The sequence below is a fragment of the Schistocerca americana genome, chromosome 2, assembly GCF_021461395.2.
Source record: "Schistocerca americana isolate TAMUIC-IGC-003095 chromosome 2, iqSchAmer2.1, whole genome shotgun sequence".
NCBI classification, from domain to species: Eukaryota; Metazoa; Arthropoda; class Insecta; order Orthoptera; family Acrididae; genus Schistocerca; species Schistocerca americana.
This window is the reverse complement of record NC_060120.1, coordinates 1,058,709,973-1,058,854,151: the sequence shown is the minus strand read 5'-3', so window position 1 is coordinate 1,058,854,151 and position 144,179 is coordinate 1,058,709,973. Positions and strand designations below refer to the sequence as shown.

The window sequence follows — 144,179 nt, the reverse complement described above, 5'->3', positions numbered from 1 at the left end:
CTGTAAAGAATTCGCATTAATATTTTGCAGCTGTGGCTTATTAAACTGATTGTTTGGTAGTTTTCACATCTGTCAACACCTGCTTTCTTTGGGATTGGAATTATTATATTCTACTTGAAGTCTGAAGGTATTTTGCCCGTCTCATACATCTTGCTCACCAGATGGTAGAGTTTTGTCAGGACTGGCTCTCCCAAGGCCATCAGTAGTTCTAATGGAATGGTGTCTACTCCCGGGGCCTTGTCTCGACTCAGGTCTTTCAGTGCTCTGTCAAACTCTTCACGCAGTATTGTATCTCCCATTTTGTCTTCATCTACATTCTCTTTCATTTCCAGAAAATTGTCCTCAAGTATGTCGCCCTTGTATAGACCCTCTATATACTCCTTCCACCTTTCTGCTTTCCCTTCTTTGCTTAGAACTGGATTTCCATCTGAGCTCTTGATATTCATACAAGTGGTTTTCTTTTCTCCAAAGGTCTCTTTAATTTTCCTGTAGGCAGTATCTATCACACCTCTAGTGAGATAAGCCTCTACAACCTTACATTTGTCCTCTAGCCATCCCTGCTTAGCCATTTTGCACTTCCTGTCTATCTCATTTTTGAGACGTTTGTATTCCTTTTTTTCTGCTTCATTTACTGCATTTTTATATTTTCTCCTTTCATCAATTAGTTTCAATATTTCTTCTGTTACCCAAGGGTTTCTACTAGCCCTCGTCTTTTTACCTGTTTGATCGTCTGCTGCCTTCACTATTTCATCCCTCAAAGCTACCCATTCTTCTTCTACTATATTTCTTTCCCCCATTCCTTTCAATTGTTCCCTTATGCTCTCCCTGAAACTTTGTACAACCTCTGGTTTAATCAGTTTGTCCAGGTCCCATCTCCTTAAATTCCCACCTTTCTGCAGTTTCTTCAGTTTTAATCTGCAGTTCATAACTAATAGATTGTGGTCAGAGTCCACATCTGCCCCTGGAAAAGTCTTACAATTTAATACCTGGTTCCTAAATCTCTGTCTTACCATTATATAATCTATCTGATACCTTATAGTATTTCCAGGATTCTTCCATGTGTACAACCTTCTTTTATGATTCTTGAACCAAGTGTTAGCTATGATTAAGTTGTTCTCTGTGCAAAATTCTACCAGACGGCTTCCTCTTTCATTTCTTAGCCCCAATCCATATTCACCTACTATGTTTCCTTCTCTCCCTTTTCCTACTCTCGAATTCCAGTCACCCATGACTATTAAATTTTCGTCTCCCTTCACTACCTGAATAATTTCTGTTATCTCATCATACATTTCATCAGTTTCTTCATCATCTGCAGTGCTAGTTGGCATATAAACTTGTACTACTGTAGTAGGTGTCGGCTTCATGTCTGTCTTGGCCACAATAATGCGTTCACTATGCTGTTTGTAGTAGCTTACCCGCACTCCTATTTTTTTTATTCAGTATTAAACTTACTCCTGCATTACCCCTATTTGATTTTGTATTTATAACCCTGTATTCATCTGACCAAAAGTCTTGTTCCTCCTGCCACCGAACTTCACTAATTCCCACTATATCTAACTTTAACCTATTCATTTCCCTTTTTAAATTTTCTAACCTACCTGCCCGATTAAGGGATCTGACATTCCATCTGATACGTAGAATGCCAGTTTTCTTTCTCCTGATAACAACATCCTTTTGAGTAGTCCCTGCCTGGAGATCCGAATGGGGGACTATTTTACCTCCGGAATATTTTACCCAAGAGGATGCCATCATCATTTAACCATACAGTAAAGCTGCATGCCCTCGGGAAAAATTAAATGTTTGCGGCCTTTGATCCAAAAAGAGGATTTACAGTTACTTTTAGAATTGCAGTGTCCTTTTGCACTCTGCCTTCAGGAAACAAAATTGTGTCCTCATGACTGCTTTGATCTTTCATCTTTCATGGTCTTACCAGTCCATTATGACTCCCCCCCCCTTGAGTACCAGTCCATTTTGACTTCCCTCCGAGGTCAGCATTCCATCTCATGGGGGAGACATGCTGCTCATACCGGATGACTTTCATTGTCAACCGATCTCCCTGAGCACCCGTCTTCAAGCTGTTGCAGTTTTCCTTTTCATTCCGCACTTGACCTTCCCCTTTTTAACATTTATATTCCTCCATCATTCAATGTCACCAGGGTAGACTTCCTCCAGCTTATTCGGCAGCTGCATTACCCCTTTTTGCTGCTCGGTGACTTTAATGTGCACCATCCCCTTTGACATTCTCCAAGAACCTATCAGAGAGGTGCCCTCTTGGCTGACCTTCTTAATCAACTTAACCTCTTCTGCCTTAATACAGGAGCACCCACATTCCTTTCCGACTCCACGCACACCTATTTCCATTTGGACCTATCCTTCTGCACTGCCCAGCTTGCTGATTATTTCGAGTGGTCCGTTCTTTCCAACACCTATTTCAGCAACCATTTCTCATGTGCTATCCATTTGCTGACTCCTACCCCACCTGCATGCACACCCAAATGGCAGCTTACGAAGACCAGCTGGTAGGTTGGTTGGTTGTTGTGGGAGAGGAGACCAGACAGCGAGGTCATCGGTCTTATCAGATTAGTGAAGGATGGGGGAAGGAAGTCGGCCGTGCCTTTTCAAAGGAACCATCCCAGCATTTGTCTGGAGGAATTTAGGGAAATCACGGAAAACCTAAATCAGGATGGCCAGACACAGAATTGAACCGTTGTCCTCCCCAAGACCAACTGGTGACTTTACTCCTCCCTGGTGTCCTTTGATGAACAAGAGTTCCCCAGTTGTGGTGATCAATATCTTACAACCATTATCCTCACCACTTCAGAACATTCTATTTCTTGCAATTTTTCTTTACCACAGCAGGTCCCAGACCCTTGGTGGGCTGAAGCATGCCGTAAAACAATCCAAGCACAGAAATGTGCTCTCTGCATTTTTAACTGTCATCCTACAATGGCAAACTGCATTCAAGGATAGCGAAAAAGCTAGCTGGATTCCATTCACTAGTTCTTTTAGCAGTTCCACCCCTTCCTCTGTCATGTGAGTCAACGTCAAACAGCTTTCTGGGACCAACATCCATTCCTCAGTTTGCAGCCTGACAGTAACCAACAATGTAATTGTGGATCCTATTGCTATCTCCAACACCTTTGGCCACCATTTTGCGGAAATTTCATGATCTTCCCACTATCACCCTGCTTTTCTCCAATGGAAACTATAGGAGGAGGCTCGGGCAATACTCTTCTCTCCTGAGACTCATGAGTGCTACAATGCTGCCTTTACTATGAGGAAGCTAGATCATACTCTCCCTCCATGGCCAGATGCTGTTCCCATTCATATGTTGCCACACCTTTCTCTTGCAGGCAAGCACTTTCTGCTTAATAGGTACAACCACATCTGGGCAGAGGGCAGGTTCCCAGACACTGGTGTGAAGCCACTATCATACTCACACCTAAGCCCGGTAAGGATAAACACATTCCTTCTAGCTATTGACCCATCTCTCTCACCAGTTGTGTTTGCAAGGTGGTGAAGTATATGATTCATGCCCAGATGGTATGGTGGCTCGAGTCCCACAATTTACTAAGCCCTGTACAATGTGGATTTCGAGCGCACCGTTCTGCAGTTGACCATCTCGTCACTTTGTCCATCCATGTCATTAATAGTTTTCTGTGGAAATCCCAGACTGTGGCTGTGTTTTTCAATATGGAGAAAGCCTACAACACTTGCTGGAGGACTGGTATCCTCAGTATTCTCTACACATGGGGTTTCCGTGTCTGCCTGCCCCATTTCCTTGACAAATTTTTAAAAGACCAAGTTTTCAATGTCCATGTGGGTTCTGCCTTGTCTGTCAACTTCATCCAGGGAAACGGTGTGCCTCAGGGTTCCGTCCTGAGAGTTGTCCTCTTTGCTATCGCCATTAACTCTATAATGGCCTGTCTCCTGCCGGGCACCTCTGACACCCTTTTCATTGACGATTTTGTCATATATTGCAGTTCTTTAAGAACTTGCTCATTGAGCAGCGTCTTCAGCGATGTCTCAATCATCTTTACTCATGGAGCATACACAATGGCTCTCGTTTCTCCACTGACAAAACCGTTTCTATGAATTTCTGGTGGTGCAATTGGTTTCTCCCACCATCTTTACATCTTGGGCCTGTTGCTCTTCTGTTCATTGAAACTATGAAATTCCTGGGGCTCATCCTTGACAGGAAACTCTATTGGTCCTCCCACAAGTCTTACCTGGCACACCACTGTATGCGTTCCCTCAATGTCCAACATGTCCTCAATGGTACTTCGTGGGGTGCAGATCGAATCACCATCCTCCGTTTGTATCAGTCCCTTTTCTGTTCAAAACAAGACTATGGGTACTTTGTTTATGCATCTGCATGTCTATCCCTCTTATGTTGCCTCATCATCGTGACATCCGTTTTGCCACTGGCACCTTTTACACTAGCCTGGCTGAGAGTCTGTATGCAGAAGCTGCTGAACTATCGCTGTCCTACCATCATGACTTTCTCCTCAGTAGGCATGCATGGACACCCATCCTATGCTTCCTTCTATGATGACTCCTTTGATCACCAGTATGGGGCATGTTCCTGTTCTCTATTACCTCCTGGAGTTCACTTCAGCTCTTGCTCCGGCAACTTAACTTCATGCTACCTGCAACTTTTCCAGTGGGTGTCAACCCTTCACCACCTTGGCCTCATGCAGAGGCCCATGTTCACCTTGGCCTTCACTTGTTTCCTATGGACACTATTCCAGCCTCCCTCTACCATCCTCAGTTTCACAACCTTTGCATGGAACTTCACAATAGTACCTTTGTGTACATTGATGGCTCTGACTCATCATGGCGTCGGGTGTGCCTTCATAATGGACACTGCTGTTTTTCAGTATTGGCTTCCAGTACACTGCTCAGTATTTACAACAGAGCTCCTAGCCCTGTATCAGGCCACACAGCACATCCAGCAACACAGGCTTTTCAATTGTGTCATCTGCTCAGACAATCTCAGCCCCTTTCAAGTCCTCTGTGTGCTGTACACCATCCATCCCTTAGTGCAACAATTCCAGGAGAACTGTCACTTGCTCAGTCTTGATGGAGCCACAGTGATGTTTATGTGGGTTCCTGGTCATGTCGGAATGGCAGGAAGCATGGCTGCTGATGCTGCTGCCAAGGTTGCATTCCTCGTAGTTCGGCCCACTACTTTTATATTCCCTCTGCTGATCTCTGTGTTGGCGTTTTTTCAATGAATATATGCCCTGAGTAGTAATACTGTCTTAAGCAGAGGTTGGCCTCTGCTTAATACAGTGTTACTACTCAGGGCACATATTTGTTGAAAGCACTGATGATGGCTGTTAATCAGTTAATCGATTTGCAAAAGTAAATAAAGAAAACATGATTTCGCGGCTGGTTGCTGCTTATTTGGTAATTTTATGGTTTACGGTCATTGCACAACTTGGGAACCACATGGAGCCCACCATTCAGATGTGAATAATTACTGACGTTTCTTACTGCTGACACCATTATCCCAAATTTTTGAGAAGGTGATGTAGTCTAGTGTAGTATCTCACCTTAGTAACAACAGTATCCTTAGCAAATCACAATTTGAGTTTCAGAAGGGTTGCTCTACTGAGAATGCCATTTACATGTCCACTAACCAGATTTTACCAGCATTAAATAATAAAATATCTCTGGTTGGTATTTTCTGCAACATCTCTAAGGCAATTAACTGTGTGAATCACAGTATTCAAGACAAATTAACATTTAATAAGAATGATGATATTGCCAACTGATGGACACTACCACATCTAACCAAAACAATGCAGCAAGCTCAAGGGACATAATCCTAAATGTGGAGAAATCATGTGTGTGGTTCCCCAAGGTTCAATTTTAGGTCTACTAGTTTTGTTCATATATGTAAATGATTTAGTATACAATTAGCAGAATTAGTTTTTTGCAGATGATACTAGTACTGTAGTCAATCCAAGCAGACATACAGCAACAGAAGAAATGGTACACAAAGATCTTAAAAGTATCATTGACTGGTTTTCTGTGAATGGTCTCACCCTCAATTTTAGAAAGACCCAGTTCTGCGCATCTAGAGGTACCACACGAACTATAAGTGTAACACATGGTGAGGAAATAATAACTGGGGTGGAAACTTCAAAATTGTTAGGGTCAAAATTGATGAGAATTTAAACTGGAAAAAACTCATTTTGGAACTACCAAAACAACTTAGCGCAACCACATTTGGGCTTAGAATTAATGCAAATCTTGGGAAGAGACAAATCAGTAAGTTGACATATTCATATTTTTATTTAATAATGTCATATGCAATAATGTTCCAGAGTAAATCATCTTTAAGAAAGAAAGTCTTCATTGTGATAAATGTGCTGTGACAATAATACATGGTGCTCATCCACAGTCATCTCACAGACATCTGTTTAAGGAGTTCGGCATTCTGACTACTGCTTTACATTGCATTAATTCCCTCATAAGGTTTATGGCAAATATCTCACTATAATTCAAGAGGAACAGTGAGGTACCTAATTACAATACCAGTTACCTAATTACAATACCAGAAGGAAACCATGGACCTTGCTATTGGTGGGGAGGCTTGCATGCCTCAGCGATACAGATAGCCATACCGTAGATTCAACAACAACGGAAGGGTATCTGTTGAGAGGCCAGACAAACACGTGGCTCCTGAAGAGGGGCAGCAGCCTTTTCAGTAGTTGCAGGAGCAACAGTCTGGATGATTGACTGATCTGGCCTTGTAACACTAACCAAAAAGGCCTTACCGTGCTGGTACTGCGAACGGCTGAAAGCAAGGGGAAACTACAGCCATAATTTTTCCCAAGGGCATGCAGCTTTACTGTATGGTTAAATGATGATGGCGTCCTCTTGGGAAAAATATTCCAGAGGTAAAATAGTCCCCCATTTGAATCTCCGGGTGGGGACTACTCAAGAGGACGTCGTTATCAGGAGAAAGAAAACGCGTTCTATGGATCGGAGCGTGGAATGTCAGATCCCTTAATTGGTCAGGTAGGTTAGAAAATTTAAAAAGGGAAATAGATAGGTTAAATTTAGATATAGTGGGAATTAGTGAAGTTCGGTGGCAGGAGGAACAAGACTTTTGGACAGGCGAATACAGGATTATAAATACAAAATTAAATAGGCGTAATGCAGGAGCAGGTTTAATAATGAATAAAAAAATAGGAGTGCAGGTAAGCTACTACAAACAGCATAGTGAACACATTATTGTGGCCAAGACAGACATGAAGCCGACACCTACTACAGTAGTACAAGTTTATATGCCAACTAGCTCTGCAGATATGAAGAAATTGAAAAAATGTATAATGAAATCAAAGAAATTATTCAGATAGTGAAGGGAGACGAAAATTTAATAGTCATGGGTGACTGGAATTCGAGAGTAGGAAAAGGGAGAGAAGGAAACGTAGTAGGTGAATATGGATCGGGGCTAAGAAATGAATGAGGTAGCCGCCTGGTAGAATTTTGCACAGAGCACAACTTAGTCATAGCTAACACTTGGTTCAAGAATCATACAAGAAGGCTGTATACATGGAAGGAGCCTGGAGATACTGACAGGTTTCAGATAGATTATATAATGGTAAGACAGAAATTTAGGAACCAGGTTTTAAATTGTAAGAAATTTCCAGGGGCAGATGTGGACTCTGACCACAATCTATTGGTTATGAACTGTAGATTAAAACTGAAGAAACTGCATAAAGCTGGGATTTAAGGAGATGGGACCTGGACAAACTGATTAAACCAGAGGTTGTACAAAGTTTCAGGGAGAGCATAAGGGAACACTTGAGAGGAATGGGGGAAAGAAATACAGTAGAAGAAGAATGGGTAGCTTTGAGGGATGAAATAGTGAAGGCAGCAGAGGATCAAATAGGTAAAAAGACGAGGGCTAGTAGAAACCCTTGGGTAACTGATGACATTGTAATTCTGTCAGAGACAGCAAAGGACCTGGAAGAGCAGCTGAACAGGATGGACAGTGTCTTGAAAGGAGGATATAAGATGAACATTAACAAAAGCAAAACGAGGATAATGGAATGTAGTCGAATTAAGTCGGGTGATGCTGAGGGAATTAGATTAGGAAATGAGATACTTAATGAAGTAAAGGAGTTTTGCTACTTGGGGAGCAAAATAACTGATGATGGTCGAAGTGGAGAGGATATAAAGTGTAGACTGGCAATGGCAAGGAAAGCGTTTGTGAAGAAGAGAAATTTGTTAACATCGAGTATAGATTTAAGTGTAAGGAAGTCATTTCTGAAAATGTTCTTATGGAGTGTAGCCATGTATGGAAGTGAAACATGGACGATAAATAGTTTGGACAAGAAGAGAATAGATGCTTTCAAAATGTGGTGCTGCAGAAGATATGCTGAAGATTAGATGGGTAGATCATGTAACTAATGAGGAGGTGTTGAATAGGATTGGGGATAAGAGAAGTTTGTGGCACAACTTGACTAGAAGGAGGGATCGGTTGGTAGGACATGTTCTGAGGCATCAAGGAATCACCAATTTAGTATTGGAGGGCAGTGTGGAGGGTAAAAATTGTAGAGGAAGACCAAGAGATGAATACACTAAGCAGATTCAAATGGATGTAGGTTGCAATAGGTACTGGGAGACAAAGAAGCTTCCACAGGATAGAGTAACATGGAGAGCTGCATCAAACCAGTCTCAGGTCTGAAGACCACAACAACAAGGAATATTATGACATTCATTGCTCCACATTAAGATCATCTTTAGCACAAAGAGGGGAGCACAATGCAAAATTTTTTGAAGTTTTACCCAGTGATGTAAAATGTCTGGCAGAAAGCGAATCAAAAATTTGATAACAAACTGTGAAGTTTCTCCTTGACAACTCCCTCTACTCCACAGAAGTATTTCTATTATTTTAATGTATAAAAGGTGGTGGGTAGGAATTACTAACTCTTACTTTTTGTAAAATAAGAAATATATAAATTTTAAAAAAAGTGAGAATCTATGTACAAAGTAATTTGTGATGTGAATGCATGATGACTCATTCCATATCATTACGATATATGGTGCAAAATAAGCAATAGAACATGTTACTAACCAACTAACAAACTAGCAATATGATATCTCTTCTATGCAGAACTAATTTGGGTTCATGTCCAAGGACTTTATCCTAGTTTTTGTGTATGCAGCTACACTCCTTTCTTTATCTTGGGTATACAATACTATAGGTTAGTGTCGCCATATCTTAAAAGTTCAAAAATCTGGGGAAATCAAACGTGATTTATTTCACTTTTTTTCATTTCCATGGACCTCTTTCCTTTTCCCAAAAGGAAAAAAATGATATGCAGATGTGAGTTAGTTTCTTTTTTTTTCCAGACAGTTCTGTCATGTCATAGCACTAAACATGTTAGATTTTTCTGTACTGTATAGTCAACAACAGCTTAATATTTTCAATAATGAGTTTATTCTGCTCATCCATCCACTGAATATCTGGCAGAAAAGATATGCTCTCTAAGGTGCATTGTGGGCAGGTATGGCAAAATAGTACTGTACCTATTTCAGCAATTCAGTGCAATCAACAGAACTACTCATGTATTGGTATCATTTCTCAGCAACCTTTCTCCCCCGGCAAAGTTGCAGAGTTTATCATGCAGTATCTTCTTAAAGCACATATTTTATCAGAGAGTACAGAGTCATCAATAACAACATTAACACCTCTTAAAAATAAGTTTTTTCCACTGCTTGCTACTGTAGCTCTTTTTCCAGAATTAACCACTTAAATACACAGATGCCTCTATATTGGGTCATCTGCTTGTTAACGTAATTGTAACTAACAGTGTAAGAAGTGTACAGTACACTTTCAAAGACTTTAACTTAATTTCTGACATCACATTTAGAAATAAGTTCCTCTGCGTTCAAAGGAACAAAATGCTTTTCTGTCCTTTCAAGCAAACTAGAGGCAGTGCTCTGTAAAACAGAGTAGACTTCTACAACAGTTTGTCACATTTGCCTGCTTTATTTCTTCATTAATAGTCTTCAGTGCCAACATACTGCATTGTGATACTGGCTGCAACATGGGGAGGATGGAAATTCAACACTGACTACTGTAAATGATGTAGCTGACAGTTCCACAATTACATTTCACAGTTATTTATTTATTTATTTAGCATCCATGTCATCGCACAAATGATATTGGACTTGTAATACATAGAAATTAACAATGTAGAATATACAAAATGAAATTGTCTACAACTGAATTTGTCATACACAGAAATTAAAATATAGAATGTACAAAATGAAATTGTCTATAATAAATGACAGCAAACTTACAGCTTCTTTCCACATAAATGGTTTATAGTAATTTGTTTCTCAATATCTATATATAACTAGTACTAAAGATGGTAAAGTATAATAAAAGCTGAAACAAACGAAGATAGAAAATTTTGGAGGTTAGTTTGTAAAGTCATTTTCTTGGTCTTCAAGATATTCGTTTATTGAGTAGCAACATTTATCAATTAAAAATTTTCTAATTTCCAATTTAAAATTTGTATTGTCCTTTAAACCTTTAATGTACTGAGGCAGTGCCTTATAGAGCTTAACGCCCATGTGGCTTACGTGCTTCTGATTTCATGTTCTTTCTTACTTGTTCTATGTGGAGATCATTCTTCTTCCTTGTGTTATAGTTGTGACAGCCTGCATTTGTGTGGAGATTGCTTAGATTTGCTATGGTTAAGAGTACACCTTTAAGTATATAGACTGATGACAGAGTAAGTATTCCTAACTTTTTGAAAAGAGGTCTGCACTGAGCTTGTGTTGGGCTGTGAGTAATTATTCAAACAGACAGTTTTTGTAAAATAAAAAGTCTTTCACATTAGATTTTGAGCTAGCTCAGAACACTATTCCAAATGAGGCAACAGAATGAAAGTATCCAAAGTATGGCATTCTGATGCCTTCTAGAGCACAAACATTTGCAATAACTCACAGTGCAAAGCAGGCTGAGTAAAGTCTGTGTGTCAGAAATTTTACATGGTGTTTCCAATTCATAGCTTCATCTATATGCATTCCTAACACTTTTGCAAAATGCAATCTGTCTATTAGTCTGTCATTGATTACTATTCCAAAATGTATTATTGTCTAGGTAACTAGTGACTCTCAATTTCATCAGTTTCTGTAGAATTTTGGAGGAAGCAGGAAGAAGTGATATGAGACGGTAGTTTTCTATTTTATGTCTGTCTCCATTTTTAAGTAAAGGCCTCACTTTTGAGATCTTCAGTCACTGAGGAAACACACCTTCACTAAAGGATAAATTTGCAAATGTGCTAAAGGTTTTGCAATCTGCACTGCAGTCCTTATTATGATTGAAACTGGTACTTCATCAACACCTGCTGCCATTTTTGGTTTTAAGCTTCTAATCACTCTAATTACTTCCTGTTCATTTGTTGAAGGAATATTCATGCTGCAGGCAACCCTTGGAGCATGTATTATTTTTAGTTTTGTGAAGTTTAAGGTTAGTGAATGTGGTACATTTAAAAAATAGTTATTAATATAGTTTGCCATTTCCTTCTTTTCTGTATTGCAATTTTCACTGCTTATGAGTATTATTTCTTCCTCTTCTCCCAAGGTAGTAGTTTCATTCCTCACAGTGTCCCATATAGTTTGTGGTTTGTTGTCTGAGTTACTGATTAACTTGTCATTATATAGCAACTTTGCCTTTGCTATTGCCTTTCGGTATATTTTTCTGTGTGTTTTTATATATTCCACAAACTGTGGATCTGAGCAAGTTTTAATTTCTTGGTTCAGTCTTTCCATGTCTTTTCACTGTTCACAATCCTCCAATATCGCACAATTATATGGCCAGTTCACTATTGATAAATGTTGATAAGCCTAATTAATGGGTTGCTGGCAACATCACCATACTACTACAATAGTTTGCTGTTGAACATCTAATGAGCAGTGAAAACCTAACCACACCATCCAGTTCTTGCAGAGTAACATGCTACGTGTGACACTATTTCTCCAATAAGTTGAACAGACATTGTCATTAACTGTTCTAACACATGGCCTACTTGTGTTACATTTATTCCACTGTTAAGTTGATGCATTGTTGTCAATCTAATCAATACATGTTTCACATCTGAATATCGGCTGTGGACAACTGACTGTCTTGGGACCAAAAATTGATTCTTTATGTATCCTCACAATAATAGTCACTGCAACTATACATTGTTTGATGTTTAAGTTACAGAAATTACAATTAAAACATAACTCATTCAATTAACTGAATAACTTGAAAAATTCCTTCTTTTTAATAGTTCCTTTTACCACAAGGACTAGACCGAATTGTTTGTTTAAATAATGAAATTAACAGATATTGTTGTACAAAAAATACTTTTGACAAACCTGGTAATTATTTTGGAATTAATTAAAGGCTGGCTTTGCTAATGTGTTTTTGAATAGAGCCAAATACATACTTTAAGAATCCTAATAGTTCTTCTTCCAAGTGTTCATAATTAGTAAGGAATTTATATTTGTTTATAAGTCAACAATAGAATCTAAGTCACAAATGTGCGTAGTATTTATTTATTGGTCCAAGAATCAGTTTTGTACATTGTTTGTACATGTGATATAGGATAGTAGTAAACCTATTTAGTTCACAATACAGTAGTAATTTTGACTACATTGTTAACATAATAAAAATGCATAATAATGTAGGTTGGTGTACTACATTGCTTCTACGTGTGATAACAGCAGTTATTAAGTGAGATGACATGATAATCACAATGTAAACTATATTATGAATTGACAATTAGTGAAATTTGGTAAATGAGGTTTACTTATTATAATCCTCCTTAAGATCAGACAAAGAATAGAAGCAGTGGCCAAGCAAGAACTGTTTTAACTTTATTTTAAATGCATTTAATGTTGGTATGCATTTTAGGTAAGAAGGCATATGGTTATATAACATAGGGATACACTCCTCTTTTACATAAGTTTGTATTTACTGTGTTCCTGTGTAGGTTCCTCTTCTGCCTAGTTTCGTATGTGTGTATATCATATTTGTGTTTTAAGAGATTTTCCATTTTTAAGATGCTCCCTTTGTGAAAATTAGTATTTCGTATATATAAAAGGAAGGCAGTGGCAATATTTTCAGAGTTTAAAAGGGGGTCTACAGGAATCATTACATTTAGCTTTTTTTATCTTTGGCTTTTTTGTAGTATTTGTGGAATTCCCCCAAAAAATTATTCTGTACATAAGTAGCGACTGTATACTGCACTGATCAACAGCTTGTATTTTGAGTGAGGGTCCTAACAGCATATGCTACTGAATTCAGTCTCTTATTTAAATTGTTTAGGTGTACCTCCCACTTCAGATATGCCTGAACATGTACACCTAGAAATTGTGTATGACTGGCCTTGAACACATTTTTTCCTTTCATAGTGAAAGCAGGGTTTGCAGGATGGAGGTTTTGTGTGGTATGAAAGTTAACTGCCACAGTATCTTCAGAATTTATGATGAGCCTATTGGTCTTGAACCACTGTGTTAAGGTATGCATAACTGATACTGCAGCCTCCTGCAGATTTTCCTCATTCTGTGATTTAATTAGAATATTAGAGCCATCTGCAAACAGTACATTGGTTGCATCATGTATTTTAACAGCCAAGTCATTTACATAAAGCAGAAATAGGACAGATCCTAGAACTGACCCTTGTGTGACTCCATACTTGATTTTCTGCTCATCACTGTAAAAAATAGAATTTTTTTGTGTTTCATTATCTTTGTGTTTTATTCCTGTAATCTGCTGACGATTACTGAGGTATGACTGAATCCACTTTTCAGACTGGCCTCTAATTCCATAATTACTTAATTTACACAAGAGAATGCCATGATCAATCATGGCTTTACTTCTCAAAGGCTTTACTTAGATCCAGAAATATCCCAGATACATATTGTTTATCATTCACTGCTTTTAATACTTCTTTTAAGAAGGCAAAAATTGCGTACTGAGTCGACTTTCCAGCTCTGAACCCACGTTGGGAGTCACTTATCAGCCTCTCTTTATTTAAGAAAACTGTTAATCTTTTAAGGAACATTTTTTCCATAATTTTGCTGAAGCCTGACAAAACTGAAACTGGTCTATAATTAGCAATATCACTTTTTGCACCCTTCTTATGCAAAGGTGTTACTTTTGCAGTTTTTAGATTATTTGGAAATACACCACTCTCAAAAGATGAATTTACTATGTCTGTTAGTGCTACCACAATAAATGTTGCACTAGCTTTGATAATAGCATCTGGTATCTTATCAACACCCACTGAATATTTATTAGGTAATTCTTTTAGGATTCTTGACAGTTCCTCAGGTGTTGCTGGATACAGGAAAAATGTGTTTGGGTGAATTTTTTGATCTGAATGACTGTTTGGCTGTTTGTCATGGTGTGTATTTATTAACTGCTGTGCTATATTTGACAAATAATTGTTGGAAGCACTAGCAACATGTTGTTTGGGGCCAGTTAGTTTATTTTTATTCATAATCAGCTCTATATTACTGTGATTAACTGGCCTGGTACCCATTTCTTTCCTTATAATTTGCCAGGTGCTTTAGTTTTATTCTTAGAATCACACAATATTTTCTAGTTTTTTGCTTTTGAAATAACTCATGTTAGTATTCTTTTGTGTCAGGACTGGTATTATGCTTGTAGTACTCATAAAATCTCCTTTTATTTTGGCCTGATATCCTTATCCCTTTTGTAGTCCACTTGTTTGTTTTTTTAGTAGAGTTCAACATAGTTGTTTTCTTGGGAAAAGCCATTTCAAAAAAATGTTTGAATGTAGCTATAAACTTATCATATTTCTCATTGGTCTCATTACAGTCATATACATCTTTCCAACTTTCACCATCTAGGAGAGAACAAAAATATTCCACATTTTTTATACTGAAATTCCTTACAGTGTGTTGTATTCAACTGAGAATGTGGTTCAGTTACCATCGGACTGATGTTGAATGATTGAAGTAAATTTATAATGTCATCTCTGAATTTATTGGATTCCGAGAAATTAGTATTAAAGTCACCACATATAATCATATTTTTCTTCCAAGAGTTCCTCCATGTGATTGTAAAACACTTTTTTGTCTCCATCTGGTGACCTGTATACACAAATAATAACTGTATTTTGCCTTGGTAGTTCAGCAATAGAGAGTTCTAAGTCTTTTCACAGGACAGTTTATGTTATTTAGTTACACTATTGAATTCAATATTTTCTTTAACATATATACAAGTACCCCTATGACTCGATATTTTCCTACAAAACATGCGTGCAAGTTTGAACTGAGGAAGGTATGTTTGCTCTACCAAATCTTGTTTGAGCCAGTGTTCCGTAAAGTATAGCACAGAAATATCATTTAGATCATTTAATATTATTTCCATTTCATTTAGTTCATTCGGGAGTGACTGAACATTTTGATGCAGTCATTTAAAATTAGGGACAGGGAGGGAATCATTTCTTGCTTGACCACTTACCTCACTATTTGAGCTAGTGTACTTGGCGTTAAAAAATGCTCATGTTTTCCAGGGATGGTATTCACAGTGTTTACCATGTGGCTTGCTGGTTCACTGTTTGTGGGTTCCTGCCTTTCTTCTGTCGAAATGTTCCCAATTTTCACTTTTTTCCGTTCTTTTTCACCCATCTGTCCATTAACAACTGCCTTGTTGCTGCATTTGATGGCTTGAAATTTGACCTAGTGTGTTGTTTTGACTTTCATTGGGCTTATTTATTGTTATAAAATGGTCCATAACTCTGTTTTTTTGAGGGTGCCACTTTCACTTCGAGACTGGCACTTTCTATCTGATTGTCCGTTTGTGTATGCTTTTTTCCTGTACTGGTACTTGGTTTTTCAGTTTTTGCCATGTGTATGAGAGATGCAAGCCTATTACAAATGCGAATCTTTCCTTGTTTGTTTAGATGTGAACCATGAGTTGTATATTCATTTCTTTTCAGGCGTTCGATTTCGAAATTGACAGATAATCTCTTCCTACACATGCCTGTGGCAGTGTTGATTTTTTCTAACATAATGCGGTTTGCAGCTTTGATTTTTCCATTTAAACCTTGTGCGTCATGTCTAAGCGGTACTGGATGAATTATTACATTTGTTTTTTGGATGAGTTTAAGTATGTATTACAAAGAATCTTTCATGTTCCTCTGCAATTCTTCTAGAGGTTTATCAGTGTCATTTGTGCCACCAATAATGATTAAAGTATCATTGGCAGAGAAGTTATCAGCTAATTTGTCTGCATTTTTCACAACTTCCTTACTTGGCACCCCAGGTTATATAATACTTTACACACTGAATTTTTTGCCTAATTCGTCTTGTAGTATACTCCCACAGTTTCTGCCATGATTGTCGCTTAAAACAAGACCTTTATTTCCTTTTGTAGCAGTTGTTTGAGGCCTAACAGATCGCGAGTTTTCACACAAAACATGGTTACGGTTTTTCACTGCATTTTGCTCATTATGAGGTATCCTTGATTGTAATCTTCAAAGCACTGTTTTCTTCTTGCAACACTTTTTATTTATTTATTTATTTATTCATCTGTAGACAACTTGTGTTGTATGGATGTCGTCAACTGTATACATGGAATGAGTATATACATAATAGTACTTCTGGTAGTACATATTTCTATGGTGCAACTTAATCGTTTGTACACAAAACAAATTCACACCAATCTTAGTTACAAATAAATATAAATTTACAAATGTATTCTTGCATGGGTTACACAAAACAAATGCACACCAATCTTAATTACATATAAATATAAATTTACAAAGGTACTCTTGCATGAATTGAGGTGAACACATGTCATTTACAGTATTCTTTGACAGTATAGTAACATTTATCTGCTAAATAACTTTTTGCAGCTTTCCTAAAGGCATGTATTCCAGTTTCAGCTTTGATCTCCTCTGGAAGTCTATTATACATTTTCATTCCATTAAATAATAAACTATTTTGGGTTTTTGTTTTGTTTTTTCGTATGAGATGCAAATGGTGGCAGGATCTAGTCCAGTGTTGGTGTATAGATCTGTTTTGTGTGTACTGGTCAATGTGTTTCTTCATATATATCACAGTCTGAAAGATGTATTCACATGGTACTGTCAAGATTCCCATGGTTTTTTTCAGTCTTGATCACTTGAGACCATTCGTCAGAAAAGGGCGTTGTTCTGGCGGAATTTTCGGCGCACTTTTCTTTATCAGCGGTTCACATTTTGGTGTTTGAAGTTTAGTATTTTCCATTTTTAGTGTACTGATAATAAACTCTAGACTGGATGTTCCTTAATGTAGTTTCGATATTTCGTTCATACAATTTGCACACGATTTCTTTTTATTGGCAATATTTACATTTTTCCGAGGAGATGCACTGGCCGCCATATTGGATGCATTAACAATTTCTGATTTCACCCTATAATGATCTGTAGCAAAAGATATTAACTAGGCATAGTCAAAATAAATTAGGAAATTAATTACATACGGTACACAAAACTAAGCACAAAATTAAACCTGGTGATATATTCCTTAAGACTGAGGGCCAACTTTCTCTTTTATGGAAACGCAGATTATCCTCATGCATGTTAATGGTAATTAGGCAAAAATGAAAATAAAATGAATTCAAGGAGGCAGGTGGCAAAACGAGAGGAAGTAAATAGGTCACAGCTTGCTTTGTTCTCACCTTTGATGTGCAGAATTTATTTTTGCAAAAAACTCATTATATAGTGTGTACAAACCATATGTAGCCAATGGATTTTTTAAGAAGAGCTTGATAGTTACAGGACAGTTTTGTCCCAATAAGAAATGAATTCCTAGGCAATCATACATTTGCAGTATCGTCTCAACTGCAGATGCAATTGATAAACATCTTGTTTTACAGTGGGACAAAACTGCCTTGAGTTCTGTTCCTACAAATTCATAGAATCCCATCAACTTCTGAAGTCTTACAGTGTGGCTTGAAAAATATGAAAATACTTTTTGTATGAATGCTTCCATGTCCAACTTCAGAATGTCACAGGCATCCTTCTGCATTATGAAGAATATGACAAGAACACCCACTTCCCAAAATATGATCATCCAATTAATTTTTCAGTCTTCTGTACACATTACTTGATCCAACCTGATTAAGGTCACCAAAATTTGTACCAGCACTGTCTCCCCCAAAAGCAACTACCTTTCTTAGGAGACTGTGGTTATTATGGATCTCCAAAGTGTACTGTGTAACAGTGTTAGATGTTTCATTAAGGAGAGATTGCAAATCAGTAAACTTAGTCAACACACCACCATCAGATGGAAGAGAAAACTGCAGTACTAGGGAGAAAAGCTTTACACATCCATGATTAGTGGCATGAATGTGAAGAAGTGATTCCAATATCGTTTTTAGTTCATCAAGACAGTCAGGTCACTATTGCCTCATGTTTTATCCTTGCACATGCAGTGCTTGTTATACTTCAAGTTGCATCCTGCTCTGCTTTATTTTCCTTGTGTTTGTTTGCCACATTATGGTTTAAAGGATCAGAACCTCCTCCATGTGAGATTTAAAAATATGAGCTGAAACATGATGAAGTGTAAAGTCCTGACTTAAAACAAAACTACTATGCTTATTTATTTACTGTGCTGTATCACTATAAAATTATTTAGCTACTAGATGGATTGGGTTCTTTGTTTATAATAATTTATATACAGCATGTTCAGAGTAGCAACATACCAAGTTGTCCACCAAGGCGAGAAAAAAATTTGTAACTAACAATAGGAATACAGTATTTATGTGTAGATATCTGTATATGTTGTATTATAATATTAACAATGTAAAGTGTAAAATTGGATAGACAAATAACTAATAATATGATTATAAAAATAAATTACCCTCTTTAATGTAGTGTGCATTCTGCTTCTATGTCTGTTCTATACTGGCACAGAAAAGGCAATTAAGTCTTGTAATAAACTTTAAACTCGAACTTATAATTATCTTTTGGCATCCTCCTTATAATGATACACTGAATATCTCATTACACACTAGTCAGTCCAAATTCCACAATATGAAGGTCCACTGAAAACATTATTGTGAAGCTTCCCTTGTTTACCATTTGTGCACAGAAACAAAGAGAAAACAAAGATCAAGACACAAAGGATTTAATGACATTAGCTGCCAGTGAGCAGTGATTTCCATCAAGGGGAAAGTTGAAAACTGCACCTGACCAAGATTGGAACCCGTGTCTCCTCTTTACTTGGCAGATGCACTTACCACTGCACCATCTAGATGCAGTGGTCATTGCAGCTCCAAGAACTACCCTAGCACACCTCCTGTCTGGCCCAAATTCTCAACTTATCCACACACTTCTGATGCAGAGACCCTTTCCCATTATCCTCATTACTTGCGGTATTTCTCCTACTCCCATAAGATTACAAGCGTCTTGTGCATACGTATTGAAGTGATCATTTGGTAATCTTCCCCTTAATAATATATGTGATGTCTGTTCATTCAGACATGTCTGAAAGAACAGACACAATTTCAATCCCAAAGCCATTTTGAACAGCCACGACACAAAAGAACTGACATGTGCAGCCTGTGGTCACTGATTTAAATCAATGGGAAAAGTTGAAAATTTTTGCTGGACTGGGAGTCAAACTTCTATTTCTTGATGGTGCAGTGGTCAGTGCATCAGCCTAGTAAGAAGAAACCCAGATATGAATACCAGTCTGGCACAAGTTTTCAACTTTCCACATTGATTTAAATCAGTGCCCACTGGCAGCGAATGTCATTAATTGCTTTGTGTCTTGATGGATTCATAATGGCTGTGGGATTGAAACTATGTCTGTTCTTTCAGAGTTCTCCAAAAGAACACATACAACATATTAAGGTGAGACTGACCAATTGGTCAATTCAGTATGCTCAACTTCTTATGGGAATTGGTGAAATGCCATGAGTAATGAGGATAATGGGCAAGGGGCGCTACATTAGTAGTGTGTGGATAAGTTGAGAATTTGGGTCTGACAGGAGTTGTGATAGGGTAATCCACGCAGATGCAATGAGCACTATGTTCAGATGGCATAGCAGTCAGCACGTCTGTCTCAAAAGCCAGAGACTTTGGTTTGAATCCCAGTCTGGCATAAATTTTCAACTTTCCCAATTCATTTAAATCACTGCCTACTGGGAGTTAATGTCATTAATTCCTTTGTGTCTTGATTGATTCACAGTGACTCCAGGATTGTTATTGTGCCTGTTCTTTCAGACGCGCCTGAAAGGACACCACGTATATATAATCGAGGTAATGATGACCAATTGATCACTTCAGTGTAGATGCACACCACACTCGAACTCTCATGGGGATCAGTGAAATGCCATGAGTAGTGACAATAATGGGCAAGAGGTGCTACATTAGTAGTGTGCATATAAGTTGAGAATTTGGGTCTGATGGAAGGCACACTAGAATAATCCATGCAGGTGTGATTACCACTGTGTCTGGATGGTGCAGTGGTTAGTTCATCTGCCTAGTGAAGTGGGAGACCTGGGTTCAATCCTGAGCTGGCACAAATTTTCCATCTTTCCCCATTGATTTAAAACAATGCCCACTGGCAGCCAGTGTCACTAATTTCTTTGTGTCTTCACTGATACATAATGGCTCCAGGATTGAAATTTTGTCTATTCTTTTGAACATGTTGGAAAAAAATATACACCACATACATAATGAGTAAAGAGACGTGGTGTTGTAAACTTTAAGCAGAGTTCAGCAAAGACTCCATAGAGAGCAAGCAAATCATAGCAAAATACATTTACAAAACAACAGTTAAAAATCTGATAAATTTCCTGGATGACTGTTGCCAGAGCCAGCATTCCAAGCAAATTCAAGTGATAAATAAATATTATATTTTTATTGTATACTAAAAAATTCCAGAAGCGAGAGGGAGTTGGGGAAAAGTCTCAGAAATGGGCAGCCTACAGTAAAAACAGGAAATAAGGTAACCCTAATACAGGTGCACCTGATGGATTTTCGTGAGTTCAAAACGTTGTTACGTTATCCAATACACACAAGTAGATATGCTTTTTTTTCATTTCAAATCCCCTCAGTGATGTGAGAAGTTTGATTACTTTGTGTAAAATCTTTTGTTTTGATGAAAAACTTCAAAAGGCTATTGATTCTTACCGTTTCACCGTCCAAGCTATAATTTTTTTCCACTATACTTTCTACTATTACAGGGGCAGCCAAAGCTAAAATAGCTATACGTAATTGATTCACAATTTATACAGTGCAACAGATGTTTAAATACAGGTGTTAAAATTATTGAAATATAAAACTGAATGAAAAGTTCAAAAGTCTATGGTAGCTATATAAATTTAAGTCAATTAGACACCCATACAACCAGTTTCCAAATTTCTGAGTTGACCCAGTGCAACAGATGTTTAAATACAGGTGTTAAAATTATTGAAATATAAAACTGAATGAAAAGTCCAAAAGTCTATGGTAGCTATATAAATTTAAGTCAATTAGACACCCATACAACCAGTTTCCAAATTTCTGCGTTGACCCAGACAGCAGTCACTGCCCACACTTCAACAACACACAGGATGCCTCTTAGCTTGTGTTGTCAGCTGCTACAGTTATTATTATTATTATGTTAGTTACATACACACATAGCATGTTGCCTTTCTGATCCAATACTTTCCTGGATAAGATCTGTGGCAGCATTGTCTGCCACTTGACGTAGTCTGACAAGACCATATTTTAATCAGTAAAGAGAAGAGAGTTTGTGATTTTAGCACAGACTGGCTATTCATCATTGATGATAGTTTTTTATCAGTTGAGGAGGCCTGAGAACTTTGCCTCGTCAAGCCAACTGTTACTCTGCAGCATTCTGTAACTCTTTCTATAAATACTCACCCCTTCACAAAAATCTAAATTCTGGGCTTGGCAATATTAGTTGCAAATAGCATTTATATACACCACAAGATGCAACTCAAAAATTGTGAAACCATGTGTGTGGGTCTCTAATTGACTTAAATAAGAACAGCTACAGTGGGCTATTGGACTTTTCATTCAGTTTTATATTTTAGTAGTTTTAACAACGGTCTTTAAACACCTGTTGTACTGAATGAAATGTCAATCAATTATATTGTGGTGCCGATTTCATCGGCACCAGCATTGATATGCATTCATCTTTGGACTCTAAGCTTTATCTTTGGCTGTTCCGCCATGTTCATTTCAATTCTTTGTGATCCTTGTATGTGTTAAGGTTAATAAATGAGCTACTGCTAAAGGGGTGTGAATCTTGATGCAACCAACCCGAACACTACCTCACTGGTGACCCCGAGTTGTAACGTCTTCCGTTTTCACCGTGTTACTGTTCCCGCGACCTCCACATTGGTTATTTTCGCGTGTATTACATCAACACAGCATTCGAACAATGACTTTGGCCCTGCACCTAACACTGGATTTTGTGATCAGCATGCACCGTGTTGTGGGCTATGTACACTCACCAGGACTGCAACACGATGCTTCTCACTTGATGATTCTGCCGATTTCGCCAGAAGTTTTTGAGCCTGCAACAATAAGTGAGGTTAGGAGTGTGCATGACTCCAGCTATCAAATGCGTTGGTTCCCGCCACATGTGCCCTCCCTCATCGACTGTGCACTTACCTCTTATGGATCTCCGTGCAGTGTGGGACCAATGCTGATTTCTGCAAATGCTTCATCAGACAACCTACTACCACCAGGACAATGATTTGCCATGCCGCAATCCATGCAGTACCACGCGGTTACCTGCCATGTGGCCGGAACTGCTTCGTTCACAGGTCAACCTCCTCAGCATCCAACCACGCCCGTGCCTGCCTCAGTTCAGCATCAGCACATGCCTTCCGACTTCGATACCTCGGCCTGCATCAGGAACAATAACTTGTTATCTGTGCCTGACCTCCACCTTTGTCTCACTGCTACGCCTCAGTGTTTTGTGCCACAACATTCACCTTATCCGCACACCATTTTGAGTGGAGTGACTATGAACAGTGAACATTCACACATTCCATCCCACGTTAGACATCATTTCCCACACTGTGCTTCCAGACAGCCTGCACCTCCGTAGCCTCCCTGCAACACATGTGGCCCCGGCTCTGATCATACATTGAGCTTTCCGTGGACTAACATGCATTCTCAAACTTTGAACTTTTTCTCACCTGTCGCCCCCACGCCAGCTCCAGTCAAGCTTCTGCTACCGTTCTCGGCACATCTCGGTGCCTCATCCATGTCGGTCTTCCGCAACGCGTCAATCCAAACACACCCGCAATGTGCTGAGCTTCCACAACCGCAATTGACACATTACGGTGTCTCACCCGCGTTGGCCTTCTGCATTATAACGGATTGCGCTCAGCCACAAGGTGTCACCTTCAGGCTGCCACACAAACAGCCATCGTTGCCACATCCCCTGGAGGCACACTCTCCTGGAATACTACAGCAACAACAGCTTGATTCAGGCAGTGCCCCGACGAACTCAACTCAACCTGTTCTTCTGAACATTCTACAACACTTACCGACGCTGCCGCTCTTTAATCCCGACAGAGCTACAACGTGGTTCAAAATTGTGGACGTAGTGTTTGACCATTACAAACTCAACGAGTCAACCAGGTTTCTGTGCCTCATCACCCACCTGCACGACCAGGAGGACTTGATTGCTTACCTGGTCGATGCCCCAGACTAGCCAAAAAGACAGTTCTACATTGGCTTGCACGCTCAACTGAGGCAGCAATATGACAAGTGCTCCACGTCAAGCAACTAGGCAGTGACAAACATTCCCAGCTCTGGAGATGGCTACGTGCCCTGGTCAGCACCCATCTACTCTCTGACATCGCTCTCCTCACCATCTGGTCAGATAAACTATCTCCTCACATCCTCTTTGCTCTGGCTCAAAGGTCTCCCAAACCTATCGAGCAAAGAATGACAATTGCTGACAAGCTACACGATGCATCACTGCTCTATTTCGCCTGCCACTGCCTACCTGACAAGTCTCAGGTTCAGGCTCTTTGTCCTGCGGCCGGACGTGGCCGGGGCCGTACTGTGCCAACCATTTCGCTAACCCCGGGAAGCAGTAAACAAGCAACTGGGACGTCACCAGCTCCACCCACAGTCTTGCCCCCTGCTGCAACTGAACCTGCTGCAGCCATCATACCTCAGCCACCACCACTGGCAATGAACGTACCGCAGGAAATGTAACCGCACTACCCGTACTGTTACTTCCACACATAGTTTGGTGAGGCGGCATGGAACTGCAGACCACCCTGCTACTTCCCAAACGCCAATCGCAGGTATGTCTGGGTGCCGCCTCCTGTGCACAACTTGACAGGCACACCCCAGTGCTCCATTCTGTTCGGGAACGACCGGATAATTGTGGACGACTTTACATTAAAGACATTTTGTCAGGATACCTTTCCCTAGTGGGCACAGGTGCTGATGTTTCGCTGCTGCCTATGTCCTTAGCATCATCGAACATCCAGAATTCAACTAAACTACAATGCTCGGGTTCAACTTCCCACATCATCTCACTCTCTGCAAACTGCAAACTCGAGTGGACTTTTTTAGTGTGCGAAATTGACGAACCTATACTAGGCATTGACTTCTTGCGACACCACAAACTTTCACTGGACCTAGTGCGAAACACCATGTTCCATCATCCGTCCAAGACTCACTTCCCCTGAGCTCCGTCGAGCAAACCCCCCTATGACAAATCAGTCAAGGCTCATCTCATCTGTACATGCTCATCTCTGTCGATGACGTTACAAGGAATCACACACAAGTGCCTCGTCAACCTTCAACACATCGCTCGCCTATGCAAAGAAAACTACGAGCTTTCCCTCCGGCTCCACGAAACACAGCTCCAGCTCTCCGATGCAGCAAAGGAATTACGGACACTACAGCAAGGACAAAGCAATGTCAGTAAGTGCACCGAATCTGCTTGCAGTCCCAGCAATCGAGCCTCCGTGTGTTTACCTCTGCGGTGGTCGAACGGTTCTAGGCGCTTCAGTCTGGAACCGTACGACTGCTACGGTTGCAGGTTCAAATCCTGCCTCGGGCATGGATGTGTGTGATGTCCATAGGTTAGTTAGGTTTAAGTAGTTATAAGTTCTAGGGGACTGATGACCTCAGATGTTAAGTCCCGTAGTGCTCAGAGCCATTCGAACCATTTTTTGTTTACCTCCCACTACCCCTCGCAATTGTCCTATCAAGACTGCCATAACATGTACTGACAGTTCCACAGGGCCACACCCTCCTAACACAGCAGCGTTTGACACTTCGCCAGACACAAGTGCGCGACGAGTGTCACGTGGTCCCGAACTGATGGCTCCTACCCCGCCCCTCGCAGACAGCACCTCAAACTATGCAACTTTGGCTCCTGCACGCCGCCGTGCGACTGCCACTGACAACACAAACAGTGCACTCTTCCCAGTGTTTCGCCTGTGACCGTACTGCCACAGGCCGCACCCTCAGACAGTGGACTCACTAACGGCTGACGAGCTCTACTGAGCTCACCCGACACGGCGCCACTGCTTCGGGCCAGCGGCCATCTTGTCGCATTGACTCCTGGGACACTCTGCCACATCGGCTCCCGTCGGATCCGCTGAGTGGCTCCAAACATCACGACCACGCCTCGCCTGCCCCGCCCACCACACATTGTAAACAAACCGCCTCCCGTGCCGCCGGCAACATTTCCGTCGTCACCAACAGCACGGTTCACAACCTTCGCCTCAAGCCAGGTCCCCCGATCTCCAGTAAACCACGTCGACTTTGTCCCGAGTGCCTCTCCGACCTTAAAAATCAGATTTCTGAACTACTAAGCTCCAGTGTCATTGAACCCTTTGCCAGCAGCTGGTCTACGCCCATACATATGACACCCAAGAAAGACGGGTCCTGATGCATGTGCGGAGACTACTGTCGACTAAACGCACAAACAATTATGGACACCTACCCCATACCCAGCATTGCTGACATTACCAGTTCCCTTGCAGGTGCGACCACGTTCTCTCTCATTGATTGCAAATGGCCCTACGACCAGATCCCCATGGCACCTGAAGACATCGAGAAGATAGCAGTCACCACCCTAATCGGGTTATATCGATTTCGATTCATGCCCTTCTGTCTGAAAAACGCAACCCAGACCTGGCAACGCTTCATCAACAAAGTGCTATTCGACCTAAAATTCTGCTTTGCGTATCTTGATGACATTCTTGTGTTCAGCTCCTTCATCGAGGACAACATTCGACATGTGCAACATGTGAACACTCTCGCGGCAGCAGGCATTGAGACCAACCTGGACAAATTGCAGCTACATCAACCTGATGTCACTTTTCTTGGTTTTCGGGTCTCTGCCGACGGCATTTCACCGCCTCCTGAGAAAGTACAAACAATACTAAACCTACTCAGACCTTCGTCATTCAAAGAGGGCCAGCACATTCTGGGGAAGGTTAATTATTATCGCCGACATCAGCCTCGGGCTGCAGAGATGCAGGCTCCACTGACAGGCGCCTTGGCAGGCACCAACACTTCTGGATCTCGGCCCGTTCCATGGACCCCTGCTATGACTGACTCTTTCACTGCCCTCAAAAATCTTCTTGCCGAGGCCTGCACCATCGTGCATCCTCATCCTAATGCTCAGCTTTTCATCACCACAGACGCGAGTGATACTGCCATCGCTGCTGTCCTTAGCCAGACAATCGACGGCCAAACTATGCCTCTGCAGTTCTTCTCGCACAAGCTCACTAACGTGGCCCTCCTTCCTTTCTGGGCTGCATACCTTCCTTTTCTGCATCCTTCCCCATCCCCCATCTTTGTCCCCCCCCCCCCTCTCACCTCCGCCTCTTTCCTTCCCTTTCTCCCCCTCTGGGAGTACGTTTTGTGCCTAAGTCCGGAGACGGACGCTCGAAAGCGTAACACATTCTTTGCTTTCTCTGCTTGCACGTCTTCGTTCTTCCTTTGTCCTTCCTTTGTCCTTCTCTTTTCCTTACCTCTTTTCTTTGCCCTTTTCTCCACTGTGGCGTTCGAGACCTCTCTTCTTTCCTTTCCCTTTGTTTTTTCCTCCCTGTGAGTGTCTGAAGGCCGACCCACGCATTTCCATGCATAGCTGGTGACGGGGTGACGCATAATTCCCCGCCCTGGGTAGACAGGTAGGACACGTACGTACACCCTGGTAATGGCCAGGCCCAGGGAGGGGTGATTACTCGAGCTGATACCTTCCAAAAGTGCCAATTGGTCCCTCCGTCCATTTCTCAAGAGGTGTGACCTGAGGTGTGAACAACCACCTAAGGCGGGAGTGCCCTCAGAGAGGGCCCCCACAAGGAAGGAGCGCACCATTGGAGACGCCGGTAATCATGGGGGATACTTTCGCAATGGTTTCCTCATCCTCTACTATGTCTGCTCACAAGCGTAAGTTCAATGAGTCTCAGCCACAGACAGTCCTTCCATCGTTGCCACAGTTCCTTGTTGTTTCACGGTCTGACAAAGGTCACGACTTCTCCACGGTCAACCCTTTCATTATTCAGAAAGGTGTCGACGCAATCGCAGGTCCTGTAAAGTCTTGTTCCAGATTACAAAATGGCACCTTATTGTTAGAAACAGTCAGTGCCCTCTAGGCACAAAAATTGCTGCGTACTTCACTGCTACACACCTTCCCTGTCTGGGTGGAAGCGCACCGCACTTTAAATTCCTCACGTGGGGTCGTTTATACCCGCTCCCTCGACGGATTGTCCGACGAGGAAATTCAACACTATCTGTCCGACCAGGGCGTAACGGCTGTTCATAGTCTTGAAAAGGGTTGACACGAACATCATTCCAACCCGTACTGTCTTCTTGACATTTGACAAAGTTCAACTCCCATCGAAAATCAAAGCGGGCTATGAGATAATTTCTGTTCGCCCTTACATCCAGAACCCTACGCGTTGCTATCAGTGTCAGCAGTTCAGTCATACCAGCCAGTCCTGTTCCAATCCGGCCAAATGTGTTACGTGTGGCAAGGATGTCCATGAGGGTGCTTGTCCACCTCCATTCCCTCGTTGCATCAACTGTATGGGTGACCACGCTGCTTCCTCTCGCGATTGCCCCATTTTTAAAGACGAAAAGCTCATTCAGGAAATCAGAGTGAAGAAAAAGGTGTTGGCCTTTGCTGCGCGAAAATTATTCGCCAGTCGACAGCCCACTGTGCCTCAGACAGGAAAATACAGCACTGTCCTTGCCTCTCCTCGGCCAACAAAGGAGGCGGCCACACAGACTTGTTATCTCACCTTTAGTGCCACGGTCGTCAAATCGGCCAGCGCAAAGATCGCCCATTCGACCTCCCCACTTTCGCCTGCTCACTCTATGGCTCACCCTTCATCGGGTTCTGCTAAATCTCGAACCCAAAAATCAGACACCAAGACTTCCAAAAAAGGGCGTACTCGTGAAGATTTTTTACCCACCACAACTTCACAACCATTGGTTCCTCCTTCATCTAAACATCATGTTTCCAAGAAGGCTAATAAGAAACCCAGTTCCTCTCCTTCTCCGCCAAGGCGTATCTCATCTACAGCACCACCTGGTGGTAGCCGTCCTCGGCCATCTTCTGTGTCGCCGAGGCGCACTGCTGGCAGCTGATCAACCGGCCGATCGCTGGTGGCAGGAGCTGCTCCTGACCAACCTATGGATCAGGATCTTCTGCCTTCGGCTGAATGCCGTTCCATGCTGTCGGTCGCAAGCTCTGAGCAGTCGTTGAGTTGACGGCAACCTTGGTCCCCTTCCTCCATTTTCTGTTCATCCTATTTCCATTATCCACTGGAATATCCATAGCATTCAAGCCAATAAGGATGAATTGTCGATCATCTTAAGATCGTACTCGCCGGTCATCTTCTGTCTTCAGGAAACAAAGCTGCATCCCCATGACCGCTTTGTTCTCCCCCATTTTCAGTCCATCTGATTTGATCTCCCCTCTGTTGAAGGCACTCCAGCACATGGAGGACTTATGATTCTTCTCCATGATACTCTCCATTATCACCCAATCCCCTTAAACACTTCCTTCCAAGCTGCCGCTGTCCATCTTTCCCTTTCTGGACACACCTTCTCTCTTTGTACTGTATACATTCCATCGTCCACATCAATGGCACGAGCTGATCTCCTTCATCTTCTTGGTCAGCTTACACCCCCCTATTTGCTGGTTGGGGACTTCAGTGCCCACCACCCACTTTGGGGATCTCCACATCCTTGTCCGCATGGCTCACTATTGATAGATGTCTTCCACCAAGCGGATCCTGTTTGCCTCAACACTGGGGACCCTACACTTTTGTCTGCCTCCACGAGAAATTTCTCTCATTTGGACCTTTCGGTCGGTACTGTTCCACTAGCTCGGCGCTTCGAATGGTTTGCCCTTGATGATACACACTCGAGTGAACACTTTCCATGTGTCCTTAGGGTGCAGCCTCAACTGCCATATATGCGCCCTCGACGCTGGAAGTTTGCCCAAGCCGATTGGACACTTTTTTCATCTCTAGCGACATTCGATGACCGTCACTTTCCTAGCGTCGATGATGAGGTCACACATATTACAGACGTTATTCTTACAGCTGCGGAACTTTCAATACCATGCACCTCTGAATTGCCCTGGCACCCCCCAGTTCCTTGGTGGAACGAGGCATGCCGTGACGCAATACGTGAGCGGCGACGTGCTCTTCGCGTTTTCCGCCACCATCCTACTTTGGCCAACTGTATCCGCTATAAGCAGTTCCATGTGCGATGCCGTCGCATCACCCGCAATAGCAAGAAGGCAAGCTGGGAGTTCTTTACTAGCTCATTTAACACCTTCACTCCCTCCTCAGAAGTTTGGAGTCGGATTCGACAGTTATCTGATGCGCCTGGTTTCTCCCCGGTCTCTGGGCTCACTGTTGCGCATGATATGTTAGTGGACCCCGTCGCAATTTGTAACTCATTGGGTCAACACTTTGCAGAGATTTTGAGCTCTTCAAATTACCCGCCAGTGTTTCTCTCAAAGAAACGCGCTGCGAAAGTGCAACCTCTTGCTTTCTCCTCTCAAAATCGCGAAAGCTATAATACTGTTTTCTCCATGCAGGATCTCCAACATGCACTCTCTTCTCGCTCCTCCACCCCACGACTGGATGGTATCCACATCCAAATGTTGCTGCATTTATCAACCCATAGTCTGCGTAACCTCCTCCACCTTTATAATCGAATTTGGACCGACAGTACTTTTCCCAGACGATGGCGGGAAGCTATCGTCGTTCCTGTTCTGAAACCTGGAAAGGACAAACATCCCCCCTTTAGCTATCGCCCCATTTCTCTCATGAGTAGTGTATGTAAGGTTTTGGAGTGTATGGTGAATTGCTGTTTAGCTTGGTGGCTGGAGTCCCGCAGTCTTTTAACACCCGCCCAATGCGGTTTCCGAAAGCATCGTTCTGCAGTTGACCATCTTGTTGCTCTCTCCACTTACATCATGAACAATTTTCTCCAGAAACGCCAAAAGGTAGCAATATTTTTTGATCTGGAGAGAGCATACGATACCTGTTGGAGGACAGACATCCTCCGCACACTGTTCTCTTGGGGCTTTTGAGGTCGGCTGCCCCTTTTTCTTCACAAATGTATGGCAGAGCGCATATTTAGAGTGGGTGAACACTACTCTCTCCCGTACTTTCTCCCAAGAAAACGGGGTACCCCAGGGCTCCGTGCTAAGTGTTGTACTGTTTGCCATTGCCATAAATCCAATTATGGACTGTCTCCTTCCCGATGTCTCGGGCTCCCTCTTTGTGGACGATTTTGCCATCTACTACAGCTCTCAACGGACCAGCCTTCTTGAACGACGTCTTCAAGGATGTCTCGATTGCCTCCACTCTTGGAGCATCGCAACAGGCTTCCGCTTTTCTCCCAGGAAGACTGTTTGTGTTAATTTTTGGCGTCGTATGGAGTTTCTTCCACCTTCCTTACATCTAGGACCTGTCAACCTTCTGTTTTCGGACCTCGCTAAATTCTTGGGTCTTATGTTTGACAGAAAACTGTGCTGGTCCTCCCACGTTTCCTATCTTTCAGCTCGGTGTCTGCGATCCCTCAACACCCTTCGTGTCCTGCATGGTACCTCCTGGGGAGCGGACCGAGTGGTCCTTCTCCGCCTCTATCGCACCTTAGTGCACTCGAAATTGGACTATGGAAGCATAGTTTACTCCTCTGCTCGGCCGTCTATTCTTCGGTGTCTCGACTCTATCCACCACCGTGGATTACATTTAGTGTCTGGAGCTTTTTACACCAGCCCTGTGGAAAGCCTTTATGCTGAGACTGCTGAGCCTCCGCTGTCCAATCAGCGAGCTGTCCTTCTGAGTCATTATGCTAGCCATCTGTCTTCCATGCCTGCTAATCCGGCCCATGACATTTTTTTCGATGCCTCCTTGGATTTAGGCTATGCAGGCCGCCACCAGGAGTCCGCTTCCGTCAACTGCTCCATTCTCTTTCCTTCTGCTTTCCTAAAACGTTTTTGACAACTTGGGATACACCACCACCTTGGCTCCGTCCCCGGACCTGCCTGCTCCGTGACCTTTGTCCTTTGTCAATTTACCAAGGATGGTACCCCTTCACTTGTTTATCATCGGGCATTTGCAACTCTATGTGCACAAATGAAGGATGCCACATTTATTTACACTGATGGCTCGAAAACATCATTAGGTGTAGGGAGTGCCTATATTGTTGGCGACACCCCAAATCGATTTCAGCTTCCCGACCAGTGTTCGGTTTATACTGCGGAGCTTTACGCTGTTCTCCAGGCTGTCCACTACATCCATCGCCATCAGCGTACACAGTATGTTATCCGTTCAGATTCTCTCAGCTCTCTCCTCAGTCTCCAAGCTCTGTACCCTGTCCACCCTCTGGTCCACCGGATTCAGGATTGCCTCCACTTGCTCCACTTGGGGGGCGTCTCTGTGGCGTTCCTCTGGATCCCAGGACACGGTGGTATCTGTGGAAATGAGGCGGCTGATATAGCGGCCAAGGCTGCAGTCTCTCTTCTTCAGCCAGCTATTCGCACAATTCCCTTCGCTGATCTATGGAGTGTTTTATGTCGTTGTGTTACTCTTTTATGGCACGCACATTGGTTGACACTTCCCAATAATAAATTGCGGGACGTGAAAGCTCTTCCCTGTGCTTGGACCTCTTCCTCCCGAACGTATCGTCGGGAGGAGGTAATTTTAACTAGACTCCAGATAGGGCACTGCCTTTTTAGCCATCGACATCTTTTAAGTGGTGATCTTCCCCCACTCTGTCCCCACTGCTCTCAGCTGTGGACGGTAAGAGTGCCCCTATTTTACTCTGTTACACGCCCGTCTACAGCTGTCGCCTGATATATCTTCCATTTTAGCAGATGACACGTGCTCAGCCGATCACGTTCTCGAGTTTATTAGTGCCAGTGAGATGACGTCAGTCATTTGAAGCTCTTTTTGGGGACAACCAACCCCTTTCTATAGTCGTTTTTTAAGCTCTCCTTCTATTTTTAGTTTCTCCAATTTTTTGAGTTTCGTTCCCATTTCTGCAATTTCGTAAGTCACAGACTGGGCGCTAATGACCATAGCAGTTTTGCGCCCTAAAACCATAAAAAAAAAAAAGCACTCACTAATGCACAACGGAAATATTCCATGTTTGACAGGGAGTTGCTCGCGATCTACGAAGAAATCAAGCATTTTAAGACTGAGGTTGAGGGACACCCTTTCTATGTTTTAACGGACCACAAACCTCTGGCTGCGGCCATTACAAACCCACCAGCTGACCCACCTCCTCGCCGCTTCAGATACATGGCCTTCATATCTCAGTTTACCACCGATGTCAGACACATAAAGGGTGCTGACACTATAGTTGCTGACTTTTTTTTTTCACGAGTTGATGCCGTCCATTCGCTGTTATACCTCTCTGAACTGCCTAACCTCCAACCCACCAACGAGGAAACACAAAACGTGATTTCAGACTCTACGTCTTCACTACACTTCATCCGCACCACCTTCCCTGGTATTTCTGGTGAGATCTGGAGTGGCGACAGTACGGGCACATTACGACCCCTCATCCCAACCACGCTCCGTTGAGCTGTCTTCAACACATTGCATAATTTAGCCCACCCCGGTGTTCGTGCATCCACCCGCCTCGTAGCGGAGAGCTTTGTGTGGAGAAATGTTAACAAGAATTGCCAGCAATGGGCACGCTCCTGTGCCGCGTGCCAACGCTGCAAAGTACACAAGCACACTTCACCCCCCCTCAGCGCCATTTCGAACTCTCCTGGGCGTTTCTAGCATATTTATATTGACATTGTCGGCCCTCTCTCCCCCTCTAACAGTTTTCGTTATGTTCTCTTGTTTATCGACCAAACAACTCGCTGGGTCGAGGCTGTTCCCCTCCCTAATATTACGGCAGAAACTGTCGCTTGAGCTTTCATCGAGTCATGGGTATCACGTTTCGGATGTCCAGATATCATCACAACTGACCAGGGCAGACAATTTGAGTCAGCCCTGTTCAATGGGATTTGTAACATTTGCGGCATCCGGCGCATCCATATCACAGCATATCACCCGCAAAGTAACAGGCTAGTCGAGTGTTGGCACCGCACTTTCAAGGCAGCTCTTCAATGCCACGACTATCTATGGACAGAGGCCCTTCCCCATGTGCTACTCGGCATTCATGCGATCTATAAGGAAGACCTCAAAGGCACAATAGCCAAGTTCGTATACAGCCAGAACATTGTTCTCCCTGGCGAACTTGTGAGCCCTTCCACTTCTCTCCCTCAGTCTGACTTCCCTTTTATCATGGACCGCGTCAGACACCACTTCATCAACCTCCATATCCCTCCGCCCGCCAGCTATTCCTGCCCTAAGGTTCATGTCCCGAAATCTCTGGACAGTTGCTAGTACATCATGCTCCGAGACGTACTCCCCTCCAACCTCCACATACCGGTCCATACCGAGCTCTCTGGCACTGAGCCAACACCCTATGACATCCAGATGAAAGATTCTGTTGTTACAGTCTCTCTCAACAGACTTAAGCCTGCTCATGTCGAACCTTCTTCTACCCCCCTCAGGCCACGACCATGTCACTCACTGTTGTGGCTCACAACGCTCTGACCACTCCCTCCACATTGGACTTACACACTCGATCGAATGACTTCCAGCTCCAATCGTCAAGCTCTCCTCCGACCTCGCCCTCTAATCCAGTCTCATGCACTCCGTCGAGTGTCCACATGCTCCGCACATCGAGCTTACCTATGATCACGCCCTCACCACCGGACCCTTCGCTGGTCCCTTCGACCTCTCCACCATCGCCTGCCTCGCCCTGTCGAGGTTTCTCAAGCCCCCCCCATCTTGAACGTGCCCTCGCTTGAGGTGTTTTTGCCTGTCCCGCCGGACATAATCCATGACATCTCAATAATACTGCGCGATTATACACTGTTCGTCATGTGTTTCTCTTCATCCAGTGCTCATGACACAACCTCCGCCATTCACTGCCACCTGGTGAAATGTGTTCCCCTCCCGCCTGACGTCGACCTGGACATGCTTCGTGTGTTCGCCCCACCCACCGGAGACATCGTCACCATTGCTCCGTTCCACCCACAAACTGCTGGCCTACCTGTCGCCGCATGACCAGCACGCCCAGTACGATGCCCGGCTCACTTCAACGACTTCCAGGTTCGGTGGCCGAACCTTCCTTCACGACGTCTACCCACACAGCTCCCCGATGACGTTGTCGAGCTGACCAGGGTCGGGCTCCCGCGGACCACCCCTGCCGACGCCATAGTCACTGCCCCCCTTCCCCCCAGCCTGTCAATAGTACTCCATATTGCGGGAGGGGGAGGAGGGGGGCTACGTGGCACCAATGAAATTGACACCAACATCGATATGCATTCATCTTTGGACTCTAAGCATTATCTTTGGCTGTTATGCTATGTTCATTTCAGTTCTTTGTGACCCTTGTATGTGTTAAGGTTAATAAATGAACTACTGCTAAAGGGGTGTGATTTTTGGTGCAACCAACCCGAAGACCACCTCAATATGGTTCTACTGTGTCTACAATTATCTAGAATCTGTCTTTCAGAATCATTTATGCTTGCTTGCTTTCATGAACGGATGCTCACTAAGCAAGCTGCTGTGTTCTGTTCACTGTTTACCAGTCGTAGAAGCAACTGTTTGCAATATTGACATGGAACTTTTTTAGCAACACCTGCAGCAAGGGGTATGGAATTTTGAAGTTTACATAGATATTGTAATGACACAAAATATACCATACTGGTGCATTTTATGATCTCTGTGTTGATTTGAAAACATGTAGTTGTCAGTTTGCTTATAGGGGTGGCCATTATTTCATAGGTTGTTTTTACAGTTACTTCTCTTACATATAATTTTAATTTTTCATTATCGAACCTACCTTTATTTAATGAACTGTCAAAGACATTGTTTTGTTATAACTTATGAATGAAATAAACTGCTACTGTATGCTGAAATGAAAGTACTGTGGAAATTAAACATAGCAGGCTAGAGCATCTCCATCTGTTGTTGTTTTACTCCTATCAGCAACTTTTTTTCCTTTCATATTTCAGCTATATCTGCCTACAAATACTGTGTGTGTGTGTGTGTGTGTGTGTGTGTGTGTGTATTACACATATTGAAATGGCCACAATACTAGGCCTGCAATATTTGACTGATTTAACATTCAAGTGGTAATTTTCAACCTGATGATTATAGTGGTATGGTTAGTTTTGTTTGAAACCATTTTCATTAAAAGTAATGTGTATTTGAAATTACTATAACAGCATCTAATGGAGATATTCAAATGAGCTATTCATTAGTTTTGGGAGTTTGGCACCACTCAGTATAAAGTCCCCAATCCATTTTTTCCAGTAACTATTTTGTGTGTCTGAAAATTAATTAACTTAGCTGATAATTGTAATTAAAGTTTGGATGTACCCAAATTTATTTTTGCTGTTTCAGCCATTATTCCTGTCTCATTCTCAAAGTCCACATTATATTCTTTTGCCTTAATTTTTTGAACCAAATAATACTCTCCAGCATTCAATTAACTCATTAATTAAGAATTTGTAGAAATTAACATAACTGAAAAAGTGGCAACTGTACTTGCAAATAGATATTTCAAAGTGGAGGCATACTAAATTATTCTGTAATCTTTTTTAATTAGTTAACTAATCAGATATTATGTACACCAAGTTATTGCTGGAACATACAGCTCAACTGCAATGGTAAATTCATACCTTACAGATTTAGAAATAATATTTATCTACTTAAATCATAAAATATCATTTTACCTGTCAGTAAATACTACCCCTCCACAAAAATCTTAAGTCTGGGCACAGCAATTTTTGGTGGCAACATCATGTACTACCTTGCGTTTAATTTTTTAATCCCATTGTGTATGGATCTGCACAAGTAACCACCCAGGTAACATCTTGGAGAAACTTTGTAGTTCGTATTATGGAAAGAAATTTAATTGGATAGACAAAAAAAATCTACTCACCAAGTAGTGGCTGAACACATACATTAAAGAAGGTCATAATTAGGCAAACTTTTGGAGCCAGTAGCTCCTTCTTCAGGCAGATGGGTTGAAGGAGAAGGAAGAGGGTGAAGGAAAAGGACTGGAGTGGTCTAGGAAAAGGGGTAGATTTTGGGAAAGTCACCCAGAACCATGGGTCACGGGAGACTTACCGCACAGGATGAGAAGGAAAGACTGATTGTTGGGGACCACCCTTCTCACCCCGTGTGGTAAGTCTCCCCTGACCCGCAGTTCTGGACGACTTTCCTGAAATCTACCCCTTTACTTAGACCTCTCCAGATCCTTTTCCTTCACCCCTCATCCTTCCCCTTCAACCCATCTGCCTGAAGAAGGGGCCACTGGCTCTGAAATCTTGCCTAATTACAACGTTCTTTTATGTGTGTGTTCTGCCGCTGCTTGGTGAGTAGATTTTTTATCCATCCAGTTAAATTATTTTGTCAAAAAGTGATTTTTTCGTTGTTGTATTATGGAAAGTGTATGAAAATCCACAATTAGCAATCACCATGCTTATATACCTGCAAGTGTTTGTGGCTGCTCAGTTCTCATTATGTAGTGAAATGTATAAACATCAGTCTGCTATCAGAAACGTTTCAGTTAACTTGTATGTATCGTTCAGTATCTTGGTGAACTTCTTTGGTTAATATGAAAAACAACTTTGTTTATTATGTTTATTAGTTTGCAATTCACAGATAGATAATTGATTTGTGCCACACTAAATTTTTATACATATATATGCGGTGTCTGTTCTTTCAGATATGTGTGAAAGATCAGATGCCATTTTGATCCAGCGGCCACTATGAATTAAGACACAAAGGAATTACAGACATTGGCTGTTAGTGGGCATTGATTTAAATCAGTGGGGGAAGTTGAAAATTTGTGCCAGACCTGATTTTTGATGAGGATAACGGGCAAAGGGCACTACATTTGTGGCGTCAAATCGAAAGACTTGCACCCGGCGAACAGTCTACCTGACGGGAGGCCCTAGTCACACTACATTTACATGTTTATAATTCATTACAGAGCTGAAAATCTTGTATTAATGATCTCAGTAAATGTTGGAAAATTTTGCATTTTTTTATGTAGTTTGTTCATTTAAATTTACTGGTAACTAAGATTATTGTTTGGTATAACTATTTCTAGGATCTGAAATTGGAAATTGAATTGTTATTAATTTGATTCATACAGATACTGTATCTTTTGGTTACAATATACAGGCTGTAACAAGGGTAGGTGCAGATCAGTGGGTAGGTTGTTGTTTCTCTCCGTCGAATAGTCTTCACACAAATACGTCATAAACTTTACGACCTGATTTTTCTGCATGGCCCTAACTGCATCATTAAGTGGATTGCATCTGTCAGTATACACTAAATGTTTTGCAACCACATGTCCACATTTCAACACCTGACCTGCTGCTCAGGGGAAAATATGCATTAATAGCTTGCTCTTGACAGATGTACTTGGAGATACTAACCAGCCTACAAATGTACTACTCATAATAGCTATAATTATTAGTCTGCAATGATGTAAATACTGATGTAATGTTTTCTAGTACACCATCCTCAGTCATCAATAGAAATATCTACACTTATGCCTGTTGCGCCCTGTATACTGGTAAATTTTTTTCACAAGTATGACAATGAATCAATGTAACTTTGAAAATAAGTGTTGTTGTTGTTGTTGTGGTCTTCAGTCCTGAGACTGGTTTGATGCAGCTCTCCATGCTACTCTATCCTGTGCAAGCTTTTTCATCTCCCAGTACTTACTGCAACCTACATCCTTCTGAATCTGCTTAGTGTATTCATCTCTTGGTCTCCCCCTACGATTTTTACCCTCCACGCTGCCCTCCAATACTAAATTGGTGATCCCTTGATGCCTCAGAACATGTCCTACCAACCGATCCCTTCTTCTGGTCAAGTTGTGCCACAAACTTCTCTTCTCCCCAATCCTATTCAATACTTCCTCATTAGTTATGTGATCTACCCATCTAATCTTCAGCATTCTTCTGTAGCACCACATTTCGAAAGCTTCTATTCTCTTCTTGTCCAAACTATTTATCGTCCATGTTTCACTTCCATACATGGCTACACTCCATACGAATACTTTCAGAAATGACTTCCTGACACTTAAATCAATACTGGATGTTAACAAATTTCTCTTCTTCAGAAACGCTTTCCTCGCCATTGCCAGCCTACATTTTATATCCTCTCTACTTCGACCATCATCAGTTATTTTGCTCCCCAAATAGCAAAACTCCTTTACTACTTTAAGTGCCTCATTTCCTAATCTAATTCCCTCAGCATCACCCGACTTAATTAGACTACATTCCATTATCCTTGTTTTGCTTTTGTTGATGTTCATCTTATATCCTCCTTTCAAGACACTGTCCATTCCATTCAACTGCTCTTCCAAGTCCTTTGCTGTCTCTGACAGAATTACAATGTCATCGGCGAACCTCAAAGTTTTTATTTCTTCTCCATGAATTTTAATACCCACTCCGAATTTTTCTTTTGTTTCCTTTACTGCTTGCTCAATATACAGATTGAACAACATCGGGGACAGGCTACAACCCTGTCTTACTCCCTTCCCAACCACTGCTTCCCTTTCATGTCCCTCGACTCTTATAACTGCCATCTGGTTTCTGTACAAATTGTAAATAGCCTTTCGCTCCCTGTATTTTACCCCTGCCACCTTTAGAATTTGAAAGAGAGTATTCCAGTCAACATTGTCAAAAGCTTTCTCTAAGTCTACAAATGCTAGAAACGTAGGTTTGCCTTTCCTTAATCTTTCTTCTAAGATAAGTCGTAAGGTCAGTATTGCCTCACGTGTTCCAGTATTTCTACGGAATCCAAACTGATCTTCCCCGAGGTTGGCTTCTACTAGTTTTTCCATTCGTCTGTAAAGAATTCGTGTTAGTATTTTGCAGCTGTGACTTATTAAGCTGATAGTTCGGTAATTTTCACATCTGTCAACACCTGCTTTCTTTGGGATTGGAATTATTATATTCTTCTTGAAGTCTGAGGGTATTTCGCCTGTTTCATACATCTCGCTCACCAGATGGTAGAGTTTTGTCAGGACTGGCTCTCCCACGGCCGTCAGTAGTTCCAATGGAATATTGTCTACTCCGGGGGCCTTGTTTCGACTCAGGTCTTTCAGTGCTCTGTCAAACTCTTCACGCAGTATCGTATCTCCCATTTCATCTTCATCTACATCCATTTCCATTTCCATAATATTGTCCTCAAGTACATCGCCCTTGTATAGACCCTCTATATACTCCTTCCACCTTTCTGCTTTCCCTTCTTTGCTTAGAACTGGGTTTCCATCTGAGCTCTTGATATTCATACAAGTCGTTCTCTTATCTCCAAAGGTCTCTTTAATTTTCCTGTAGGCGGTATCTATCTTACCCCTAGTGAGATAGGCCTCTACATCCTTACATTTGTCCTCTAGCCATCCCTGCTTAGCCATTTTGCACTTCCTGTCGATATCATTTTTGAGACGTTTGTATTCCTTTTTGCCTGTTTCACTTACTGCATTTTTATATTTTCTCCTTTCATCAATTAAATTCAATATTTCTTCTGTTACCCAAGGATTTCTACTAGCCCTCGTCTTTTTACCTACTTGATCCTCTGCTGCCTTCACTACTTCATCCCTCAAAGCTACCCATTCTTCTTCTACTGTACTTATTTCCCCCATTCCTGTCAATTGCTCCCTTATGCTCTCCCTGAATCTCTGTACAACCTCTGGTTCTTTTAGTTTATCCAGGTCCCATCTCCTTAAATTCCCACCTTTTTGCAGTTTCTTCAGTTTTAATCTACAGGTCATAACCAATAGATTGTGATCAGAGTCCACATCTGCCCCTGGAAATGTCTTACAATTTAAAACCTGGTTCCTAAATCTCTGTCTTACCATTATATAATCTATCTGAAACCTTTTAGTATCTCCAGGGTTCTTCCATGTATACAACCTTCTTTCATGATTCTTAAACCAAGTGTTAGTTATGATTATGTTGTGCTCTGTGCAAAATTCTACCAGGCGGCTTCCTCTTTCATTTCTGTCCCCCAATCCATATTCACCTACTATGTTTCCTTCTCTCCCTTTTCCTACACTCGAATTCCAGTCACCCATGACTATTAAATTTTCGTCTCCCTTCACTACCTGAATAATTTCTTTTATTTCATCATACATTTCTTCAATTTCTTCGTCATCTGCAGAGCTAGTTGGCATATAAACTTGTACTACTGTAGTAGGTGTGGGCTTCGTATCTATCTTGGCCACAATAATGCGTTCACTATGCTGTTTGTAGTAGCTTACCCGCATTCCTATTTTCCTATTCATTAGAAGAATAAGTGTGTCTTAACAAAATTAATTAAATAAACATGGATCTCAGTACATGAAATCAGGAGGACCACTCATGGTGCTTCCCAACTAAGACATGCACTTTTATTGTCAGATTTTCTCAGTTGTGTTTATTTTAACTGGCCACTCTACTTATGTGCCTTGTGTATATTATCTTCCTCAACAGTATCATTTTTATGGATACTGTGTGAAGAAAAGACATCATGTAAGTCAAAATAGTGAAGGAATTAATAGTATTCCTAGGAATCTTCTAGTTCAATTCAATGAAATATCAGGCAAGCAGAACAGCAGACACAAAGCATAGGTAGTATTAACTATCGTTAAGGGACATTTTTCCATTGTGCAGTTAAATGAATGGCAATACTTTTGGCAATACTTATCATTTGGCTGTCCCCATATAAATCTGTAGTGCTTCCTTTGGTGACTATATTAGATCTGCTGTCATATGTCCGACATGGAATGGCTGGCCATACTTTCATATATTATCTATGGACATATCCCCCTGTACACAGTTATCTAACTAAAATCTTGTAATTCCTACCATAAAATTGTAAAAATTGTGCAGTGGTGCATGTTATGCCTTCCCAAATTAAACCAACTTGCTTTTGTATATTGGTAAAGATTGGCTTTCTATATTGGTAAAGATTGGCTTTTGTACACACATATAAAAGTGAAATATTGTTTTATATCTATCTGAGAAGAAGCATAAAAAACTAATTGTCATATCATTATACAGGTCACCACTGGGTGACAAAACATATTTTTTTTTTTTTAATTTGGAAGCAGTGCTAAACATTTTGTATAACAATTAAGTGAACTTCTTACTATGTGGGGATTTTAACATCAACCTGTTAACTGAAAATGAAGAAAAAAGACAGGTATTGAGTATCCTAAACAGCTTTCATATGAAACCATTCTTCACAGACTCAGCTAGAACAACAGTCACTTCATCCCTATTAGATAATATCTTTACAAATACCGAAAATGATGTTACTTAGGCACAAAACATAAACATAGGTCTTTCAGACCACAACACACTAGTAACATGCATAAATTCTTCTGTACCTGAGGTGGTTAAATACAAGTGGGAATATAAAAGGTTAATATTTTTATTCAGTCATTAGCAAAAGAAACCTGGGAACATTTATACTCAAAATCATCAACTAAAGAATCATTCAATGCATTTTATAATACTTTCATGTCCATATTTGAGATGTGTTTTCCAAGAAAACTGACAAGAATTAATGTCATGCCAAGGAACAGCAGCCAGTGGATAACACCTACTATCAGAGTATCCAGTCAAAAGTTAAAACTTCTCAGTCAACTGAGAAAAGACAGCCAAGATGCACACTTTGCAGAATATGTTAAGACATATAAGAAAATTTATAAGAAAGTAATGAAAACAGCCAAGACAATGCACAATGACAAAGGAACCATAGGGACAGCAAACAAGTCAAAAGCAATATGGAATATAGTAAAAAGGGAACAAACAAAAGTGTAAAAAAGCCAGATGACATTGTATTAAAAGATGATCGTGGTGTGTTACTCAGAAATGGTACTCTAGCAAATTACATAAATGACTATTTCATAAACACTCCAGTCAATCTGAGTAAAAATTTTGCTAGTAATAGTAGTACCACAGTTTAAAGAGAGCAAAGTGGTAATTCAATGTTGCTATGTCAGACAATTAAATTAGAAGTTCTTAAGATAATAAAAGTTCTTAAGATAATAAAAACAACAAAAGGAGAAATACCATTGGTGTTCACTCCCTGTTCTAAAGACTGACTCTAAATGTGCAGTGCCTCAAGAACAAATATTGTGAACTTAAAATAGCAGTAACACCCAACCTGATGTCTTGTGTATTACTGAACACTGGTGTAAGGACCATGAAATTAGCAGAATTCATATTAATCCATTTAAACTGGCAAATCATTATAGTAGGAAAATTGCAAAAGGTGGTGGAGTCAGTATTTACCTTAGACAAGAGTTATAATTTAAACAGAGATGTGAAGCAGAGATCTTAAGTATTGAAAAGTTCTTTGAAGCAGGTGCTGTCCAGCTATATACCCTGATGAAAAAATAATCATAGTCATAACAGTGTATAGGTCACCATGTGGAAACATTAAAATTGTTGCTAAATACTTTTTACAAAAAAAAACTGTGATTATTCTCTGCAGTGATTTCATTATTAATCTTCTAGTTGAAAGTCAACAAAAAAGGCAATTTTTGGACATATTAAAGAGGTTCAACATGTCACCACACATAAACAGTTCAGCTAAAGTAACAAACACCTCCAAAAGCCTCATAGATAACATTTTCTCAAATATGTCAACAACTGACGTAAAGGTAACAGATTTAGGATTGTCTGACCACAATGCTCTCACCATTGAAATCACTTTAAAGTCAAAAGAAGATAAAGGTGTAAATAATATTTACAAAAGAAACTTCTCTGTGGACAGCTATCATCAGTTCATAAGTATCTTAGAAAATGAAAATTGGTTAGATGTTATGAAACAAACAAGTACAGATGAGGCATATAGTGTATTTGCAGTGAATTATATGATGAACTTTGAGATGTGTTTTCCAAAGAAACTGACTAGAATGAAGTCTACTGGACACATAGTCAAGTTCTTGGATGATTCTCAGCATTAAGAAATCATGTGAAAACATGAAAAAGCTCAATTCAGAGTTGAGGGAGTGTGCAGATATTGATTTTATAGAATATGTAAAAAGGTATAGGAAAATATACCACAGAGTAATTGCAAATACAAAGTTACTAAGTAATGACATGGAAATAAAACAGTCCAGAAATAAAACTAAAATAGCATGGGAAATTGTGAGAAAAGAAACTGGGGTACCTATCAAAGATAGGGAAATTATTCTTAAAGATGAGGAGAATAAAATGGTAGATAAATATGCCATGCCTAATTATATAAATAATTACTTTTTAAATATACCCCAGACATTAAGCAGGAATTTTGGGGAGCAGATTAAGAGAGCAGCACCCAAGGCAGCCAGCAGTATGATGGCAGTCCCAACAAATGAAAAGGAAGTTTTAAAAGTGATTAAAAGTCTGAAGTCCAAGATGTCACCTGGAGTAGATGAGATGCCAATAATACTAGTAAAGAAAACAGCTAATCAAATAGTGAAATCATTGGCGCGCATAGCAAACTTGTCAATGGCTGAGGGTGTGTTTCCACAGAAACCGAAAATTCCAAAAGTTGTTCCCCTGTTCAAAATGGGTGATAAGCTGAAAATAGAAAACTACAGACCTATCTCACTTCTCCCAACTTTCTCTAAGGTTTTAGAGATACTTCCAACTCTGCTAAGAGAAATAAAAACATTGTCTACATTCAATGAAGACTACCATAATTACGATACACGGCAATGTAATGATCTCCACTTACAAGCCGTAACAAGGACCCGAAGTCAGAAACATGTATATAATCAAGGCATCAAACTTTTTATTGCACTACCAAAACATATCAAAGAGCTGGAAAATGAGGATAAATTTAAAACTGTTATAAATAATCACATGCTTGACAAATACTATTACAGTGTAAGTGAATTTCTATGCTCAATTGTATTAGAATATAAAGAACCACATGCTTGACAAATGTTATTACACCGTAAGTGAATATCTCTGTGCAACTATATAAGAATATATGTTTAAATTAATGTGGCAAATGAAATTACATCAATGAATATGTCTGTCAAGCACATAAGAAGATTAAGAACCACATGCTTAACAAATGTCACTACAGTATAAGTGAATAGCTCTGCTCAACTGTATAAGAATATATGATATCATAAATGTGACAAATGAAATCACAACATCAAGGAATAGGTCTGTCAAGCACATAAGAAATTATGTTATAAAAACACTTATTAGTTGTATATTGTATTAAACATTCAGCATAGAAAAAAATTCTCTAAAGATATTATATAGTTGTTGAAATGTTTTCTGACAAATCCTATATCACAAATGTGATCATTGGGATGATAATAAATAAATAATACTGAACAGGCTAACCTTAAATATTTCAAAAACTCATTATATACATTACAGGAAAACAAAGTCTCATCATGATGAGAACCTCAAATTTCAAAATAAACAAATTGAAATGGTAGCTTCCACAAAATTCTTAGATGTGCAAACTGATGAAAATTTAGGCTGGAAAGCCCACATTCTCTACCTTACTAACAAGTTAAGGTCTGCTTGCTTTGCATTATACATAATTAGTACTGTGTGTAGCAGAGTGTAGCACAACTGTCTACATTGCTTACATCCATTCTGCTATCACCTATGGCCTAACCCTCTGGAGTCATAATAAGGCAAACATGAAAACCATCTTCACCTTACAAAAACAAGCTGTCAGAATAATACCAAACAGTACAAGGCTAAAACCTTCCAAACAGTTATTTCAATACCTAAATATTCTACCCAAACCATGCCTCTACATAAAAAAGTGTTGTTAATATAAAAATGCACATTGATAATTATAAAACCAACTCAGATCTTCATTCCTACAATAAAGAATGTGCAATGACATCCACATAAAAAGAGTAAACAAGGCTTTAACACAAAAATAAACCAACATTCAGATTTTGTACAACAAACTTCCAACTCAGCTAAGAGAAATAAAAACATTGTCTACATTCAATGGAGCAATATTTTGCAGTAACCTTATAGCAAGTAACTACATTCATTTACTATATAATAATAGTAACATAAATCAAATGCTTTCCACAGCCTCAATGTTAATTTTTCTGAACAAAAGCATTAAATCGATTATTTACTTATAATGTATTTCATGTAAAACGCCATGAACAAAAGTGTTAAATCAATTATTTACCTGTAATGTATTTCATGTAAAAGATCCTTCTCATACTTTTATATTATTACAGAAATCAAAGTTGTATTACCCAAAAATATTGTCATGGATACAATGAACCACTGTATTATGTAGGAAACTGTACACCCTTATCTTATTTTTGTTATACTATGTTCTTTGATGAAATCCATACAGTGTACACTGTCACTGAGTGAATTAACTACTACTACTACTACTACTACTATCTATCTATCTATCTATCTATGTATCTTTATATTGTTTTTTTGTACAGAAAATGTGAAAAATAACCATTTTATTTTTTCTTCTTCTTTCTCCCTTTACGCTTTGAAAGCTTTCTTTGTTTGTATTCTCTCCAGGCATGCTGAATTCTGCGTGCACATCTGTTTGTAATGAAAATGTATATTTTATGGTCCAGTTCGCGTTGTTCATCTTCAGCTTTTTCAGTCATTAACCTCGTGTACTCCATTTCCTGGATGTTAAACAGCTCCTGAAAAGTAATTGTTAGCATATTGAATGTATGTAATCCAAATGGACAAGACAAGTCTACAAAGTATTTATCATTATTAATTTGAGAATAGTGAGCACGTGCTTTGATCAAAAAAACTTTGTGGCTGATGTTTCAGATAATCAAATGGTAGAGGGCCAGCCACCAACCGTTAGTGCTTCTTTATCAAGCACCACATGTTTGCTGTGTTGCAAGCAAGCAAGGTAAGCACTTACAATACAGTTAAGGGATCAGTGACACATCATCAAGACTGAAATCATATTGTTAATATTTGCTGCCATTCTGTGTCAGTTGCTATGCTTTTGAACAATGCCCTTCCTCAGCTAGGGAAATTTTGCTCTTTCTCTCTCTCTCTCTCTCTCTCTCTCTCTCTCTCTCTCTCTCTCTCTCTCTCTCTCTCTGTGTGTGTGTGTGTGTGTGTGTGTGTGTGTGTGTGTGTGGGTGGGTGGGTGGGTGTGCGGTGTGTGTGCACGCACATGTGCGAACATGCTAGTTTCAAAAATACCTTCCAAACTGTAATGTCATTAAATGAAATAATGAGCATGAGTGGACTGACAGAGGCACATGAATTAATTTCAGGCTTTTAAAATTGAGGCTTCCTTTATGTATAAATGAAGTTACTAGGATAGCCATAAAGAAGATATATATGGGACAAAAATCCCTGACACTATGGATTAGCATGTATGTGACAAAAAAATCTGAATATAACTGAAGTGATTTAAAAATGGGAGAGCACTTAGTACAGTGCTGCAACAGGAACTGAACACGATTGTTACTGATACTCTGGGGATACAGTACAAAGAAAGTAGTTTAATACATTGCTCTGTCACACTCCATGGATCCTGAGACAATGGTCTCTTGGTGTATCTAAAGGTCAAGGATGTACATTTTGTTCGACTGTAATACAATGTAGTGATTTATCCATTATGAAATATTATTGTATTAAGGTACTAGTTTGAACTATAAAACAATGTAAAACAATAACTTCAAGGGTTTAAGCCACCCTTCAAAGCAATTGGAAGAATTGCACAATGGAAAGTTATTTAATTCCATCTTAAAAGCTGCCGTATTCCCCAAGACAATTAATATGCTCCAGCAAATTGCTAAATACCTGATTGCCCTTATATATGATTTGTTTTAAGTCCCTGGATTTTTTATGGAGTTTGTTTTTGAACCTAGTATTATATTCATGTTTTCCCATTTTTTTAAACAGAAATACTGATAACAACAAAGGACATTAGTAAATGGATATTTACTGTGAATCAGCTGTCAAAATACCACGTTTTTCAAGAAGCACAAGGCATAAGTCTTGCTAGCAAGAACAGGAGCAGGGAGCTGCGTCAGAGCAACCTTAGGCTTGATGGCCAGAACAAAACATCACTCCAGAACAAATTAGTGTCTTTATACCATTTTTGAGTGATGTGTTGTTCTGGCAATCAACCCTAAGGTTGCTCTGGTGCAGCCCCCCTCTCCTGTTGCTTGCTAGCAAGACTTATGCCTGGTGCTTCTTACATAACATCCTGCAGAGACAACTTAAAAAAACCCCAGAACAAATTAGTACCTTTATACCACTCTTGCTACAGAAGAATGCTGAAGATTAGATGGGTAGATCACATAACTAATGAGGAGGTATTGAATAGGATTGGGGAGAAGAGGAGTTTATGGCACAACTTGACTAGAAGAAGGGATTGGTTGGTAGGAATGTTCTGAGGCATCCAGGGATCACCAATTTAGTACTGGAGGGCAGCGTGGAGGGTAAAAATTGTGGAGGGAGACCAAGAGATGAATACACTAAGCAGATTCAGAAGGATGTAGGTTGCAGTAGGTACTGGGAGATGAAGAAGCTTGCACAGGATAGAGTAGCATGGAGAGCTGCATCAAACCAGTCTCAGGACTGAAGACCACAACAACAACAACATACTATTCTTAGAATTATCATTCTTAGTATTATCCAATCCAAGACAGACACAAAGCTAAGACCCACCGTAGCAGTAGCAGTGTACATGCCTACTAGCTATGAAGATGATTAATAGAGTGAAGAAATATATAACCAAATAATACAAATTATTCATATAATGAAGGGAGATGAAAATTTAATTGTAATGTGAGAATGGGCATTGATAGTAGGTAAAAGTAGAGAAAGAAAACTAGTAGGAGAACATGGACAGGGGGGAGAGGAATGAAAGAAGCTGTCTGATAGAATTTTGCACAGAGCACTTTTTAATTATTCCAGTTATTATTATTATTATTATTATTAAGGATTATGAAAGAAAGTTGTATGCATACAAGAGACTTGGAGAGACTGGAAGGTTTCAGATAGATTTATAACAGTGTTGTTGCGGTCTTCAGTTTGAAGACTGGTTTGTTGCAGATCTCCATGCTACTCTATCCTGTGTGTTATAACCTTTAATCACTAAAGAATTGCGTGGATATACAAAAGTAGAAACACTAGCGGGTTACATGTTACTAACTCCGTATCTGTCATTCGACTGCCGTGCCGTGACATGCGGCCGGCGCCGTTCATAGCCAGGTGGCGCTCCCGCGCTCGGCCGAGCTGCGGAGCGCCTCTATCGCCGTGTTCGCGTACTAACGTAGCGGCACTTTTGAATGTCGTGGCACTGTCACAACACTTTTCCCCCCTTGAAAAAAAAAACACTCACTTCCGTGGAGACATGGACAGTGCGGAGACATCCATGGCCTCTTGGGAGGTCCCGAGAAGATCCCGCGGAGAAACACGAGAGTATGGTCGAAAATGTCCAGGACGGAAGCTTGCGCGTGGAACGTGCCTCCTGGACGAGATGATGGGTGAAAACTCCGGAGCAGCATCCATAGGTGTCGTGGACCTGGGAGTGTGCCCCAGCGAGATGGGTCCCGGAGGAGGCGGCGTCGCGACTGGGGCCGGTTCCGGCGTACTCGGAAGCGGTAGCGACGGCGGCAGCAGCAACACACTCGGAAGATCGGCAGCAACGACAGGACTGGCTTCTCGGGCTGGTGGAGACGAAAGAAGGGGCGGTGGTACCGGAGTGGCCACCACTCGTGGGCGCATCTGGTCGTAATGGCGAACAACCATGCCATCGTCCGTACGTATTTCACAAAGCCGGCGGCCGCGAAGAGCCTGGACCACCCCTGGAATCCATTTAGGGCGAGATCCATAACCCCGTGCCCACACGTCGGCGCCCACCGGGTATTTTCCCGCACTAGGGGACACAGTACAAGGCCTGACAGGGTGAAGCAGGTGCAGTAGGGTGCGCGGTTGGCGGCCATGCAAGAGTTCAGCAGGGCTGCGATCACCCAGAGGCGTGAAGCGATAAGAACTCAGAAATTGCAACAGAGCGTCATCTGTGGAAAAATCACTAAGGAATTTTTTCATTTGGCTTTTGAAAGTGCGGACAAGGCGCTCGACCTCCCCATTCGATTGCGGATGGAAGGGCGGTGCTGTAACATGATGAATCCCTTGTCCAGTACAAAAATCACGGAAGGCCTGCGAAGAGAACTGAGGGCCATTGTCTGTGACAGTCGTGGATGGAAGACCTTCTAGCGCAAAGATTTTGGACAAAGCCAGCGTCGTCGCCGCAGTGGTGGGCAACGGACATCGAACAACAAACGGAAACTTCGAGAAGGTGTCAATCAACAGTAGCCAATAAGTGCCGAGGAAGGAGCCGGCAAAGTCAGCGTGCACCCGTTCCCACGGCTGCGCCGGATCAGGCCACGGAGAGGGCAGAGTACGAGGCGCAGCCAGTTGTTGAACACACTGATCACACGCAGCGACCATGTGGGCAATGTCCGAATCAATACCGGGCCAATAAAAGTGCCTGCGGGCCAGGGACTTAGTCCGAGAAATCCCCCAATGGCCCTCATGCAAGAGTTTGAGAACATCTTTGCGAAGAGAGGCGGGCACCACAACCCATGGAGATGTGCCATCCGTGGCCAGAAGAACAACACCCTCACAAACAGACAGACGAAGGCGCAAGGCATGGTAGTTGCGAAGGGGATCCGACGCCCGGCCCTTGGTCCTGTCCGGCCAACCCCGCTGAACAAAACCGATCACCTGACGCAGGACCGGGTCCCGCGCAGTAGCCGACGCGACCTGCGAACCTGTAAGTGGAAAACCCTCGACCGCATGACATTCTTCCTCATCAATGTGGAAACAGAGGAGTTCATCTCGATCGAAAACCGGGTCGGGGCCCATCGGCAAACGCGACAACGCGTCAGCGTTGGCGTGCTGGGCCGTGGGGCGATAGTGAATCTCATAGTGAAAACGAGACAAGTATAAGGCCCAACGTTGCAGGCGGTGAGCTGCCTTATCCGGAAGTGACGCCGAGGGGCTGAACAGAGAGACCAGCGGCTTGTGGTCGGTGATGAGGTGAAACTTAGAACCATACAAAAAAACGCTGAACTTTTTCAGAGCATAAATGATAGCGAGCGCCTCCTTTTCTATTTGAGAGTAACGCCGTTGGGCATCGTTGAGGGTCTTGGAAGCGTAGGCGATGGGTCGTTCCGACCCATCCTCATACCGATGGGCGAGAACAGCCCCTAGGCCATACTGTGACGTGTCAGTCGCCAGAACCAAGTGCTGACCCGGACGGAATGTGGCAAGACAAGGCGCCGACTGCAAATGAGCCTTCAGGCGGACAAAAGCCTGCTCACACTCGGCGGACCAACAGAAAGGAACGTTTTTGCGTAACAGCTGATGCAGAGGATGAGCCACCGCCGCCGCGGAGGGAATGAATTTGTGATAATAAGCAACCTTGCCTAGAAACGCCTGAAGTTCTTTGACCGTAGACGGCCGGGGTAGAGCGGCAATGGCCGCAATGTGCTGTCGTAGAGGACGTATACCCTCACGGGACAAGTGGAAACCAAGATACACAACGGAGGGTTGGAAGAACTGAGACTTGTCCAGATTGCACTTCAACCCTGCTGAATGCAGAACCCGAAACAGTGAACGCAAATTGCGAAGGTGCTCCTCAGTGGAGGCCCCCGTGACAACAATGTCATCCAGGTAGTTGATGCAGCTGGGAACGGAAGCCGTGAGCTGTTCCAAAAACCGCTGAAAAATGGCCGGAGCGCTAGCGACGCCAAATGGTAACCGCTGGTACTGATACAACCCACAAGGAGTGTTGATGACGAGAAATTCCTTGGAAGATGCATCCAACGGCAACTGATGGTACGCCTCCGATAAGTCAAGTTTGGAAAAGAACTGGCCCCCAGCGAGCTTGGTAAATAACTCCTCAGGACGGGGAAGAGGATAAGTGTCAATGAGGCTTTGAGCGTTGACAGTGGCTTTAAAATCACCACACAATCGCAGACTCCCGTTTGGTTTAGAAACCACCACGATGGGTGATGCCCATTCGCTGGAGGTAACAGGAAGGAGAATCCTCGAAGCTGTTAACCTGTCTATCTCAGCTGAGACAGGCGCACGCAACGCCATAGGAATAGGGCGTGCCCGGAAAAACTTAGGGCGAGCCGTAGGTTTAAGAGTAATGTGGGCTTCAAAAGCCTTGGCACGACCCAGACCAGCAGAGAACATGGACGAGAATTCAGAACACAAGCCATCCAGCTGTTGATACGGAATGTCCTCAGATATGAGGTGCACATCATCATCAATGGAAAACCCGAACAACTGGAAAGGATCTTTATCCAGAACACGAACAGTAACAAACAACTTATTCGTTTGAGAAAGCACACAGTTAACATCCATGTCCGATGCCTCGTCCTCGTCGACAGGAACTTTAGGGGACTGACACACAGAAGCAATGTGGCCTTTTTTCCTACATGAATTACACGTGGCCCAACATTTTGGACACGCGGCTCTGTCATGCTGTACGAAACAACGTGGACAAGAAGGAAGGGCGGAACGAACCTGCTTCTGTGGTTGCTGTTTTCGCTGCGAGCGTGGCGGCCCAACGCAACGTTGTTGACGCGAGTGCACCGCCGCCACATCGTCGTTTCCCTGTGAAACAGGCAAATTGTCTGCGTCGAAAGTGGGTTGTACAGCGCCTACATCACACACGCGTCGATTTGCGCACCAGCAGCGTGAGACACTTCAAACGATTGAGCGATGCTGAGAACTTCCGACAACGACGGGTTTGGCAATTGTAAGGCACGTTGCCGAACTTCTTTATCAGGAGCAAGCCGTAAAATAGCGTCCCTAACCACTGAATCAGCGTAAGACTCATGATGAGTGTCCGTGACAAACTGACATGTCCGACTCATACCGTGTAGTTCTGCCGCCCAAGCCCGGTAAGATTGATGGGGCTGTTTACGACACCGGTAGAACGCCACACGGGCGGCAACGACATGGGTGTTTTTTCGGTAATAGTTAGACAATAAGTCACACATTTCTTGGAAGGACAGAGAGGCAGGTTCCCGCAGAGGGGCTAACTGAGATAGCAGCTGATAGATCCGTGGGGAAATCCAAGATAGAAATAACGACTTACACATAGGAGCATCGACAACGCCGAAAGCCAAGAAGTGTTGCCGCAAACGCTTCTCATAATCCTCCCAGTCTTCAGCGGCCTCGTCATAAGGAGGGAACGGAGGCGGGGAAGAGGAAGACAGACGATGAGTAAGCGACGTCGACAACGCCTGAATAGCAGCCGTCAGCTCTGTTTGTTGTTCAATAAGCGCTTGCATAAGCTGTTCCATGTCTGCCCCGACACGAACACACAATTCCACAACGCAGGAAAAAAAATATCCGACCTTGTCGCCAAAAATTGTTATAACCTTTAATCACTAATAAATTGCGTGGATATACAAAAGTAGAAACACTAGCGGGTTACATGTTACTAACTCCGTATCTGTCATTCGACTGCCGTCCCGTGACATGCGGCCGGCGCCGTTCATAGCCAGGTGGCGCTCCCGTGCTCGGCCGAGCTGCGGAGCACCTCTATCGCCGTGTTCGCGTACTAACGTAGCGGCACTTTTGAATGTCATGGCACTGTCACAACACTGTGCAAACCTCTTCACCTCTGAGTAACTACTGCAACCTACATCCTTCTGAATCAGCTTATTGTAAACGTCTTCTGGTTTCTCTCTATGATTTTACCCCTCCCCCCCTCCCCACCCCACTCTTACCTCAAATATTAAATCTGTGATCCCTTGATATCTCAGACTGTGTCATATTAACTGATTCCTTCTTTTAGTCAAGTAACGTTACATGCCACAAATTTCTTGTCTCCCCAATCTAATCTTCAGTATTCTTCTGTAGTGCTACATTTCAAAAGCCATTTATAATGGTATGGCAAGAGTTTTTAAACCATATTTTAATCTAAAAAAAACATGAGTGATGTAATTACAGCTACCTTGAATGTCATCTTTCTTGCATCCTCAGATGGGCCATTGAGAGATTTGGCAATTTTGTACCAACCATATTTCATTTTGTTTGGAAATTTGTGCTGTTGATCACCTGGATATCACAAGCACCTATAATAACTATATTCTTCTATTAGCAATATTACATTCTCTTCTGACCACTCTGTCACTCACATAACTCACATCAGTAACAAAGTAGCAAACAAAGGAGGTATGTGCAGTGAGCACCAAAGCAGAGAGCACAGGAATTTCCTTCTGAGAAACAACCTTACTACACTGATAGCCTTGGGCCTTTTCAGCTGAAAGTTTCTGTTTGACAATCTTTTTGTTGCAGTTATCTGCGACTCAACTTCCGCACTATATTTTGATTAGCAGTCTGTCTATTTCATAATATTATCATTGTTCCATCCTGGACATTCCAACATTATATTAAAAAATGTGACATTTTCATGACTAAATAAAGACTGTTATTAAATACTGTGCAACAGCCACAAACAACAGAAAAGTAATATTACCTGTAACTCTCTCATCTGTTGCTTCTCTTTGTTGAAACCTTCAATAATCTCTTCAAGTGTAGCCTGTAGCTGTCCCATATCTTTATCGTATTTATTCAGCACAGTGAGCAACTGTAATTCAACATTTTGCCTAGAAGAAGAGAGAGAAAGAGACCAACAAATTCATGTAGGTACTGGTTTGAGCTGGAAGCATAAAATTAGTCTATTTTTGTAAGAATTGTACACACATCAAAAAAAGTTTTGCATCACCGCGGTTCCCAAAACTGAACATAGACATTGACTGCATATATTGCATCACAGACACAGCCCCTTTGACTGTTCACAAATGTCGCTAATCCCACCCAAAGATGTAAACAATCATGCATGGGCAGCACCTATTTGATGGAGGCGGTTCAACAGCCGATCAGTTCCAGTCATTCCAGCAGGAAGGAAGTACACGGCTCGTATTGTCTGTAGTTCAGCCGTGCCTAGACGGTCAATACCTCGGTTTGATCATGTCTGCAATGTTGCTTTGTGCCAGGAAAGGCTCTCAACAAGGGAAGTGTCCAGGCATCTCGGAGTGAACCAAAGCAAAGTTGTTCAGACATGGAGGAGATACAGAGAGACAAGAATGGTTGAGGACATGCCTCGCTCAGGTCGCCCAAGGGCTACTACGGCAGTGGATGACCGCTACCTATGGATTAAGGCTCAGAGGAACTCTGACAGCAATGCCACCATGTTGAATAATGCTTTTTGTGCAGCCACAGGATGTCATGTTATGACTCAAACTATGCGAAATAGGCTGCATGATGCACAACTTCACTACCGACATCTATAGCGAGGTACATTTTTGCAACCATGACACCATGCGGTATGGTACAGATGGGCTCAACAATGTGCCAAATGGACCACTCAGGATTGGCATCACATTCTCTTCTCCGATAAGTGTCTCGTATGCCTTCAACCAGACAATCATTGGAGACGTGTTTGGAGGCAACCCGGTCGGGGTGAATGCCTTAGACACACTGTCCAGCGAGAGCAGCAAGGTGGAGGTTCCCTGCTGTTTTGGGGTGGCATCATGTGCGGTTGACGTATCTCTCTGGTGGTCATGGAAGGCGCCATAACAGCTGTAAGATACGTGAATGCCATACTCCGACCGATAGTGCAACCATGTCGGTGGCATATTGGTCAGGCATTCGTCTTCATGGATGACAATTCGCACCCCCATCATATACATCTTAAGAAAGACTTCCTTCAGGATAACTACATCACTCGACTAGAGTGGTCAGCATGTTCTCCAGACATGAACCCTATCGAACATGCCTGAGATAGATTGAAAAGAGCTATTTATGGACGATGTGACCCATCAACAACTCTGAGGGATCTAAATCGAATTACCATTGAGGAGAGGGACAATCTGGACCAACAGTGACTTGACGAACTTGTGGATAGCATGCCACAATGAATACAGGCATGCATCAATGCAGGAGGATGTGCTACCGGGTATTAGAGGTACTGGTGTGTACAGCAATCTGTGGTGGGACAACATGCAATGTGTGGTTTTCATGAGCAATAAAAAGGGCGGAAATTATGTTTATGTTGATCTCTGTTCCAATTTTCAGTACAGGTTCTGGAACTCTTGGGGAACCGAGGTGATGCAAAACTTTTTTTGATCTGTGTATTGATTGTGTGCAGATGCTGTGAAAAAATATAGAATTTCTTCTTAAAAATAGTCCAGCCTCTTTCATTCTCAGCTTGAAATATAAGTAAAATAAAGGAAATATATTACACTGACTGAAGTTCCATTTAGCAAAGAGGATGCCTTAATTATTTTAATGACATTGATTGTGATGATGATATGAGTTTTAAATTTGTTGTTTGAACACTGCCCTGCATTGTTGCAGAATTGTTAGTTTGTAAGTCAGAACCTAATCCATTTATCTGGAATACTGAAAACTATCAGTGTCTTTAAATTAGCATTATTTATGATTAGGTGTTTGTTCACTTTAGAGAAGCATCGACGTTGGATACTTCTCACTGTAAATATATCAGTTGACTCATTCCGCCTGCCTGAAGGCTTTCCCTCATGTTGGGATTTGTGAAATACAATGTATTATTGAGTGGAAGATTTTAGTATTTGTTCTAAGTGCTTGATTCATTCATTATCTGTTTATTGTCTATAGGTTACCAAACTTATTTGTGTAAAATATTATATGTTTATTTATAAATATTACAGGAAAGTTCTGGTAGAAAGTAAATATGTAAGTTGCACATGTTACTATGTGTGATCAGATCTTTATTTATAAATAAGACTTTTTGCAGCCAAGATTGCTTGTTGAAATATTTTAATTTCGTTGACGACTGGCTTGGAAAAATCTAGCTATCATCTTTGGAGCTTCTGGAAATAATATTATTGTGCATGAACCATACAACCACAGCAAGAGCATACTCTATTTATATAACACAGTGCCAGATTGGCTTATCAAATATAGAAAACAGAGTAAAAAATAAATAGCATAAACAGTATGCAGCAGAGTGGCTGCAAGTTCATTTGTGGAGCTGTTTTAGCTGCGTCACTCTGGGGCACGTTATCAGTGCTATGTACTCTCTTTGTGTATCTGAAAAGCCAATGTGGTGCCTATGTTTTATAAATGGAGTTTCCTCTTGTTATGATTGTGCAATTCCACAGAATTTCCAGAGGATCCAGCCAGACATGTTTGAAATAAGTTATTGAGGAAATAAAAATATTTCAATACATTATCTTGGCTGCAAAAATTCATATTTATCAAGAAAGTAAATAGTTTTGGATTAAAGGAGACCACTCACTGAAAAACAGAAGTGTTGAGTTTTCAATAGACAAACTGGGACTGGACCAGACTTTGAATGTGGCTCTCCAGCAGGGATACGACTTTCTCAAATCGTGCCCTGAAATGAGATCCATCCTTTATGAAATCCTCCCCACTCCACCAAGAGTGTCTTTCCACCGTCCACCTAACCTTCATAACCTCTTGGTTCATCCCCATGAAATCCCCAAACCACCTTCCCTACCTACCCTCTGGCTCCTACCCTTGTAACTGCCCCAGTGTAAAACCTGTCCCATGCACCCTCCCACCACCACCTACTCCAGTCCTGTAACCCGGAAGGTGTACACGATCAAAGGCAGAGCCATGTGTGAAAGCACCCACATGATTTACCAACTGACCTGCCTACACTGTGAAGCTTTCTATGTGGGAATGACCAGCAACAAACTGTCCATTCGCATGAATGGACACAGACAGATAGTGTTTGTTGGTAATGAGGATCACGCTGTGGCTAAGCATGCCTTGGTGCACGGCCAGCACATCTTGGCACAGTGTTACACTGTCCGGGTTATCTGGATACTTCCCACTGACACCAACCTATCAGAACTCCGGAGATGGGAACTTGCCCTTCAATATATCCTCTCTTCCCGTTACCCACCAAGCCTCAACCTCCGCTAATTTCAAGTTGCTGCCGCTCATACCTCACCTGTCATTCAATAACATCTTTGCCTCTGTACTTCCACATTGACTGACATCTCTGCCCAAACTCTTTGCCTTTACATATGTCTGCTTGTGTCTCTATATGTGCAGATGGATATGTGTGTGTGTGCGAGTGTATACCTGTCCCTTTTTCCCTCCAAGGTAAGTCTTTCCGCTCCTGGGATTGGAATGACTCCTTACCCTCTCCCTTAAAACCCACATCCTTTCGTCTTTCCCTCCCCTTCCCTCTTTCCTGATGAAGCAATTGTGGGTTGCGAAAGCTTGATATTTGTGTGTATATATATAACACAGTAGAAATTGTGGAGAGAAACAGTTCACAAGAACAATCACAGCACTGTGTTGAAAAAGCAACTCTTACAAAATTCAGTCAAATGAATGTATCACAAAATTCTCCTTATGAAATTAAAATAAATATGTATTCTCTCAAAAATAAAATCTCATCTCAATTTGATGGTGTTTCCAATAGGGTACTATACATTTTTTCCCATACAGTAAGCCCTGTATCACCTGACGTATGTAATGCATCACTAACTCAAGGCATTTTTCTAGAGAGGCTAAAATATGCCATTGTTAAATCCCCATTAAAAAAGTTGACACGAGAGATGTCAGTCAATAACTACTTATGTGTTTCACTACTGACATTATTTTCCGCAATTTTTGAGAAGCTGAGGCATTTAGAATAGTACCTCATCTGAGCAAATCCACAGCAAATAACAGCTAGGATTTTAGAAGAGTTGCTCTACTGCAATTGCCATTTACATGTCCACTCATCAAATCTTACAAGCATGAAATAAGAAAATAGTGCCAGCTGGTATTTTCTGTGACCTATCTAAGGCATTAGATAAAGTGAAGTTTTATAGGATTGATGGTATAGCCAACCAATGGATAATGTCATACCTAATGAAAAGCATGCAGAAATTTGTGCACAATAATTTAACCAATGTAATCAGGGGAGATTCTTTAGACTGGCGAGAAATCACGTACGGAGTTCCCCATGGCTCAATCTTGGGTCCACTGTTGTTCCCCATATATGTAACTGATATTTTGTCTAATATATAACAAGCAGAAGCAGTTCTTTTTGCTTATGACATTAGTATTGCAATCAATCCAAGCATACGTACAGCAACTGAAGAAATGGTAAAAGTATAATTGACTGGTTTTCTTTGAATGGTTTCATCCTCAATTTTAAAAGGACACAACATATTCAGTTCTGCACATCTTGTACCGTAACAATGATAAGTATAGCACATGGTGAGGAAGTAATAAATAGGGTGGAAGCTTCAAAATTCTTAGGTGCTCATATTGAAGAGGAATTAAACTGGAAACAAACATATTTTGGAAATCCTAAAACAACTTATTTCAGCCACATTTGCACTGAGTCACTGCAAATCTTAGCAAGAGACAAACCAGTAAGTTGATGTATTTTGCGTATTTCCATTCAATAATGTAATGTGGAATAATATTCTGGTGCAAGTAATTTTCAAGAAAATCAAGCAGTGGAAGGTCCAACTTGGAGTATCAATAATATTATGAATATGGCAGATTGCTACTTGCCATAAAGGTAACATGTTGAGTTGCAGGCAGGCTCAACAAAAAGGCTACTACACATTGAGCTCTTGGCCAAATCCTTCTTCATAAAAGAAAACACACACATATTCTCACAAGCAGAAACACATCACACACACATTAGTGCTATCTAGTGGATTAGGAGAGGAGCATAGGATGTGTTGGCAGAAGAGTAGCATACAATGAGAGTGAGTGAATGTGGGCTGGGAGGAGATAACAGGACAGAAGGGCGAAAAATGTTTGATGGAGGGTATAGGGACAGCAGGTTACTGAAGGTTGAGGCTACAACAATTTCAGGAGTTGAGAATGTATTGTAAGGATAACTCTCATATGAGTAGTTCAGAAAACATGATGGTGGAGGGAAGGACCCAGATGGCTTGGGTTGTCAAGCAGCTACTGAAACAAGCATGTTATTCCAGCTGCATGTTGTGACACAGGGTGGTCCACTTGGCTCTGGACCAGAGTATGGCAATGGCCATTCATCCTTTCATACTGGTATAAAATGCTGTCCAATGATTTCAGCAGAGCTGGTATATGACGTACTGGCTTTCACAGGTGTTTTGGCCTCTGATGGGCTAGAATAATCCTGTGACAGGATTGGAATATGAAGTGCGGGGTGGGTTGATTGGGCAGGTCTTGCATTTGGGTATGTCTTGCATTTGGGTATTTCACAGTGACATGATCCCTGTGGCTAGAGGTTGGTATTGGGAGTGGCATAGGAATGGAGTAGGATGTTATGGAGGTTGGGTGGGTGATGGACCACCATTTTATGGGGAGGGGAGGGGAGTGAACGATCTTGGATGGGATGTCCCTTATATCAGGGTATGATGATAGATAATCAGAATCCTGATGAAGGATGTGGAGTGAACGATCTTGGATGGGATGTCCCTTATATCAGGGTATGATGATAGATAATCAGAATCCTGATGAAGGATGTGGTTCAACTGTTCCAGTCTGGCAGGTATTGGGGGACAAAGGGAGTGCTCCTTTGTACCTGGTCCTTGGGAATAGAGGGAGGATTGGGTGTGTGGGAGCCGTGGCACAGGAAATCTGTTTATGGACTAGGTCTGGGGGATAGCACCTGTCTTTGAAGACCTTTGTGAGACCCTCAGCATACTGGGCAAGGAAGTTCTTATCACTGCAGATACACCATCCACAGTTGGCCAGGCTGTATGGGAGGAATTTTTTGGTGCAGAAGGTACTGGTAGTGGTTGGTTGGTTTAATGTGTGTAGAACAGATATGAGCCATTAGAGAGGATGAGGTCCATGTCCTGAAAGATGGCACTATCGGTTGAGGAACACCAGTGAAGAAGATGGAAGAGAAGGTCTTGAGGTTGTGAAGGAATGAGGATAGGGTGTCTTGGAACTGAGTCCAGATCATGAAGATATAATGAATGAACCAGAACCAGATGAAGCGCTTGGAGTTTTGGGAGGCTAGATGTCCTATTAACAAATCAGCATAGTAGGGCACCATTCAGGTGTCCTTAGCTGGACATCTTATTTATTTGTATATCTTCCCTTACAAGGAGAAGTAGTTGGGTGTTAGCATAAACTTAATAAGGTGTCTGAGAAATGAGCTTGTGGGTTTAGAGTCTGAAGGATAAGGCCATAGGAATGAGGTATGTTGGGTATAGGGAAGTGAAGTCAACAGCAACAATTACGAATCCAGGAGCTAAGAGGATGGGGATGGCGGAGAATTGGTGAAGGAAGTGGTTGGTAACTATGATTTGGGAGGCTAGATTTTGGGCATTTGGTTGAAAGTGTTGGTCAGTGAGGGCAAAAATTCTTTCAGTGTAAGCACTATAACCAGCTAAAATGAGTGTCCAGACTAGTTGGTTTATGGATGTTGGGAATAATGAGAAAAACGTCAGTGTTCGGGGTGTTATCAGTGTTAAAATGGAAAGTAATTCAGGGCAGACATTCTGGGAAGGTCCTAGCACTTTATGCAGGGATTGGAGGTTAAGTTGAACATCCGGGATGGGATCATGTTGGCAGAAGTTACGGGTGGTGGACTCAGACTATTGCCAGATGCTTTCTGCCAAGTAGTCAATGTGATTCATAATGACTCTGGTGGAACCATTGTCTGCACGTAGGATGTTCAGGTCAGGATTAGTTTTGAGGCTGTCTATGGCTGTCCTTTCCCCTGCTGAAAGTTTGATGTTTCTAGGAAGGGATGCGGGGAAGGATGGTGAGGCTATGTTGGAGGTAAGGAATTTCTAGAAGATGGCCAGGGTGTGATAAAATGGGAGCAGCATAGGATTATGGGTGGATGATGGTATGAACTGGAAGAGGCATGGTTCAGTTTTCAGATTAGGTGGCTTTAGTTGGAGGGATTCGTGGCAAAGAAGTGTTTTCATTCAAGGAATCAGGAGGACAGTACATCTTTGACAAGTCCAACATGGCTATATTTGGATGGAGAGTTGAAGGTGAAACCTTTGGATAGGGGGCTTGTGGAGGGCTAAGGATTTTGATGGAAAGGTTAACAACAGTTTCGAGGATTGTTTTGGCTCTGGAGTTAGTGGAATGTTAGTAGTGAGTTTTAGGGGATGTGGCAAGTTAAGGTCAGCTAGGCAGTGTCTGGGTGCTATGAGGGATTGTCGAGGAGTAACACTGTGGTTAAGTTAGGGATTGGATAGTGGTACTCCAAGGTGGCAGTGGGATGTCAGCAAGTTGGGTAACTTATGAAGGTTGTGTCTGGAATGCTCTTTCAGGTGCTGGAGAGCAAGGAATTTAATTTCAGAGGCATGATGTATGTAGTAGGGACTGCACAGTAACAGTACATTGTGGAGGGAGCATTAGTGTTTCTGAGATGCCTGTACCACGGAGATGTGTTTTTGCAGTACTAGATTTGTGAGGGACTGGGATTGGTGGTCTCTGAAAAAGTGAAGGTCACTGTGAAAGGAAGGACGGGATCCTGAGGAAGGCCACTGGGAAGGAATCCATGACATAGGCAGCATTTAAGGAACAGGATGTGGGACTGTGTTATAGGCAGGAAATGGGATACTTTTCTGAAATGGTGCAGAAAGCGGTAGCAGTGGTCCATTGTGGTAGAGATGGCATTGAGGAAATGGGAAATGATGTAGGAAATGGGCAAATTAAGGCATTATGTGGTTGTGAGGGGAGCTTGATAACATAAACAGACACATAAAAATAGTGCAGACATGCCTAACCATAAAATTTCTTTCTCTGGATCCCACCCCTCCCTGCACAATGATCTTTACTTTTCCAGATTCCACAAGTCCCTGTTCCTCACAAACTGGATACTGCAAAAACACATCTCCATAGCACAGGCATTCCAGAAACACCTCCACTCCCTCTGCAAGATATTGCTACTGGGAAACCCCTACTACATATATCACATCTGTGAAATTGAATCCCTTGCTCTCGAGCAAACGCAAGACAATTCCAAACACCACTTTCATAAGTCATCCAACCTGCTGACATCCTACAGCCACCTTGGGGCACCAGTATCTAATACCTAGCCTACCCAGAGTGTTCCTCCTCTTCAACTCGTCAGACTACACAGACCCTGCCTAGCTGACCTTTTCAACTTGTCACATTCCCACAAACTCCCTACCAAAACTCCATTAACTCCAGAGTAGAAACAATCCCAGAACATTGTTGTTAACCTTTTCAACAAAAATCTCAGCTCCACATCAGTTTCAGTCCTATTCAAAGGCCTCATCTTCAGCCCTACACCCAAATTTAATCATGTTCAACTTGTCAAAAACCTGCTCTCCTTCTTCTAATTCCTGCAATGGAAACACTTCTTCGCTGTGAATCCCTCCAACCAAAACCAGACCCATTCCAACACTGAACCCTGATTCTCCCAGTTAATACCACCATCCAGCTGTGATCCTCTGATCTTCCTCCACAACCACCACTGGTCATCTTCCAGAAATTCCTATCTACAACTTGGCCTCACCATCCATCCTCAGTCCATTCCTAAGGACACCAACATTTGAGCAGGAGAAATTACAGACATAAACAGCCTTGAAACAGATCCAGACCTTATCGCCCAACTTGCAGACAAAGGTTCCACCAGTCATTATGAATCGCAGTGACTACCTGGCAGAAGGCACATACCAGTAGTCTGACCTCTACACTCATAGACCCTGCCAGAGAAATCCCATCCGAGAAGTCCAACTAACCCCTAACCACTATTTAAAACCTTAAGTCCTTCTCAGAAACTCTGCCCTGAATCCATTCCCCTCCTCATCACTATGATACCCCAAACACCCACATCCTATGTGCTCTGAAAATCTCTTCTATTCCATAGAAGAATTTCTGTTGTTGTAATGTATAAAAGTTAGTGGGCAGGAATTACAAGGCATGTTTTCTAAATCAGAACCATTTTGAAATAAAAATAGAACAAGTAGACTTCTCTTAGCAATTTTTTATTATATGAAATCCTGTACTTTAATCTACTTTTCTATGTAATTCCTACCAGTATTAACACACTTATCATATCATAAGATCAACTTTTGAATACCATCCTCATAGAAATCTGTCACCTGATTAGAAAACCATTGCAGCACCGTCATTTTGAAATCTTCGTCATCACCATGGCATAGACACCCAGTAATGCAGGAACACATAGTAGCCACTTGGTACTATATCAGGGCTGCACAGAAGGTGATCAAGTTATTCTCATCAAAATATTTGATCAATTCGAGTTCAAATGCTTGTGTGTGGAGAGGTATTGTCATGAAGCAAAAGTGATCCCTTTACTCAGAATGCCAGGCAGTTTGTTTCAGCAAAAACTCCAAGAGCACTGCCTCTTCCAGTGCCAATAAACAGTACACATGATTTTCTGGGCTGAAACCATTACCTTGAACTTCATTTTCTTGAGTGATGTTGAATGCCATCATTCCACAAATTGCTGCTTTTATTCATATGTCACATAAGTCACCCACATATCATCACCTGTGACAGTTTGGCTTAAAAACCCACCACCTTCCTCATTGTACTGCTCTAGGAAAGTCAAAAAACTGGCTAAATGTTTGGTTCTGTACAGCTCAGTCAGTATTTTCAGTACCTGCATGAGCATAACTTTTCACAATTTAAACAGTTTGCAGCAGTTGCATAAAACATGCTTCTTGACACTTGAGGAAACGCATCACATAATGTTGACATCATTAAGCTGTACAGGATGGGCAGTTGGGAAGGCGGTGGGCATTATGGAATGAATATGATAATATTTAGACAAAGGCCATTTACTGGCGAAAGCATGTTAGAAAGGGGCACATAGCCAGGCCTAGGGAGGCGAGGGTGAGCCAGAGTGTAGAGTTTGGTGAAACATAGTTTGTGAAGCTAATGAAAGCTGGTGTCGGCCAATTGGACCAGTCTGAGTGGCATGCCAGCTGCAAAAACTAAGTCCCCAACGCCGCAGCACCGGGTGAAGCGGGAGATGTTCACTGCTACAGGGCACACGTCCAAGAGAGTGAGAAGACAAGAGCGCAGGCCCAGTGATGGGTGGCTGGGTATATTCAACGCACCACGTGGCTTCCTCCGCCCTGATTGGTCAGGATCAAGAAACCCGCTGGGGCGGCAATGGAACTTTCCAGTGCATGGTTTGGTCAGCGATGCCTGGGGTGGCGTTACTTCATTAGCTCATGAGGGAGGCATGTGATCGAGGTGCCCTTCCTTGGTGCTGACATCCTGTTACCAGACTGTGGGGAAAAAAGAATTTACAGGCAGCCAACACTGCCGGCCGTGGCCTGGCCGTAACGGAAAAATGAAGTTACCATTTGGAAGCTCATATAATAAAGTAAAATCCTCTACTGTCTGGCTCATCCTTTACAAAGCATCTCATCTCTCACTTTTACATCAACTTTCTGCACCAAATCATCAGTAAAGACTGAAGGTCACTTACTTTGTTCCTCATCATACACATTCATATAGCCATCTTTCAAAGCTCTCACTCATTTCTGTACCATCCTATTGCTCATAATGTTTTCTCCATGCACTTCACTGATCCAACAATGAAGGACAGTCACTTTCAACTCTTAGCACTAAGAAAACGAATCACAGCACTCATTTCACAGTCAGTGGGCCTCTCAATCCGAGCAGGCATTTCAAATACTTGCAAACAACTGTAAACATGTCAAACAACTCTGTAATGGCATCTGTGGCTTGCCAGCAGGATGTGGTATGCAGTGCACATCTGCCAAATGTCGACCACAGCACTGCAATGGCAGAATTTCAAAACAGTGCTTACTTTAAAAACATGCCATGTACTAACTCACATCTGTATATTTAATTAAAGGAGAAAAGAAAATTATAAAGCATGTAGGCATATTTACAAAACAATTTGTGGTATGAAGGTAAAATGACATTCCACATCATTAAGGTTTATCTTGCAAATGATCCACAAAACATGAAACTAGCTATCCAACCAACTAACTAATTGCTTGAAGTTGGTTCTAGAAACTTTGTAAGTAGTCTTTCACTGTATAGTTTGCATCCATCTTAAAAGTCTGCCAGTTCAGTTCTTCCAACATTTCTGTGACACTGTACCTTAGGACAGACAAACCTGTGCCCATTCCTGCTGCCCTTCTTCGCATATATTCAATTTCCCCTGTTATTCCTATTTCATACAGGTCCCACACACTTGATCAGTATTCTAGGACTGGCCACATGAACTTTTGTATGTAAATCACCTTTTCAAACTGACTGCATTTCTCTATTATTCTACCAATGAACCAAAGTCTGCCAGCTGCTTTACCTACAGTTGAGCCTTTTGATTTCAGAATCCTGCACATTGTTACACCAGGTGTTTGTATTGAATTTGCGCTGGTTGCTATGGAAGCAGTCATTCATTTTGAGATCCCACACATGTTCTAAAATTCTAGAGAAATGTCACAGACATATTGGATCACTTCTGCTACCCTTATTGTAAAAGGTGTAACCTGTACATATGAGGGTTGGAACTTTAATAGTGGCAACTACTTATTTACAACTCATACAAAATAGATACATGCTCCAAAGTCTTACTGTCCTTCAGAGTAGTCACCAGCATTGTGTATACCTTGTTGCCAGTGATGTGGATGTCATAGGATACTCTTAGTAGTGTCAGTTGTGTTGACAGTTTGAGCAGCGCAGTCTATTACCCAACGAATTTGTAGCAGTTCTGAAGCAAATGCCATGAAGTGTTTCCTTCAGTTTAGAAATTGAGTTGAACTCACAAGGGCTTAAGTCAAGGGAGTACAGTAGGTGGTATAGCACGTAGCTGCCCCATCACTCAAACAAATTAGTAACAGCTTGTACTGTACGTGCTTGAGCATTGTCCTGCAAAATGATGGTCAGGTCCTGCAGAAAGTGTCATCATTTCTATCTCTAAGCTGTTTGTATGTTGTGTTCCAAAAATGTGCTTGTGTATTTTATACCTTTTTGCACCAGAGACTAATTTTTCAGGTCACAGTGTATGTCACATTTCTTCCTGGTACGAGGTGCATTCAAGTTCTAAGGTCTCCGATTTTTTTTCTAATTAACTACTCACCCGAAATCGATGAAACTGGCGTTACTTCTTGACGTAATCGCCTTGCAGACGTCCACATTTTTCACAATGCTGACGCCATGATTCCATGGCAGTGGTGAAGGCTTCTTTAGGAGTCTGTTTTGACCACTGGAAAATCGCTGAGGCAATAGCAGCACGGCTGGTAAATGTGCGGCCACGGAGAGTGTCTTTCATTGTTGGAAAAGCCAAAAGTCACTAGGAGCCAGGTCAGGTGAGTAGGGACCATGAGGAATCACTTCAAAGTTGCTATCACGAAGAAACTGTTGCGTAACGTTAGCTCGATGTGCGGGTGCGTTGTCTTGGTGAAACAGCACATGCCCAGCCCTTCCCGGACGTTTTTGTTGCAGTGCAGGAAGGAATTTGTTCTTCAAAACATTTTCGTAGGATGCACCTGTTACCGTAGTGCCCTTTGGAATGCAATGGGTAAGGATTATGCCCTCGCTGTCCCAGAACATGGACACCATCATTTTTTCAGCACTGGCGGTTACCCGACATTTTTTTGGTGGCAGTGAATCTGTGTGCTTCCATTGAGCTGACTGGTGCTTTGTTTCTGGATTGAAAAATGGCATCCAGATGGCAGTTATAAGAGTTGAGGGACATGAAAGGGAAGCAGTGGTTGGGAAGGGAGTAAGACAGGGTTGTAGCCTCTCCCTGATGTTGTTCAATCTGTATATTGAGCAAGCAGTAAAGGAAACAAAAGAAAAATTAGGAGTAGGTATTAAAATTCATGGAGAAGAAATAAAAACTTTGAGGTCCGCCGATGACATTGTAATTCTGTCAGAGACAGCAAAGGACTTGGAAGAGCAGTTGAACGGAATGGACAGTGTCTTGAAAGGAGGATATAAGATGAACATCAACAAAAGCAAAACAAGGATAATGGAATGTAGTCTAATTAAGTCGGGTGATGCTGAGGGTATTAGATTAGGAAATGAGACACTTAAAGTAGTAAAGGAGTTTTGCTATTTGGGGAGCAAAATAACTGATGATGGTCGAAGTAGAGAGGATATAAAATGTAGGCTGGCAATGGCAAGGAAAGTGTTTCTGATGAAGAGAAATTTGTTAACATCCAATATTGATTTAAGTGTCAGGAAGTCATTTCTGAAAGTATTTGTATGGAGTGTAGCCATGTATGGAAGTGAAACATGGACGATAAATAGTTTGGACAAGAAGAGAATAGAAGCTTTCGAAATGTGGTGCTACAGAAGAATGCTGAAGATTAGATGGGTAGATCACATAACTAATGAGGAAGTATTGAATAGGATTGGGGAGAAGAGAAGCTTGTGGCCCAACTTGACCAGAAGAAGGGATCGGTTGGTAGGACATGTTCTGAGGCATCAAGGGATCACCAATTTAGTATTGGAGGGGAGCGTGGAGGGTAAAAATCGTAGAGGGAGACCAAGAGATGAATACACTAAGTAGATTCAGAAGGATGTAGGTTGCAGTAGGTACTGGGAGATGAAAAAGCTTGCACAGGATAGAGTAGCATGGAGAGCTGCATCAAACCAGTCTCAGGACTGAAGACCACAACAACAACAACTATTTTATGATTGATACTGACAATGTAATATGCAGTGTGGTAGAAGTGGAAAGTGTAAAGATGGTGTGAAATTGAAAAATGTGACAAAGAATAAAATTCAAGAGTAATACACGCAAATCTTCAAATCTTCATCAGTTATTTAGTCACATGGAACACACAATGTTATAAAAAAATTACAGCCTCAAGAATGTACCCATAGATTCAAGAACTGCAGCCAACAAAAACAAGAGAAAATGAAGATAAGAAAAAAATTCTTTCTTTTGTATATTTTATGCCTCTTGAAGGTTTCAGAACTTGTGCAGAGGCAGAGAATTTTAATAGTGATGTTTGGAAGAGTAAGATTACAAAGCACACCACACAAATTTCAGACATCCTTTTTCTGATCTGCACAAAGACTTTTTTTGACAGTGGCAAATTGCCCAGGAAGTTTATTCCATAACACATAAGTAAATAGAAGTAGCCAAAGTAGGCAGATTTTGCGACACTGACTCTCCAACTTTGGTCATTATCTGGATGGCAAATGTTGATGAACTAAGCCTTTTCAGGGTAGCCTATGCTGGATGTGTTGCTCGCAGTTAAGCCTGTCATCTGCAGGGTGTGGCATATAAACTGGATCATAAAGGCAAGTTTGAATAAAACTCCTCCAGGATTCCCAATACATGTCACTGTTCACTGACATCTCAAAGAATATGGGCCTCATAACACGGGTGGGAGAAAAGGTACACAAAACACCAATTTTCTTGTTATGCAATGGTACCTGGTGCATTGTATGTGGATTTTCTGTTGCCCAATAACTGCTGTTTTGGCAACTTATATACCCAAAAAGGTGGAACCATGCTTCATCACTCGTGATGAGCCTTAGTGGGTCCAAGACACCTCTGGCAACATTTCTCAACAGCCATGAACAGAAGTGCACTCTCTTCTGCAGGTCAGGCTCCTTCAGTTCTTGTAAAACACTTATAAGGTTTAGTTTTAACTTTAGTTCCCTTGTTGACTTACAAGATAACTTCTTGTCATTATCTTCTGAATCTTCCCCTTTAATTCTGGTGTGCAGATAGCTGGTGGTCTGTTCCTGGGAGCATTCTGAACCAATCCTGTATGCACTCATTCAATTCCCATATGGTTCTTTTTGCAGGCACAGAATGTCCTGGAAATTTCTCCTGTAACAAATTCTTTGTTTCCAGAAAAGGTCCAGTGTGATTGAATGCTTCAGCAATGACAACATGCTCAGGTAATGAATATTGCATTATCGCACACTCACACTAACCAGGCTTCACACAAAGAGGTCTTTTTCTCAACTGGTTTTGGCAAGTTTCACTGATTGCAGCTGCAGGTGCTTCACACAACGATGAAGTTCTGTGCAGTGTTGGTACACCAGAGGAAATGTTTGGTTCATGTGGTACTGTTTGGACAGCATTTCTCATTTTCCATTATTACTGATGCACATGCATGCACTGGAATGTTATCATTGTGTATGACAGGTCAGTTTTAAATGTCACACACTGAACATGGATGCCTTAGAATTTCAAACACTCAGCCATCTGATCCTGCTGGTTCTCACGTGCAATATTTATTCCTGTAGGCTTTTGTGATCATAATGGTAATGAATGTAATTGGTTTTTCTGAGGTTCAATGATGGACAATTTACTGTGAACCAGTTCAGAGCATTTGGAAATAAGTGGTTGGCATTTAGCTCTAGGTCAGTGGGAGTTTTATTATCTATCACAATACTTATGCCATCTAGAAACATTGTAAAGTTGCTAGCTTTGCTTGAGGACAGGGGTGGGTGTATGAGAAATAAACATAACTCCATAAAGTACTGTTCCCCAGTTGGACACTACCCCTCCTACCTTCACATTGTTACCACCTAACGTCATTTTCTGTTGTCTGAAGATTTGAGTCAGTTGCCCATTTGTCTTCAGAGTCCACAGTAGCATGCTTTCTCTATAAGTATTCCATGACTAACATAGTCGAAGGCGTTAACACGTCACAAAATATGCCAACAGGCAATGTCTTCTTGTCAAGGCATTCCAAAATGTTATTGGTAAATGAAAATTTAGCTTCGGTTGTGGAGATACCTTCTCTGAATCCAAACTAGTTTTTACTAATTATTGTGAAGTTTTTCAGGTGATTGACTATCTTGGCATCTGTCAATTTTTCAGGGATTTTAGAAAATGCAGTCCAAATAGAGATGTGATGACAGTTTGTAACATCTTAGACATTGCCTTTTTTTGTAGAGAGGCTTTAGAAGAGCACAGTTCATCCTGTCAGGGTGTTTGAGAGAGGCACTGAGTATATGAAGTAGGAGAGTACTGAACTGATTGCAGTGAGCTTTTAGCAGTTTTTTGGAAATATTGTCAACAGAAGTTGAATTTTTACTTCTTAAAGAAATTATGATTCTGTTTACTTCTTGTACTGTTATACGGGCTATACCTCTCTGTTCTAAAGAATATGGGAAATAATTTTTTCAGTATTTTTATGGGCTATCCCAAGGAGCCATTGTGTCCTGTTCAGGTACACTGAACAATTGTTCATAAAATCTTTTTGTCACAATCTCTTGATTTTCTACTTGTCTACTTTCATTATTGAGAACAATGCTTTCAGTCCTACTGGGGCAATTTGCACGAGTATCACTCCTTATCAGTTCCCATACAGTTTTGATTTTGTTACTAGATTTATTAATTTTGGAGCATAGATACAAACTTTTGACTTCTGAATAACTTTACTTAGTATTTTACAGTATTTTTGATAGTGATTTAACTGAATGGAGATATTTGAATTTTTTGAAGTGGTGTACAGCTCTAGTTTCCTTTTAGATGAAATCTTAAAACCAGTGGTAATCCAAGACTTTTTGGAGAGTTTTTTGGTTTGGATCTTATGTATCCTTTCTGGGAAGGTGCTTTCAAATATCAGTTTCACTTGATTGCTGAAAAGATTGTGCTTGGAATTAGCATTATATAAATTAAACATATATCTCCCATCTACAACTTGGGGATGTGATTTGAAAGTCTGCATAGTTTCATCATTACTTATCTTTGCTATTTTCCAGCAGGGGCTACTTTCATTCTCATAGGTATTTGCACTGTTAATTGTGAGTCTTTGTCCATTATGGTCAGAGAGACCATTCAAGACTTGCCTGGTAGTTGTATCACCTATTTTGATCTGGTCTATAAATATATTATCAATGTCTACTTGTACATGAATTTACTCTAGTAGGAAAACAACTATGGAAGCAGGATTATACATGGATGTCAAATTTTCTAGGTCTGATCTGTCTCTGGAATTTGTCAGAAAATTTACTATGAAGTTCCAAAGAACTATCACATCTCTTTTGCGTTTAAATATGAGAGCATCTAACTGCTCCCAAAAGAGACAGAAATATTTCCAAGAAACAGCTTCATCCCATTTCTTTTCACCAGCCAATCGCCAAAAGCAGGCTGTCTATACCCATTCCTACAATTTACTTGTGCTGTAGTGCACTTGTTGTTCAAATTTTATTGTCCTAAGTTCACAGTGTTCCTTGCATTTGTAATTATGTTACAAATTATGGTTACTAGCTGATTTTTCCCACACCAGTGGAAGAGAATGTCATGAATGGTGTAAAAATCTCTATCAAATCTGTATATTTCGATCCTATGAATATTCATGAAACTGTTGCAGATTTCTGCATGTCTGTTTGTAGCTATTACTGCCTTGTTTACACATGAGCATTGTGTTAAGTCATGCTTGTGTGCAATATCAAGTACAATTATGTTAGAATGCTGTTCTTAAGACATTAGCAGCATGCAGATCTTCATTGTTTGTACAACATCATTTGAACCACCACAGATCACAATGTAGTCTTCCTTTGTTATTTTTGACAAATATCAGTTGCTGTTGATAGTACCTGGTCAATGCAAGCACCTGGTTTGGTATAGGCTGAGGCATTTATCTTTGTCAGCAGTTTTTATTTCATGGGCAACACCTCTAAGGTGACTATCACCCAGTAAAAGTATACTCTTTCTTCTGGAAGCATTTGTTGTGTTAGTTACTTCTTCTGTCTTCTTGAGCATCAGAATCATACTTTCTTTCCTTTTTTTCTATTTTTCAAGAGACAATTTCAGCTTGTATGGACACACAGTTTGCATAATTTTTACATCCTTTTCCTCTTGGCATATTATTTGCTCATTTGTTGATAAAGTTCTTTATGTGTCACATGAGAATTTTTTATTATACATTCAGCTGATGACTATCTAAAGGCCAGTTTCTATTAACTATGCTTGAACCTTTATAATACTTACTGTCAGTGTAATAAGTCATATTACTTTGAAGTTTAAGTAGACAGTCACTTCAAATAAAACTGTTATTATGATCACATCAATGCTGATCAGTAGTAAAAAGTAAACTTCTCAATTTTTCTTTCATCACCTTTTCTTCCCCTAAAGATAGTTAGTGAGTGAAACTTGAATTCAACTTCCATCATATGGTATCTTAATAATATCACCACTGTGATTACTTTTTACACAGTTTATCCAAAATTTACTTTTTAGCTATGCACAAGCATTGAAATCATAGGTTCTTTCAATTTTATGAAAATGCCCACAAATAACTTCTGCATTCTAAAATTAAGTCACTGCTTGGACTCACTACAATTCTTTCACTAATAACACATTGAGAGGCCATAATCCATGGGAAGTCACTGGATGCGATGTCAGTCATTGGCTACAGAAGCCTATGCATTTCATTTGTCTCCATACAATCTCAGCAAATATGAATTTCTGATGCTTTACATTCCAGTCTGTGGCAATCTGTCCACAGTAATCTATCAATCATCCTGTGTAGCCTTGTGGAGGTGACATGACATTCATATGTCAGAAACGCATGATCACCCTGTGTAGCAGTGTAAATGTGGTCAGTGCAATACTGAAGATCCACCCTAGAAACTGTCCACCTCAGAAACTTGAATTCTCATGTAATCTCCGATATTCTACGCCCCGTGTGTGTTGCACTGATTATATCATGCAATCAAAGTCACTTAACTTGTGGCATGCTGCCATGTTCACCACACACAGACTGTTCAGGTACTGCATCTATACCACTCTGAATGCCACAACTAGCTATGAAATTATGGTGTCGTATGAGGCACATCTTTAAATGGGACAACCTTTCCCAGGCTTTCAGTCATCCAATTTACTATTCTCATACCTATGGATTACTACAGAACTTATCTCTTCTATTGGCTTCAGATAATATTTTTCAAAAATATCTAAAATTATTGTCTGAGTTTCAGAATGAACATGTACAGAAGTACAGGGTGTCCCTTTCAAACCTCTCACATTTCAACGGCTTGGAAAAAAATGACAGTAAATGTAATAATGAAGTTGGAGCTTATGCTAGAGCATCTCAAAGTATTTATTTAATAACCATAAGGACACCTCTACCTGTGACCCATTTGTAGAAAGAAGAATATTACATCTGTATTAAATTTCTTGCCATGTTCTTTGTAATATGCCCTCTGTTACAGGTTGAAATGGCATTAGTGATATGACATCGTATAGGAAAAACATCCAGTCATTCACAAATTTCCACAAGAAGAAATCCATAAGGGATGATGTCGTGGGGAGGAGTTGGAGTGGAGGGGAGGGGGGGGGGGGGGAGGGGGGAGGGGATGTGGTGGCCAGGCGGCAAGTCCTCCACACGCAGGCTTACAAATGGGGAAATTTTGTATCCAGGAACTTGTGAACAGCTGTCAACCAATGCAGCAGAGCAACATCTTGTAGAAAGATGGTTTAAGGTTGCAGATCCTGTATCTGAGAGTGTACAAACTGCTGCACCATGTCCAGACGCACTAACCCATTAATTGTATTTTCTGCAAAGAAAAATGGCCCAACAATCCTGTCGTGCATTAATCCACACAAGACATTCAGTTTAGGGTTATCACAAACATGTTCAGTGATAGTATGCTGATGATGTAAGCCCAAAATCTGAACATTATGCCAATTAACAATTTCTCATACATGAAAGGTTGTCTCATTTGAGAATAAACATCTTTCCAGGAAGCTGGTATTCGCGTCAATACATTGCAGCATATCCACAGAAAATATTTGTCTGCACAAATTGGTCAGCATCAAATGTTCCAGAATTTGCACTTTGTAAGCATACAACTGAAGACACAGGTGTACTGCACAGTGTAATGTTGCTTGGGGTATATTAATTTGCCTAGATATCTGGTAAACTTATTTACAAGGGCTTTTGAGAAACACTTGTCTGATGTCCTCCACTGTCTCTTACAAAACAGTATGACACGTACAGCTAGAATATTTTAGAACACTTCCAGTTGCCAGAAACATACAATACCATTCCTTAATTGTTTTTAAATCAGGTACCTCACATCAATACAAGCTATGATACTTCCTTTGCACAGGAATCAGCGATTTTGTTGTTGCAATGCACACATTGCTCTTGCATGCACTGCTGTGCAGTTGCCATTTTGACTTTGTGCAATAATGTTGCACTCTGGCAGCAATAGTTGGCATGTCTGATATAGGAATACAAATTCTTTGAGATGTTTCAGCATATGCTTCATAATGGGACTAAGCCAGAGAAGGAAAGAAGACAGAACAAACATAAAAGCATCCACCACAAGAAAACCATTAACTTGGGACATATCATCACTACCTCAGAGTAGTACATTAAAAGCCTGCAGCACAGAAAGTTGGGCAATGCCCCACGATGCCCACTGCTTCATACATGCATTGTTCTTTTTGGCTTGGTCTATATAATTTTGGTTTTATTCTGAATAAAAAATTTCATTAATTTTGTTGACATTAAGTAATTAGTTAATTAGGGTTTTCTACAAGTCTAAGTCCACTGCCAAATTTCCATATTTTTGTGGTTGTCTTGTGTAACTTGCACATTGGTCAGCCACAGCTAGACAGACACATGTATTGTGCGTGTAGTACCAGTGAGTGTGCTGTCTGTGCATATCTGAGTTTGACCAAGGGCAGACTGTGATGGCCCAGAGGCTCTGTACAAGCATTTCAGAAACTGCAGGACTTGTCAGGTGTTTGAGCAGTGCTGTGATGAGTGTCTTCAACATGTGGCAAAACCAAGGTGAAACCATGTCCCATGGCGGCCACCATTCATTACAGATGTTGAACATCATAGGCTGGGCAGACAGGTAAACCATAAGGGCAATGATCTGTGGCAGAACTAACATCAGACTTTAATGCTGGAGAAAGTGCAAGTGTGTCTGAACACACAAAGCACCAAACTCCTAACGATGGGCCTCTGCAGCCGATGACCCACATGTGCCAATGATAACATCACCACATCAGCAACTACAACTGAAATTGGCATGTGACCAGTGGCACTGGATGTTGGCACAGTGGCAGAGCATTGCATGGTCTGATGAATACCAACACCTTCTTCATCATGCCAATGGGAGGGCATGAATCCATTGTCTTCCTGGGGCACAGCTCCTTGATACCTGCACTGTGGGACAGAGAGAAGCTGGCAGTGGCTCTATAATGCTCTGACAAACATTCATCCATGGGTCGAGTGGAGCCTGTGCGAGGCACCATGATGGCCAAAGAGTATCATACACTGGTTGCAGACGAAGTACAGCCCTTCATGAAAATCATATTTTCTGACATCAGAGGCATTTTTCAACAAGATAATGCACCATGTCACACGGCCAGGAGTGTGATGGAATGGTTTGAAGGACACAGTGGCAAGTTTCAGTTGATGTGCTGATTCCCCAAATTACCAGATCTTAACCCAATCGAGCACACCTGGGATGTGACTAAATGTGGCAGCAGAGATCATCAAACCCCCCTTTGAATTTACGGGAATTAGGCACCTTGTGTGTGCAGATGTGCAGCCAACTCCCTCCAACAAACTACCAATGTCACATTGTTTCCATGCCATGACATACTGCCACTGTTATCCATGCCAAAGGTGGACATACCAGCTATTAGGTACATTGTCATAATGTTATGGCTGATCAGTGTATACGTCACAAGACTGCAAGTAGACACAGTCCATTTTGAGATAAAAATGCATAATATATTAATGTTTCTTGGCTTCTGGAAAGTGTGTTCCAGCCATTTTCCCAATTCATTATAATTGGCTTTCATTACAATTGGCTGAATCACATAAAGAGTTTCATTTGTTCATATTTTCAGGTATTTTTTTATCACAATGAAAATTAAAGGCTTTAATGCCAGCAATTTAGAAGGAAAGGTAACAACTCACTGAATAGTGGAGACACTGAATCATCAACAGGCACATGAAAAAGACTGAAAATATGTTAGCTTTACAACTAATTCCTTATCAAGCCAAAGTACACACACACACACACACACACACACACACACACACACACACACACCTGTACAATTACACTGTGCTGGCTGAATAAACATTTCTGTTCAATGGCTGATTATCCATTGTAGTTGATTGTGTATTCAACCAGCACAATGTAAAGGCACAGGTGCGTGGGGTGATTAGGTGCATGAGTGGGTTGGTGTGGACGCAAAATGTATGTTTAGCCATCAAGTATATCTCTGAATAATGATTTGTCCAAAACATAGCAACATACTTACCCTATTGACTACTCATTACCTCGGCTATATGGTGAGTTGTTAGAAATTACTCCTTCCATTATTTGTATTTACATAATTACCTGTTTCTAAGAAAGATCTCTCTCTCTCTCTCTCTCTCTCTCTCTCTCTCTCTCTCTCATTCTTTCTCTCTCTTCTGTGGGAGTGGAAGGTGAGGAGGATGTGGGGTAGCTAGTAAACAGTGGTTTCAGTTGGCTGAGACTGCAGTCGTGTGTGTGTGTGTGTGTGTGTGTGTGTGTGTGTGTGTGTCTACATCTATTGTTGATGAAGGCATTAATGACCAAAAGCTTTATTTGTGAAAGTTTTTTTGTCGTGCCTATCTGCAACTCAGCATCTCCGCTATATGGTGAGTATCAACTTTCGTTTCATAATATTGTTACATTCTATCCTGGATTTTCCATTGTTTTATAAAAATGAACATAGATTCCCTAGACAGAGATCTTGCAGTACTCAGCTCCCATTGTGCTTCCAAAAGGTCCACAGCATTGTCAGTATTGGTGCTCACATTGATGTAATGTTCCTTGACTTCAGAAAGTCATTTTATACAATCCCACATTTATATTTAGCGAAAAAAAAAATACAAAGTTACCAAGCATCAGACCAAATTTATGACTGTATTCAGTTCCTTGCAGAGAGAACTCAATACATTGCTCTCAGCAGAACAAAATCTACAGATGTAAAAGTAATTTCATGAGTACCCCACAGAAGTGTGGCAGGACTTATAATATATAGAAATGATTTAGTGAATAAAGGAAAATCCAGGATGGAATGTAACAGTGTTATGAAACGAAAAGTTGCCACTCGCCATATAGTGAAGATGTTGAGTTGCAGACAGGCACAACAAAAAGACTGTCACAAATAAGATCCTTGTGAGTTAGGCCTTCATCAAAAATGGACGACAAACAAACACACACACACACACACACACACACACACACACACACACACACACAGATGCACTCATACTCACGCAAATGCAACTCAACCATGAGTCATGTATGTGTGAGTTGTGTTTGCATGTGTGTGTGTGTAAGTGTGTGTGTGTGTGTGTGTGTGTGTGCGTGTGTGAGTTGTGTTTGCATGTGTGTGTGTGTGTGTGTGTGTGTGTGTGTGTGTGTGTGTGTATGTGTGTGTGTGTGTGTGTGCATGTGAATGTGTGTGTGTGATCTGTTTTTGACAATGGTCTTACTGGCCAAAAGCTTATTTGTGACAGTCTTTTTGTTGTGCCTATCTGCGACTCAGCATCTCTGCTATATGGTGAGTGGCAACTTTCCTTTTCATAATATTGTTAAATGATTTAGTGGATAACTTTGGAAGCCCCATGAGGCTGTTCACAGATTATGGTGTTGTCTAATAGGAGATAGCAGCATCAGATGACTGTAACTAACTGCAGGAAGACCAACAGAGGACTGGTGAATGGTGTAGGCTCTAGCAGTTGACCCTGAATGTAAACAAATGTAACATATTGTAGATACATATGAAAACAAATCTACTGCTGAACAATTACTCTAATGTTGACAAACTGCTCTAAACAATAACCACTGTAAAATATCTAGCAGTAACCATGCAGAGCAATCTTAGCTGGATGACCATAAAAACAAATAACAGAAAAAACTGATACAGACAGGTACACAGGAAAAACTTTATGAAATGTAATTCATCCATGAAAGAAGTGGCTTATAAAACACTTGTTCAACCAATTTTTGAGTACTGCTCATCAGTTTGAGATCCTTATCAAGTAGGATTAATGGAAGAGGTAGACAAGATCCAACAAAGAATGGTGAGCTTCATCATGCAATCATTTAGTCAGCACATGAGTGTTGCCAACATGCTCAACAAACTACTGTGGCAGATGCTACAAGAGAGGCAATGTGTATCATGTCTACCATGGCAATCCCAGAAGAGTAGTTACTGGACAACATATTACTACCTCCCACATAGGTCTTGTGGAATGACCATAATGAAATAGCGAGGTTGTCAGGTTGTTCTTATTTCATGCCCCATTAATTTGCCATTTATCACATTAAATTTGAATGTTGCATGTAAGCAGTATATGTTTCTGTCATGAATGGTAATACAGACTGCTACCGCAATGTGTTAAGAGGTAGTTCCTATGATCTGCAGGCAAATAGCAAGCACAGTCATACCATATGTCACTGTAGGCACACTGGTGATGTGAATAACCACATGAGGCATGAGAAGACATTTATCACAGCAACTATAGATATCAGGGACCACCCAACATTTTGGTATGAAACAACCACTTTTTCTATATCAAATATTAATTATTAGAAAACACTTTTAACATAATAAATGCTAGGGGCAGTCCAAGAGCCATTAAAGCTTCTTTACTATTATTACACTATGTGGTAAACTAATTGTTAACTACCAACAAAATCTAAATACTTCTGATGTCATATGAATTTTGCTAGTGATTCTTGTTGTGCACCAAGTAAGTCAGTCAGCATAAGGAATGTACAGTCAGAAAGAGGGTCTGAACTTCATGTCAGCTGTGCTCTTGGTTTTCAGTATCATACAGAACTAAGTGTATTAGACTGAATAATTGTAAATTATTATACAGTGTTTATCAATAAACGCACTGTGATGACATACTGGACCATTATTTAAAGTAGATATGTTACCTGCACATCCAATCACAGCCACAAAAACAGACCTTGGTAGGTCAGAATGTCTCCAGTGCACTACAATATATCAGTGAGAGGACCACATGGAACAGGAAGGAGGAAGCCCGGTGTATTGATTCACAAAGGTAATCTAAGAAAGATTTATCTTTTCCTTGCAGTCTCAGGTGAAAAGGCAAGCTCAGTGTATTTGTACAACTCATAGATCACCCTCTATTGATTTGTGGCTATTCTGATAAAGATCTAGAGAGATTTAGTGCAAGCCTTCTGTCTGAAGAAGGAGCCACTGGCTCCGAAAGCTTGCCAATTACAACCACCCTTTGTGTGTGTGTGTGTGTGTGTGTGTGTGTGTGTGTGTGTGTGTGTGTGTGTGTTTGTGTGTTCTGCCACTGCTTGGGGAGCAGATTTTTTTATCTATCCAATATATATGGATTACATATGTTGTACTATCCATCACTGTGCATATGTTGGAAAAACCAGCTTGTAGCATTTTGACATTCATGTATGCTGATGGTGTAAACTAAAAATTGTATTTAGGGCTCACTCTAGAAATGAGTGAGAAGTACAAATCTTGACAGATAAATAACATGAATTTCTTGTTGTCACATCTCCCTCATCATTCAATTTGGAATTTCTCATTCACCAAATGGAGTTTCTCCCTCTCATTGGTTAGCATTTTCTACTGCAATCACAGTACCAGAGGCATGGAAGTTTGAGATTCATTTTTATTCCTTTCTCCTATTTCCCTTCATTGAGTCATTGTTCTGTTTTGTGTCAATTGTGGTGGATTCATTGCTGTTGGTTGTCCATCATATATAGCAAATTATTGTTACAGTCTAATCCAAACGCAAAACTTTTTTATTGTTGTAAGTACCCTACCTTTATGTAAAAACATTTTACTGTATATTAGTCATTTTTGTGTAGTATATACTCACTTGTTTGCTTTCAAGTTCTTTTCACACTGCAAGTGTTCTGAGAGCAAGTTCTCAAATTTTTTTTCAGCATCCTTAAGCTCTATCTGAAGTCCCTCTTGTCTGCATTCACTCTGTTTCCAATCACTTATCATATTTCTTTCTGACTCATTTCTAAAATAAAAAAATATTTTAAACAGCTTTAGTTTGTAAAATGGCCCACAAATCTTATATTGTGTCTTCATAAAGTAGTGACACCATATTTTAAACTGCTAACAAATGAAAAAAAATAAATAAAAGAGTCTGCACACATATTGTGTCAAAACCAACAACTTATGAAATATAAAACTGCCAAACCACATGGTGGTTATGTTGATATACAAAATAAGAACAATATGTAAAACTACATAAATTGTGATATATATAAATAAATTAAACATGTCAAACAATGGAAAAAAAACCAAGGCTGGAATAACAATAATATGAAAGGATGGATAACAATAATATTGTTACATTCCATCCTAGATTTTCCATCGTCTGAAAGGATAGATAGCTGCCGGTGACATAGAGGAAGTATTGAGCAGCAAATGGGCACAATGAAAAAGACTCCTAGATATCATTCAGCTATTAGACTGAGTTCTTCATCAGACATAGGCAACAAAACATACACAGTGCTGCCCTGGGAGCATGCAGCAACAGGATGGTTGACTGTTAAGTGCAGCATTGGTGGTGGTGCTGGAGGGAGGAAGAGGGGAGGAGGTAAATGGGAGAGGACAGTTGTAGAGCAGGGTAAAAGACTACACAGGTATGCTGACAGGATACAAAGCACGTGCAGGGCTCGAGTGGGGGCAGACAGGTTAATATTTTTCATGTCCATATAGGACATGGCACAGTGGTTGCAGCTAAGCTGGTAGATCACATGGATGCTTTCAGAGGTGGCCCTGCCTTTGATGGGGTAGGAGAGTCCTCTGACATGACTGGCATAGGTGGTAGTGGGAGGACATAAGGAACAGATCTTGCATCTAGGTCTATTCCAGATTTTGTGAACTGCACAGGTGGGTACTCTCCCTCAACATATCTTTTGTTCCCATAATCCTCTGGCCCCAGTCTTCACTACTCCCTGTCCTTCACCTGCCTACCACGTTCCTGCCTCCACTACAGCCCTACAGGTGTCTTCAATCCCACCTGTGCACTTGCATTTTCCTTTCCCCTTCTCTTCTACACACATCAAAAAAGTTTTGCATCACCTCATTTCCGCCGGCCGCGGTGGTCTAGCGGTTCTAGGCGCTCAGTTTGGAACCGCGCGACTGCTACGGTCGCAGGTTCGAATCCTGCCTCGGGCATGGATGTGTGTCATGTCCTTAGGTTAGTTAGGTTTAAGTAGTTCTAAGTTCTAGGGGACTGATGACCACAGATGTTAAGTCCCATAGTGCTCAGATCCATTTTTGAACCTCATTTCCAAGAGTCCTGGAACCTGTACAGAAAATTGGAATAGATATTAACATAAACATCATTTCCGCCCCTTTTATTGCTCATAAAAACCATATGTTGCATGTTGTACCACCATACAGTGAGACCTTCAGAGGTGGTGGTCCATATTGCTGTACACACCGGTACCTCTAATACCCAGTAGCACATCCTCTTGCATTGACACATGCCTGTATTTGTCATGGCATACTATCCACATGTTCATCACGTTGGTCCAGATTGTCCCACTCTTCAACAGTGATTCAGTGTAACTGGTTGGTGGGTCATATCGTCCATAAACAGCCCTTTTCAATCCATCCCAGGCATGTTTGATAGGGTTCATGCCTGGAGAACATGCTGGCCACTCTAGTCGAATGATGTCGTTATCCTGAAAGCAGTCATTCACAAGATGTGCATGATGGGGGTGCAAATTGTCATTTATGAGGATGAATACCTCGTCAATATGTTGCCAATATGGTCACACTATCGGTTGGAGGATGGCATTCCCTTTTCATACAGCCATTATGACGCCTTCCATGACCACCAGCAGTGTACATCGGCCCCACATAATGCCACCCTAAAAGAGCAGGGAACCTCCACCTTGCTGCTCTCACTGGACAGTGTGTCTAAGGCATTCAGCCTGACCAGGTTGCCTCCAAACACGTCTCCAATAATTGTCTGGTTGAAGGCAAGTGCGACACTCATTGGTGAAGAGAACATGAAGCCAATCCTGAGTGGTCCATTCAGCAGGTTATTGATCCCATCTGTACCACGCTGCATGGTGTCGTCATTGCAAAGATGAACCTTGCAATGGACATCAGGAGTGAAGTTTCACATCATGCAGCCTATTGTGCACAGTTTGAGTCATAATATGACGTCCTGTGGTTGCACAAAAAGCATTATTCAACATGGTGGCATTGCTGTCAGCATTCCTCTGAGCCATAATCCGTAGGTAGCGGTCATCCACTGCAGCAGTAGCCCTTGGGCAGGCTGAGTGAGGCATGTCATTGACAGTTCCTGTCTCTCTGTATCTCCTCCATGTCCGAACAACATTGCTTTTGTTCACTTCGAGACGCTTGGACACTTCCCTTGTTGAGAGTCCTTCCTGGCACAAAGTAACAATATGGATGCAACTGAACTGTGGTATTGACCATCTAGGCATGGTTGAGTTACAGACAACACGAGCTGTGTGCTTCCTTCCTGGTGAAATGACTGGAACTAATTGGCTGTCAGACCACCTCCGTCTAATAGGAGCTGCTCATGCACGGTTGTTTATATCTTTGGGTGGGTTTACTGGCATCTCTGAACAGTCCAAGGGACTGTGTCTGTGGTACAATATCCACAGTCAACATCTATCTTCAGGACTTCTGGGAACCGGAGTGATACAAAACTTTTTTTGAGGCGTGTACTTCTTTCCTCCTCATTTTGCACCACCCTGCCCCCCTTCTCCAGCATAACCCCCTAACACAGAAGCTAGCACCCCACCATCCTATCCTTTACATGGCCCTGCATGCTCCCAGGGCATCATTGGCATCTTTCCCCCACCCCTAACCTGCTATCCCTCCCTGCCACATGTCTCCTCTGCACCCACTCTACCCACCCCAGAAAAGCTCAGTGCTCACCTCAGATGTGGTTGCAGTCAGGCCTTATCACACAGTGATTGTGTGTGTGGGAGTTGTGCTTGTATAAGTGTGTGTGAGTTTTGTTGTCTATGTCTGCTGAAGGAGAAGGCGTGACAACTGAATGGTATCTAGCAGTCTTTTTCATAGCACCTGTCTGTTACTCAGTACCTCTATGTGGCAAGTAGCTACTTGCACATTCATAAATTAAACATATGATATAAATTTAGCTTCATGTTGTGCATTGTAACTTATATTTATGAGCAAGGCAAAATACCCTTAGACTTCAAGAAGAATGTAATAAACCAAATTACAAAGAAAGCAGTTGCTGATAGGTGTGACAATTACCAAACTACAGTTTAATAAGTCACGGTTGTAAAATACTAACACAATTATTCATAGTAGAATGAAAAAACTGATAGAAGCAGACCTTGGAGAAGATCAGTCTGTATTTTTTAGAAATATAGGAACACACAGGGCAACACTGATCCCATGATTTATCTTATAAGATAGGTTATGGAAAGGCAAATGTATGTTTATAGAAATTGTAGACTTCGTGAAAGCTTTTTACAATGTTGACTGGCATACTCACTTTGAAATTCTGGAGGTAGGGGGGGTAAAATACTGGGAGCAAAGGGCTATTTAAAACTTGTATAGAAATCAGACAGCAGTTATAAGAGTTGAGGGGTGTGGAAGTGAAGCAGTGGTTGACAAAGATGTCAGACAAGGTTGTAGCGTATCTCTGATGTTATTCAATCTGTAGTTTGAGCAAGCAGTAAAGGAAAAAAAGAAAAATTTGGAGTAGGAATTAAAGTTCAGAGAGAAGAAATAAAAAAAGCCTTGAGGTTTGAAGACAACACTGTGATTCTGTCAGAGATAGCAAAAGACTTGGAAGACAATTCAGTAGAATGGACAGTGTCTTGAAAGGAGGATATAAGATGAACATCGACAAAAGAAAGACAAGGATACTGGAATGTAGTTGAATTAAACCATGTCATGCTGAGGGCATTGGATTAGAAAACAAGACACTTAAAGTAGTAGATAGGTTTTGCTTTTTGGGTTCAAAATAACTGATGATGGTAAAAATAGAGAGGATATAAAATGTAGACTAGCAATGCCAAGAAAAGCATTTCTGAAGAAGAGAAATTTTTTAACATTGAATATAGACTTAAGTGTTTGGAAGTGTTTACTGAAGGTATTTGTCTGTAGCATAGCCATGTATGGAAGCGAAACACAGACAATAAACAGTTTATACAAGAATAGAATAGAAGCTTCTGAACTGTGGTGCTACAGAAGACTGCAGTAGTTTAGATGGGTAGATTGCATAACTAATGAGGAGGTAATGAATAGAATTGGGAGACAAGAAATATGTGACACATCTTGACTGAAAGAAGGGATCGGTTGATAGGACACATTCTGAGACATAAAGGGATCACCACTTTAGTATAGTGGTAAATGTGTGTGGGGGGAGGGGGGGTGGGAGGGGAGGGGCTAAAAATTGTAGAGGGAGTCTAAGAGATGAATACAGTAAGCAGATTCAGAAGAATGGAGGTTGCAGTATTTATTCAAAGATGAAGAGGCTTGCACAGGATAGAGCAACAAGGAGCGCTACATCAAAGGAGTATTTGGACTGAAGACCCCAACAACATATATATTCATGTACTCACTCAATGAGCACAAACAATTTCTATGTATATATGACTGTCAGAATGTTTAAATGACTTTGTGTACTGAATAAAAATAAGTACTGTGTTTACAGAGACAGTGCACTTTTTCTATTCTAATGCATGACCACAGATAACAATGTTGTTTCTTGTAGATTTCAGAGGAGAGTTGTATAATACATATGGTTATAAAAGATTCTTATCTTTTTCAGAACAATTAATTCCATAAAAATATAGAAAACTCTGTGGCTGTTAAATAATGTTGTTCATTTATAGTGTTTTGTAAACTTCTTTGGGTAAAAGTTGTTTTAACAAAACTAGTTTCTATCTTTTAGCTTCAGTGTCTCTTTGGATACATTTAGCCTACAATCACAGTGGATTTTTCATAGTGATTCAGTCTAAACACATTAATGTGTTTTATATACCCAGCTATGTTGTTTTGGGATGGTGAGAGAGTTTGCGTTAACTGTGTGAGGGAAGTGGTGACAAAGTTTATTGCCCTTTTTTGTAATACTGTTCCTATGTGTGGGATGCTTGTGTAGTTCTGTTCTGTATCTGTTGCATCTTGCAAAGGCATGCTCATACTAAATTGATATTACATAAATTACTGCAGCAAACAATGGGTACTGAATAAAAACTATAATCAGATTGTTCAACAGAATGCAGTTTGAAGGACAATCTCTTGAATTACAAAGAGAGAGGGAAGTGACTGGTGAGTATTTTTTATGCCTCCACTATCATAGGGCTCAGCCACAACAGAAAGTCATTACCACAAATCTATCACATACAATTTTCACGCAAGTACCCTCTAGGGCTACCTGGACCAGGCTTCACTGTAACTGCCTATTTATGTGGTTGCTATTAGACGCTCAGCCCCTTTTATCTTTTCTCACAGTACTATGCATGGACTAATCTCTATGTACAAATATATTTGCTGTTATACTGGATTATTCTTGTGGATTGTTTTTTGGATTGTGTACTATGTTGTGATACTTGTACTGAACTTGAACTGTAGAATATATCAGCTGATTGATATGGTGCACTTTTATTTATGTTGCTAGCTACAACATAAGTGTGATAATTGTAGTTGAATCTCGTGTTATGTTGTGTGGACATGGACACAGAGCAGCATCAGCTGCTATCAGGCCTATCCACAGAGGTCATTCTTCAACAATTCTTACAACAGCAGCTGGAAGAACAGAAGTAGCAGGAAGCACTCTTGGCCAAATTGCTTACCAATCAGACTGCAATGCAGCCACAGTTGTTCCTGCCATACAGTGAAATGACTGAAGATGAGATGTGAATGAGAAGCGACTCCAGAAGCATTTCACCCCATGTACGGTAACAGATCCTGCAACCATTAAATTGCTCTTCTTGGCTTGCATTCTGCCCCAAACATATTGGGTGCTTTGCAAGCTTGTCCCCCTCACTGAATTGGCTCAGTATGATTTTGATGAAATGTGTGCTCTCTTACATGCCAACTTTCATTGTAATTGACATGTTACATCATCATGAGTGGAATTCTGCTAATGTCATAAACACCACAGCCAGTCATATTGCGCCTGGACAGCTGGACTACAGGGGCTCAGTAGAAGGTGCCATTTCATCACTCCAAACACTAAGGAATCATAAGCACAGCTTATGATTTGAGATGCTACTTGCATGTCCCCAAAAAGGTATGTACAGTGAAACCTCTTTAAGCCAATCACTTGAATTTTTTTGAGAAAGTGTTCCTCTGGGGGGGGGGGGGGGGGGGGGCGGGGTTCTTAAAGGGTGACCGAGGTAAAATGAGATGCTGAACATAATCTCTTAAACACAATTAATAACAACAATTGCTACAATGAATAACAAGCTCTTATAATGTATTAATAACTGTAATAATAAAACTGTATATACCTAATCATTTACATAGTAAAATACACACAAATTGGCATCTGCACACACTTTTTCATGTTTGTTTACACTCACATTCTCATATTCTTTTTCCAACTTGTCTGTCAATACTATGAAAGGCATCACCTAATAGAATTGCCTTTATAGGCATTTCACTATCACTGTTTTGATTGTCACTATGCTGAGGATCTGGTTCATTTCTTCAATGTCTTCCCAATTATTGTCACTCTTGAAGCATTAAATTTCTTTGTTCACTGTAGAAATGTCCAGTTCAATACTGTCAGCGTTGAACAGATGACAGGATTTGTATTGATTCATCACCATCTTCTTCTTCTGCAGCATCCACTGTTTGTGAAGACTGAAAACCAATTAATAAAGCATTGTCTAATTGTTCCATTTTTCAATTCATTTCACTCATAATTAATCCAACTGACAATATTACTTACAGTCACAGACTTAGGTATGTCATACTGTTATAACGTCAAGTTGAACACATATATTTCAAAGACGACACAATACATGTAAGTCACAGAGCAAGTATACAAAGTAAGACATGTGTACACTGTAACAGTCAAATCAGCACTGAGTCCAAGCCTAGCGGCCGCTGGCTGGCTGGTAGCTTAGGTGGCTTGGCTGCTGCATGGCTGGCAGACAGTGCCGCATGTAGACGCACGTAACTGCGTGGAGGCACTTTGAAAGATCGGCGAGTCACAACACTTTTCCCCCATTTGAATTTTTTGCACTGGTCTTGATGGAGGTGGCCCATAGATTGCTAATGTCCATAGGTGTTGTTTGACTGGCCGTAAAGTCTCAAGCAGGAGGCTTCCCATACGGACGGAAGTGTCCCCGATGATAACGGGTCGAGATGACAGGAGACGTAGGGGTCGAATCTGCTGGGGCCCCATTGCGGCAAGTTCAGTTGTTATAACAGGAGACATGGGTGATGTGTCGGCATCCATAGAAGAAGGAGGCGAGTAGAGTTGCTCTGACAGAAGATGGTCATCCGGTTCCTGCATGGGCGTCTGGTGGCGTCCGTTCTTGTGCTGGCACCTAGATGATGGTGAGAGGGCTGCGTTGTGAGTAATGAGAGATTCCAGTATCCCGAGCATCAGGTAGAGCCGAAGGTGGTGTAGCAGCATCCGGAACAGGCGTTGCCGGCACACGAGGCCGAAGCTGGACCGAATGAGGCACTGCAACACCCATGTCCATCTGGATTTCGTACAGGCGTCAGCCACGGTGTCGTAAGATACAGCCAGGACTCCATTTTGGCTGCCTGCCATAACCTCGTACCCATACAAGGTCGCCGGTGGTGAACCAGCCAAACGAAGGCACCCACAGCCGTGAGGTGGAAGGCCGCAGAAGATGAAGTAGCGTGCGGGGCTGTCGGCCATGTAAGAGCTCAGCCGGGCTGTGGTCGCCCATGGGGGTGAAACGGTAAGAAGCCAGAAATTGGAGAAGCACATCATCATCAGCAGCAGAAGAAGTCAGGAGTTTCCTCACCTGGGCTTTAAATGTGTGGACCAGTCGTTCAGCCTCACCGTTTGATTGTGGGTGGAACAGAGGGGCTTTGACATGCATGACGCTGTGACGAGCACAAAAATCCGCAAATTCGGAAGAGGCAAATTGCGGACCATTATCAGTAACAAGAGTAGAGGGAAGGCCTTCCAAACAGAAAATGCGAACAAGAGCACTTGTGGTTGCCGCGGCGGTAGGCGACGTGCAACGGACAATGAAAGGAAAGTTAGAGTAGGCGCCAGTTACGAGTAGCCAATAAGTACCTAAAAAAGGTCCTGCAAAGTCAGCATGAATATACTCCCAGGGCTTCTCAGGTGAAGGCCACAGTGGCAAAGATGATTCGGGGCGGCGGCCTGTGACGCACAAGGGCCGCAGGCAGCGACCATGTGTCCGATTTCAGAGTCGATGCCGGGCCAGTACACATGACAGCGCACCAGAGATTTTGTGCGAGAGACACCCCAGTGCCCTTGGTGAAGGAGGAGCAAGACCGAAGCACACAAAGACACACGTACCACAACACACGGCGAAGCATTGTCGGTGGAAAGGAGGATAACACCATTCCTAGCTGTGAGGCAGTAAAGCAAAGCGTAGTAGTTCTGCAACAGATCAGAAGTCTTAGCGGACGGACGATCTGGCCAACCCTTCTGAATACAGCATAAAACCTGGGAAAGGGTAGGATCAGAACCCGTAGCAGCCGCCATTCAGTCCCCGGTGATGGGGAACCCATCCACAACCCGCTGCTCGGCAACATCCAGGTGGAAACACAAAAGTTTGTCCCTATCAAATGCCAGATCAGGACCCGTGGGAAGGCGAGACAGTGCATCAGCATTCGCATATTGAGCCGTTGGCCAGAAATGAATCTCATAATTGAAACGAGACAAGTAAAGAGCCCAACGCTGGAGGTGGTGTGCAGCCTTGTCGGGAAGCGACGTTGATGGATGAAACAAGAAAATAAGTGGTTTGTTGTCCGTAACAAGATGTAATTTGGATCCATAAAGAAAAACACCAAACTTACGAAGAGCATAAATAATGGCCAAAGCTTCTTTTTCAATTTGGGAATATTTTCGTTGGGCATCCATGAGCGTTTTGGAGGCATAAGCAATGGGTTGTTCAGAACCATCAGAAAAACGGTGCGCAAGGACTGCACCAACCCCGTATTGAGAGGCGATGGTGGCAAGAACAAGATGTTGGCCAGGTCGATAAGTAGCCAGGCATGGGGTCTGTTTCAGCATAGTCTTCAATTTCTGGAAAGCCCCATCGCATGACGCGGACCAGTGAAAGGGCATGTTTTTATGCAACAGGCAATGCTACGGCTGAGCCACCGAAACCGCAGATGGTAAAAACCTGTGATAGTCTGCTATTTTTCCCAAGAAAGCCTGCAGTTCCTTAACAGATGTAGGGTGAGGAAGGGCATCGATCGCAGGGACAGTTTGCTGAAGTGAACGAATACCATCCCGAGAGAGTTGGAACCCCAAGTACATGATAGATGCCTGAAAAAATTGGGATTTCTGAAGATTACACTTAAGACCGGCAGTCTGTAAGACATGAAAAAGTGTGCGGAGATTCTGAAGATGTTCTTCAGTGGTGGAGCCAGTGACAACAATGTCGTCCATGTAATTGATACACCCAGGGACAGGGAGCAATAAGTGTTCCAAGAATCGCTGAAAGAGAGGAGGAGTGCTGGCAACACCGAATGGCAATGATTGGTATTGATAGAGGACGAAAGGTGTGTTAAGGACCAGAAACTGCTTGGATGCAACGTCAAGAGAAAGTTGATGATAAGTTTCTGACAGGTCAATTTTAGAAAGATACTGGCCTCCAGCAACTTTAGTGAACAATTCTTCAGGTCAGGGCATAGGGTAAGTGTCGATGAGGCACTGAGCATTTACAGTGGCTTTAAAATTGCCACAGAGACGTATATCACCATTGAGCTTAGCAGCGACAATGATAGGAGAGGACCACTCACTGAGAGTGACACAAAGCAAGACCCTGGAAGTAGTGAGACGATCCAGCTCCCATTTTACCTGATCACGGAGGGCCACAGGAATGGGCCGAGCCCGAAAAAACCTAGGCCAAGCAGTGGGTTTGAGCGTGATATGAGCTTCAAAGTCGTTTACATGGCCTAACCCAGGAGAAAACAGGGATGAAAATGTCGTCGACGAGGACTCCAATTGAGCATAAGGAATAGCATCAGAGTCAGCTGTGGAGAACCCAAAAATGTAAAAGGTATCAAAACCAAAAAGATTCTCTGCGTTACTCTGGACGATCACAAATATGGGAACAGTGTGAACAACGGATTTGTAAGATACCTCAGCATTAAATTGTCCTAAGAGAGAAATCTTCTGTTTATTGTACATCCGTAATTGCCGAGTGACAGGTGATAGGAATGTAGAACCCAACTAAAGGTACGTCTGAGAATTGACGATAGTGGCAGCAGAACCAGTATCCACCTGCATGCGAACATCCCGACCAAAGATTTGGACATGAGGAATAACTTCCCTGAAAGGGAAGAAGGACCATTGACAGACAACACAGAAGCAGAATCAGTGTCACATTCATGAACGTCAGGTATGTGGTCAGATTTCCAAACGGATGACACATGACCCTTCTTTTGGCATTTGTAACACACGGCCCAACGTTGTGGACAATCTTCTCGTGAATGTTGCGTAAAACACCGCAGACATGAAGGAAGTTGCCATGGGTTTTGCTGCAGTTTCTTAGAGGTTTGTTTACGGTTAGGCCGAGACTGTGCTTGGGAGCGTACTGCGGCCACGTCGGCCGGCGGGGCCACGCCGCACGTTTCGTCAACAGTGCAGAGAGGTTGTACTTCCCCGACATCACCCCACGCCTCTATTTGCGGTCCAGCGGCACAAGAAATTTCAAAAGACTGAGCGATGGGTAGGACTTCATCAAGAGTCCAATTTGCCAACAGAAGGGCACGTTGCCCAACTTCTTTGCCGGGCACCGACCAGATAATAGCATCCCGTACCATGGAATCAGTATAGGATTCTTTGTGAACTTCAGTAACAAACTGTCACTTTCTACTGAGGCCGTGAAGTTCAGCAGCCTAAGCGCGATAGGATTGATGCAGTTGTTTTTGACAACGATAAAAGGCAATACGAGAGGCTACCACATGCATGTGCTTTTGAAAATATACGGACAGAAGTGAGCACATTTCAGCAAAGGACAAAGACGCAGTATCTTTCAAAGGAGCCAATTGCGACAAGAACTGATACAATTGAGGTGAAATCCATAAAAGGAACAGAGACTTACATGTTTGTTCGTCCGTGACGTGAAATGCCAAGGAGTGCTGTCGAAGACGTTTTTTTGTAATCAGACCAATCTTCCGCTGTCTCGTCATAAGGAGGAAAAGGAGGTATAGACAACGACGAGAGACGCCCCGCATTTGATGCCGTGATGAAATCACGAATCGCCGATGTGAGAAGCATTTGCTGTTCAATGAGACCTTGCAAGAGTTGCTCTAAAGTAGCCATGGAAACCTGTGGGTCAACGATGAAAAGAAAAAATCCACTACCTTGTCGCCAATTGTTATAACGTCAAGTTGAACACATATATTTCAAAGATGACACAATACATGTAAGTCACAGAGCAAGTAGACAAAGTAAGACATGTGTACATGGTAACAGTCAAATCAGCACTGAGTCCAAGTCTAGCGGCCACTGGCTGGCTGGCCGCTTAGGTGGCGTGGCTGCTGCATGGCTGGCAGACAGTGCCGCAAATAGAGGACACGCGTAACTGCACGGTGGCACTTTGAAAGATCAGCGACTCACAACACATACATGGATGCAGAATGCAGAAGCTTCTTTTGGTAATTTAAATTAAAAGACCAGATCACTCATTTGTTAAGATGTTGAACACACGAAGTTGTGTTGGTAGGAAAAAATTTTACTTCCACATTCGATAACTTGTAGCCACAAGGACATGTTACATTTTACATTTCAGAATGCTCATTTTTTTAATTTAAGTTACTCAGCCAAGGAAAAAAATATCACACGTCATCCATGTGTTTTTATTTTCATGTCAAGAAACACCAAGCAAGGAAATATTGTTTTTGAAGCACTATGGACAATTTGATGTTTGTATCATTAGTGGTTCTTATTTTTCACACAGAAGTTATCACAAAGACCAATCATAAATCTTTGTTTCACCATTTTACCAACTTTGCACTGATCACCCTTCACAGTTAGTGTTTTGTCTGGAATAGCTCTAAAAAATAAATCAGTTTCATCCCTGTTGTAAATGTCACTATCACAAGACCCACTTGTAATTACACTAAGTCTCAACTTATGTTGAATCATTTTGATTAACTTCTGCACTTTCTCCATAGACTGATTGGAAAGCCATATTCTTCAAACAACAGATCAATCCAACAAGCCATTGCTTGCACTGAAATTAGGAATTCTGAGATTGGAAGCAAATTTAACAGCTTCTCTTGTAACATCAATCCACTAATAGGCAATACTTTGGTATGTGCTCTATTAAACCAATCTAAAACAACATTATTAACATCTGCAAATGGTTGTCACCACCTTTTCTTTGAATTTTTGTTAGCGTTTTTTTCTCATTCCTTAACACACCAGTTGCAATTTGCAATTGTACTGTATTCTATATTTGACTATTTCCACAGTCAAACTCACTCACTAACTGACACTATGATTTTCCTTTTTTCACTCTCTCTAACAACATAAACGTGCTATTCTAGTGAAAAACAATAAGTTTACATTTATTTGAATTAGCCATGACTTGTCACTATATAGGAAAAATTGGAACAGTTTACTATTATAAGTACCAATGACAATGAAATTTTAGAGACCGTTGTGTCACATTGTCAATGAGAAGTTTTACAGTAATACAATGTTGTAATTCCCTGTTCCATGATTGTTTGTGGTCATCTTAAAGGAGGGACATTGTCAGTTAAAGAGTGGTCATTGGCTGGGAAAAGGGGTGATTATCTTAAAGAGGATAAATATGCATTGGTCTTATGGAAGTTTATTTCCATTCCTTAAAAATATGGTCATTTAGAAAGGAGGTTGGCTTGAAGGGTTGGTCTTCTTGAAAGATTTCACTTTACAACAAATAGTTTTGCAATCAACATCCCCCACCTTGGGGGTGGTCTTGAAATTGGCTCAATTGTTTGAAGTCTCCCAGTCACCTAACCACCATATAATAGACAGATGTGGTGGCCACATTTCTGATTCAGGTAATACACATAGTATAGTGCACAATGAGAAAGTAGCTATGCCCAAATGTAAACACTGCTGAGCTATTGCTTCACCTCACAAAGGAGGATCAAAATCTCAGCCACTCTATGGGAACACACTCCTATCATGTCCAGACTGTCTTCACAAGCATTCCTGGGGCAACAGCTCCTATATATGGGCACAATGTGTTGCTTGTAATAAAGATGGATATTTCACTTCTGTGTGTCGAGTGTCCTCACTCTGGGACTTGGCAGGACCAAATGGATATTAATGCAGTTACCTTGGACTCTCAAAATGCAATGGTGACACCAAAGAAATTGTTCATTATGCTTACAATGTGCAACATAAATATACAACAACAGTAATACACCCAAGATCAGCTCTCTTGTTGAACATACCTCCAAACTTGGTGCACCATCACATTAATCCAACTGCTCGCCACCTAGTGACGTACAGCAAGCAGCAGGTTCTGATCGAAGGTTAGTTTACTATTGAAGCAGCATGTAAAAATATTGTACAGCACCTCATCATATTCTTGGTATACAGTGCAAACCTTGTGGTGCACAGCACAAATGTGGAAAACCTTTTCAGCTTGGATGCATTTTTCACTTTTGAGTTTGGCACTGACCTCCTCTCCAACCAAAAAAATTTTAAGGAGCTAGAAGACATTTGTAAGGAGTGCCCAGACAATTTTTCCATAGGCTTCAGCAAAGCAAAGAACATCACTGTGCACATCGCATTAAAGAAATCAGCATGGCCCACTTCTTTCATAATTGGCTTATACCTTTAGCACCGTGTGTATCAGTAAAAGACGAGTTGGACAGACACAAAACTTCATGTCACTGAACTCATTTTTGTTAGCAAGCAGGAAATACCACTGGTAATTGTTAAGAAATGTTCAGGAAAACTTTGGTTATGTGGTGATCTTGCTGTCACAGTAAACTCACAGTTTGAAATCGACATTTATCCCATTCCAAAGCCAGAAAAAACTTTACCACACTCTCAGATGGGCAGTATTCTTCAAAACTGACCTGGCCAAAGCTTACTTGCAGCTGCCCCTTCATGAAGAATCACAAAAGGTATTGCTTGTTAATACATGGCCTTTATAAGTTTAAACTTTTGGTTTTTGGCATTGCAGTGTCCCAGTCCTTTTCAGATGGTTCTTTGAACAACTGCTTACATGTTTTCCAGGACGTATTAATTATTTAGATGATATTGTTGTCACTATGGTCAGAACAAAGGAACATTTTCAATACCACTGGAAACTGTTCAGCACTCTACAGGCCACCAGCCTCAAATGTAATTTAAACAAATCCAAGTTCTTTCAGCCATCACTGGAATATCTCAGCCATGTCATTTTTCAAGATGAACTTCAACCTGCGAGGAAGAATTTAGATGTGATCACAGCATCCCAGTGGTCATCTGGGAGCAGAGGGCCACCATATGTGTATCCTGGACAGAGGTGACAGGGCAGTGCAGTGTTGTTGTTGTTGTGGTCTTCAGTCCTGAGATTGGTTTGATGCAGCTCTCCATGCTACTCTATCCTGTGCAAGCTTCTTCATCTCCCAGTACCTACTGCAACCTACATCCTTCTGAATCTGCTTAGTGTATTCATCTCTTGGTCTCCCTCTATGATTTTTACCCTCCACGCTGCCCTCCAATGCTAAATTTGTGATCCCTTGATGCCTCAAAACATGTCCTACCAACCGATCCCTTCTTCTAGTCAAGTTGTGCCACAAACTTCTCTTCTCCCCAGTCCTATTCAATACCTCCTCATTAGTTACGTGAGCTACCCACCTTATTTCAGCATTCTTCTGTAGCACCACATTTCGAATGCTTCTATTCTCTTCTTGTCCAAACTGGTTATCGTCCATGCTTCACTTCCATACATGGCTACACTCCATACAAATACTTTCAGTAACTACTTCCTGACACTTAAATCTATACTCGATGTAAACAAATTTCTCTTCTTCAGAAACGATTTCCTTGCCATTGCCAGTCTACATTTTATATCCTCTCTACTTCGACCATCATCAGTTATTTTACTCCCTAAATAGCAAAACTCCTTTACTACTTTAAGTGTCTCATTTCCTAATCTAATCCCCTCAGCATCACCCGACTTAATTTGACTACATTCCATTATCCTCGTTTTGCTTTTGTTGATGTTCATCTTATATCCTCCTTTCAAGACACTGTCCATTCCGTTCAACTGCTCTTCCAAGTCCTTTGCTGTCTCTGACAGATTTACAATGTCATCGGCGAACCTTAAAGTTTTTATTTCTTCTCCATGGATTTTAATACCTACTCCGAATTTTTCTTTTGTTTCCTTTACTGCTTGCTCAATATACAGATTGAATAATATCGGGGAGAGGCTACAACCCTGTCTCACTCCTTTCCCAACCACTGCTTCCCTTTCATGCCCCTCGACTCTTATAACTGCCATCTAGTTTCTGTACAAATTGTAAATAGCCTTTCGCTCCCTGTATTTTACCCCTGCCACCTTCAGAATTTGAAAGAGAGTATTCCAGTCAACATTGTCAAAAGCTTTCTCTAAGTCTACAAATGCTAGAAACGTAGGTTTGCCTTTTCTTAATCTTTCTTCTAAGATAAGTCGTAAGGTTAGTATTGCCTCACGTGTTCCAACATTTCTACGGAATCCAAACTGATCTTCCCCGAGGTCCGCTTCTACCAGTTTTTCCATTCATTTGTAAAGAATTCGCGTTAGTATTTTGCAGCTGTGACTTATTAAACTGATAGTTCGGTAATTTTCACATCTGTCAACACCTGCTTTCTTTGGGATTGGAATTATTATATTCTTCTTGAAGTCTGTGGGTATTTCACCTGTCTCATACATCTTGCTCACCAGATGGTAGAGTTTTATCAGGACTGGCTCTCCCAAGGCCGTCAGTAGTTCTAATGGAATGTTGTCTACTCCCGGGGCCTTGTTTCGACTCAGGTCTTTCAGTGTTCTGTCAAACTCTTCATGCAGTATCTTATCTCCCATTTCATCTTCATCTACATCCTCTTCCATTTCCATAATATTGTCCTCAAGTACATCGCCCTTGTATAAACCCTCTATATACTCCTTCCACCTTTCTGCCTTCCCTTCTTTGCTTAGAACTGGGTTGCTATCTGGGCTCTTGATATTCATACAAGTGGTTCTCTTATCTCCAAGGGTCTCTTTAATTTTCCTGTAGGCAGTATCTATCTTACCCCTAGTAAGATAAGCCTCTACATCCTTACATTTGTCCTCTAGCCATCCCTGCTTAGTCATTTTGCACTTCCTGTCGATCTCATTTTTGAGACGTTTGTATTCCTTTTTGCCTGCTTCATTTACTGTACTTTTATATTTTCTCCTTTCATCAATTAAATTCAATATTTCTTCTGTTACCCAAGGATTTCTACTAGCCCTCGTCTTTTTACCTACTTGATCCTCTGCTGCCTTCACTACTTCATCCCTCAGAGCTACCCATTCTTCTTCTACTGTATTTCTTTCCCCCATTCCTGTCAATTGTTCCCTTATGCTCTCCCTGAAACTCTGTACAACCTCTGGTTCTTTCAGTTTATTCAGGTCCCATCTCCTTAAATTCCTGCCTTTTTGCAGTTTCTTCAGTTTCAATCTGCAGTTCATAACCAATAGATTTTGGTCAGAATCCACATCTGCCCCTGGAAATGTCTTACAATTTAAAACCTGGTTCCTAAATCTCTGGCTTACCATTATGTAATCTATCTGATACCTTATAGTATCTCCAGGATTCTTCCAGGTATACAACCTTCTTTCATGATTCTTGAACCAAGTGTTAGCTATGATTAAGTTATGCTCTGTGCAAAATTCTACAAGGCGGCTTCCTCTTTCATTTCTTCCCCCCAATCCATATTCACCTACTATGTTTCCTTCTCTCCCTTTTCCTACTGACGAATTCCAATCACCCATGACTATTAAATTTTCGTCTCCCTTCACTACCTGAATAATTTCTTTTATCTCGTCATACATTTCATCAATTTCTTCATCATCTGCAGAGCTAGTTGGCATATAAACTTGTACTACTGTAGTAGGCATGGGCTTTGTGTCTATCTTGGCCACAATAATGCGTTCACTATGCTGTTTGTAGTAGCTAACCCGCACTCCTATTTTTTTATTCATTATTAAACCTACTCCTGCAATGCCCCTATTTGATTTTGTATTTATAACCCTGTAATCACCTGACCAAAAGTCTTGTTCCTCCTGCCACCGAACTTCACTAATTCCCACTATATCTAATTTTAACCTATCCATTTCCCTTTTTAAATTTTCTAACCTACCTGCCCGATTAAGGGATCTGACATTCCACGCTCCGATCCGTAGAATGCCAGTTTCCTTTCTCCTGATAACGACGTCCTCTTGAGTAGTCCCTGCCCGGAGATCCGAATGGGGGACTATTTTACCTCCGGAATATTTTACCCAAGAGGACGCCATCATCATTTAATCATACAGTAAAGCTGCATGCCCTCGGGAAAAATTACGGCTGTAGTTTCCCCAGTGTTATCATAACCAATTCTGCACGCATCAAGGTGACCATCCACCTCCATCCCCAATCATGCTCCAGGATACTTGTCACAGCAACACTGTGCAATATTCCTTTACTACCCCTTCTCCTTACTTTCCCATTTCAGCTCTGGAGCTTTTCCTTCTTCTTCCTCCTCCTCCTCCTCCTCCTCCTCCTCCTCCTCTCTGACAACCCAGCACACCACCTCAGTTGTGCAACCATCATTTTCCTTTTCTACGCAACCCATTTTGGATGGGACATCAGAGGAATCACAGCAGGAAGTGCCAGACCTTCCCAAGCAGCACTTCCAGCTGGGGTTCCCTCACCTTTTGAGCTGGACACGGAAATGGAGTACTCTCTGGACTGTCTGGCATCACCTCTACATTGTCACAACCCAGACACCGCCACCATGTGAGTTTCTTCCAGCTGCATACCCCAGTGCATGTCAACTGGGAACCAGTTAAGTCCATCCTACACTTTCATAGATGTCACTCTTGTTCATAATGTCCCTTGGTGTCCTGCCAGGTGTGGGGTCACCCGTGCAATGTTGCTCATACCCCTATATTGGGGAAGGACTGTGGTACAGTAACCCATGGAACTACCAGCATCTTCAGTGGGTATTCAAAGGAATTGACACCACTGCCACTGACCAGATGATGTTACAACTCAACCATTTTTCCACATTTGCCACATTTGGGCTCAGCTGCCAGAGAGAGAGAGAGCCCCTTTTAGTCTTTGCTCAAAGATCTGGACACAGACTGTTCCAAACACACAAAACTATTTGCTGTCATACTGGATTATTCCTGTGGCATGTTCTTTTGGGCTGTGTACTATGTTGTGATACTTGTACTGCACTTGAACTGTAAAATGTATCAGCTGAATGAAGTGATGTACTATTACTTATGTTGTGTGTTACAACAGAATTACTACATTCTTCTTGAAGTCTGAGGGTATGAGATACATATCTTGTACACAAGGTGGAATAGCTTTGTCATGGCTGGTTTTCCCTATAAACTCAAAGATTCTGAGGGAATGTCGTCTACTCCAGGAGCTTTGTTCTGAATTAGGTCTTTCAATGCCTTGTCAAATCCTTCTTGCGGTATAAAACATCACATCTCATTTTCATTTACTTTCTCTTCTCTTTCTACAATATTGATTTTAAGCTCTTTTCCCGTGTGTAGCCCTTTTATATTCCTTCCACCTATCACCTTTTCATTTTTCCTTTAGTACTGGATTGCCACCTGAGCTGTTGTTAGCCACACAACATTTCTTCAAGGCAGCATCTATCTACCCCTAGCTATGCATGCTTGTACAGCCTTGCATTTGGGAATGAGCCACTATTGTTTAGAAAATTTGTTCTCTATGGCAATTTAGGTTTTAGATGGTATATCCTTTTGTCTGCTTCATTTGTTACACTTTTATATTTTCTCCTTTCCTAATTTAAATTCAGTATCATCCTTGTTGGTTAGGGATTTCTAATAGGCCTTGTCTTTTTTCCTATTTGCTCATCTAATACCTTTGGTATTTAATCGTTCGAAGCTATCCATTCATCTCCCATTGTATTCTTCTCCAGTATTTCAGTCACTCATTGCCTAATGCCTCCTTTGAAACTCTCAAAAACATCTGGTTCTTTCAGTTAATCCAAGACCCATCTCCTTAATTTCCTGACATCCTGTCTTCAGATGAGTGCCATCGAGGCCAGGAGCAACAGAATCTTCCTCCACCAGTATTCTGACTATCTCTCATGCACTGAAGAGAAATATTTTTCCCACCATCCTTCCCACCCCATCCACGGTGGTATCTCACAGCATACCTGACCTATGCAATATCCTTGTCCATCCCTATACCACTGATGCTCCCAACCCCTTGTCCAGTGGCTCATATCCCTGCAACTTAGAAACAAGACCAGTCCTATACATCCTAGCAGGTGAATCTTGGGCCACACATGGTCAAACACCTGTTGTCATAGATAGGAAAAGCAGATCTTTTTTAGGATAAAGCCAGACAACAGGTTCCTCTGCCTAAAGAGTATCTCCAGCACTTTAAAAAGTACTGAAAAAATCACTCACAAGACAGATTTTAACACTTCAAATATCACACAGACCAGATGTCACAGAAAAACAAACCATTGGAAAGAGTAACATGGGGCATTTCACAGACTTAACAATCCTCCATCAAAACATGCAATCATTAAAAAATAAAATACAACTATTAGGAGCTGAGCTCCAATCTTTGAGCTGCACAGTAATTTGTATTACTGAGCACTGGTGTAGATACACATAAATCCAACATGTAGTATTATCATTGTACGGAATGGCAAACTTACTGCAGAACTACTTCAAGCATTTATTTCAGAAAAAGAACGCAGTTCAAATCAAGACATGACCTCAGTACAGTAAGTGAAGACAAACACTTTGAAATATCAGCTGCTGAATTAACAGGGCTTGATATCACCAAGAAATTAATCATTTTGTGTGTGTATAGATCTCCCAGTGGTAGTGTGGACACTTTTTTCAATAAATTAACAGAAGTTCTAGATAAAGTCTCAGGTACAAAGGTAACATAATTCTGTGTGGGGGCATTAACATCAACACTAATATCATAAATGAATCCAGCAGAACCTCCATAAACATCCTTCAAAGTTTTGGCATCTCCCTATTGGTCAATAGTGCAACTAGGGTTACTATAATGAATGCATCAGTAACTGACCATGTGGCCAAAAATATGGACAGGGAAAAATGTGATGTAGCTGTAAAAGATCTCGAACTAGCAGACCATCTCTGTCAAATAACAACAATAAAATCAGGCATTGAATCATTCTCTAAATTACAAGCCTACAAACAACATCCATCAGAAATCAAAATAAAAGATTTTTCAAAATAACTAGAAAAACAAAGCTGAGATGAAGTGTATAAGTAAACCAATTTGAATATGAAATTCTCTAAATGCTCCACATTGTTTAAATTGAACTTTGAAAAGGCATTTCGAAAAGTATGCATGTCTGTATCAACATCTCACAAAAACAGATGGATACAGCAGGTATTGAGAAGTCCTCCCAAACACTTAAACACCTCAGTTCCATGAAAAAGGTTTGCAATGATCCAGGATTCTTAAATTTCTATCACAGATACAAAAAGATCTATAGGAAAGTGCTGATTGCTGCAAAAAAGTCATTTAATGACAAAATAATATATAGTGCAGAGAATAAAAGCAGAGCTGTCTGGGATGTTATAAAAAAGGAAACAGGGAGAGGCAAACAATTGCAGAATAACATACTGCTAAGGGAGGGGGATAAGGTAATAAATGATACACAACACTTAGAAAACTATGTAAACAAGCATTTTTCAAGTATTGCAGAGAAGTTACAGCAAAAATTCCCCAAAACAAATATAACAACTGTAAATAATGTTGCACTAAATACAATGATGTTACTTCCAACCACACAGAATAAAGTCAATAAAACTGTTCAAAAACTAAAAAATAAAGTCAGTAGGCTTAGATGAAGTACCAGGCTGTGTACTGAAACAATGCATGGGGATTATATAAGGCCCCTTAACAAATACACTCCTGGAAATGGAAAAAAGAACACATTGACACCAGTGTGTCAGACCCACCATACTTGCTCCGGGTACTGCGAGAGGGCTGTACAAGCAATGATCACACGCACGGCACAGCGGACACACCAGGAACCGCGGTGCTGGCCGTCGAATGGCGCTAGCTGCGCAGCATTTGTGCACCGCCGCCGTCAGTGTCAGCCAGTTTGCCGTGGCATACGGAGCTCCATCGCAGTCTTTAACACTGGTAGCATGCCGCGACAGCGTGGACGTGAACCGTATGTGCAGTTGACGGACTTTGAGCGAGGGCGTATAGTGGGCATGCGGGAGGCCGGGTGGATGTACCGCCGAATTGCTCAACATGTGGGGCGTGAGGTCTCCACAGTACATCGATGTTGTCGCCAGTGGTCGGCGGAAGGTGCACGTGCCCGTCGAACAGGGACCGGACCGCAGCGACGCACGGATGCACGCCAAGACCGTAGGATCCTACGCAGTGCCGTAGGGGACCGCACCGCCACTTCCCAGCAAATTAGGGACACTGTTGCTCCTGGGGTATCGGCGAGAACCATTCGCAACCGTCTCCATGAAGCTGGGCTACAGTCCCGCACACCGTTAGGCCGTCTTCCGCCCACGCCCCAACATCGTGCAGCCCGCCTCCAGTGGTGTCGCGACAGGCGTGAATGGAGGGACGAATGGAGACGTGTCATCTTCAGCGATGAGAGTCGCTTCTGCCTTGGTGCCAATGATGGTCGTATGCGTGTTTGGCGCCGTGCAGGTGAGGGCCACAATCAGGACTGCATACGACCGAGGCACACAGGGCCAACACCCGGCATCATGGTGTGGGGAGCGATCTCCTACACTGGCCGTACACCACTGGTGATCATCGAGGGGACACTGAATAGTGCACGGTACATCCAAACCGTCATCGAACCCATCGTTCTACCATTCCTAGACCGGCAAGGGAACTTGCTGTTCCAACAGGACAATGCACGTCCGCATGTATCCCGTGCCACCCAACGTGCTCTAGAAGGTGTAAATCAACTACCCTGGCCAGCAAGATCTCCGGATCTGTCCCCCATTGAGCATGTTTGGGACTGGATGAAGCGTCGTCTCACGCGGTCTGCACGTCCAGCACGAACGCTGGTCTAACTGAGGCGCCAGGTGGAAATGGCAAGGCAAGCCGTTCCACAGGACTACATCCAGCATCTCTACGATCGTCTCCATGGGAGAATAGCAGCCTGCATTGCTGCGAAAGGTGGATATACACTGTACTAGTGCCGACATTGTGCATGCTCTGTTGCCTGTGTCTATGTGCCTGTGGTTCTGTCAGTGTGATCATGTGATGTATCTGACCCCAGGAATGTGTCAATAAAGTTTCCCCTTCCTGGGACAATGAATTCACGGTGTTCTTATTTCAATTTCCAGGAGTGTATAATAAATGAATCCTTCACATCATGTACATTTCCAGAGCAGTTAAAACAGGCAATAGTTGTACCTTTGCTTAAGAAAGCTAATTCAGAAAACATAGAAAATTACCGGCCCATTTCCCTGCTGTCAGCGTGCTCCAAAATAATAGAAGCAATTATGAAAGAAATATTAATGAATTACCTGAATAAATACAATCTTTTAAGCGAATCACAGTTTGGTTTCCGAGGGTGGCAAAAATATGGAGTCAGCCATAGTAGAATACAAAAGTTGTACTTGATGCTCTTGATAAAGATGAGTGTGTCACAGGCATATTTTTGGATTTTTCTAAGGCGTTTGATACAGTTGACCACAAGATTCTATTAAATAAATTAGAATCATTAGGAATAAGAGGGGTAGCTAATGACTGGTTTCGATCATACCTAGCAGATAGGGTACAAAGAGTAGAGATAACACATACGTCAAATATATCTAAACATTTAGTAAAACACTTATCAGGACCAAAATACAATAATATAGGGGTTCTGCAAGGCATCATATATATTCTTGACATACATAAATGATTTTCCCATTTTTTGCTTATGACAGCAATATTATAGTCGCTGAGAAAACAAGAGAACTCCTTGCTGAGAAAGTAAATGAAACTCTCAAGAAAGTTTATGATTGGTCAATAAGCAATAAAGTGACGTTGAACATAAAGAAGACTAATGCCATGAACTTCAGTTTGAAGAGGAAAAATAACAATGTTAAATTAAATGTAGATGGCACCTCTATAGACTGTGTAACAAATGCAAAATTTCTAGGAATGAATACCAATTCTCAGTTGAAGTGGTGTGAACTCATAAAGGTACTTGCAAACAGAATGTCATCATCATGTTGTGCCCTTACAATCCTATGGTCGGTGTGTAACATGCACTGTCTTTTAGTGACATATTATTCATATGTACATTCAATTATTAGCTATGGCATTCTTGGTTGGGGAACAAAAGCACAAAATATGAACACAATTTTCAAACTCCAGAAAAGAGCCATAAGAATAATAACCAAAAATACTAGTCAATGTCATTGTAAAGATCTGTTCAAAACACTGAGGATTTTAACTGTGCCATGTGAATACATTTACCAGTCAGTTATACACATCAAAAATAACATTCGTAATTACTGCACAAACAGCTCTGTCCATGACCATGCAACAAGAGATAGACTCAACTTACATTTACCAAGAAAAAATAAACATAAAACTCAAAACAGCATTTTCTACTAAGAAATAAAACTGTACAATAAATTACCAAAAGAAATTAAAGAAATTGCAAAAATACACTTATTTAAAAAGGCAGCTAAAAAGTACCTGTTATGCAATACATTTTATACATTGAAGGATTACTTAGATAAAACAGAGTAGGGGTTTGATGAAAAAATGTTGTACACATAAATAATAATAATAATAACGATTATAAAACATCCAACATTCCACATAACACTTTCACTTTGTTTTATTTTCCCCTTCTTTTTACCTTTCTAGAAATAGTTACCCCCAAGCTATGCATAACACAATACTAACACCTCTTCCTAATTCTGAACTCAACATCTCACTCATTATGGAGGGATGCTGACTCAGTTTTTCAGGATAGCAAATGGGGAGTTGTGGTACAGAAAATGGCCCAGAGATCACCAGTGTGTGTGTGTGTGTGTGTGTGTGTGTGTGTGTGTGCATAGTGAGTGAAGCATTATGAAACAATGTGTGTTTAGTGTGTGCAGTAACTGATAGTAAGATACGAGTGAATGGTGTGGCATTACATTATTTAATAAGTTACTTGTAAAAAACTTATTGTATACCAGGAGTAAATCTAATGTTTAAGTCTAACTAGAAGTCTGTAAATATATTTGTATACGAATTAGCTTATTTTAAATTGGTCTAAACTTGTGAATACTTTGACATGTCCTATATCCTTGTAAAAAGAGATTTACGGATGAATAAAGCTACTACTACGACTACTACTACTACTACTACTACTACTTCTACTAGTACTCCCACTACAACCTACTCCAGTCCTGTCACAGCATCGAAACATATGGCTATCTGTAAAAACAGTCATGTGATCTACCAACTAAGATGCAATCACTGTGCAGCATTCTACTTGGGCATGACCACTAATGAGCTGGCCATTCACATGACTGGCTGCTTCCTAACGGTCCCCAAGAGACAGCTGCACCACACAGTTGTTGAGCATACCAGCCAACATGATGTGCTTGACTTAACTACTGCTTCACAATCTTTGCCATATAGATACATCCCACCAACACTGGCTTTTCCTAATTTCACTGGTGGGAACTCTGCCTGCAACATATCCTTCTTTCCCATAACCCCTGGTCTCACCCTTCCACAATCCCTGCCCTTCACCTGCCTCTTTCCCCTTCCCTACTCCACCTCTTGCCCTATACTTGCCTCTATCCTGCCATTTCCTTTCCCAGTACAGACTCCTGATGCTGCACCTAGCAGCCCACTATCCTGACCAACCACATCCCTCCACACCCCCACAGGCAGCCCTAGCACCTTCCCCCACATCAATCCTTCTATCCCAACCTCTCCTTCCTCCCCTTCATATGCCTCTGCTGTATCCTCACTACCCACCCCATCTGGGATCGTTGCTCACCTTAGATGCAGTCACAGTCAGGCCGTAGTGATCAGAGGTGGCCACGGCCATGTGTATGTGAGTTATGCATGTGTATTTTGTCTGCATCTTGCAAAGGACTTAGTCCAGTAATTGATATTATCTAACAGGCTTTTTTCAATGTGCTAATCGGCCACTCAACACCTCCTTTATATGGTTAGTAGCAATCTACCCATTTCATATCCCCAAATGAGTTAACATGTGGAAACTGTGATTTACAAACACTGACATTTTTAGTGGATTCTACTGTGCAAGACACATGAATAAAAAGAGATATGGAACAACCGATTATGACTGATATATAAAACAAATAGAAAATTACTGAACATTATACTGTCTCTAATGACCACATTATTGATGAAGTTAAACTCTAATCTTTCTTCCTATTTTACTTTATATTATAGATAAATGAAAACTTTTATGAGATCTCTATAATTTAAATATATTTATAGCATTTTTGTTGTTCTTTGTGTTTTTGAAAATACAGTACCTGTAAGAGAATATTTTACTTTACATATACAGAAAAGAGAAAGAGGTGTAAGTAATTGCTCTGATAATAATAACTATACTAACCTGACTAAAAAGTACTTGGATTAGTATTAATTTTTATAATGAGATACAAAAAAATCTTAAATTGTTTTTTTTAACAATTTCACACATGAATTATTTATGAAAGAGAAATGCAGGCTTTATATAACACAATCTGAATTTTTCAATTATGTTATTGATAAATAACTGCAAGCTCAATTTGTTTTTGTCTAAAGACAAGAAATTTGTGTTTTTTATGTGTAGTGTTAGTCCAGTACATCCTAGATTAATCTAATGGCCCATTTCTGTCTCTTAGACAGATAAACAAGCCATACCAATGAGCTCTGGGCTGCAGTTTTATATTAATACAAATGACCATTCCACAAAACTTCCTGACAGATTAAAACTGTGCCAGACCAGGACTCAAATCTGAATCCTTGCTTCACCTGAATATGGTTCAACCAACAGAACCATCTGACACGTGATTCTAACCTTGAGTAGCACAGTCACCTCTATTACTTTCACAAACACCACACAGGATCGCATGCACATCTTACTGAACTAACATATTGAAAGGATTTTATCTATTCAAAATTCAGATTGTATTTCTTCAAATGCAAAAACTGCCTGTCACAAAAGTAGGAATTAATTTTACTCACATTCTTTTTTTAATGTTATCCTTACAGTGTTTTTTCAGTTTATCAATATGTTCCTCATTCTTCTGAATTGAGATATCTTTTTCTGCAAGCTGTGCATTACCTTCATTCCTCTGAGTTTCAAGTTCATCTCTTAATCTTATTATATCAGCCTTAGCTTTCAGGTTACGATGCCATATGCGGTGCAAATTCTTTTGTTTTTCCAGTTCTTTTATGGGGGTAATGGCCAATCTCTGTGCAATACAGTTACGTAGCTGTTTCATGTATCCAATGAAGATGATACTGGCCTCTGAAACCTAAAGACATTTGGGCGGTCATTCACATTATTTATCCCTGAGCATAACAAAAGTTTATGAAATTTTTTAGTGTGTCTGCATATCACTTTAAATAATCCTCAGCCCAAAATTAAATGAACTAATGTTATGTGAGATGTAAAAAGAGCAACCACTGCTACACTCTGCAAATAAGAGCAATTGTAACAAGGCTCATAAATTTATGAATGAAGAAATCAAAGGCTACATCTCAAATTTCCCTCCTCTGAATCCCTTCTTTCACTTCGTAAGTCTATGTACACATCTGCATTTGTACTTTGCAGACCACTGTGAAGTGCACGGCAGTGGGTACATACCTCCGTACCACATGTAATGTCTTACCATTCCATTAGTTTGTATAGCACTGGAAGAATGACTGCATGCACTGCAATCAGCCTAATTTTGACTTATACTCAACATGTAGGAGTCGGTAGTATATTTCTGTATTCCTTACTTTATACTGGTTCTTAAAACTTTGTAAGCATGACTTCATGAAACAGTTGGTGTCTTTCTTCAAGTGTTTGTCTATTTAGGTTGTTTAGCATTTCCATGACACTCTCCTGTGGGTCAAAAAACTGGCCATGCTTCTTCATGCCCTTCTATGTTTAATATCCTTCATATATGTACCAGACACCATAGGATAAGTTGCCTTCTGTAGACAATCTCCTTCAGTGACTGAGAGCATTTCCGCAGTATCCTACCAATGAACCAAATCAAATCTACCAACTGCTTTACCTACAGCTGAGCCTATGTGATCATTCCATTTAATATCCCCACAAATTGTTACACCAAGTCATTTATTTCTATGAGCTGACTAATTCCAGTGGTGACTCACTGATATGCTGGTGGAGCTACTCTCTGGGTCTCTTTCCTGATATTTCCTATCTTTCCCTCTCCGCTTTCCTCTGCTATTCAACCACAATAATTATTTATGTATTTATCTGTGTATCTGAGAGCTCTGCTCAGTTTGTTCCTAATTTTCAGCCACAGTGAGCAATAATATTCTGTTTCATATGACAGCAACAACTATTTGCGACTAACAGCTTTGCATTGTACTTGAAGCTGTTTCTTTTAGCAGCTGTTCACAGCTGTCTTTATGCTGTCTCATTTTCAGCTAACACTGATTATACTCATAGTAAGCTACCAAAATTGAAAGAGGGTCTCAGCTCACTACTGATTTCAAACAATTTGCAACACACAGTCAACAACTATATTAGAATTACTATGAACAGTGCCTGTGCTACAGATTATATTGTCACCAACATACAGTCAGACAACCATGCAGTAACTGTAACTCAAAACTGTCTGTCTGATCACAAAGAACAAGTGATCTCAGTAGAACAAAGTTTTAATCCCAGAAAGATCTGTCTTAAACACTAAGAAATCCATGACAACAACATAAGTACCTTTAATCACAATCTGGTTAATGAAAACTGGACTGAAATCCAAAATTACAAACAAAGTGTAAACAGCTTTACAACCAAATATTGTGAATATACTAAGGAGCACCCCTGTCAAAAACAGATGTGTAAAAAGTAAAGAAAGACAGAACAAATGAATTATAAGGGCATCATTATTTTGAGGAAATATTGTGACTATACTAAGGAGCACCCCTGTCAAAATCAGATGTTTAAAAAGTAAAGAAAGACAGAACAAATGAATTATAAAGGGCATCATTATTTTGAGGAAAAGGCACAGTATCATTAAACATAAAACTAATTGCTCACATTTCAAATGATACTATAAGGAATATAAAAAAAAATCTACACCAAAGTTACAAAATTTTCAAAGGAAATGGCTGTTGAAGATAACATTATCAGCTTAGATAATAATGCAAAAACAGTGTGGATAATGATAAAATTCAGAAACAGGAAAGGCAAATTTTAAATTAACAGCCCCAAGGAAACCAGATAGGATAATTCATTACAAGGAAACACAGAAAATATACAGAAATCATTTATGACTACTTCATAAATGTACGCAAGAAACCTAACACAGGATACGTCAACTCCAACAACATGTGCAAACACTATGAAAGCTTTAACAGAAAGGATGTCCACTACCAAGTTCTATATTCCTGTATCCAGCTAGTGAGAAAGAAATAACAAGAATCATAAACAAGTTGAGAAACACCAAGACCCAGGACATCTAAGTATCTCACACAGGATTATTAAACTGTCATTTGATTTATCATTAAGCACCTGACCAACATGATTAGTGCAGCCATCACAGTAGGACTGTATCCAGAGAGTCTAAAAGTTGTTAGGGTGCTCTTTTGTAAAACAAATATGGCTCTACAGAACACGGAAACTACAAACATGTTCATATTATACCAATAACATCTACAATTTTCAAATTTACTCTGTGTGACAGATTAATAAGCTTCTTTACATCACAGAATATCCTATCAAAAAGCCAACATGGATTCAAATCTATTACTTCAGCAACACAAGAGCTTGTACAGGAACACTTGACAGGAAAAAATCAACAATGGGGATATTCTGTAACCTATAAAAAACTTCCAGCTAAGTTAATCATAAGATTATTTTGAAAAATCAAAAATTATATGGGGTGAGAAACACTACATTCAATCTGATAAAATTTTTCTTAGTGAACAGATATCAAAAAGTAGAAATACCAGATGAGGAGACAAGATTATTTTGGAAAATTCAAAATTATATGGGGTGAGAAGGACTGCATTCAATTTGATAAAATCTTTCTTAGTGAACAGATATCAAAAAGTAGAAACACCAGTCAATGAGAGAAAAAAAACTACTGAGATATGGGGAGCATTCTAAACAGTGTACGTCAGGGAAGTGTCCTAAAGACACTACTACTCCTGGAATACAGGCTGTCCCAGGAGGAATGGTCAGTATTCAGGAACATGACAGGACTGATCATTCAAAGTGAAAAAACAAACATGAGCTCTAAAATGTATCCCTTATGAGCTATGAGCACTTCTTCATCTTCAGTAATATGAAACAAATCTCTTCTTCTGCAAACTCTTTACTTTCCATATTTTGAGAGGTGATAGTATGGACCCAAACAAGGAAAAAGTGTCCAGTAACCACAGGTTTTAGTGTACACTTTAAGAGTTATGAGCACTTGTTCATATTCACTACTGTGAATACTGTCTCTAGGTATGCATTTTAAAGCCAGTGTTTACCAGGCATTTTTTTCTTGTTTTGGACAGTACTGCCTCCTCCTAAAATATGGAAAGCAAAGAGCCTGCAGTAGAAGAGCTCTGTTCCACAATTTCAAAAGTAAAGAAGTGTTCATAGCTCTTAAGGTACACATTTTAGAGCCCATGTTTACCAGTACATGACGTTCTTTCATACTCCTGAATACTGACTACTCCTCCTGGGATATTTTGTATATTGATGACCTTCCTGATGAAACCCTACAAAAATCCATACTACTGGCAGATGACACCAATATTTTAATTACAGGAATGGATCTAGGAGAAGCTACATGTTGAGCTGAAAGTGTATTACATAAACTAGGTAACTGGTTGAGAAATAATCAACTTCTATTAAACTACAAAATGTATAGCCAAGGTCTAAAGATTTATAATATTCCTGATTTTATAGGCTTCTGAAGATAACAAATTAATTTGTTGAAACTGTTAAAATGCAATAAAATATATTTGGCAACTGATTACTGAATTTTATTCCCAAAAATTTAAAAAATAACAAATATTATGTACTTTGCAAAAAGAGGGGTTAGTGCCAAAAATCAATGAGAACAAACTTGAGCAAGTACCTTGATGATAAATTAACATGGACAAAGCACATCAATAGCAAAAATAGTAAATTAAACTCAGGCTGATATGTATTACAATAGTTAGCTGAAACTGTTAGTGTTGAAATCCTCAAAACATTTTACTTTGGAAACTTTGACGCCATAATATCATATTAAATAGAATTATGGGGGAGCTCAATAAATATGAGGAAGATAATCATCATACAGAAAAGTGCTATTTGCGTAATAACCAGTGAGAAATGTCAGACAAGCTGCAGATCAAAATTCAAACAGCTAAATATTTTAACACAGACTATAAGTACACCTAAGAAGAACATTAGCAGTTTTATGAAAAATCATGGAGTTAACCAATAGCAAATAAGAAACTGTTGGAAACTGAAAACAAACCAACGCAGGACAAGTCTTCATGAGAAAAGTTTAACATACATAGGGATGTAACTATTCAGTTTTCTTCCAAACATTATCAGCCACACTATCAGCCAAATAAAGAATATTAATGCATTTAAGCACACAGCCATATATGTAATCTGCAGCATTCTGTAATTGCACTAAACTGTAGTATACACTATGTAACAGTCATTGTATAATCAAAATCTGAGACATATATGTAAAGATACAAATATATATCTTGAAATAAATCAAAAGGCTGAATAAAGAAATAAATAAGATTATTTCATTTTACAGCCATTTGTTTAATTCTCTCCTTTGGGTGATAACTTGCTGTGGTGTAGAATGTGTCAATAGTTTTACAAATACGATACATTTTTCTTTGTAAACATGACTACATTTATTTATTTACAGTTTTTGAGTGTAAGCCATCAAGCTGTCTTTTGTAAACGTCATACATAGGTTGAGTAGGTTACTATAGACAGCACTTACAGACAGTAATGGTACATACATTCATCTTACTATTCTAATTATATTACATGTTACAAGAGAGGGCAAGTAGATTAGAATTCATTGAGTGAATATAAACATTTATTTACTAAGAAGACATTTAACTTCCTTTGCAACAGATTAGGTTCACAAGTTTTCAAAGCTTGTGTCAGTTTGTTGAACCATATCTGCCCAGTAATTTAATGACTATTGTCAGTTATTTTTAATTTTGTCTCCTGCCTGAAATAGTTCCTCTTACTTCCAGTATCACTGCACTTATTTAGTTTAATGAGTTAGTATAATGAGTTTATACAAATACAAGGAATATAATGTCAGATATTTTTGTTGGACAAAGGTTTCATGATAGGACTCTCTGGGCTTTAGTCCATGCATTAACCTAATGGCTGTTTACCATAACACTAATATTCCATTCAAGTGCAGGTCTGCTGCACAACCCCACAGCTCAATACCATAATTAACAAATGGATAAACTGTTTCACAGTAAACAATTTTCAGTGTTTGGATTGGCACTATTTTTGCCAACTGATTCATAAGATACAAGCTACTGCGAATTTTCTCACACACAGAAGCAATGTGGTTTACCAACTGAGATCTTTGTCCAGGTGGACACCAAGAAATTTAATGTTATCTGTTTCTGCTGATGTAATACCACAAATATTGTTGATTTCAGCCTCATGAGAATCAGTTGTCTTGAATGTTAGTAGCTGGGATTTACTGATGTTGGTGTTTAGACCCTGATTTAGAAAATAAATGGTTATGTCCATCACACCCTTAGTTGCAACTGAGTGCAATTTCATGAAATAGGAGGGAGGTGTCATTAACATAGGTTACTAGATGTGAGTTGAACGGTTGTGTCATGTCATTGACATAAACCAAGAAGAGAAAGAGACCAACAATCGATCCCTGCAGTACCCTCTGGATTACTGTATCTCTAGAAGATTGGAAATCTATTACCTTGTCATCTATTTTACATGAAAGTTTAGTACATTGTTTGAGATTTCTCAAGTATGTGGTCAGTAATTGCATATATGAATCCTTAATGTTGCAAGCCTTCAATTTCTTAATGAGCAACCTGTGGTTGACTGAGCCAAAGGCTTTGAAAAGATCTAAGAATATGCCAGCTGTCTTCATACCATGGTCTAGCAGTGTGTACACTAATGGAGGAAATCAGCAACTGCAGCAGTTGTGTACCGGTCTTTCCTAAAGCCATGGTGTGTTTCTGTGATCAATTTGTTCTTTGCAAAATAAGCAGAAAGCTGAGAAAGGATAACAATTTCAAAAATGTTACTAAAGGTAGCGATCAATGATATTGGGTGGTAGTTTAACCTCTTTTGTACTGCCCTTCTTATGCACTGGTTTAACAATGCTTATTTTTAAACTACTAGGATAACTGGTATTCTAATACTGCAGTCTATGAGGTGTGTTAGTGGTTTAACAACTTATTTTATGCATTTTTTCACGACTACACTCGACATATCATCCCATCCGGCTGAGTACTTGTTCTTTAACGTGAGGATTATCTTTCTTATATCATATTCTTTAATCTCGTTAAATTCAAAACTCACTGCTTGAGGGATATGCTGTGGTATCCCTCAATACATTTCTAAAGTGTGTATTGGATTTCCTGTTGGTGATATGAAATATTTATGAAAAATGTTACATAATGCTTTGGGTTCTTTTATATTACCATCCTGTATAATGCATAAGGGTTTACTGTCCCTAGTTGTGGAGGTGTTTTGATACTTGTTCATAAGTTTCCATGACATCTTGCTTATATTTGTAGCTTGAGAGATTTCATTACTGTGGACTTGTTTTTCTAAGGTTTGAAAGTTATGCTTAAAAGGTTTTCTTAGTTGTGTTTTATTTTTGTTTGAAAATGTACAATGTTTTTGATTTGTACAAGACATCCAGGTCATGAATTTTTGCCTGAGTTTAACAATGCTGGATGGAAGTCTGAGTTTGTTATTTCTTCGATTCTGACTGCATATTGGCCCTGTCTGCATTTCTTTAATGGGACAACAGGAATGAAAGTGTCTCAAAAGAATGTTATAAAACTCATCCCATTTGTTATCTGATCCTTCCATATGGTAGATTCGCTCCCACTTCTCCTTAGCTAGTTTAATGTTCAGGGAATTGATGTTACTATAACTTGTTTCTTTTCAAACAGTTTTGGTATTATTTTAGGAGCTTATTTCTACATATTCTATCTGTTGTGCAAGGCAACCTGAGTAATAAAGGCTATGTTACTAAACTTAGCAGTGTCTTCAGCAGTTTAGTTAATTATTGTAGAATCTATCCTGGTAGAACTAGAATCTGAGACTCTGCTATCCATGACAACTATATTTCTAAGACTGTAAGAGGTTTTATGTCAGCAATGCTGTTGGAGTTTACATCAATGTTAAGATCTTCAAGTATAGCAAGGTCATTGGGACCAGTTTGCCTAATTATGATATTGAAGCTGTTGAGAAAATGGGTTACATCTGCACAAAGTGGTCTGTATATTCCTATTACTTTATGTTTTACTACATTGCCTCCATGCTCTTTTAGTCAAATTGCAATACCACTTACTTCTAATATTCCCTCTTCACTGTATTGCTCAATAAATTTAAGTTTCTTACATAAAATAGTTTCCTACCCAAAGACTGCCAGACCTCCACCCTTATGCTGTTTCCTACAATAACTGTTTACCAGTACATAGCCCTCTAGTTTATTACAGTTAATTTAATTACATTTTAGACCATGTTCAGTTAATATTAACACTTGTGGCGAATGCTCATATACAAATACCTGCAGTATAGTGAGTTTCTTCCTAAGGCACTGCACATTCAGATGTATCATGCTAAGTGATGCCTGGATTTCTTCTCTGTTTATACGTCTGTGGATGTTGTTGTGTTCTGTGGAGTTGAGCCAAGATTACCTTCACTTACTTATGTGTGATTACTCTGAGTGCACAGAGTTCACATACATCTAGTTTGCTGGTTGATCACTGCTCTAATGGTTCATTTCTCTAAAAAAGCTTCAGATTATAACCTAGTGCTATTGGTTCCTTCTTGTTGGTAGCTAGCAATTTATATAACTTTATTTATTACCCTTCTTGTTCTCTTCATTATTTTCAAAATATTAATCTATATCAAACTATTGTTGATGATTACCCAGTTACATGGGTACTACCTGTTCAGTATGTGCAGAATAAAATGGGTTGTCAGGCATAAGTGACTTTGTAAATTTACAAGGTAGGTGTCAGATACTTTATGATTGTATTCTTTGCTCTTTGCTGTGGAGGTTGGATGGGTGACAGAACACCACATTAGTACGGGTGGAAAGGGTCCTCCCACCACCCCCAAGAAGCAACTAAATAGGAGCACCCCCTTCATCACCCAGTACTGTCTCAGAATAGGTAACCTGAACCACATTCTTAGTTAGAGCTGTAATTATCTGTTATCATGCCCTGAAATGAAGAACATCCTACCCAACAGCCTTCTCACCCCTCCTGAAGTGGTATTCTGTCACCCACTGAACATACACAACATAATAGCCCAGCCCAATCCCAACCCTTTGCCACAGGGATCATTTCTCTGTGGAAGACCCAGATGCAAGACCTGCCCATTTCACCCATCCAGCACTTCCTATTCCAGTACTGTCACATATTCATCCTACACCACCGGAGGCTGAGCCGCCTGTGAAAGCTGCCATGTCATACACCAGCTCTGCTGCAATCATTGCGAAGGTTTTTGTATTGGTATGAGTAGCAACCAGCTGCCCTCTAGGATGAATGGCCACCCCCAAACAGTGGCCAAGAGCAAAGTGTACCACCCTGTGGCACAACATGCAGCTGAACATAACAGGCTTGATTCAAATGGCTGTCTTACAACCAAAGCCATCTGGAACCTCCCCTGCACCACTTGCTTTCTTGAATTGTGCAAAGGGGAGTTACGCTTATAAGATATTCTCCACTCCTGCAATCATCCTGGCCTCATCCTACCATAACCTAGTGTTCCCTCACCATCCACACAAGTCCGCCCTGCTCCTCTGCCCCCCTTTTATCACCTCCTCCCTCACCCTCATTGTCTGCCGCTCTCTGCCAATGCACTCATCAGTCTTTTCCCCTTCTCTGCTCCTCTCCTTTTCCACTCCTCATTACTTCCCTCCCTCCCCCACAGCATTCTGACACTGTCCCTGGCAGCCTTGTCCTAACACATAGTCACTGCAAGCTGTGCCAGGCAGTACTAACTCTTCCTCCTCCCCTTCCCCCCCCCCCCCCCCCCCCACACACACACACCATCCATACTCTGCTATCCTTTCCCCTTCCCCATCCCTCTCCAGACAGCTACTTTTGCTTGACGAAAGACAGTGACACCCTGGCTGGAATGGGCAGAGATAGCAGTTGTATTTGTGTGAGGTGTGCTTGCTTGTGTGAATGTGTGTTTGTTAGCCTTTCTAAAGATGAGTTTGGCTGAAAGCTCAATTTCTAAAAGTCTTTTTGTTGTGACTCAACATGTCATCTTTAGAATGAGTAGCAATCTGTCCTTTTCATAAGGTTTTTGATATTCAGACCTGGACTTTCCATTGTTTAATTTTTTAAATAGTTGCCTATATTTAGTTTGAGGATGAACAACAGATATTAACCATACAATATGGTTCAGCACAACAAATACCTTGTATCTATGTATAGTATTGCTTCAGAAAATCATTCCATATGATCTCAATGAATGGAAGTACGCAAAGTAAACTAATTTTCTAATTCTTTTATCATCAAAATCAGCAATTACACATAGAGAAAATATTGCTGAATGTGTGCCTTTGAAAATATCTGTACTATGTGATTTCCAGTTCAATATGCACACCCAGGGATTTTGAATAACTGGTTTTACATATTTCCTTTCCCCCACATGGCATTGTTATTGACGATAATGAGCCAGACATTCCAGCACATTTTTAATTTCCATTTGGCATGCAACTACAGTGTGGTCTTTGTCTTGTTACAGCACCACCTGGTGTCAGTGAGATAACTCAGCCATCAGGACAGCATGAAGTGGGAGAGTCTGTATTCATCAGCAGCTCAGTGAGCATCCACCAGCAGTGAGAAAAGTGACACTAGTCCAAGGGCAATGCCAACTGAGCAAGAAGCAACCATTTGAAATTGCTACACTAATGGGTTACTTGTCTGCCCCTTATATATATTTCTCTTGTCATCAAACAGAAGGCTTTCTTGAGCAACATTGTCATTTGGATACAGATTGCAAGGGTGAGTGCGGCATCCTTTTGGTGGGCATGGAAGTTTAGACAGTATAATATGATTTTGCTCCTGGACTTCAATGCACAGCTGTTGCTCTGTTTGCAACTTGCAAACTACATTTCCTTGGAGCACTTTACTCTGTCCTAGCCTTTGTAAGCATTGGCACATGCCAAGAGCGTAGTTTGAGATATCGCCCTGAATGTAAAATGAGGCTAACAAATTATTGTTTTTATAATACAGTTTCACTCCTTTCATTTGTGTACAATTATTTAGTGGCCATTTATACAGGAATCTTTGCCTGAGTGCTTCTCATCATAATCTTATTTCTTCAAACCTGTTTTGCTTATTTGGAAAAAATGACTGGAGAAAACATTTATTGTTAGATTATGCAAATTATTTATTTAGAAGGTTATTATAATTTTATACATTTTATGCATCCACAAACAAAATTTATTTTTTCTATTAATAAAAACTACTATAAAGCTTCAGATGAGTTACACCACAGCGTGCGTCAACTTTGATATTTATCAATAAACTATTAACAGTAGCTTTCATCTATGTGTTTACCCCAGCCAACCAGTCCCTTGCTCCTTGCAAGTTTTCAATGATATATCTCATCCTGCACAGGACTGAATGAGCTGTTTATTGTAAATTAGGTGACAGACTGTTTACCAAGAGTATGTGAACAATACTTCGGAATATTTTATTTATGTGCCCCTTCCATTGTGGACATGATTATGATCTTTGCATCAACAGAGAGCACCACTTCTGCTTTATCAGTGGAAGGTGGGAAGTCATTTATACATAATGAGGAGTGGTCCCAAAAATGAAACCTGTGAAACACCAATAGTAATTTGCCCACTCTCAGAAGAAGATTCACCATGAAAGCTTCATGACCTATCTAACAATACCCTCTGTTTCCTATCAGCTAAAAATAAAGTGAACCCCTCACCCATTGTACCTTGAAAGTCGGAAATGGTGGCAGCTACTATGTAAGAGCACAAGAGCACATGTATACCCTAACTTTTGACACCTTCCAGATTTATTGGTTATTTTTCTTTGAATGCTGATAAACATAACATAGATGCTCCAATCTGAAAAATATGGGACTTAAATCTACCGTGCTACTACTCCTCTTAGACTCCATGAAACTTGGCATCAGGGCCTAGAGCACACGTTCAGTTGAGCACGTTTTAAGGAGCTTTTGTACATGCACAACCCTTGTGACATAATTGCCTTATGGGCCAAATATATTCAGATTTGATATTAAAAAAAATGCACAGTTCACAATGTGCACAACTCAACTGGAAGTTTACATCAGTGTCACCAGGTGGTAGCACACAGCACCACATTCTCTCGGCATAAATCCTGCAAGATGATGGCATATTCCTCAGATATGCTAATTCACTCACTATGTACTGTAGTAAAATTAGATTGGATGCAAAAGGCAAAGATCCCAAGTTGAAGACTCGGTCCAGCACACAAATCTGCCAGGAAGTTTCATATCAGTGAACACTCTGCTCCAGGTGAAAATCTCATTCTGTTAACAGAAAAGTATATTACCAGGAAAAGTTAGTTGCAAAGGAACTAGAGCTTTTGAGAACAGATCCTTTGATTGAGAGAGTTACAAACTCAAATAAGCATGACTGCAAGTGAACACTTAACAAGGAAGTGCACTGTTAGCACAAGTTGTGTGGGTGCAGTGTAAGAATTTCCAATTCTCAGTCCAGAAATAAATTTGTGAACTAATACATCTGTTAGCGATTTTGTACATTTGTGTGAAAAAATGGAAAAGAATGAAAACTCCCACTTACACAAAAATGTGAAATGCAGAGATGCAAAAGCTTACACATTATTTCGCTATTGCCCTAAACTATACTTAATTATATACAAAACAACAAAATTCCACAAAAACAATCCTTTCTTTTGTCAGATTATTATTTTGTCTTATTATTATTATTATTATTGCTGTTATTATTATTACTGGCAGTGACTGTAGTGGTATAAACTTGTAGATAAGCAAAACTATTATACAGCAGATGCTGTTAATTTCACATTCTCACATTTATCTGAATCTAAAAATATGTAAACACTCAGAATGTACACTCATATGCCACCACTAGTCATAAACTATGTTTCCAAAAGAGTGTTATGATTTGCACAAAAGACAGATCACAAAGTATTCCAGTAGGTACAATCTTGTGTTGCTCAAGGCTTTCCAAATGGACTAGTCGTAGAAGTGGTTCTCAGGCAAGACATCAGATATTGTGAAATTCTCTCCATATTTCTTAATTATAACTGACCAATATCTTCTGGTGGGGCAACCACACTGCTGACTTAGCAGTGTGTTCTCTACACCTGAAGATGTCAGTCAGTTAGGGTGAATTTCAAAACATCATCATTGTCTCATCCAGGAACCATTTCTACATGAAAAATCTAGTCATTCAAGTATTCTAACACATTCTCAGTGAAAAATTATGGACAGCATGTTCTGTGGAGAGGCTCTTCTAGAATCCAATCTGTGTGCAAAAGTACACACATTCACACAAACAACCACACAGACACCCAAACATGCACTCTTGTGGCCATGGTGAGAGTGATTATTGATACTCAATTATTGAAAGCAGTTGCCTGAGCTGATGGAGGTGGAGAGCAGTTAGGGAAGGACCTGAAGCACAGGAAGTAGGAAAGGGGCAGGTCTTCCTTCATTGTCTCTCCACACTTCCTAACCCGTTACTATCAGACTCCTTGTTGGTCGCTGCGGACGTGATGTCCTTATATATCAACCACAAGCTCATGGCCTTGCAACCATGGAACATAACCTTTCCCAAAGTCCACCTGATATCAAATCCATCAGTCCTTCTGATACTAAAACCAGCACCTCTTTTCCAATTCTCCCAGCCACCCACATCCTGATCTGCATATATTTCACTTTCAAAGACTAAATCTATAACCATATCTGTAGTACTGCCTTTGGTACTCACATGGCATCATCCTATGCCAACTTATTTATATGCCATCTGGAGGAATCCTTCCTATTCATCAACACCTAAAACCTCTTGTCTGGTTCAGTCATCAAGGGGCATGATCTGGACTCATTGCAAGAACAACCTTTGCTCTTTCCTCCATAAGCTCAACACCTACTGCAAATACACTTCACTTATTCCTTCTCAACTTATTGATACACCTTCCCAGATGTTAATCTCCACCTCTCAGATGGTTCCTCAAATATGTATGTCCATATCAAGAGCACCAATCACTAACAATACCTCCACTTTGATAGGTGTCACCCATTTCATGTTAAAGTCTCTTCCCTACAGCCTCACCACCGGTGGGTGCCACATCTCCAGTGGAAAGCAAGAGTTGTTGAAATAGATCCATAACCTTACCATATCCTTTACTGACAGATCATCCATAAAGAAATCTCCCATTCCACATGCTCTTCTGGCACCAGTAAAACTGTTAACCAGCCACTGACCAGCACTCTTCTGATCATCCAGTAGCACCCTGGCCTTGAAAAGCTCAACTACCTCCTTCACCAGTGCTTTGATTGCCTCTCATTGTGCCCTGAGATGAGTGATATCCTACCCAAACTCCTACCCACATCATCTTACATAGTGTTCCACCAACCAACCAATCTACAGAATATACTTGTCCATTCCTATTCCAACCCTAACCTAAATCCTGCACCCCATGAGTCATTCACCTGCGGACAACTGCTAGACCTTTCCCATACACCCACCCACCACCTCCCACCATAGTCCAGTCACAGGCATCTCCTACCTAATAAGAGGCAGAGCCACATGCGAAAACAGCCATGTTATATATCAGCAATATTGCAATTACTGGACAAGCATTCTACTCATATGTGAGCATGATGAGTAACAAACTGTCTACTCACATGAATGGCCACCGCCAAGCTGTGGTAAACCACAGTCTCAACTAACCCCACATTCTCCATGCTCTTCCACATGCTCATTCCACATGCTCTTCTGGCACCAGTAAAACTGTTAACCAGCCACTGACCAGCACTCTTCTGATCATCCAGTAGCACCCTGGCCTTGAAAAGCTCAACTACCTCCTTCACCAGTGCTTTGATTGCCTCTCATTGTGCCCTGAGATGAGTGATATCCTACCCAAACTCCTACCCACATCATCTTACATAGTGTTCCACCAACCAACCAATCTACAGAATATACTTGTCCATTCCTATTCCAACCCTAACCTAAATCCTGCACCCCATGAGTCATTCACCTGCGGACAACTGCTAGACCTTTCCCATACACCCACCCACCACCTCCCACCATAGTCCAGTCACAGGCATCTCCTACCTAATAAGAGGCAGAGCCACATGCGAAAACAGCCATGTTATATATCAGCAATATTGCAATTACTGGACAAGCATTCTACTCATATGTGAGCATGATGAGTAACAAACTGTCTACTCACATGAATGGCCACCGCCAAGCTGTGGTAAACCACAGTCTCAACTAACCAGTTGGTGAAGATGCTGCACATCACAACACAAATGACTTCAACAGGTACTTCAACCTAGGTGTTCACAATCCCCCTGGCCTAAACCTTCGCTAACCATTTACCACTACCTCACCTTACTTTCTCCCTTCTCTATTCTGTCCACACCACTTCTCCCCAACCCGATCATGCACTGCTTCCTCCCATTATTCTACCCCTCCCCCCACCCAAGAGAAAATTCTCTCTCTCTCTCTCTCTCTCTCTCTCTCTCTCTCTCTCTCTCTCTCTCTATGTCTTCTGTCTCTCTTCTTCTCTCTTCTCCCCCATCCTTTTCTCCCTCTTCATCCCCACTTTCCTCCCCTTTTCTCCCTCCTTTTCCCCTCACTCTCCCTCTTCCTATATCTTGTTTTGCTCTATGCTCTGTACTCCTTTCATCTTATGCAGCCACAGAGTCACCTGTCCAAAGACCTGTCCCTTTCCCATTAGCCCCTCTTTGAGTCCTTCCCTACCCCCTCCCCACTTCCATCAGCTCAGGCAACTGCTTTCAATAATGGAGTATCAATAATCAGTCTCACTGTGGGCACATTTTAGAGACTGTGCTGATGTGTGTGCAAATGTGTGCACTTCTGCTAGGAAAAGAGCAAGAGCTTGGAAGCTAGCATGAATGATGTTTCTTGTTTCATGTCTCTGTGCTCCACGCATTGGGTATGGTGTAGGTGCACTGTTGCCTATCTCTTATTTTACATATTGCTCTATACAGGACTTACCATTACTGTAGTACAGAATTCACATACAACTGCATCACTATATTGTCCTGGCTGTCTATAACACTTTTATTTTGACAACTCCCATCCCTTCCACACAAAACAATTCTCTGCTATACAGTCTGGTCACCAATAATGACAAACAATCCCTTGCTCAGCATACTCAAGATGCTACTAAGGCCTCCATAGGCAAGCATTATTTTCCACTCTTAGTCCACAAGCAGGTCTCTTACATCTGCACATCCTCCTAGCTTTCCAACTCTCCTTGTGAATCAGCTGCAAAGAAGCAGCTACCATTATTCAATGTTATCCTGGACTGGAAAAACTTAACTATACCCTGTCACTTATCATTGAACGTGAAAATCAGGAACATCCTTCTCAACTCTCTTAAAATAGTATTCTACCACACATTTATTCTACAAAATATCCTGATTGATCCTTATGACATCCTACTCCAAACACTTTGTCAAAGGGATCATACTTCAATGGAATCCAAGTGCATTACCTATCCTATCTGATTTCTATTCTGTCTATCATTTCTAAAATAATAGAAATACTAGTCAAAAAGAGACTGCTAAATTACCTGAATAAATACAACCTTCTTTCCAATGACCAATTTGGTTTTAGGCCTGGAAAAGGCACACAATCTGCTATAGCACAGTTTACTAAAGTAATTTTAGAAGCACTGGACAAAGGTGAAAATGTAAGTAGTATCTTTTTAGACTTGTCAAAGGCCTTTGATACAGCTGACCACAAAATCTTACTTAATAAATTAGGGCAAAAAAGTGGTTCAAATCGGACTTGAAAAACAGAGTTCAACGAGTTGAGATATCACAAGTTTCAAACAATTCCCTTGTAAAACACCTGTCTGACCCAGAACATGTGAATATAGGTATCCCACAGGGAAGTGTACTAGGCCCAATATTGTTTCTTATATACATTAACAACTTCCCACAAAGTATCAGACATGGAGAAAAAATTCTTTTTGCTGATGGCAGCAACATAGTAATAACAGGTGAAAATCCAACACAGCTGTCAGAAAGAGCAAACGAGGCTCTCAATGATGTCCACAACTGGTCATTAAAAAATAAAGTAACCCTAAATGTAAAGAAAACTAACTATATTAACTTCCAATTGAACAAAAAACACAATGCCACTAGAATAAAAGTTAATAATAATGAATTAGAATGTGTAACAAGTACCAAATGCTTAGGGACGAATGTAGACAGCCAACTGAAATGGACAAACCATGTCAACATTTTGGCAAAGAAATTATCCACAGCATGCTATGCTCTTCGAATCCTTGCACTGGTATGCAATAATAAGTTTTAAAATAACATATTACGGATATCTACACTCAGTCCTCAGCTATGGGATCATGTTTTGAGGAACAAGTGCCAGTAACATACAAACTGTGTTCAAAGTACAAAAAAGAGCCATAAGGATAATAACAAACAGCAACAACAGGGCCCACTGTCTAGAATTATTTAGAAAGCTAGACATTATAACTGTTTCTTGTGAGTATATCTTTCAGAACATAATGTTCATTAAGAAAAATCTCAACATGTATAACACAAACAGCCTAATACATGACCATGAAACAAGATCTTGTCACCACCTCCATCTAGGTAGAAAAAACAAGGCAAAGATGCAAAAAAGTATATTTTATAATGGGATAAAACTTTATAACAAATTACCACAGGAAATTAAAGAAATAAATGAGCCCCTCACTTTCAGACAAAAGCTTAAAACCTTCTTAATAAGTAAAAGTTGTTATACTGTAAAAGAATAGTTAATATAGATGTAAATTATTAGCAGCATATGACATTATCACCAATATGATGTAATTATGAATGTGTGTATGACTAGTTATAAAAACTACACAAAATATGAGAAATCTGTTTCATTGTAAATGTGTGCTCATGTATTATAAACTGACGACATCCATACAATATACATTGTTCCATGAATGAATAAATAAATAAATAAATCCTATAAACTCACTCAGTGCATCCTATTCCAGTCCAGTCAAAGGTATATCTTATCCCATCAGAAACAATCCAGCTGTGAAAGTAGTCATATGACATACCAGATCCAATATCACTTTGCCAACATTTTATGTACATGTGACCACCCACCAGCTGTCCACCTGAATGAATGATCACCATAAAACTGTATCTATGAGCAGAACTGATCACTCAATGGAGGAACATGCTGCTTCACAATTACTGCCACCAGGATACTCCCATTAACAACAGCTTCTGTGAACTATACAGACAGAAAGTGTCCTTCCAAACCATCTTTCAATGGCTGCCTCACAATAACTGTCATTCGGGTGCTCGCTTCAATAACAGCTTCTCTGAGATACACAGATAGAAGCTGTTCTTAAAAAAACATCCTTCAATCTAACAATCCTTCTGGTCTCCATCTCTGCTTGCCCCTGCCTCACAACAAGCTCCATCTCTTCCTCCAGTCTATCTCCCAGACCCAGGCTACTCTTCCATATCACTTTGTGCCACACACAGTCCCCCGAGCTCATCAGTGTTGTATTCCTATTCCATGCACCTGTTGCCTCTTTCTTCCCCACCCACTCCACCATGTGTGTGTGTGTGTGTGTGTGTGTGTGTGTGTGTGTGTGTGTGTGTGTGTGTTCTGTACTAGTTATGTCTGAAGAAGAACATCATCTGAAAGCTTAGTAATATTTTCAGTCTTGTTCATGTGCCTAAAAACCATTCAATGCCTTGACTATAAAGTGAGTTGTTAACCTTATTCCTTTCATTATTTATCTTCTGCTATACAGTAAAACCCTCCACACTTTTCAGCAGACTGACCCAAAAAAGTGTGAAATGAAAGAAAGTGTAAAATACAGGACAGCATAGGAAACACAATGAGCAAAAATAAATAAATTACTCTTACTGTCATTCTCTTAACATTAGCCAAAATGTGAAATTAAAACAATTTAAATTTTGCCTATTCAAAAAATCTGAGCTAATTAATTGTGTTTATTTCTGAAAGCAATAGCTCTGCTTGTCTCTCTGCAGCATAAAAGCATTAATCACAGAGATAGCAGCCAAGTGCTGACATTTTGATCATGTCCAATATTGTACATAAAACACAGAAGCAAAAGGCTTCCATGAAACCACATTAAAAAGATGTTCATGTTCTAATGTCAGACTTATTATTGATAATCATTATAAAATTATGGTGAATAAAATTTGAAACACAGTATTGATTAAAATACTAATGTTGGCACTTTTCATAAACAGAGAACAATAGACATGAAACTAACAACTTCTTCCTGACAAGAAGGTCACTCAGTTCAGGGCCATTCCTGGTGAGGAAGAGGGCAGAAATTGTGTTCATGTTACAGAGCATCTTGAGGAGGAATGGTTACCATCTGACATTAGGTCATACAACTGTGCACTTAGTATCAATTAGTATATTTCACAGGGAAGTAACAATGATTTGCGAAAGCCCACTATAGAGGCAGCCATCTTCAAAAGCAGTGTTTATTTGTATAAATGACTGTGAAATTAAATTAAAGCTGTTATAATAAAATGCAATAAGCAGAAGGAAGTTTGGTACTAGAGTCACTATCATGAGATCATGATCATCATTAAGGCAGTGACTCAGCATACTGTACTATCCTTCCAAACACTGTGAACCTTTAGTACAAGTGGCCATGACCCAACACACCAACAATGAAAATCTTGCTTACTGCACTAACAATATGTTACACAAACAATAACTTTGTGTATGGTCTCTGTTTTCTGCTTTGTTCCAAGGCTGACTCTGACAGGAATATGATGCACTTTTTGCTGAAATCTGAATAAAAATCAATGTTAAAGACCGTGATAATGTCAAAGTAAACTTAAAATGTGGGAAATGTTGTAACATGAAATCATTAATGACTGGAAAGCATTGTATTGAGAGAGTAAGACTTTTGTTTAGACTGAAAAAAATGAATGTGAAAAGTGGGAAAATGTAAAATATGGTTTTACTGTACATCACACCATCTGTTTACTGAGATGTGACCATTCAACTATGGCTTTTCCAGCTTACTGGTGTGTCACAACATACGTTGCTATAATGTGAGAAGAATGAGGCAGGGGCCTGCTACCAGTCAGTTGACCACCACGTAAAGTGCCCTCCGCCACACACCGTTGGGTGGCTTGCGGAGTATCAATGTAGATGTAGATGTAGATCACAAACTTAATCTGCTCCTGCAGTCCCTTCTGTTCCATTGATGCTGAACTTAGATCACTGATGAACTCACTGGGCCCCTCTGAAGTCTTAAGTTCTGTATCTATTAGCTTTCTCACCATGACAAAAACTGCCATCTTCTCTCTTCTTCACAATGTTTCTTTTCCTCTACTTTATTCCTTTCCTGATCTCATGTACAGCAAGACTATTTTTCCCTCTACCATTTGGACACTTGTTTCCTATTTGTTGTCTTTCCCTTTCTGCTAAGAATGGACTTTTGGAAATGTGCACTTCTAGAGATTCAAGAATGATTGTATCTTTCACCACAGGCCAGTTGTTTCTCATTAAGTGATTATTCTTTTTATGATCCACTATTGTTCACTTAATTTTTACTTTCATTTTGAACTGGATGTTCTGTATCATACTAGCTATTACTACACAATCATGCTAGTCATTATCACACAATTATTCATTTTAATAAACAAAATCTTAATGCTCAAAATATTCAGTACAGTACAAGAGATTTTATTTAACACTGACTGAAACAGGGGAAGAGTTAACAGGCACACAAATGAGAATCAATGACTGAGTCTATAGATTCTGAGACAGCTAAAAATCAATTTCTCAGCAAACACATCAAACAGAGAATTCAACTGGTGCTGGAAACAGGGAAAAGTTATTCTAAACATACAATCAAGAGGTGCAGAAGATTAAGGGAAGGAGAGACTGAAGCAGCATCGTGATGACCACAAAAGCTGAAAAATTAATTTGATTTTAGAGACTGAGATTACATTGTTTGCATTAGTGATGAAGGAAAGGGCCTTTCTTCTCTAATGCTACAAAAGTCACAATTTTTCCAAAATTTTTTTCTGTAATCATGTCAAATCTTGAATAGCAATTTATTTGTTGTTGTGACTCGTCGATCATTCAAAGTGCTGCCGCGCAATTACGTGCGTCCTCTATGTGCGGTGCTGTCTGCCAGCCATGCAGCAGCTGCGCCACCTAAGCAGCCAGCCGAGCAGCGGCCGCTAGACTGGGACTCAGTGCTCATTCGAATGCTAATGTGTACACATGTCTTGCTTGTCAACTTACTCTGTGACTTATGTGTGTTGTGTCGTTCTGAAATATATGTGTCAAACTTGACGTTATAACAACTGACGACGAGGATGGGATTTTTCCTTTTCACTGTTGACCCAAAGGTTTCCATGGCTACTGTTGAGCAACTATTGCAAAATCTCCTTGAACACCAAGCGCTTCTAACAGCGGCAATTTGCGATTTCATCGCGGCGTCCAATGCGGGGCGTTTCTCGTCGTTGGCTACACCTCCTTTTCCTCCTTACGACGAGACGGTGGAAGACTGGTCTGATTATGAAATACGCCTTCGACAGCACTTCTTGGCATTTCATGTCACAGACGAACAACCATGTAAGTCTCTGTTCCTTTCCTGGATTTCACCTCAAATGTATTGGTTGTTGTCGCAATTGGCTCCTTTGAAGGATCCTGCATCTTTGTCTTTTGCTGAAATGTGCTCACTTCTGTCTGTCTATTTTCAAAAGCAAACACATGTGGTTGCCTCTCGTGTTGCCTTTTATATTTGTCAAAAACAGCCACATCAATCCTATCATGCTTGGGCTGCTGAACTTCACGGCCTCAGTCGAAAGTGTCAATTTGTTACTGACGTTCACAAAGAATCCTATGCCGATTCCATGGTATGGGATGCTATTATCCGGACGGCGCCCGACAAAGAAGTTTGGCAACGTGCCCTTCAGTTGGCAAATCTGACTCTAGATGAAGTTCTCTCCATTACGCAGTCTTTTGAAATTTCTCGCGGTGCTGGGGTGCAAATAGTGGGGTGATGTCGGGGAAATACAACCTCTCTGCACTGTTGACAACAGGTGTGGCGCGTCCCCACCGGCTGAAGTGGCCGCAGTGCACTCCCACGCACAGCCTCGACCTAACCATAAACAACCTACTAAGAAACTGCAGCAAAACCCCCGGCAACTTCCTTCACATCCGCGGTGTTTTACGAAACATTCACGTGAGGATTGTCCCCAACGTTGGGCTGTGTGTCACAATTGCAAAAAGAAAGGTCATGTGTCTTCCGTTTGCAAATCTGATCGCATACATGATGTTCATGAACATGACGCTGATTCTGATTCTGTGTTGTCTGTCAGTTGCACTTCTTCCCTTTCAGGGAAGTTATTCCTCACTGTCCAAACCCTTGGTCGAGATGTTCGCATGCAGGTGGATACCGGTTCTGCTGCCACAATAATTAATTCTCAGACATATCTTCAGTTGGGTTCTCCACTCCTGTCACCTGTCACTCAGCAATTATGGGCATACAATAAACAGAAGATTTCTCTCTTGGGACAGTTTAATGCTGAGGTATCTTACAAATCCATCATTCGCACTGTTCCCATATTTGTGGTCGACCAGAGTAACGCAGAGAATCTTTTTGGTTTCAATGCCTTTCGTGTTTTTGAGTTCTCCATATATGACTCTGTCAATATCATCTCTGATGCTATTCCTTATGCCCAATTGGATTGCTTGTCGACGACATTTTCATCCCTTTTTTCTCCTGTGTTAGACCGTGCAAACGACTTTGAAGCTCATATCACACTCAAACCCACTGCTCGGCCTAAGTTTTTTCGGGCTCGGCTCATTCCTGTGGCCCTTCGTGATCGGGTAAAACGGGAGCTGGATCATCTCACTACTTCAGGGGTCTTGCTTCCTGTCACTTCCAGTGAGTGGTCCTCTCCTGTTGTTGTAGTTGCTAAGCCAAATGGTGATATTCATCTCTGTGGTGATTCCAAAGCCACTGTAAATGCTCAATGCCTCATCGACACTTACCCTATGCCCCGTCCTGAAGAACTGTTCACTAAACTTGCTGGAGGCCAGTATTTTTCTAAAATTGACCTTTCAGAAGCTTATCAACAACTTCCTCTCGACGCGGCTTCCCGGCAGTTTCTGGTCCTTAACACGCCTTTCGGCCTCTATCAATACCAACGCTTGCCATTCGGGGTTGCCAGCGCCCCTGCTCTCTTTCAGCGATTCTTGGAACAATTATTGCTCCCTGTCCCTGGGTGTATCAATTACATGGACGAAATTGTTGTCACTGGCTCCACCACTGAAGAACATCTTCAAATCTCTGCACACTTTTTCATGTCTTACAGACTGCCGGTCTTAAGTGTAATCTTCAGAAATCCCAATTTTTTCAGGCATCTATCACGTAGTTGGGGTTTCAACTCTCTCGGGAGGGTATTCGTCCTCTTCAGCAAACTGTCGCTGCAATCGATGCCCTTCCTTGCTCTACATCTGTTAAGGAACTGCAGGCCTTCTTGGGGAAAATAGCATACTACCACAAGTTTTTACCATCTGCGGCTTCGGTGGCTCAGCCATTGCATCGCCTGTTGCATAAAAACGTGCCTTTTCACTGGTCCGTGTCATGCGATGGGGCTTTCCAGAAATTGAAGACTATGCTGAAACAGACCCCATGCCTGGCTACTTATCAACCTGGCCAACATCTTGTTCTTGCCACAGATGCCTCTCAATATGGGGTTGGTGCAGTCCTTGCGCACCGTTTTTCTGACAGTTCGGAACAACCCATTGCTTATGCCTCCAAAACGCTCACAGATGCCCAACAAAAGTATTCTCAAATTGAAAAAGAAGCTTTGGCCATTATTTATGCTCTTCATAAGTTTGGTGTTTTTCTCAAAATGGCTCAAAATTTCATCTTGTTACGGATCACAAAGCACTTGTTTCCTTGTTTCATCCATCAACGTCACTTCCCGACAAGGCTGCACACCGCCTCCAGTGTGCAGCAATTATGAGATTCATTTCCGGCCAACGGCTCAACATGCAAATGCTGATGCTCTGTCTCGCCTTCCCATGGGTCCTGATCTGGCATTCGACAGGGACAAACTTTTGTGTTTCCACCTGGATGTTGCCAAGCAGCAGGTTGTGGAGAGGACTGGGGACAGGGTGGCGGCTGCTACGGGTTCTGACCCTATCCTCTCCCGGGTTTTACGCTGTATTCAGAAGGGTTGGCCAGATCGCCCATCTGCTAAGACTTCTGACCCGTTGTGGAATTACTATGCTTTGCGCTACTGCCTCACGGCTAGGGATGGTGTTATCCTCCTTTCCACTGACAAAGATTCGCCGCGTGTTGTGGTACCTGCGTCTTTGCGTGCTTCGGTCTTGCACCTCCTTCACCAAGGGCACTGGGGTGTGTCTCGCACAAAATCTCTGGCATGCCATCATGTGTACTGGCCTGGCATCAGCTCTGAAATTGCACACACGCTCGCTGCCTGCGGCCCTTGTGCGTCACAGGCCGCTGCCCCGAAGTCATCTTTGTCACCGTGGCCTTCGCTTGAGATGCCCTGGGAGCACATTCATGCTGACTTTGTGGGACCCTTTTTAGGTACTTATTGGCTCCTCGTAATTGACACCTACTCTAACTTTCCTTTCATTGTCCATTGCACGTCGCCTACCACCGCGGCAACCACAAGTGCTCTCACCCGCATTTTTTCTTTGGAAGGCCTCCCCTCTACTCTTGTCACTAATAATGGTCCACAATTTGCCTCTTCCGAATTTGCGGATTTTTGTGCTTGTCATGGCATTATGCATGTCACGGCCCCGCCATTCCATCCACAATCAAACGGCGAGGCTGAACGACTGGTCCACACATTTAAGGCTCAGATGCGGAAACTTCTGACTTCTTCTGCTGCTGATGATGCGCTTCTCCAGTTTCTGGCATCTTACCGTTTCACCCTCATGGGCGACCACAGCTCAGCTGAGCTCTTACATGGCCGACATCCCCGCACGCTACTTCATCTTCTGTGACCTTCCACCTCACGGCCGTGGGTACCTTCACTTGGCTGGTTCACTGCTGACGACCTCGTCTGGGTACGGGGATATGGCAGGTGGCCAAAATGGAGTCCGGGCCGCATCTTACAGCACCGTGGCCGACGCCAGTATGAAATCCAGACAGACACGGGTGTTGCAGTGCGTCATTCGTACCAGCTTCAGCCTCGTGTGCCGGCAATGCCTGTTCTGAATGCCACTACACCACCTTCAGCTCTACCTGACGCTCGGGATCTTAGCATCTCTCAATACTCACAACGCAGCCCTCTCACCGTCATCGCGATGCCAGCACAAGAACGGACGCCACCAGGAGACGTGCCCATGCAGGAACCGGATGACCATCCTCTGTCAGAGCCAATCTACTCGCCTCCTCCTCCAACGGATGCCGACACATCGCCCATGTCTCCTGTTATATCAACTGGACTTGCCGCAATGGGCAGATTGGTGCATGGGGCTCCAGCAGATTCGCCCCCTACATCTCCTGTCATCTCGACCCATTATCATCGGGGACACTTCCGTCTGTACAGGAAGCCTCCTCCTCGAAACTTTACGACGAGTCAAACAACGCCTATGGATGTTAGCCATCTCCAGGACACCTCCATCAGGACCAGTGCAACAATTTCAAATCGGGGAAAAGTGTTGTGACTCGCCGATCATTCAAAGTGCCGCCGCGCAATTAAGCGCGTCCTCTATGTGTGGTGCTGTCCGCCAGCCATGCAGCAGCTGCGCCACCTAAGTGGCCAGCCGAGCAGCGGCCGCTGGTCTGGGACTCAGTGCTCATTCGAATGCTAACGTGTACACATGTCTTGCTTGTCAATTTATTCTGTGACTTATATGTGTTGTGTCATTCTGAAATATATGTGTTAAACTTGATGTTATAACATTTGTCTCATAACACACAATTATTATTCATCTAATTTGGGTGCAGCAGACATGTCAAGAGCTATATTAATAACTTATTTCTATAAAATGTAGCCAATGAGATGGAGCATTGTTCTAAAATTAATATATTTTTGTGAAAATTAGCAGTTATATTTACATACCAACACTAATGATGAATAAAATTCAGACTTAAATCATCAGTTCATTCTTCATTAACTCATCCTCCAAATAGTACCATTCCTGTGTCATGTAGCTTCTTTTTATGTAGACTTAGCTGCATATTTAGAATATTATTGTCTGTCAGTTTGTTGAAGATATTCATACTGGAGAGTCTGAACATATAATTTTAATTGAACCATAAAATTATCTTCATTTCTTGCTATGTATAAATGATAAAAATGATTTTTTTGTGAATTAATTCTTGCCTGTTGTATAAAAAGAACTTCACTCCATGTATGTATTGGAAGGGGCCTGTTGCAATTTCCTGGTTTCCATTAATAAATGCCAAAATTCCTTTGGATGTACACCACACACTTTTTTGATATCTTTTATATAGAGCTTAGGTTATGAGATATACAGGGTAATCAGAAACAGTCTGAAAGTGTTGTAAGGGTTTTGCAAGGTAGAATGTGCTGAGAAATAATTGTAAGAAAAAAATTTTATATATTGCACTGTTTCTGAGTAAATTACCATTGAATTTAGCTAGTCAGGCTGTTGCATGTGCAAATTGAAATGGCCTGTCTGATACAATCAGTGTCACTGTTCTTATAGCATAGGTAATAGCATACGACACTGCTTGACATTTGGCTCAGGTTCTATCTTTTCAACCACCCCATGTCCAATTTTTGTGTCACTCTCTTATTCAGTTTTAGGAAACCACACGTTTGGTGACACCATCTGTGGTGCACCACTTGAATTTGCGCGTCAACAGCCTGACTGGCTATAAGCTCACTGTATCGAAATCTTTTCGTAACAATTATTTCTCAGCACAAGCTACCTTGCAAAACCCTTACATGCTTTTCAAACTGTTTCCGACCACCCTGTATAAAGCTAGAACTTCTCCAAAACATGATGCCATGTCTCATTACTGGTTCAAAACAATGTCATACACAATTTTTCACGTGTCCATGTCAGTGGCATTGGAACACATTTGCATTGTAAATGCGAAGCAACATATTTTACTGTATAAGACCTCAATATGCATATTCCATTTTAAATTATATTAATTTAGTCCTACAAATTTGACATTCCATTTCTGCTGTATTTTTATTTTTACAACTTCTTTTCATTTCCAGCATTTTGGCTGTTGGTTCATGTACTATACCACATGCATTTTTTAAATGTTCAGAGTCAATTCTTTGGCTGGAAGCATGTTTCTATGCTATCAAGAGTTTCAGTGATATAGTCAGGAATTTTTTATTCTTCATGATTTTCAGTTAACAAACAAGTGAATCGCCTGGAAACATAACTGATGCAGAGATGGCACTGATGACCAAATCACAAAAAACAGGTAGAGAATGGGACCAACAATAGAGCCTTGAGTTGCCGTTCTCCATTTTGATCGATAACTTTTTACATTTGAGGAGACAATTAGGCTCTGCCTTGTTTTACATAGATATGAAGTAGGCCACTATAGCACACTGCTCCCAGCCCCATACTTATCTAGTTTGCGAATTAGATAGATGGGTAAAATAGCACTAATGGTGTCTGCACCTGTTGAAGTGCTTGCTGATGTTGATAATAACTCATGTGATGATAACTGGAACTGCATACACAGAATAATGAGTTGGTTGTCAGCAGCCAAGAATACCCATTTGTAATTCCCTACGGTTCATAAATAAAGATAGCTGGCATTTTGTTCTATTAAGTCAGAATTATCTGACTTTGCAGAAAAACTGAAAATAAGAACCACAAACAGGTTATTACTATGTGAAACATATATCTTGGGCTACATTTCTCCTCAATCTATTACTGAAATTGTATTTTCATGTTGAGATTCACTGCCTTTGCCAGTTCACAAGAAATTGTCTCATTTCAACCTAGCCTAAGCTTCCGGTTATGCCACCAGTCAGTCTGTCAGCATATCCAGTTTTCTTCCATTCACAATCATTGGCTTTGCAAACTCACAACCAAACTGTCACATTCCAACCTATCCTAGAACTAGGGCTTTACTACTGGTTAGTCTATTAGCACATCAGGTTTTCCTCCATTCCCAGTTGATGGCTCTGTCAACTTCCAACAAGACTTTCACACTCCAACCTAACCTAGTCCTCAGACTCTGCTGCTGGTCAGTTAGTACATCTAGTTTTTGCTATTCACATCACCAACAAATGTAATCAATTCAAAAATAAATCATTAGCTGCAGATATTCTCAATCACTAGCATATCCTATCACCCAATTAGTATGACCAATGTCAAGAAATTGCCAGTATCAGAAAGCAATGCAAGAGCTTTGGACGCTGTAAGTACACTTAAGCTGTGAGGTGTCATTTACTGAATTGAAAGCTCTTGTGAGATCTCAGACGATCACCGCTTCTTTATTATTCTTGTCCAGTGAGTTGCCAGCTTTGTCAATAAATTATTTATGGCATCTACAACCCAAATGGTTGTTCAAAATAATAAATTTTACATCTGGATACTAATTACTGTCTCAAATGCTTTTCCAACACAACACGAAGAAAAATAGGGCAATAATTTGAGATATCTTCCCTTCACCCATTCTTGAAGAATGGTTTTATTTCTGCGTATTTTAATAGATGAAGAAAACAGCTTTTTTCAAAGGACTGATTTATTGATGTAGCTAGCTGATGACTTATTATTTTATACACTGATTTAATCGCCTTCACAGTTCTTCCATGCATATGTACAGTTTTTTTAGTGATAATACTTTTTAATGATAATATATACTGCCTGTTTATGGCAAATATGTTTTAGGTAACTGACAGGCTAAGCAATTTACACCCATGTCCTACTTGAGATTATCTTGAATTGCAGTGCACTAGGCTCACATTTGGAAGGATGATGGGTAAAATCCCTGTGCAGTCATCCAGATTTAAGTTTTCCGTGATTTCTCTACATCGCTCCACACAAACACACAAATGCCCTTTCAAAAGCTACAGCTGATTTCCTTACCCATCCTTTTGTAATCTGAGCTTATGTTCTGTCTCTAGTGACAGTTCTGTCAATGGTATGTTAAGCTTTAATCTTCCTTCAGAATTGTCTTGTGAATTGGACTTGATGCAGGCCTTCTTGTGGTTTTATAAGAGTAGCAAAAAGATTATCTCATTTGAAGCTGAAACTCTGAATCAGTGCATAGTCATTGTTGTAGGGAAGTTTGTTCCCTGTGTATTTGCAAATGAAAAACTTTGTGAGAAAGGTGTGGTAAGTGACAGATCCCTATGAATAAGGAGAGTAAAAGGGTGATGTGTATTTGGAACTATTGACAGAAGCATTGAAAAGAAAAGCAAAGGATGCACCTGTGTCATAAAAGAAAGCATATTAACATTCCATGGATAGATGTAATATATCATTGAGCCCTGAGGGAATATGGTCTGCTACAATTTAAAATTTCAGATCTTTACAAGGAATGAGTTAGCGTAAAATCTTGTTTGGTTGCTGTTTATTTAAATACATCTGGAGAGGGTAATTTACAGAAGAAATGGACTTGTCTCTTATTTCATGAGTAGTGTAGCTTTTACACACAAGAGCAGCCCATAAGTAGTGTAATAAGCGTTCAAAGAAATTACACTTGATAACCTTTCACTACCTTTTTAAAAACAGAGCATATTTCCTGTTTCATATTTTCTGCAGTATTCGTTTTCTTGAACATTAACAAGTGATTTATTCAGATGTCCTTGAATCTTTCCCGTTGCTGATTCCAGGGTCACATTCAGCAGAGCACTGGAGAGAGCAGTCGCACCATCTCAAAATAGAATAAAAGCCTTTCTTATGTAAACTGAAATATATTTCACTGTTCACTGCAAAACATATTTTTAGTCAGCTGTTATTCATATTACATGCTAATCCAGTCTTATGAATGGTTGGATCATTTCTATTTCCGAAAGAATCCACTGCTGCCAACAACCTGCATACGGGTCGCGTCGCGTGTTGTCGCTCATTTGCTACTTTGGAGACTCCATATTGAATATCATTGTCTTCCTGTCTTATGACAGTATACCATTTTGAGATATTGGCCTATTGAAGATCTATCACAAATGTCACACTTGGAACAATTTATTAGAATTAAATGTCAATTAACAACACATTGCCAGCAAAAAAACTTTTAGGAGCTCTGAAGATGAACAATACCAATGCTCCAAATTGAACATGATTAGCCACAGGTGCCCATGTTATAGTTTTTAAGGGGTGGAGGTGGGGATAGGCAAGTCCTGGGGTATGGAGTATTTTTAAAACATTGGAAAACAAATGGCGACTTGTGAGTGACCATAAAAAAGTTCCAGTTTCAGTCCTGTTAAAAACCTATGTAATACCAATCTTTAAATCATTTTAGTGAAATAAAAACACCTAACTACAAGTCCGCAGCTCATGGTCTTGCGGTAGCGTTCTCGCTTCCCGCGCACGGGGTCCCGGGTTCGATTCCCGGCGAGGTCAGGGGTTTTCTCTGCCTCGTGATGACTCGGTGTTGTGTGTTCTTCATCATTACTTCATCATCATTGACTCACAAGTCGCCGAAGTGGCATCAACTGAAAAGGACTTCCGTGCATGGGGCCTCCTGGCCAACAATGCCATACGGTCATTTCATTGCATTTACCTAACTACATTATATTTGCCTGAGAGCTATGGGTCCACTATGGCCCTGCTTGCCCCCGAGTATAGGTGCACTTGTGACCAGCATGGTCTTGTGGTTAGAGATGTGTGGTTATGGAGTCAAAGGATGTAGGTTCCTTCACATATGGAACATAATCTGGTTCTTTCTTATTCATGTAAGAGAAGTATGTTCAGCAGTATTGAACCTAATTTACATACAACACCATGCTCTCTCAGAAATAGTTCCTTTGATTTTATTACTTCAGCCTGATTGAAAAGCAAAAGATGAAACTTCTGCAAGTGAAACAACCAGCAATGATATCTGTATTCTTGATTCTCACAAATATTTGGCTGTTTTTTTCTGAATATGTCACAATTTCCAGGGGTGTGGTTAGACAGGGAACCTAAGAGCACCGCTTAAAATGCTGCAAGTAAAACAGCAGAAATGGCATTTATATTCTAGCGTGTCACAAATACTCTGCTGCTTATTCTAAATATGTCATAGTTTCTGAGGAAGTGGTTAGACAGAAACTTCAGAGTACAGCCTAAATTGTTGGAAGTGAATCATGCAACGTTTATATTTGTAGTCTTGCTTGTCAGAAATACTTTGCTGTTTATCCCGAATATGTCATGATTTGCCAGGATGTGGTCAGGCAGCAACCTAATAGCACAGCTTAAATAGCTGCAAGTGAAATTAGCAGCAATGATGTTTAAAGTCTTCCTTGTCACAAATATTAAGTGTGATTGAATTATTAACGATGGTTTCATAAATCTGGTAGTCAGCACAAAGATCACACCACACACTGAGTGAGGGATGTTACATAATTTGAATTCCAGGCAAATGCTAAGTGCTGGTTGTAGCTCCCAAATTTTAGTCACTCGTCATTTAACATACATCACTCTAAACAATGAAAAATTAATGTAAAGTCAAAAACATTATATTACTTGATGACTGTTTGGTGCATACTACAGCCCTCAGTTATCATTGCTAACTATCCTTCCATTCAGACTAAAATTGATGTTTAGCCAAATATTACAAGTTTGACATATTGTGGGCTTGGATTATCAGTGTTTACCTGTTAATAATACCTATTAAAAGCACAGGAACATTGCTGACAGAAATATGGAAAGGCAACAGATAGGAAATCTAATCTATTAGTGGCTGTAAATACAAAATATGGGAAAATATTGTGTTAAAGATGTACAAATGGGACAGAATGGGAACATCACTCATTCATGCCTTATTCTACAACAGCAGTTCCCAGCCTAAGGGCAAATGCCCCAAGAGGGGTAAAATGAAATTTTGTGAGGGGTATAAACAAAAGGATTCAACTGTGTTTCAGTCACAAAAGTAAACTATTTTTTAAAGAAATTGCTATTTTGTAAGACTGTAATGCTGATTACCTATGCTATGTTTTTAATTTCCAATACTAGTATTATTGGTTGAGACAATAAGGTGGAGGGTGCAGCTTGAGAAATGACTGTATGAACATCCACTTCACATAGTCCACCTATTACACACATATTTTGTATCATGCATCTATGACAGTAGAACTGAGATATATGTATCATATATTCTTAAATATCTCATGAAGAGTCTTCTCTGAGCTGTAGGTAGATCCTACAATACACCAGAAATTGCTTTGTTATTTACTTCAAAACAATAAATGATCTAATTGACACGAAAATACAACAGTAACAATATAATGGCTACTACATTGCTGCAGACCTGCACTTTATAGTTATTATTATTATTATTATTATTATTATTATTATTATTAGTGGAAGTGGTCAGGCACAAAGCATTAGCAGCATTTACAGCAATCAAGTGATTTACAAACAGTAGCTTAACTATAGTATATGCATTTTAACTTGGCTTGATTTAAATGTGGTTTAGGGTGTGGGTGAAGCAAATGTGGCTATTGAACGAAGCGGTACAGTGCATTGGTGGATAAAGCCCATTGGAATCCAGTGGTGGTAAAACTAAATGAGGGCCCAGTCCACTTAGCAATTGCTGTGTTCCTTTTATAAAAAAAATGATTAGTGTAAATGTAATTCCTTATAAAAAAAAAAATCAGGTATTCATACTGCGTGTACTCTATGCTCTAGTAATTGTAATATACATACTTAAACATTTAGGTGAGATATTTAGAATACAAATCAGTTTTTAAAACAACAGCCCTCATGTGGGGTGCAAAGCAATAAAAAAACAATAGAATAAGAAAATTACCGTTCATTTTATGTGTCTGCAAAGAAATCTTATAGAATAATTGTGTCCGTTTCATAACCTTGGTGTGAGATAGTAACTACAGAAATTATTACAGTGGATGTTTTCATTCCTTTATTTCACTGAAATTCTCAACAACATCATCGAAATATATTTCATTTGAAACTTTTCTTTCAGTTAATAAAATAGACAAATTGGCTAGTAGTCCTTGATTCATTGCAGAATGAAGGTAACTTTTTATTAGTCAGTTCAGAAAAGCATCATAAGCTAGTTCACTTGGCATTGTTTTATTTACCCTTCTTCTTCCTCATCGGGCATTTTTAATGTCGATATCATTGTACCTTTTAGTGCCAAAAGTAAAAGCTCATTTAGGATTTTTAATTTGGTGAATCATTTTTTTAAACCCAATTGTGGAGATTGTAGTTTTAGTTGATCTAAAATTTCTTCTTCCAGTATCATGAGCCAAAAGTCAATTTAAGCCAAAAGGTAAAATGACATATAGCTGGAAGTAGCAAACTCATTGTTGATCCAGTATCAAGGTTTGCTTAGGGCAGTTCTTGCATAAATTCTAAAGTGCTCACAATTGTTCACATGTTTTCTTTTATGACTTTAACTGAATTATAATGAGGACATCGGCAAGTATCAGATGGTCATTTCAAACTCATGAGAAGAATGAATGTAACTTCTCTACAATACTAAAACAGATGACACTAGATGAAACACATTAGACTGCATGAACTCCACAAAGATTTAAGGAAATATTACCACATGGCCTGAACAGACATTTGGATTGGCTTATTGAATTTTTCATTGTACAATTCCATGTATAATGGGCAGTCAAATGATAACGAGACAGGCACAGAAAAATAAGTAAACTGTTTACTATTTCCACAGTGATTGCAGTCCCACTGTGAAAGAAGGTGGTAAGTGCCTTCAGGGAGAAATATTCGTGGTTGTCTACAGGGTCATGATTGTGCCGAGATGTACACTTCTTCGTCTAAAGCAAATTGATAACCATCTTTCTTCACATCTCGAAAAATATGGAAATAGCATGGGGAGAAACTGGGACTGTATGAAAGATGAGTATGGGAATCGCAGCAAAACTTCTGCAGTATAGTCAAAATAACCTTGGCAATATGTTGGCCCATCCTTTTCTATAGCATAGCCTAAACAACATGTGGGCGGACTCACATCTTGCCAAGGTTGTTTCGACTATGCTGCTGAAGTTTCAGTTGGAAGGCCTTACACATTCTCCATGCAGTCCCAATTTCTCTCCATGTGATTTCCACATGTTTAGAAGCCTGAAGAAAGACATCTGTGGCCGTAGATTTGCTTTGAATAAAGACGTGCATGTCTGGGTATAATCATGGTTCCCTAGGCAACTGCAAACATTTTTCCGGGAAGGCACTGACCATTTTGTCTCATAGTATGATAAATGTATTAACAGTTATGGCCATTTCTTTGGAAATAATAAATGGTTTAATTACTTTTTTTCCACCTGTCTCGTTCATTTGACTGACGTTGACGTGAATTGTCAAAACGTTGATATCTGCACAACGCAATATCCGGTCCATGTTTTTCCAGTTGCTGTTGAATGTACTTTTGACATATGCTCTGTAGTCTTTCCCGATATAAAAAAAAGGCTACAAAGGATTCTCGAACTCCCACAATGTTGTTTTCTATGTGGACCTATCTAATTATATGACTCACTCATCTGGTTAGTTCTGCTTTCATAGGGAGTGCTATCACAAATTTTTATGTAATATTTAGGTTTTTTTTATATCCCGCAGGGACTACGATCTTTATTTGATCACCCAACAAGTTACAAGTGATAAAAATTATTCAAATGGCTCTGAGCACTATGGGACTTAACAGCTGTGGTGATCAGTCCCCTAGAACTTAGAACTACTTAAACCTAACTAACCTAAGGACATCACACACATCCATGCCCGAGGCAGGATTCGAACCTGCGACCGTAGCAGTCGCTCGGTTCCGGACTGCGCGCCTAGAACCGCGAGACCACCGAGGCCGGCTACAAGTGATAATGTAATTTTACTACAATAAGGTTTAAATTGGGTGCCCTCGTTGATATTCTTTAATACGTACATTGTTCCTTTTATGAAAGAAATCATCACATAATTTCTCTGTTGTTCGGATCTATTATTTACGTTTCGCGCCGAAGACGCCATACAGCCAGTAGAGTGCACCCCAACAAGCTGACTATAAGTAGACAAATTTTATGCGATACTGGGTGTGTTCAGCAGAAAAAAAGAAATTGTTACAAAACGTTTTCTATTATTAGTTCCAGCGTATAAAGTCTAGATGACTCAGGTGTAGACCTTGATGTCTTCAGCTGGTAAAAACTGTTGCTTCACTCTACATGACGCTACTCTAGTTCATCTAGTTGGATTTTCACATTAATAAAATAAACTATATAATTATTATGTACAAACTTTTAAAAATTATTTTTAGAATGTTATACTATAGTTAAAATTTAATAAATTATTGGTAAGCTCTTCACTGCACTTTTGCACATATTTTCAAACTGTAGTTCTAGTACACTTGTGTGGATGGCCTATGTATCAAAAAAAGTTTCGTGGAGAAAAATTGCGTCCAGAAAACAACTGGCTTCTACAGTTTTTAAGTTTCATGCAACGTTTTACAAAAATTCTACAAATTCTGAACACGCAAATTGAGAACTGTCATGGCTTCATATTAGGTAAATTTGTATCTGGTTTTTCTATTTTATATACGTATGGGGCCCGGTCTCCAAACTGCCTCTTATTTATTGAACATATTTTGGCCTTGTTTGGCCCCCTGTCTGTTCGCCAGTGGTGCAAAGGAAGCAACATGTGTAACAAGTGTCTACCTTCAACATCGATCGTTAGGTTTCTTTTCTGAGGAACAGCTGTAAGTAGCTCTCGCTACGCACTGAGAATTACTTCAACATTCTGTGAAAAAATGTTGTTAGAAATAAGGAGTACAAATCGTCTCATTAGTAAATGTTTTATTTTGAAACTTTTACAAAAACTAAACATAATTAATCTTTCATATTTTAAAAAACAAAAGTGTTCAAAGAAAATTATTTTTCATTCTAAAGTCTAGTCTAGGCGCTAACGTTGATGAGGGTGGGGGTAGACAGGGGGATGGGGTACTTGCTAACACCTGATTTCACTAAGGGGTAATGGTCTCAGGAAACGCTGTTCTATAAGTTTTTTTTTTCTGTTTCAGTGGACGAGTGGAGAGGGCAATATTACACACACTCACGCAGTGTTCTAACTATCTTTGCTAGCACCATATATGTTGTATGGTGTATATAGTTGGCACTACGACTCACTGTGCGGAATTTACGAAACACTCTGGTTTGGAAGTGTTTACACACGACTCAGTTCGAGACAGGAGTACTTAAATAAATACAAAATCATACGATAATTTTAAGTAAAATGGCAATGGACAACAAAAAGGAGTTAATGCTTAACTTCTCCGTAAACAGCATAAAACAACGAGGCTAAAAAGCAGCGCAGCTACGCGTAAAATATTGCTCTGTACTCTACTCACAACTAATTCCATGTTACGTATGGCGCTGTCCAACACACCGAGTATACGATCAGATTCTATAGAAACTTCGGGCTGATAATGGATTTCTGCATTCTCCCGTGCAACAACAGATGAATTCTTTGGTTTTGCTCCAGCCATTGTTGTAGCAGACGCCCAGTCAACTGCATCCGTCACCATGGTAACGTTGTATCCATACTTACCCTAGACACAGGCATCGTCCTGGTGCCTGCAGTTCCGAACTACAACGGAGAGATCCGAGGAATTCCGAGAGCCACACAAGGCCAACAGCATTTCTTCTACTCGCTATGACCAACAGCGACGCGGGAGACAGAAGTCAGCCGGGGATGCGTTTCTCAGATTTCCGCGCTGTGTTGAGTTGCTTCGTCTCGATCTAGCTGCAGAGGAACAGCTATTTTGTGTCTCTCCAATTGGTCTGGCCTTGAGAGTGGAAGGCACCGACAGGTTTTCTTCTCTTTCGTTGAAAACTCTGTCCGTTGGTTTCTAATTTTACATATTTCCATTTTTGAGGTGAGTGACTTCTCGTTCTCGTTGCGATCTGGAGTTTAGGTTTCTGTTAAAGAAACTATACGCTTTTCGAGAACTTATAGTTTCTTAGGTGTAGAGATATCCCTAATTCAACACTGCCGAGGTGATTCTGCCCCTTCATTCCGTCAAGGTTACAAGACTTCGGTTTTTATGTATTTATTTATTTATTTACTGTTTTCTTTTAGTCTGTTACCAATATAGAACAACAGACAAAACTTTGCACATGAATTGGCATGAATAAAGAACGTAATATTTTAACAGAATTTCAAATGTGTTAGTAATGACTAAGCACTGTGCTATTTAAGGGGGGGTAAATCTACATAGAATAACTACATTAAAACTAACAGTAATAATAATAACTAAAAAAGAAATTACATAGTACCACTTGGCTTTCTGGTGCACAAATATCTGTTCATCGGGAATCGTAAAGGCACACACTAGTCTATTACATTACCATTGGCATTGGTAGATAACAAATTTTGTAATTTATAATTCTTGTTGTGAGTGCAATTTCAATTATCATATCTGTGATTTACGTAAAATAACTTCAAAG

At 40.7% G+C, this 144,179-nt stretch overlaps 1 protein-coding gene across 1 annotated transcript; it reads right to left on the bottom strand.

Annotated features, from left to right (window-relative positions):
* Window positions 1-46,050: 46,050 nt before the first annotated feature.
* Window positions 46,051-143,264, bottom strand: LOC124596343 (putative leucine-rich repeat-containing protein DDB_G0290503). The gene is made up of 5 exons (XM_047135446.1): window positions 143,081-143,264; window positions 107,141-107,433; window positions 80,421-80,570; window positions 54,119-54,248; window positions 46,051-46,274 (listed from the first exon to the last, which is right to left on the bottom strand). The coding sequence occupies exons 1-5, from the start codon at window positions 143,255-143,257 to the stop codon at window positions 46,080-46,082; spliced, it is 945 nt and encodes a 314-aa protein (XP_046991402.1). The 5' UTR covers window positions 143,258-143,264; the 3' UTR covers window positions 46,051-46,079.
* Window positions 143,265-144,179: the final 915 nt, after the last annotated feature.

Bases quoted from the DNA above. Each gene is read 5' to 3' on its own strand.
- LOC124596343 (XM_047135446.1), bottom strand. From the start codon at position 143,257: ATGGTGACGGATGCAGTTGACTGGGCGTCTGCTACAACAATGGCTGGA. The intron at 80,571-107,140 runs GTGAGTAAAATT...TTTTTATTTTAG, and splicing joins GATAACATTAAAAAAAGAAT to AAATGAGTCAGAAAGAAATA. The intron at 46,275-54,118 runs GTAATATTACTT...ATTACTTTTCAG, and splicing joins AACAGATGAGAGAGTTACAG to GAGCTGTTTAACATCCAGGA.